Genomic DNA, 144,179 nt, shown 5'->3' on the forward strand with positions numbered 1-144,179 from the left:
CCAGGAGACTTTTCACTCACTTCTGTTCTTCCAGGAAACTGAATGCACATGACACAGGCATGCACACAAGCAAAACACTCACACATGGAAAAATGATCAACATAAATAAAAGCAGGTAATGTGTTAATTTTAAAAATTAAAGTAGCAGTGATTCATCCAGTTACTCAAATCTTGGAGGTTGAACACTGTTATACTTAATCTTGATGGACAACTCCATAAGTTCTCAAATCACCAGGGAAACTTGTTCTTTGGGGTTTGCAGACCTACCCACAACGGATGGCATTGTTCCAAGGGTGCAAGCCTAAAATATATAGAAAGGAGAAAGTGAGCCGATCACAAGAATCCATCACTCTACTCTTCCTAGCTCTGGACACAATATAATTTGCTTCAAATTCTTGCGGCCATATTTCTCCATCATGAGGGATTGAACCCTTGAACTGTGAGCTGAAGAAAGCCTTTCTTGAGTTGGTTTTATCACAGAGTATTTTATCCAGAACCAGAAAGTAAAAGGTGTGTGCATAAATGTTATGTGATATATATGTGTGTGTATATATATATATATATATATATATATATATATATAGTGTGTGGTTTAAGGTGTGTGTTTGTATGTTTGTATATAGTGGGTGTATGTGTGTGTATAGTGTGTGTGTAGTGTGAGTGTGGTTTATGGTGTATGTTTGTATGTGTATACTGTGTGTGTGCATAGTGTGTGCATGTCTGTGTATAGTGTATGTGTGTGTGTATAGTGTGTGTGTGTGTGTGTGTGTGTGTGTGTGTAGAACACAAAAGTAGAAAGGAGACTATGAGAAGGGAGGAAGAGGTCTAAACGAGGTGGAAAAATATAGAGTAATGGAATAAATATGATGTATTTAAAAGGACAAAGGAGGTCAACATGAGGTAATGAGGGGAGATCACTATGGGCAAATAAAAGCAAAGCATAATGATAAATATCTATGAAAATGTCATCATGAAACTCATCACTCAGTAGCTAGCAAAATATCAACAAATAAACACCAAACTGTTAATTGAACAAAATGTAATCTGGAAAAAGCTTTCGGTGACAAATTTGGAGGAGACTAAAAATATTTTAAGCACCCCTCCTCCTCCTCCTCCTCCTTGATTTTTCCTCCTCTTTTTCCTTTGCCTCAGTCTCTCTTTTATTTCTCATTCTTTACTTCATCCCTTGTATTAATCATTTCCCTATTTCCTTTCATTTGCCTTTCTTTGTCCCATTTTTTTCTTAATATGACTTGTATCATAGAGAACATGACTGGTGACTATATAAGAATTTGTCCACTTAATGTGACACATTGTAGACTTGAGATAACCCAGCCCTTATTGGGGAAGAAACTGCAGACAGGCTAGGAAGCACTCTTGTGGGTTTCAGAAGAGGTCGGATTACATATTGGTTAAAAGAATAATTATTTAGTGACAATATAAAAGCCATTAGCAGCACTGTGACCATTGAGCCTCAAAGAATTCAGTCACAGATGGCAAGAGAGTCAAGAAGCCCGAGAAGAGCCTGAGAGTGTGGACTATACAGTAACTGTCAAATTCAATATCCTTTTGCAGAAGAGAAGGGACTGTAGCTTAAACCCATGGCCTCACACATGTTAAGCAACTTCTCCTCCAGTGAGAAGCCCTCAGTATCCTTCTGGACACCCTTCTTCCATATCCCTTACAGTATCTTTTTTCTCCAGCCTTTCTGAAGTTTTTAAAAGTTTCTTTCTGTCTCCCTTTTCTACCAAAATATAAAGTTCTGTTTCTTAATTTTTATTTTTATTATTTTTTAATTTTATGCATATGGATGTTTAGCTGCATGTATATCCATGTACCGCTTGAGTGGTGGCTGTCTGCAGATGCCAGAACATGATGTTATATCTCCTAGAACTTGTGTAACAGACCATTGTAAAACTGTCATGTGGGTGTTGGAAATTGAACCTGGGTCTTCTGGAAGAACAGCTAGTACTCTTAACTGTTGAGCCATTTCTCCAGGGTCTCATTAATATTTTTGTTAAATATTTTACTTACTTTGTGCGTGAGGAAGTCACAGGACCTCTGATCTCCACACTATGATATGGCATGAATGTGAACACATATCCACAGTTATTCTGTCTAGCAGTAAGGAAATTAACAGCTAGGCATAAATACCAAGAACTGCGGATAACACTGTTTAACTATGACCAATTGGATCATTAGCTTCTGGAATTGGTTTGTGGGAGGAATGTGCAAAACTTTCAAACTACAGACTTGAGAAGTCCTGAAGTGCTATAGTCAGACCTTATGGGTCATTCTAAGGAAAGTGAGAAAGACCAGAATGCCAACAAAAGTACATATAACAAACACTGGGCTTACAGGGTTTCAGAGGAGAACAGAGACAGAAATGAACACAAGAGATCCATGGTACAATCTGGAAAAGCAGCTGGCACATTATGTCTCCTTAAAATACATGAGGATAAATTTTAAAATAACTTTCTGTAGGCAGAGGAAATTTGACGATAGCACAACATTTAGGCAACAGTGTGGTTACAGATCACAGCTCTTAACTAGATTTACAGTAAAAGCAGAAAAATGTGGAAAATGTGAATCTGGGCAAGAAAAAGAAGAATATGTGAATTTCAAATTGTGGACAAAGTGGCTGAGGAAAAGATAGCAATAATTTAAAGAAATTAGGAAAAGAGAAACGTTGGAAACTGTGAATGGTGATTCATGGCCGATAATTCCCCAAGTTGAGGAACTGAAGGAGAAAGATTTCTGTGAGTCCAAGTCAGCCTGGGTGACATACTATGTTCTAGGTAAGCCTAGGGAAGGGAAAAAAGGAGAGAGAAGGAAGCAAAGACACAGACAGGGAGATGGATGGAAAGTAGGATGCACTACATACACTCTGACAATGTGAATAGTTCCATGAGAAGAAGACTCCCATCAAAGCTCCCAAGGTGTAAAAAATTCAGAAATGGATTTAACAGTGCCTAGGAAGGTGAGATCTCCCAGGGTACATGCTAAAGTTAGGATGTGATTTCCCAGGTTCGGCCAAAATGGCATGTAGAAACTACATCAACTGTAGTCCAAGTGATCCAGGATCTATCTTGACCTGGCATATGAACTTGGGGGTCATTATTGACATTGATATTGGCAGAGTAATTGGAACACGGAGGCTCACACCAGGGACTACAAAGCTATCGTGACTAGGCAAGTTGTAGCAGGAACATTTTCCCTACATGAATGAACATTTTTCCTACTTCTTAATGAAGTAGGAAGGTGAAATTGAAATTGATTAGGAACTTACAGTAGAGATCTCTGGGAACTGGAAATGTTAGCATCAAGGGGTGTCTTTCAGGGAACACTGAAGGGACTGGGTGTGGCTGGTCTGAAGGGAGAAGGGGGTCATGTGTGCAGCAAGTGGCAGAACCTGGAGCCTAGATGATGGCATCATGAGTTCTAGATCCCAGACAGAGGTGAGAGTTTGTTGTTTTTACTTCTGGGTTTTGATCTTGCTTTGTTCCAATTTGTCCTTGCTTTGTCTATATTCCTCGTGTCTGGAATGTGATTCTATAGAACATTGCATATTTGAAATATGTAACAATTCTGTGGCTTATACCTTATTTTATAGAAGCTCATCATTAAAAAGATTGCTCTAAGGTCTAGAAGATACTGGAGTTTGGACTCCTGAAGCATTATTGCATTGAGATGGCCATGCTTTTGTGGGGTCAAAAGGAATGTTATAGTTTGAGTGTGGGATGTTTCCACTTGGCTCATGTGTTTGGACATTTGACCCCCAAATAATAGTACTATTTTGGAAGGTTGTGGAACCTTTAAGAAATGATATTGAGGGGCTGGGGATTTAGCTCAGTGGTAGAGCGCTTACCTAGGAAGCGCAAGGCCCTGGATTCGGTCCCCAGCTCCGAAAAAAAGAACCAAAAAAAAAAAAAAAAAAAAAAAAAAAAGAAAAGAAATGAAATTGACTGACAGAAATGAATCTTTATGAGCAAATTTTCCTGGCATTGCTTCTGGGACAGAACTTAGGCTTTTGATCTACAGAGATATAAAGGGGGCATATTGTATTTTCTCATCTCCTAGATGGTTCTAGTTCTCATGCTTCACCTACAATGCTAAACTATAATCCCTATGAATCTTAAGCCAAAGATAAACCCTTCCCTAAAATGGGGGGAATGGTTGCATAAATGAGAAAGATAGTGGCAGATTGGTATGCCCCACCACAGCCCTGCCTGTCTCTCAGGAGGACTATTCTAACCCGGGACACAGTTGAGACCCCCACCCCAGTACCCACAACAGCTGGGGCCTCACAGAGCCAAGCAGACATGGGATCTGTCCTGCCCTGCCAGAGCTCCATCACCCTTCTGGTAAGCACATCTACTTGCACCCATGGCAGATAAGTGTGCCTGCTTCCCCACACCAGAGCCTTGCCTACCTCTCAGGTGGCCTGCTCTAACCTGAGACACAAACGTGTACCTGCCACTGTGGAGGCTTACTGCAACTGAGACAGCCCAGCCAGTTAACATGAGAGCCAACCAGATGTCAAAAGGTAAGCAAAGAACATAATCAACAGAAGCCAATGCAAGTTGGCACCATCAGAACCCAGCTCTCCTATTACAGCAAGCCTAGATACCCCAACAAGATTCTGACCTTAAAATTCATCTCATGAAGATGATAAAAGCCTTTAAAGATGGTATAAATAATTCCCTTAAAGAAATATAGAAAACCCCATCAAAATACCAATCCAATTCTTCAAAGAGTTAGACAGAACAATTTGCAAATTCATCTGGAATAACAAAAAACCCAGGATAGCTAAAGCTATCCTCAACAATAAGAGGACTTCAGGGGGAATCACTATCCCTGAACTCAAGCAGTATTACAGAGCAATAGTGATAAAAACTGCATGGTATTGGTACAGAGACAGACAGATAGACCAATGGAATAGAATTGAAGACCCAGAAATGAACCCACACACCTATGGTCACTTGATTTTTGACAAAGGAGCCAAAACCATCCAATGGAAAAAAGATAGCATTTTCAGCAAATGGTGCTGGTTCAACTGGAGGGCAACATGTAGAAGAATGCAGATCGATCCATGCTTATCACCCTGTACAAAGCTTAAGTCCAAGTGGATCAAGGACCTCCACATCAAACCAGACACACTCAAACTAATAGAAGAAAAACTAGGGAAGCATCTGGAACACATGGGCACTGGAAAAAATTTCCTGAACAAAACACCAATGGCTTATGCTCTAAGATCAAGAATCGACAAATGGGATCTCATAAAACTGCAAAGCTTCTGTAAGGCAAAGGACACTGTGGTTAGGACAAAACGACAACCAACAGATTGGGAAAAGATCTTTACCAATCCTATAACAGATAGAGGCCTTATATCCAAAATATACAAAGAACTCAAGAAGTTAGACCGCAGGGAAACAAATAACCCTATTAAAAAATGGGGTTCAGAGCTGAACAAAGAATTCACAGCTGAGGAATGCCGAATGGCTGAGAAACACCTAAAGAAATGTTCAACATCTTTAGTCATAAGGGAAATGCAAATCAAAACAACCCTGAGATTTCACCTCACACCAGTGAGAATGGCTAAGATCAAAAACTCAGGTGACAGCAGATGCTGGCGAGGATGTGGAGAAAGAGGAACACTCCTCCATTGTTGGTGGGATTGCAGACTGGTAAAACCATTCTGGAAATCAGTCTGGAGGTTCCTCAGAAAATTGGACATTGAACTGCCTGAGGATCCAGCCATACCTCTCTTGGGCATATACCCAAAAGATGCCTCAACATATAAAAGAGACACGTGCTCCACTATGTTCATCGCAGCCTTATTTATAATAGCCAGAAACTGGAAAGAACCCAGATGCCCTTCAACAGAGGAATGGATACAGAAAATGTGGTACATCTACACAATGGAATATTACTCAGCTATCAAAAACAACGAGTTTATGAAATTCGTAGGCAAATGGTTGGAACTGGAAAATATCATCCTGAGTGAGCTAACCCACTCACAGAAAGACATACATGGTATGCACTCATTGATAAGTGGCTATTAGCCCAAATGCTTGAATTACCCTAGATCCCTAGAACAAAGGAAACTCAAGACGGATGATCAAAATGTGAATGCTTCACTCCTTCTTTAAATGAGGAAAAAGAATACCCTTGGCAGGGAAGGGAGAGGCAAAGATTAAAACAGAGACTGAAGGAACACCCATTCAGAGCCTGCCCCACAGGTGGCCCATACATATACAGCCACCCAATTAGACAAGATGGATGAAGCAAAGAAGTGCAGACCGACAGGAGCCGGTTGTAGATCGCTCCTGAGAGACACAGCCAGAATACAGCAAATACAGAGGCGAATGCCAGCAGCAAACCACTGAACTGAGAATAGGTCCCCCGTTGAAGGAATCAGAGAAAGAACTGGAAGAGCTTGAAGGTGCTCGAGACCCCAAAAGTACAACAATGTCAAGCAACCAGAGCTTCCAGGGACTAAGCCACTACCTAAAGACTATACATGGACTGACCCTGGACTCTGTCCCCATAGGTAGCAATGAATATCCTAGTAAGAGCACCAGTGGAAGGGGAAGCCCTGGGTCCTGCTAAGACTGAACCCCCAGTGAACTAGACTATGCGGGGAGGGTGGCAATGGGGGGAGGTTTGGGAGGGGAACACCCACAAGGAAGGGGAGGGGGGAGGGTGATGTCTGTCCGGAAACCGGGAAAGGGAATAACACTTGAAATGTATATAAGAAATACTCAAGATAATAAAAAAAAAATAAAAAAAAAGAACATTGATAACAACCTGTAAAAAAAAAAAAAGAAATATAGAAAAACACAGTCAAACAGGTAGAGGCTGTTAAAGAGGAAACAAGTAAATCTCTTAAGAAAATACAGGAAAATACAATCAATAAGGTAGGGAAATGAATAAAACAATCCAAGACCTAAAAATGGAGATAGAAACAATTAAGAAATGGCAACTGGAGGCAACCCTGGAAATAGAAAACCTAGGAAAGAGATAAAACCCTACAAATGCAAGTATTACCAACAGAATACAACAGATGGTAGAGAGAATCTTAAGTGTAGAAGATACCATAAAAGATATTGATACATCAGTCAAAGAAAATGCCAAGTGTAAAACCTTCCTAACCCAAAACATATGGGAAATATGTGACACGATGAAAAGACTAAAGCTAAGAATAATGGGCACAGAGAGAGTGAGGATTCCCAGTTCAAAGAGCCAGTTAACATCTTCAACAAAGTCATAGAAGAAAACTTACCTAATCCAAATAAAGCGATGGCCATAAATATACAAAAAGTCTACAGCACAAAATAGATTGGACCAGAGAAGAAAATCCACCCGCTACAAAATAATTAAAACACTAAATGTACAGAGCAAAGAAAGAATATGAGAATCTGTAAGGGGAAAAGGCCAAGTAATATATAAAGGCAGACCTATCAGAATTATACCTGACTTCTCAACAGAGACTCTAAAAGCAAGAAGATCCTGGACAAATGACTAGCAGACACTAAGAGACCACAGAAGTCAGGTCCAACTACTATACCCAGCAAAACTCTCAATCACCTTAAATGGAGAAACTACAATATTCCATGGCAAGACCATATTTAAACAATATCTTTCTACTAACACAGCCCTACAGAGGATACTAGAAAAACTTTAACATAAGAAAGATAATTATACCAAAAATAACACAAAAATTCCATCAACAACAAAATAACAGGAACTAACAATCATTGATCATTAATATCTCTTAACATCAATGGACTCAATCCTCCCAATAAAAATACATAAGCTCACAGACAGGAACAGTTCTTCTGTTGCATACAAGAAACATACTTCAGGAACAAAGATAGATACTACCTCAGAATAAAGGGATGGAAGAATGTTTTGAAGCAAATGGTCCCAAGAAACAAGCTGGAGTAGCCATTCTAATATCCAATAAAATTAATCAAAAGAGATAAGGAAGTACATTTCATACGCAAAAGAAAAAAATCCACCAAGATAAACTCTCAATTCTGAACATCTATGCCCCAAATGCAAGGACACCCACATTCATAAAAACAAAAAACAGAAAACAAAACCAAAAACAAAAAAACTTTACTGAAGTTCAAAACACATATTGAACCCCATACAATAATAGTGGGAGACTTCAACATCCCAATTTCAACAATAGACAGGTCTTCAAAACAGAAACTAAACAGAGAGCCAATGAAACTAACAGAAGTTATGAACAGAATGGATTCAACATATCAACATAACATTTCACCCCAAACCAAAAGAACATACCTTCTTCTCAGCACTTCATGGAAACTTCTCCAAAATAGACACAATTGAACACAAAACATGCCTCAACAGATACAAGAAGATTGAAGTAATCCCATGCATCCTATCAGACCACCACCATGGAGTAAGGGTGGACTTCAACAACGGAAACAACAGAAATCCCACACAAGTGGGAGAGAAATTCCACTTATGGAAACTGAACAACTCTCTACTCAATGATAACTTGGTCAGGGATGAAAGAAAGAAAAAAATTAAAGACTTTCTAGAATTCAATGAAAATGAAGGCATAACATACGCAAACTTGTAGGACACAATAAAAGCAGTGTTAAGAGGAAAATTCATAGAACTTAGTGTCTTCAAAAAGAAATGGGAGAGATCCTATACTAGCAACTTAACACCACACCTGAAAGCTCTAGGATTAAAAAAAAAAAAAAAAGGAAACATACCCAAAAGGGGTAGAGGACAGGAAATAATCAAACTCGGGGTAGAAATGAACCAATTAGAAACAAAGAAAATGATACAAAGAATCAACAAAACCAAAAGCTGGTTCTTTGAGAAAAATCAACAAGATAGACTAACCCTTAGCCAAACTAACTAAAAGGAACAGAGTATGCAAATTAACAATTGAGAAATGAAAAAGAAAATATAACAGAAACTGAGGAAATTCAAAAAATTATCAAGTCTTACTACTAAAGCCGATACCTGGCAAAATTGGGAAATTTAGATGAAATGGATAATTTTCTAGACATATATCACATATCAAAGTTGAATCAAGATTGAGTAAACCATCTAAACACTATCATAACTCATAAGGAAATAAAAGCAGTCATTAAAAACCTCCCAACAACAATAACAACTACAGCAGCAGAAGCAGCTCAGGGGTAGATGGCTTTAGTGCAGAATTCTACCAGTCCTTCAAAGATGAGCTAATACTAATACTCCTCAAACTATTCCACAAAATAGAAATGGAAGAAACACTATATAATTCATTCTACAAGGCCACAGTTACCCTGATACCTAAACCACACAAAGACCCAAAAATGAAAGAGAACTTCAGACCAATTTTGCTTATGAACATAGATGCAAGAATACTAACAAACTGAATCAACAACACATCAAAAACATCATTTGCCATGATCAAGTAGGTCCATCCCAGGGATGCAGGGGTCGTTCAATATACAAAAATTCACTAACGCAATCTACTATAAAAACAAACTCAAAGAAAAAAATTCATCAACCTTTACAAAATCCAACTCCTCTTCATGTTAAAAGTCTTGGAGAGATCAGAATTCAAGACATACCTAAACATAATAAAGCCAATATACAACAACTAGCCAAAATCAAATTAAATGGAGAAATACTTGAAGTAATCCCATTAAAATCAGAGACAAGGCTGCCTTCTCTCTCTATCTATTCAATATAGTACTCAAAGTTCTAGCGTGAACAATTAGACAACAAAAGGAGGTCAAGGGGATACAAACTGGAAAGGAAGAAATCGAGGTGTCACTATTCACAAATGATATGATAGTATACATAAGTAACCCCAAAAATTCTACCTGAGAACTACTATAGCTGATACACATTTTCAGCAAAGTGGCTGGATATAAAATTAACTCAAAAAAATCAGTAGCCCTCCTTCATACAAATTTTAAACTGGCTAAGGATGAAATTAGGGAAGTAAAACCCTTTACAATAGCCACAAATAATGAAAAATATCTTGGTATAACTCTAACCAGCAATTGAAAGATATGTATGACAAGAATTTCAAGTCCCTGAGAAAAGAAATTGAGGAAGACCTACAAGGATGGGAAGATCTTTCATGTGTATAGATTGGTGGGACTAACAAAGTGAATATGGCCATTTTACCAAAAGCAATCTACGGATTCAATGCAATTTCCATCAAAATTCTAACACATTGTTTGTTTTACAGACATTGAAAGATCAATTATCAACTTCATATGGAAGAGACAAAAAAAATCCTCAAAATAGCCAAAATGATTCTGAACAATAAAAGAACTGTAACAATCTATCCCTTATCTCAAGCTGTACTACAGAGCAATAATGATAAAAAACTGCATAGTATCGGTGCAGAGACAGAAAGGTTGATCAATGGAATGGAATGGAGTTCTCAGAAATAAAGCCACACACTCATGGACACTTAATCTTTGACAAATAAAACCATAGAGTGGAAAAAAGAACGTATCTTTAACAAATGGTGCTGGTCTACCTGGCAGTCTGAACATAGAAGAATGCAAATTGACCTATATTGATCACCCTGCATAAAGCCTAAGTCTATGTGGATCCAGGACCTCAACATAAAAGCAGACACATCAAATCTAACAGAAGAGAAAGTGGGAAATAGCCTTTAATGCAATGGCACAGGAAAAAATTTCCAGAACCACACCAATGGCTCAAGCTCTAAGATCAACAATTGATAAACAGGACCTCATGAAACTAAAAGAAATGTTTAACATTCTTAGTCAACAGGGAAATGGAAATCAAAACAATCCTGAGATTCTACCTCACACCAATGAGAATGGATCAGATGAAAAACTCAAGTGACAGCAAATGCTGGTGAATATGTCGAGAAACAGAAACACTTTCATTGCTGATGAGATTGCAAATTTATAAAACCACTCTGGAAATCAATTTGACTGATCCTCAGAAAATTGGAAATAGTTCTACCTGAAGACCCAGCTATACTGCTCCTAGGTATATACCCAAAAGATTCTCAACCATATCACAAGGGCATGTGTTCCACTATGTTCATAGCAGCCTTATCCATAATAGCCAGAAACTAGAAGCCCAGATGTTCCTCAACTAAAGAATGGATACAGAAAATACGATTCAATTACACAACGGAATACTATCAGCTATTAAAAATAAGAACATCATGCACTTTGCAGACAAATGGATGGAAGTAGAAAATATCCTGAGTGAGATAACCCAGACCCAAAAGGACATGTGTGGCATGTACGCACGGATAAATGGGTATTAGCCAAAAAGTACAGAACACCATGATATACCCCACAGACCCTGAGAAATTAAACAAGAAGGAAGGCCCAAGTAAGGATGTTTAATCCCATTTGGAAGGGGAAACAAAATAATCATGGGAGGCAGAGAGGAGGGACCTGGATGGGAGTGGGAATGGGAAGGGAAAAGGGGGGACAGAATCAGGTATGGGGGTAGGCAGGAGAGGCCCAGAGGACCAGAAGAATGAGTGGAAATATGCAGCTGCCAGGGGTGGGTGTAGGAAGTGGGGGTAATCTCTAGGAAGTCCCAGAGAGCTGGGATGGGGAAAACTCCCAGAAAGTCAGTGGTGGTAGCTGAAATGATTAACAGTGAGGATGTGGAATGTGAAGAGATCACTTCCGGTAGTCAGATAGAACCCACAGAGGAGGGATAGGGACACCAACCCACCTACAAAACTTTTGACACAAAATTGCTCCTAATGTTTAAAAGAAATATGGGGACAAAAATGGAAGAGATTAAAGGAATGGCCAAACAGTACCAGTCCAACTTGGGATCCATCCCCTGGCACTGTTACTGATGTTATGTAGTGCTTGCAGACAGGTGTCTAGCATGGCTGTCCTCTGAGGGCCTCTACCTGCAGCTGATTAAGACAGATGCAGAGACAGTCAAGCATTGGACTGAGGTCATGGATCCCTATTGGGAATGTTACTTAGGGGAAGAATTGAAGGAACTAAATGGGATAGCACCTCATAGGAAGACCAACAGTGTTAACTAACCTGGACCCCTGGAAGCTCCCAGACTGAGCCAACATGCAAAAATGTATACATGGGCTGTCTGTGGTCCCTGGTACATATGTAGCAGAGGGCTGCCTTGTCTGGCCTCAGTGGGAGAAGATGGCACCTAATCCTTTAGTCTTGATGCCCCAGCATGGGGGGAGATAGGGTGGGGGGTACCCTCTCATAGGTGAAAGGGGAGATGGAGAACTCAGCGAGAGAGGACCAGAAAGGGGGGGGGGGTCAACATTTGGGAATGTTTTACACACACACACACACACACACACACAGACACACACACATTTGTATATATACACAAAACAGGAGAAAGGCATTAAAGTAGAATTGCATATTCAGCAAAAATTTCTTCAAAAAAAGGTATTTTCAAATACAACTATGAATCCCACAAAACAAACTCTCTCTGGGCATAAGGCCTATACGCTGCCAGAGGAAACCTCTGATGACAACTGGACAAGGCAGGCACTGGTGTGAGTATAACAGTGTCATTAGGAGTTATTTCATTGAGTTTTTTATTCCCCCAGTCATGTTTGGTTCACTCTGAAGTCTCTGGGCCATGCAGTCTCCAGTTTCTGCCCATACAGGCAGGGTAGGATGTAGGATCCCACTATGTATTGCAGACTCTTGAGGTCCCTTTTCTCCTATTGAGTTGTCTTTTCCAGCCCTGATATGAGTTTTTGTTTGTGTTTGCCTTATCTTCTTGTATCTTGCTTTGTCCTGTTTGGCTGTAGACTCTTGGACTCCTTTCTTTTTTTTTTTTTTTTCTTTTTTTGGAGCTAGGGACTGAACCCAGGGCCTTGCAGTTGCTAGGCAAGCGCTCTACCACTGAGCTAAATCCCCAACCCCTTGGACTCCTTTCTAAAGAGGAGCCAATGAGGGAAGTGGATCTGGGAGACAAGAGAGGTAGGGAGAGCTGGGAGGAGTGAAGGGAACAGTGCTTAGGATGCATTGTATGAGAGACAAATGATTTTCAAAAAAAAAAAAAATAAAACAAAAAAATCAAATAAAACTATGACAATTTCTAGTTGACTCCAACTTGAATAAATGTTCCCACTTTGAGAAGAAAATGATTGTAAAAAGGGCTTAATCTTCCCAAAATAATAAGAGTATTTAAAATTATATTGACAAACATGAAAGTATATTTTTTTCTTCCCTCATTTAAAGATGCTTGTTAAAAACAAAAGACTTCAGATCTTGTAACATGTAACAACTCTAAAATTGTGGGTAGAGACTATGCCACACGAAGTGGTGTAATATTAACTATAGTTAAGAAACTTCATATAACTGACCTAGCAATTTAATTTGCACCAGATAGGCATTTGTAAAGATTCACATTTTTACATTTCTTTAAATGTAAATTTTATCTCAAAGTGAAAAGATGGTAAAAATGTAGACCTCTAGTCAATGATATATAAACTTATGTGCTTAGCAACAGAGAATATATATATTTTTGAAATTCATCTTGCTATGTTTAAAGTCATTAAGAGGAGCTGATGGGTGGAGGAATGAGTTCAGACATGCTGAACAGGATGGAACTGTGATTGTAGGATCTAGGTGGAGTGTTCAGGCTTTCTCTGTAAAACATTTAGTTTCTGTTTGAATATTCGCACTAGAAAATTATATTGAAAAAGGGAGGTAGAAGGTGGAAATTAAATGGAAAACAATAGGAAAATGAAATCTTTTTTAAAAAATGACAGTCAAATTTAGTAAAGTGAGGAGGTAGAGAGGGAGGGAAATTTCAGGAGGTAACAGAGACATCTATAGAAAAGTGTGTGTGTTTGTGTGTGTCTGTCTGTGTGTGTGTGAGATCAATGCATCATGCATCAAAAATGACAACTAGATAAAGTAAATTCAGCAGTCTTCCTCTTATCACACAGGCATGTGCCATCTCTGAATGCAGAACTCATGTCCAGATATCACTACTGTAATGTAGTATAGTACAGAGCTCAGGGAAAGCCCTTAATAAATATTTGAAGAATGGAATGTATAATGTGATTCACAGCACAGTATCATATTATTAGTTAACTGTGAAGAGAGATCAAGATTAGGAAAATAGATAAGACTGAGTATTTGAAACAAGGAAGTAAATATTTCCTCAAGTTCTAATCATATTTTATTCTGCTTATAAATGTGACTTCTAAATTCTGACACATTTTTATATTCTCAATGTTTAAATGATATACTGAAACTTTATTAACCCAGAAGTTTTCAAAATGAACCAAATGATATGTTATACAAATAAGGCCAGTTTTGCATAGTATATTAATATAGTAACAAATCAACACTCTTTTCCAAGTTCAGAGAAATGGGAAGCTGGTATGGTTTGTAGGGTCAGGTCTAACTTTGACAAAGCCAACAATATTCTTAGATCAGAGTCAAATAAATTTCCAAACTCAGTTCCAGAGAAAAGGAAAACCTTTAGTTAAAATCTTTACAATAAAATAATTATGATTATAAATCTCTTCAGTTAAATATGCATACATTACATGGTATTTTTAAAAGGATGAAAATGGATAGTTTCCAGACAAATCTAATGCACAAACACTCCATTTATAGAGTATATGTCAGTTTAACATTCTCTAATGTTGTGTTATACAGTGGCTGTTTTGTGCAAACATGATGAGCAAAATTAAGAAAAGTTCTGCAAAATTAGTTAGTTCTGAGATTTCTAAACTAGAAAACAGTTAAACAAAAAGAGGGGGTGCAGTCAAGCTGGATTTTACACAGAGGCTGGACTGGAGTGACCAGTGCTGATGCAACCCTGCTGCCACTAAGTCTGTCCCTGGGTAGCCTTAGTCTGGAGTAAAAAGTTGAAGTTCGAACAATTGTGCTTTTATGCAGCCACATGGCCAATAAGGTAGATGTTGTCATAAAGGTGTCCTACAAAATCTTCACTAATGTTCTGAGCAGCTCGGCGGGTATTTCGAATAAACTCTCTCTTTGACATTTTATTCTTCACATGAGGACTAGTGAGGTCAATGGAAAGTAGAATCAAAGAGTAGCACAGTACATAGACAGCATCTGGAAGGCAAAGAAAACACATCAGTATTAGTTAGCTCAAAATACCCACAGGAGCTAAGGAGACGAAGGTTCAAAATCTCAATAGATCATACAGGGTGGCAATCCACCCTGTGGGCCTAGGCTTTTCTTCCCATTCGAAAGAGACATTTCTGTCCAATTACGACTAAATGAGCTCCACCAATGGCCTTATCTTGCCTGTTAAAAAAAAGTCAACATGTTTATTTCCGAAGAATGCTTTTTACAAAAAGCTAATTTAACTTGAAAGCATTCCTAATGCCATGAAATATATTACCTTGGCACTAAAAATAGAATGAAAATAATCTTTCAGATTGTGAAATTACTATTCTTAATGGAGCAATATGCCTTTAAAGGTGGGTGCAATCTGCACTTTAACTTTAAAAATAGACCTTTATGGAAAACATTGATCTGACTGAGTGCATGCAACAAAGTAATTTTCTTTTTTTCATAGAGTCACAGGGCAATACTTGGTGCTTAATATTACAGCAGTAGCAACTATTGTAACATTTGCAGTACTACACTATTTACATCTTAGAATCTTGCAGTCTTAAGAGAGCTAAGTCAGGTATTATATCTTATGAAGCATGATCAGCAAATATCACATAAACAAGTAAGTGTTTTGTAATCTTTGGTTAATAAGCACACTTCTTAGTACAAAGATACAAGTAAATTTATAAAATGAACATACATTTATTAGAGATCACAGCATACATAAGTATCTACATGGTGAAAACTAATTGTATTAATAATAAATTTTAATGGAAACATATTATTAAAAGCTTCAATATAACCTTTACAGTCACTGGCAAAAATAACAAGTAATAACATGAATCCAACTTTCCTCATAAAGCTACGCGTTTCATGTGCAAAGGAGTAAGTGCATGTCCTTCTGAGTGTTCCATTTATGCAGTCACTGTTGCAACAGTTCAACAAGTAATTAGAATTTGTAGATACACACACACACACACACACACACACACACACACACACACACACACACACACTCACACTCACACCCACCGAGCTATTCTTACCTGGACTAAGGCCAAGTTCTCGCATTAGGTCAGGATTGCAAGCACAGAACCTATGTGAGAACTTTGTTATAAGAGTTTCAAGGTACTCCCCACGTTCCTCAGGAGCATGAATGTGACGAAAAAATTCTCGCAATGCATTTGGCAAAAACTGATTCCTAAAATTATGCAAGGTTACAAGGTCATCCAAGACATCTCTCCTAAAGAGAAAGAAAAAGGTACAGCTATAGTTAGTGTTTTAAAAGAAATAAAAAGCATAATATTTCATATCCATATAAAGAACTTCATTATTGATTACTCTTATCAGTATACTTTATCCTTACCCTTTAAACCAAGCTATTTTGAACTTCTCGAATAGGCTAAAATAAAGCATGATAAAGTAAAATACAGAGTTCTATGAAGAACATAAGATTTGAAGTATTGAAAGTGCTGCTCAGCTGCTGTGGTGACACTCATGAAGTTGAGGCAGGAGGATAATGAGTCCAAGGCTAGTCTGAGTTATACAGACAACCAACCTCCCTGCTATTTTTTCCAAGTGCTCTCTAAGTCCAAAGAGCCCTAGAGCTGGTGCCCTCTAAACAGTAATGGATCTTCCTCTATTGCTCCAAGCACATTTCAGAGGTAGAGCTACCCATGTATCTATATACTATACACTGTCTTACAGCCTGCTCTTCCTTCCTGATAGTTTATTGTAAATAATCTGTGTTTGGAAATGGATTCCCATCATTCTTTTGAGTGGTTACTTACCATCTGAACATATGGGCACAATAAATAAAAATTCTATGGATATATATTTGTCTATAATTATATAAACATTATAGATATATAAACATATGTATGTTATATATTTTGACCTATTGCATGTAATATGAAGTGTGACTCTCTGTAACAACATTCTTCAACTGTTACTGAAGTCAAACTTGAGTATATGATTATTTGAGCAATCACTTAGAGCAAGGCTAGGCAAATACTGCCAGTGGGCAAACTCTGACCTACTGCTTGTATGTGTAAATAGATTTGATGGAACGGGGTCATACTGTTTTGTTTATAGTTGGCCTGTGTTTGCTTACACCACACAAATGGCAGAGTTATAAGCAAATGCAACAGAGAGCATAAGGTCAGCAAAGCTAAATATTTACAGAAAGATCTACAAAGAGGAACCAGTCTCTAAGTCCTTAGCATTTAAAGACAAAGTAGTTAAGGACAATACCTTCTATAGGAGACTTCCTTCATGACCAGAATACTGGTGTAAGTGCTCCTCTGAGAATTTTTGTATGCAATTAACAAGAATGTAAGGGCACAGGTGAGTAACTCTCTGATGAAAATGCCATCTGATCCATCTTCTATACCTGCATGATTGCATACTAACTGTCACCTTTCTAGACTTAAAAAGGTGTATGGGTATTTTGTCTGTATGCCTGTTTGTCTGTGCACTCTGTGTATACAGTGCCCACCGAGGAGAGAAGAGAACGAATGATCTGGCACTGGAGTTGTGAGCTGCCATGTGGATGCTAGGAACTATACCCAGATCCTCTGCAGAGCAACAAGTATTCTTAACGGTGAAGCATCTCTCCCGGTTCACTTTTGCAGAATTTGCAGACTTCACATAATCGCTCTCTGCAACATTATGCAACTACATGCACATCCTTATACTCCTTATGTTTTGAAGTTTACGATTTGTCTTTACAATAGAATTTTCAAATGGACAGTTACAGGACTTAGAACTTCTGGTTACCTAAACACTTAGCTCATGACTAACTATTAAGAAAAAGTCAGGGCTGCAACTTCTACCTAGATGTCTGTTTTTAGTTGCTATCCCAGGATGTTGGGCTATCACAGTGTCTCACTCTCCAGTTCTGGCTGGCCACAGATTTGAGAACCTCTGCCTCTGCTTCTGAGTGCTGTCAGTACAGCTGTTTATATATACTTTTTTTTTTATAATGGCAATCTTTTAGCAACATGTTAAACAAAAAAGTCAAATCAACAATAATTTTTATTTTATATTTTTACTCAATTTTGCAACTAGATTATTCTATGTATTATAGCTTTTAAAATAAATTTAACACATATATTACTTAACTCATTTCTGATAAAAATTAATTTTTGCTTTACCTTTCATCAAGATAGATTCTCAGTTTTTTCCAATTTAGTGTTCTGGTACAGAAGATAAATTTTGCTATTTCCTTTGGCGAATCATCTAGGATACCCTTGGACATAAAGTAGCTCACTCCCTAAGACAGAAAGACAAGTCTACATAAGCATGGTCGGCTTTGACTTAGAACTTTAGTAATCAGGCAACTGCAGAGCCACAGCTGTGGGTTCTTTCTAGTATTACTAGAGTGTTTACAGCTCTAACATGCAAAAAACAAGCTGAAGCCTGATCTAAAACTAGGATGTAGTTGATAATTTCCATGCAATGAAGAGGAGGAAATTCAAAGTTAGGATTCAGACTTCGTATTTTCTGCCTCATGACAGGATAAACCAAGTGTACAGAAATATGGACTAATCCTGATGGGGATGTGGTCAAGCCATGACGTAGACTATAAAAATGAGCTTTGCAACAAATATTTCCCTTTTCTAAGAGAGAGCATTTTTTTTAAAGCTCATAAAACACTGTGGTATACATTTTAGGAGAATAGCTTTTTGAGAAAAATAATTAGATTCTCCAAATGAAACACTTAACAACTTAGTTCTGGAAACAAAGATAATTACATTATTGTAGTTCCAGGACTTAGGCCAAACTCCACGTTGAATCACAGTTTCCTACACTGCCTTTAAACATCACTGTATTTTGTAAACATCTGGTTAAAATAGCACTGTGAAAAAGCAGAAAAGATAACACAACTTCTGTTGTTTTTGATTGGTTTTGTCTTTGAATTTCCTTTTCTCTGCATGCAGAGTTGTCCAGAGAAGCATTACCCTTACATCTGTGTCTATTTTGACTTTGGTCAACAACAACAAAACATCAACAACAAAAAAATCCAAATGCTGAAAGCAATGTTCTCTCACATTCAAATAAATCTCAGGTCCGTTTGAATGTGCAGTTATTGAAATAAAAGGCAGGTGTGTTTATTTCAACTTGTAGTTCCAGATACATGCATTCCAATGAATGTGCACGTCTGGATAGTAACAATGTTTGCAGCTAACTGGCAGACTAGAACATACAATGTACATGCAACATACTGCTTTCGCACATAAATTCCTTCAGCATTTCTCCACTTTACAAACACACTGTACTCAGAAATATTGTGCACATTAGAATCTTAAAAAGTTAAGAATTTTTGTGAAAGACTCAAAGATAAAAACTTCCTCATTAAAATTTTGTATTAAAAAGTTTAAAAAGCAATTTGGTTCTATGAGGTAATGCTTTTGAAAGGTTCTAATTAGCTGCATGTTGCAATTTGAAGATAAGATTTTTTATATAAAGCTGATTTTAGGAGCCATCAGAATGTCAACAGCAACATTATCAACCTTTCACGTGAGGTGTGATACTATAAAGGCGATGCTAGGGCATCAACTGGAAGAGCAAACTGTGACAGCATGAGGCTTTCCTGCCCCTTCATGCTGTGTTCCATCAACTCTGAGAAACAGCGGCTACATGCTGTGCCAGGTCAAGGTAGAAAGTCTTTTTGGGAGTGAGGCTCTCCTGGCACTGCTGGAGGGGCAGGGACTAGACTACGGTCAGTGCTCGCTCCCCTCCCTCCTCTGTCGGAATGACTGAGAGTGGACTGTATGCTCATTCATGTGCAAACTGTGAGTCGTGTCTGCTTCCCAAATGCCTCTACAGAACAACGGTAAAACTTCACAATTATGTCCAGTGCTTAAGTTTAACTGGAGGGACTCAAAGGCAAGGGGATGTTGATTATACATTATAATACTTATTTATAATACTTTATTTATATACCAATTACCAGGTAAAAGGTATTAAATTAGTTCTGGTCTCCCTGTTAAAATTACACAAAAAAATTCATAATTCTATAGATACATGATGGTACCATTTCAACATCATTTGATGTTATTTAGTTACACAGTAACCTTAATATGTGGATCATTAAGTATCATAAAAGATATTTAATAATAATACACTGTTGGTCATTTCCTTTTTATGGAACATGTTTGGAAATCTTATACATCTAATCTAACGTAAGTTCTCTAAATTAATTAAATGCAAAGAAGTGAGCACACAGACAATTCAGAAAACTGGGAAAATGATCTGAAATAAGCCAACTTTATTGTTTTTATGAGGAAAAAAGGCACATGCCCGTTTCAAGACTCGGATTTCTCTGAAGCAGGAGGGTTAGCCTTCTAAGGATAGGAGGAATAGTCAGCAAGCACTAGTGTCAGTTCAATTAGCATCATGTAAGAAAGCACAAGCTTGCAACTAGAGCTTAGTTGCTCAAACTCTGTCATCTGTTTGACTTTTTTTTTTTTTTGCTTTTCTAAAATAAACTTCAGTTTTCAAATTTTCTACAATTTAATTTCATTGCTTATTTAAATTTAATTCCTAATTTGAATACTATTCTGTTCAACTTTTAGAATTACTTAAGTTGTTGTGATCAGGGTAACTGCTCATCTTCACTTGTGGAAATTCTCAAACGTGTTTATTAGGTAATGGCACTAGAGCACAGTGGTTCTGGTCTTGTGAAGTGACTCTAGTCACAAAGGTGAGCTCAGCAGTTGAAATGTTCTGTCAAAGGAGATAGGCCTCAGAAGTATTTCTAAAGACAGTTACCATGAGGCATACATCATTTACAATAGAAAAAACAGCATCATGCCTAATATTTACTCATAATGTTCATATTAAAATAATTTTTGGTTTTATTTTTGTTTAGTTTTTCAAGACAGGGTTTCTCTCTGTGTGTAGCCCTGGCTGTCCTAGAACTCACTTTGTAGACCAGGCTGACCTTGAACTCAAGAGATCTGCCTGCCTCTGCCTTCAAAGTGCTGAGATTAAAGGTGTGTGCACCACTACCCAGTTTAAAAATGTATTGCTTAAGGTTTGGTTTAAAGAAATATTCACACAAGGATTTTAGAGGAGGTCTGGAAGGCCATTGATGGGCTCAGCACCTTGGCTCACTGGAGTCATCTGACCAACCCCAAAGACTTAGAGAACTTTAAGAAAATATCCATTTAGGTTTCATAGTTAGATATAATAATGAACACCTAGGGACTACTTTATAAAACAGACACATGCACATATTTATATATCTCTCTATAAGCATGACCTTAAAGATTTAAATAGATACAGTATTGAGTAACAGACACTGAGTAGTGGAAGACAAGTATTTTATCCAAAGAAAATTTAATGTATTTGTTGTGATGAGACAGATATATAAATAACTAGAATATATCCATAGCACAAATTAATAATTTAAGATGGTTGAATAAATAAGTGAGCATGTAAAATAAGCATTGTACACTCCAACACCAGAAATAATTACTAAGAACTAGGACACATGGATAAGATTTGAGGGAGTGAAAAGTCTCAATAGCTTTGAAGAAAAGCACGCTGAAGAACACCATTTTTACTGTCTGTCTCATGAGAGCAAAGGCAATACAAGAAACACAAATGGGCTCTATTCAGGGAAAGAGGGAAGGATCTTGAACTTGAGAGTAAGTCTAAAACTGAATTTAGAGTAGTGCTGAGTTTTATGTTCTAGCCACATGTACGTGAGAACCTCTGAAGGCTACATAATGAAGTGCAGCAACGCTCTACAGTGTGATTTGACAATGTAACAGTCCTTTCTTAGTGTGGATCTGCTTTCTGGACTGTTATTTAGTCAACCTTAATCCAGAAATCCTTCCCAAAACTTCCAAATTTTAAGCTAGTCACCATTTGAATAGAGTAAGGTCACAAGTTTCTAAGTCCCACCTAATCTGATCTGTGTTCCTGTTGTATATGACACAAGTTCCATGCTGGGGGCCCTGGGGACCAATAGACCAACATTTTACTTAGAAATGCCTCTGAAACACAAGAACAGTGATTGCTAGCAAAGGGAGCTCACATTGACTCCTTTCAAAGAAAAGGTGGAAGTACCATAAATCATATAGAGAATACATTTATTACCATATATTGTTGTAAGTTTTCTAGTAATTATACTTATTCTTTATGATGAGTTAAAGTTTATAGTTACATATGCATAGAAATAATATATATGTGTGTATATATTATATATAATGTGTCTATACACACACCACATATATATACATATATATATATATATACATATATATACATAGTTTCAGGACTATCTATACACAAAAAGCTTTGGGGAACCTTCAAATGCATAACCTGTAGAGACCACTATACCATGAAGAGAAATAATAGACTATAAATTAAGTAACTGGCTATGGCAGCTATCCTGGTTTGAGCATGTACAAAACAGCAAAGTAGTTAGTAATAGATTGTAAAATATAACTTAGAACTCTATCTGTCACTTAAATGAAGTTCGGAGGTGAATGCACTTGATGAATGTTTGTTAAACATCAGCCTACAAGGCAATGAAAAGTGAATGGCGACCGATTTTCTGGCTTGATGAAGAGGAAAATGACTTCAAAAATAATGTGGCAAAACAAGAGATGGGCTGGAGATGTGACTCATGTTTCATACCCAGTACCACATAAAAACAACAAAAACTAGGAGTGGCAGTACATATTTGTAATCCTGGAATTCAAGGAGTGGAAACAGAATGAGTTCGGAGTCTGAGGCCACACATGTGAGAGCCTGCCTGAAAACAAACCAACAGATGAGGGTGTTAAGGCCAGGGGAACTCAGTGCTCCAGTTCTTGTTCATTATGTGCAGGACCCTGGGTTTGATTCCAAAATAAGAGAGGATAAAGGGGAGGGACTAGGGATAGGAGAGGTACTCCCCACACACTCATAAACACACACATGGAGTTAACTGATGTAATGGTGGATTAACTAGAAAGTCTTAAAAGGTAATTAACTACTAAAAAGATAGAGCTGAAAAAAATGGTGCGTGTGTGTGTGTGTGTGTGTGTGTGTGTGTGTGTGTGTAACGTTGATGAGGAAAGAAAAAAGAGCCCAGAATTTGAGAGGGAGTACATGGGAGGAGCATGGGGGTAATGACGAAATTATATTTTAATTAAATAAAAAGTATAGACTAAAAGTATAGAGCTGGAGAGATAGCTCAGTCTTTAGGAAGGAGTTGCTCTTCTGGAGGGCCGGCGTCAGATTCCCAAGGTCCACAGGACTGCTCATAACACTCTAGCTTCAGAAACAGGGAATTTGGCTTCCTTTTCTGGCCTCTCTAGGCTCCAACCACACATCATGTGTAAACATACAAGCAGGCAAAATACCAATACACATAAACAAACACACAAAAAATTCAAATAAAAAGTGGACCCATAATTAGGAGGGAGCAGAGGTGGATGTGGGTATGACTGAGTAGGAGTATGGGGTGAGTGTGATAAAAACGGGTAGTGTGAATATATATAACACTCTCCAAGAGTTACAAAAAGATTGTTTAGTTTTGTAGTAGGGAATAATTTATTTAGGGCATGGGGAGTTGAGTTGAGGAGGGAGTAAAGACAGAGAAAGGAGGGGGAAGGGAAAGGGAGAGGAGGGGAGGGGAGGGGAAGGAAGGAGAGGGGAGAGGAATAAGAAGTTGAGGCTGGTCATGAACTTGTAGAAAGTGGGGACTGGACAGGAATGGGTAGAGAAGGGATAGAGAGGGGAGAGAGTAAGAGCAGAAGCACAAAAATGTTAAAAATTAACCATATGAGGGTTGTCCCCAGTAGGATTTAAAATAAAGTGAATGGGTAAATATCAAAGGCTTTGAACAGCAATATTCCAGGTAAGGGGGGTGGCAGAGGAATGTCTTGGGATCCGAGACTGAGTTGTAATAAGAAAAGGATGTACACAGGTCAGTGCCAGCCCAGTGTAGTGGTCTATCCTAGAACCGCACTACCAAGGAGGTTGAGGCAGGAGACTTGAGGCAGTTGGATATGCAGTGAGGCTAGCTAAGACTATAATGTAAGCCCCAGTTTAAAGGAAAATTAACACCTCACACACAAACCCCAAACGAAAGCAAACTGAAAAACAAAACCTTGAACGAGTAAGGAACAGTTCCTCAGTGGAGTTACAAGAGCACCATTTTCAGAAGTGGCACCAAACCATACTCTATGCTCTGATCACAGTGCTGCCACCTGATGATGTGAAAACAAGCAATTTACTTAAACTTTCTGAGCCTGTTTCCTAAGCAGTAAAAAAGCTAACCCAATCACAGAAAAACACACATGGTATGCACTCACTGATAAGTGGCTATTAGCCCAAATGCTTGAATTACCCTAGATGCCTAGAACAAATGAAACTCAAGACGGATGGGATGATCAAAATGTGAATGCTTCACTCCTTCTTTAAAAGGGGAACAAGAATACCCTTGGCAGGGAAGAGAGAGGCAAAGATTAAAACAGAGACTGAAGGAACACCCATTCAGAGCCTGCCCCACATGTGGCCCATACATATACAGCCACCCAATTAGACAAGATGGATGAAGCAAAGAAGTGCAGACTGACAGGAGCCGGATGTAGATTGCTCCTGAGAGACACAGCCAGAATACAGCAAATACAGAGGCGAATGCCAGCAGCAAACCACTGAACTGAGAATAGGACCCCCGTTGAAGGAATCAGAGAAAGAACTGGAAGAGCTTGAAGGGGCTCGAGACCCCATATGTACAACAATGCCAAGCAACCAGAGCTTCCAGGGACTAAGCCACTACCTAAAGACTATACATGGACTGACCCTGGACTCTGACCTCATAGGTAGCAATGAATATCCTAGTAAGAGCACCAGTGGAAGGGGAAGCCCTGGGTCCTGCTAAGACTGAACCCCCAGTGAACTAGACTGTTGAGGGGAGGGCGGCAATGGGGGGAGGGTTGGGAGGGGAACACCCATAAGGAAGGGGAGGGGGGAGGGGATGTTTGCCCGGAAACCGGGAAAGGGAATAACACTCGAAATGTATATAAGAAATACTCAAGTTAATAAAAAAAAAAAAAAAAGTCTTAAGAGAGCTTTTTATGGTCATTACAGTGACCAACAGAAACACAGCAGGTCTTTTAGATGGTTCCAGGAGATTAATGGGTAAACAGGGCATCCAACTGGGAAAAAAGAAAGTAGTGATTTTCCAGAAGTCTCTCCATAGACTTAGTCAAGTTCAAATCGACTACAATAAGGAGTGAGCTCAAGATGGGGAAACTGAGGAAGGCACAATCACCTGGAAATATTAGGACATGGTGGAGAGGAAGGAAAAATTAATTATGAGAAAGAAAAAAAGGGTCTATTCTTTAGAGATAATTTTGAACTATGTATGCCAGAAGATAAAGGAAACTTGACAGAGAAAGGAAGCCAGGAGCAAAGCAGATGGCAAGAGCAGGGAAAGACAAAAGACCTGCCAGAGGCACACTGCTGTGCACTGTTGGACCGGGCAGGGTACTAGAATGCAAAATCAAAGCTCATATTAGTTGATTTCTGCTTTTACAGTAAATTTGAAGGCTTTCAGAAGTATACCTCTTACATTTTAGCAAAAGAATTATAACACAAAATAATTCAATCTGCATTTCTAATTTTTTTCACATTAGTTTTCACGTATTTGAATCACAATGAAACAGGAAATTTGAACGTGCTACAGCATGTAGAGTAATGCACTCTAAGAAGTATATTAAGAGGTACAATTTATTTTTCAAGTCCCCTTCCTGGGTGTGACCTGTATGAGCTGTATGACACGTAGAGTAATGCACTCTAAGAAGTGACCTGTATGACACGTAGAGTAATGCACTCTTAAGAAGTATATTAAGAAGTACAGTTTATTTTCCAAGTCCCCTTCCTGGGTGTGACCTGTATGAGCAGTTACAGTCTGTCTGCTCAGGCGGACTCAGGCGGAGAACAGGCACAGCATCCTTTCTTGCTCCCAGTTTCTTTCCTAAAGCACTGCAGAATGCTAAAGTAAGCATGAAATCTTACCTTCCTTATCTAGCCAAGGAGAAAAAAAGAAAATAAAAACAGCAAAGCATGAATAATTAACAATGACTTATCTGAAGATGTCTATTTGCCAATGAAAAAAACTTACTTTTTCATTTGTGGTGAAACAAATGCACAAGATTTATAATGAGAAATTTCAAACAGTTTTTATCTTGCTATTTCATCTTGTTATGTATTTTATAATATTTTCTCTCTTCTTTATGTATGCAAAGCCTTCTCACATGCTTAGAGACCTTCAGATTGTAATTCAGCAGTAATGTGTGTTTGTAAGGACAACCCACATGGGCCATCTCAAAATGTAGTGCTTTAGTGTAGAGAGCGGCGCGGCGAAACAAAGATGGCGCCGACATCCAGCCTTGTCTGGATATAAACGACTTACTGCGCATGTGCAGGCTTGTCCCCTTGCTAGGGCTCCCTCTAGTGGTGAACAGCGGTACTGCACATGTGCGGTTTATTCACCAGGTGTTAGTTGACCGTTAGTATGCTAATGAGGTGATTCATTCTCCGCCAATCCCTGGAGGACAAGTAGTGGGGTGATCCAAGCCCCACCAATCCCTGAGAGATAATTAGCATACTGCTGTCTATATAAGCCGAGCGATTTTGCTGCTCGGGGTCCCTGTTCAGAAGAGCTGTAACACTGAGAAGAGCTGTAACACTGAGAAGAGCTGTAACACTGAGAAGAGCTGTAACACTGAGAAGAGCTGTAACACTGAGAAGAGCTGTAACACAGTAAAGGCTTGCTCGCAGAAGAATCCTGTTGCCGCGCGTCGTTCTTGCTGGCGGGACATTGGGCACGCGACACTTTAGCATATTTCCTAACAGGGAATGATTCAGAAAAGTTGACCTTTGTACAAACAAACCTACATCTGTCTATGTTACGGAATCTTTTCTTCACAAATCGTGATTAGAGATAGGAACCCTTTGTGACTCTGTAGTTGTTTGTTTTAAGGAGTTGCCAGCTTTCCTCTTATGGAAATACTCCTAATGAGGTCATTTACTGGAAGGTTCTATACTGTATGGAACTAATAGGAAAGGGTACTTCAAGAGCTGCAAATGTTATCTCTTCTTCGTAAAAGCAGAAGACATGCTATCCACACTGTGGAGAAGTGACAGTTGTGGACAGTGTAAACATCCTATGACTAATCCCTTTAAATATGGTTACTGAAGCAAATTTTATCATCCTAACAGCACATTTAATTCCCAGTGTATAAAAATCAGATAATTCATGCTTGAATGTGGGATTCAGGAAGAAACGACTTTATTTATGGATACTATTTAAATTGGCAGTATTTTGTTTCCACGGACTTTTGGTTACATAAAAATATAAGATATGGAGAAATGGCTGAATACTGAGATCCTCGTGGCTAGAATGCATCAACAGGAAGTCTCATATAAAAGTAAATAAAAATGCAAATAGAAAAAAAACTTTTTTCAAAGAAACTTAGAGAAATGGAGGCTAAGACACAAAACAGATTTTCTGCTTTTTTTCAAAAAAGAGAAAGCATTAGACATTAGACAAATAACTTAAACCTCATTATTTAAGTTGTAAACAACTGAAAGCCCTGATAAGTAATTTAAATACTTTCTAAGAGAAAATGAGCCCCTCCCTCCTGTGAGTTACTAAAGTTCCTCACAGAGCCACCCCTGTGACTAAGATGGCTGCATGATGGCCTTTCACAAGGTATCACCAACAACTGCATGGGCACTTCATCCCCGAAATGGTTGCTCTTGGTTGATGTAAAACTCTTAGAAAAGCCCATTCTCACTGGAAAAAATTTCCTGAACAAAACACCAATGGCTTATGCTCTAAGATCAAGAATCGACAAATGGGATCTCATAAAACTGCAAAGCTTCTGTAAGGCAAAGGACACTGTTATTAGGACAAAACAGCAACCAACAGATTGAGAAAAGATCTTTACCAATCCTACAACAGATAGAGGGCTTATATCCAAAATATACAAAGAACTCAAGAAGTAAGACCGCAGGGAGACAAATAACCTTATTAAAAAATGGGGTTCAGAGCTAAACAAAGAATTCACAGCTGAGGAATGCCGAATGGCTGAGAAACACCTAAAGAAATGTTCAACATCTTTAGTCATAAGGGAAATGCAAATCAAAACAACCCTGAGATTTCACCTCACACCAGTGAGAATGGCTAAGATCAAAAACTCAGGTGACAGCAGATGCTGGCGAGGATGCGGAGGAAGAGGAACACTCCTCCATTGTTGGTGGGATTGCAGACTGGTACAACCATTCTGGAAATCAGTCTGGAGGTTCCTCAGAAAATTGGACATTGAACTGCCTGAGGATCCAGCTATACCTCTCTTGGTATACACAAATATTTTAATATAAATATAAATATAATATAAATATTTTAATATAAATATCTTTATACACAAAAGATGCCCCAACATATAAAAAAGACACGTGCTCCACTATGTTCATCGCAGCCTTATTTATAATAGCCAGAAGCTGGAAAGAACCCAGATGCCCTTCAACAGAGGAATGGATACAGAAAATGTGGTACATCTACACAATGGAATATTACTCAGCTACCAAAAACAATGACCTTATGAAATTCGTAGGCAAATGGTCGGAACTGGAAAATATCATCCTGAGTGAGGTAACCCAATCACAGAAAAACACACATGGTATGCACTCACTGATAAGTGGCTATTAGCCCAAATGCTTGAATTACCCTAGATGCCTAGAACAAATGAAACTCAAGACGGATGATCAAAATGTGAATGGTTCACTCCTTCTTTAAAAGGGGAACAAGAATACCCTTGGCAGGGAAGAGAGAGGCAAAGATTAAAACAGAGACAGAAGGAACACCCATTCAGAGCCGGCCCCACATGTGGCCCATACATATACAGCCATCCAATTAAGACAAGATGGATGAAGCAAAGAAGTGCAGGCCGACAGGAGCGGGATGTAGATCTCTCCCGAGAGACACAGCCAGAATACAGCAAACACAGAGGCGAATGCCAGCAGCAAACCACTGAATTGAGAATAGGACCCCCGTTGAAGGAATCAGAGAAAGAACTGGAAGAGCTTGAAGGGGCTCGAGACCCCATATGTACAACAATGCCAAGCAACCAGAGCTTCCAGGGACTAAGCCACTACCTAAAGACTATACATGGACTGACCCTGGACTCTGACCTCATAGGTAGCAATGAATATCCTAGTAAGAGCACCAGTGGAAGGGGAAGCCCTAGGTCCTGCTAAGACTGAACCCCCAGTGAACTAGATTGTTGGGGGAGGGCGACAAGGGGGTGAGGATGGGGAGGGGAACACCCATGACGAAGGGGAGGGGGGAGGGAGATGTTTGCCCGGAAACCAGGAAAGGGAATAACACTCGAAATGTATATAAGAAATACTCAAGTTAATTAAAAAAAAAAAGAAAAAAGAAAAAAGAAAAGCCCATTCTACCTAAACCAGGCTCTAGGCTGGCAAAAGAAGCTTAATTAGCTATGATGTGCTTAATGATAATTCAAACTAACGAGGCAGTGATGTTAACACATGAAATATCATATACAAATACTATACTTTGAAAACAAAATTGTAACTTTGTCATAATCTCTAGACACATGGACATCTAAAATATACTTAGGAGCTTTGAAACATCTTTAAAAATAATTATCAAATTTTTAAAAAGTGTTAAGAGTACAGCAGTAGAGGAATATATTCATCAACACAGCATGTTACTGTGAATACTTGCCAGATAATACACTAAAGGCAAAAAGTCTCACCAAAGTGTGAGGATCCTGGTCTGACCAATGCACACATTATAAAGAACTACTACTCAAGCTGCAAAGAGTTATTTGCTAGAACCTAAAGGTTTGAGAGGAACTTCAAGGTCTGAAGCAGAGTCTGGTTCTTCAAATTGTAAGTTCCAGTAGCTGTACCTGGAAAACACATACCTACTGAGCAGTTAGAAACACTGACTATTTGACTTGTCTTATTTATTTAATCATCATACTGTCACTAGTATCTAACTACCTATTCCATGAAGGCAAATACAACACAGAGGCTAATGACTCAATATCAAAATGACATGACTCATGACATCAAGATACTTAGTAAGACCTCCCTCTGGACGTGTGGAAACACCTCAAATTTACTTCTTAGAGGATAGAGCACTGTTCCAAATCACTGTGCAATAATGACTGGCCTAGAATGGTTCAGCCTTAGGATCTTAATTCTGAAGAAGGTAACCCTAAAAGTTTTATGATGAAAGAAGAAAACAGTAAATAATCTAATGGATAAATTTACACTTTGGTCAATTTGTTGAAACATAAAGCTAGTGTTATACTTATGATTTCCCATACTTCTAAAGCCACGACTAAGTTCACAGAAACCTTATGCTTGAAGATTGAATCTGAGGGAAAAAATGTCATTTACATTTCTGATACAGCAGCCATGTTGGGAGCATCAACTAATAAATTAAAGAGGTAAGAGAGGCATAATAATCTTATGTATTAAATCCAGAAAGTGATATCAAGGATTTGAAACTATACTTATATCAAGTTATAGGAAACCTAGTCAGAGAAAATATGCTAAAAGAAATTAGAAAAATATAATTTTCTTTGAAATGAACTTAAGATAACCAAAATAATAAGATTTCTAAGTATATTAATCTAAATTGGTAATAAAAGCATACATTAAATGAAGAAAAAGACCCGCTCATATATACTGTCTAGCAACATACTGCCCAATAATTTCACTTAATTTTTATTTATGATGATTTCACAATGGGACAGTAAATTAGCATTTAACATAGATAATAAAGGAAACAAGTGGAAAGTGCATCAGCTGCTCTTTGAACCAATTGTGGGAAATCCATTTCTCTGAGAAAGGTTTACTTTGACTCTACAACGTGCATGCAAACCATGTGCTGCAATAACTCTAGGAGAGAGGACGAAGAGGGAAAACCTGATAGATAATAAAATTGACTTAGCAGGCCGGACAGAGTTAGTTTCTTAACTAACTTTAAATCACCTATAAACCAGACTAGATATACATACATACATACATACATACATACATACATACATACATACTGCATACATACATACTACATAAACATACATTCATATATACATACAATATTCTCATCACAAAAAAGGCAGTCCCCACATTTCTCATACTTAGGTTTAGAAACAAGTTTTACAAATCCTTCAGTATAATTCTGCTGATGTAATTCACAAGACTAAATTACATAAACACTTCTGGGTCAATAGGAAAAGGAATAGAAAGGATTTCACGGACAGTTTAGGCCCGTAATTCAGATACTCTGCTAAGTAAGAGGCTAGAAGCAGGTAACGGGGACTCGGTCTTTGGGTAAGCACCCCTAATAACACTTTAATAAGTGATCACTTGCAAGGGTTTGATTCTGGAGGGACACTGGTACTGGATACAAGCAATTTGGATAGGTAGAACAGTACAAATTTATCTTTATTTTTGATGTGAGAGTTTAATTGGATTAAAATGAGCTAGTTAAAAATTAGATAAATCCCCAACCTAAATACAGCTCAACTAGACTTTCCCAGGCAAGTTAATACTTTTAGTCTGCTAATTGGTTACAACATGTATAATGTGCTGGGGCAATGATGGCCAACCAATCTTTGGTTTAATTTGAGGCCCATGCCTCAAGAGGGAGCCCATGCCCTATGCTGCCTGGATGGCAAGGAACTGGAAACTAGATGGCATGGAGACCTAGAATAGAACCAAACACAACTGGCAAACAAACAAACAATTCCTAATGAACTACTGATAAACTAATTACACTAATAGACTGGTGTCTTATACAGTTGTCATCAGAGAGGCTTCCTCCAGCAGCAGATGAGAGTGGGTACACTGACCCACAGCCAGACATTATGCAAACAGAAAAGTTTAAACTAGAAGTCTTCTTCAGGTCCCTCCCCTCAAAGCTTGGGGAACCTCCTGGAAGAGATGGAGGAAAGACTGTAGGAGTCACAGGGGATGAAGGACACCAAGAGAATCAACTAAGCAGGGCTCACAGGGGCTTACAGACTGAAGCAGCAAACACTGAACCTGCTTTGGTCTCTGTCAGGCTGTGAGCTTGACATTTTTGCTGGACTCCTAACCCTGAGTGTGGGTCTGACTCTGACGTTTTTGCTTACTCTTTAGACTCTTTTCCTCCTGTTGGGTTGCCTTGTCCAGCCTTGCTGTGACAGCTTTTTGCCTTGTCTTATTGTATCTTGTTTTGTCCTATTTGGATATTGTTTCTTGGAGGCCTGCTTTCTTCTGATGAAGAAATGCGGGGGAGGTAGATCTGGAGGAGGTGGAGGAGTAGAGGTGGGAAAACTGGTTGGGATGCATTGTTTAAGAGAATAATCTATTTTCAAGGAAGGAAAGAGAAAGGAAGAAAGGAAGGAAGGAAGGACGGATGAAGGGAGAGAGGGAGGGAGGGAGGGAGGGAGGGAGGGAGGGAGGGAGGAAGGGAGAGAGATATGACAGCTCTTTCAGTCAATGTCTACAGACCGTCAAGGATGAAATCAGTGTATCACTATGAGACGTCTTCCTCAAATGCTTTATGCAAAGAAATACATATGATTTAAGTTACTGTCAGCTTAGCTGTTCCTTGAAGCCATATCCTTGATACATATTGCAGGTACTCGTTCATAAAATGAGGCACTGTCTGAGAAACACTTACAGCCACCGATTGACTTAATCATTCCAAGATAAGCTTCAGTTTATATACTAGATAAGAATTAGAAATTCACATTTCTGTATCTGTAGGCTATAAAAGACTATTCAAGGTACATACATCTTCCTGTCAATAGGGCTTATTCTCAACTATCTACAATATCCAGTTATTCCTGAGACAGTTTTCTATTAAAAAAAAAAGTAAAATTCTCTAGCTTGGTGGAACTAGAATTAATCTCAAAATGTAGAGCATTCTCCAGAAAACAAAAACAAAAACAAAAACAAAAAAACCTCCCTATATGGCCTATAAGTCTTCATTGGAAATAGAGGAGATATTCAGATTTTATATAGCTCATATAGAGAATAAAATATCAAAGATTTAATAACAAGTAGTTAATAATATAAAATTACTTTTCAGGGACATTTGTATCAGTCTACAGCAATATTGAATATTGCTCTAGGGGTTTATTTTCTAAAGTAACACTTTCATTAACAAATTAAAACACAAAATATGAAAATTATCTCTCTCTGTCAAGACACAACAAAGCTGTTGGTTTTAAATAGGAAATACTATCAGAAAATGGAAAAGAAAACAAGTAATTGTAGGTATAGAGATTCCATTATAGAGAAGGCATGTTAAATTTCAAACAATTATAAACCAACAGAGTTTTATCAGATAGCTGCAAATGAATAGAATGACATCTCAGTCAGTCTTAAATTTATAAGTGTATTTCTAAGTATGTTTTTTGGAATGTTCCTTAACAAAACCAAATACTGTTGTATCAAATAAGCTTGGATAATGTTTCACACTAAGTGTAGTTGTTGAATATTCCCTATGTGCATCATGAATTATAGGCTTTTGAAAATGTCTTCCTTATTATGTAATTGAGAATACCCTTCTGTTTGTTCTGACAAAACCAAATGAGGTTATCTATCCTTAGGAGTAAAAGTTTAAGATATTTATGTTACTGTCCTTATGCTATGAAGTAGATAATAACCATTTTCAGGCTATACATAAAAAACTCAGTCAAATCTCTAACAGTAAGGTGAGCACCTTCTTAAAATTGCTCCTATAATGGATGAACTTATACATTTCCTGGTTAAATAGCCAAAAAAAATATGCTGTTTTAACAATAAATTATTTATCTACTTAATTCATTTCCATGTAAAATAGGTCAAACAAATATAATTTCATAATAGATTTTTATCCAAGATCCAATTAGTGAAATGCATAAAGGTGTATGAATTAGGTATTTGGTATGAATGTAGGGGAAATTTGCTTATATAGCTAATGCATACTTTTATATTGTAAAGACTATTTACAACATACTTAGAGTTGAAAACAAGTCTATATTACACTATGCCTACTATGAGTTTTTAAGACTCTAAATTTAAAAATAACAATGCCCAAAAAATGTTCTAAGCAAGGTGGATGAAAAGTACAATTTATCACAACTCCTAGCAGACTAGAATTGACACACTGAACTTGTACATGCAGGGAAAAGTACAACTTAGTGTAAACAGAGAATATTCATCACATTCCTTTACTAGAATGTGGTCACTGTCACACAGTACACAAGCTCATGCACAAGATCAAGACATTACATACAGCTGAGATCACAATGTCATGCAGATCACAACAGCGTGCTGGATAATCGTACCAAATTGTGCAGATGTTCTCCCCCACCCCACGAGCCACTGCCAGCAGTTGCTATGGAGTTTGGTTACCCATATCCATGACATGACGGTGTCCTTTGGAGAATCTTGTTCCCTGTGGCTGTAAGTATTCTTATTTTTACATTTTAATGATATTTGCTATAAAAAAATCTTACGTACAAAAGTAGAAATCATGGAAAAATACACTTTTTATAATAATCAACAAATATGTGTTACTTATCTCAAGCAGCTGCAATAAACACCACTTATATTGAACATATTATTAACAATAATTTACTGCTTACGTGGATGAACCCCAGAAAAATATGTCTGATGACAGTGCTCTAGTGAGTGGGGGAAAAATAAATCTCCAGAAAATACTCTGCCTCTAGCATTCCATTCCCATGATCTGGCTGATTATACTTATATTGCCAAGTTCTCCAGGAGAATATCTTTCTGATAACTTGGTTTTATGTGACTTTGATTCACTTTGTAAGTAATAAACAAATTGATTTTGTATTTGTAATGAAAATTAGGATAGAGTCATTAAAATGATTTCCAAATACATTAAATGCCTTTTTGGGGGTGGCCTATTTGTACTATAAATATATTTTAGTAAAGATAAAATTTTATTTTTGCTATACATAATACCTGGGAAAGTCCTGATACTCACAATAACATAGAATCAGAGTCTAGAACAAGAGACACTTGGAATGGCTCAGCTCTGTGTCTCTGTCCCTTTCAGAACAGTGGATTAGTTTATTCAGGAACATTCTAAGCTACTCTAAACCAGGCTTGTGTGAAGAACAGAAATACAGCCAACTCTCAATACCAATGAAAGGTGGGATGGAAAAGGAACCTGGCAACCTAACATTTTATTTTGATAACTTAAATTCCCTTGCTTAGCAAATATTTGAAATAACAATTTAAAATCTAATCACATTACAAATGGACTCAAGTACTTCCTTTTTTCTGCCTTCCCGCAAAACATTCTAGGAGTTACTAACAAAACTCTATGGTGAAATGTATACATCTGCAAACACAGAACATACTTTTGTGTCTAATTGTTCCAATTTAGACATTTAAAGCTATCTAGCCCATATCCTAATGTATGAGGGCAGAAAAGTTTTTCTTTCTGTTCATAGAAAGCATGTCTTTATAATTTGTTTTTAAAACTGCAAGACATTTAGGAAGAAACAACTACTTACCAGCGTTAGTACCAGCAATATCTCACTTTTCTGACATTGTACAACTTGGTACTTAACAAGTTACACTTTGCTTACAATGGAACATTTGCAAGACATAGGAATTAAAGATGACACTTTGATTTAGCATCCGTATAATTTGTGATAGAAGCCAATGAGACTTCACAAACTAGGCATAATAAGGTGGGGACTTACAAAAGCTGTCTCTCCTGATTTACAAATCCTGGAGCAATATACCACACTAGTTGGCCTTAGTTCTTCTCCAGCAATCTTCACGCAATTGCTAAGCAGACCAAAGCAAAACATTTGACAGCTCACACATACGAGCTGTTCTAATGAGCAACCAGTAAAGTAATTATAATTAACATAAGGAAGACTCTGAAACTAATCCAGTCTATGAAAAACTACAGTGAAATTTCTGCACATTTGCCACAGTGAATTTACAAGACCTGAAGGTGACATGCTTATGTTATCTGTTTACACAGAAGATACTGTGAAAAGCAACGATATTCTACTATTCAGTTGGAAAATTACAATAAAGAGATAACCAATAAACTCTAATATATGGTAATTCCTTACTGTCACTATAGTCTAAAAAGTGGCTTTTTACATTATAATGGCTTCAAATATATAGTTTGAATGCTGGCCTTTAATAAATCATCCCATTTTCATGGGTTTCTTGGGCATGGTGGCACACTATCTCAGCATTTAGGAAACTAATGCAGGAGGATCAGAAGTTTAAGGTCAGCCTGAAATATACAGTAAATTCAAGACAAACCTGAGCTATATAAGACACTGTCTCAAAAAACCCAAAGTAACAACAGCAACTAGAAAAAGCATTAGAATTTCACCTACTTTAAGTCATTAGTAAGAAAAAAAGGAAAAGAGAATTAGTATATCTGAATGTGAATATTATAGCAGGTTTTATAATGAATCATTTGTTATATTTATAATGATAAGACTAAATGATAAAGTGTATGTTTAAAAATGACTTTTAGCTTTATAAGTATGCAAGAAAAATTTGACAAGAAAAGTATTCACAGTAAGTGAAGATCAATTTATTTTAAAATGTACTGTCACTGTGGTATTTCATTCATAATTATAAGAATGATAGATTAGATTTAAGCTTAAAATTAAAAACTGGAGAAACACTTTCCTACTTATAACAAAATTAAGATAATTTTAGAACTTGACTGTGCATAGCTTAAACAATTTTTTCCCTTTTTATGATATTTATTTATTATGTATTTTATGTATATGAGTACTCGCTCTATCTCCATGTATGCCTGCATGACAGAAGAGGGCATCAGCAAAATGGCATCAGATCACATTAGAGATGGTTGTGAGCCACCATGTGGTTGGTGGAAGTTAAACTCAGGACCTCTAGAAGAACAGCCAGTGCTTGGTTAATTATTGAACTCTCTCTCCAGCTTAAACAATGATTAGTAACATTAAAAACTATTAGAGTAGTTCAGTTAATGTTTCCATAAACTCCCAAGTAATATCATTTCCATTTGGATTTGAAGGTGTAAGTCCAGTAGATGTGTAAGCATTTCTAAAATTCTTATTTTTTCAAGATACATTAAAATAAGAATAGAAAAAGTTGAAGGAAATTTTTTCTTCACATTTTGATCACTTTTAAATATTACAAAACCATTAAACAGGATAATCAAGAAGAGATTTTAGGAAACATGGAATTATGTTTTTAATAAACATTTATTATCACATTAATATACATGTATGTGTTTGTGCCACAATACATGTAGTATTTAAGTTGGAAGGCAATTTTGTAGGATCTGTTTTCTCCTTTCACTTTATATGGTTTCTGGGGATTGAACTCAGGCTGCCAGACTTGAAAGCAAGCTCTTTATCTCCTGAGCCATCTTGCCACCTAAGGTCATGGACACTAGGATGGTGTTTCCTGGGATTATCTCTAAAACAAGTACTTCACTACTAAGTACAGTAATGGGAAACCAATGCTGCAGATATAATTTGATGAACGTATTATATGAATGCTCTAATTAACAAAAGTTTATATTCCCTGGTAATATACATCAGACCAGTAAAGTACTGTGTAAATCTCAAGAATACTGCCACACAGTGTTAGCAGATAGACAGCTTGGAGTATGACCAGGAAAGGCAAACAACAGAGATTGGGCCATATAACAGTAACCAGGAGCTTGGTCTTTCAGAGACTGGAAAGGCATGCTTAGTTACTTTAAATTTTCCCTCAAGGTTACACTATTAGAAGATTGAAGCAAGATCATACAAGTTCACCTGAGGCAGATAACCCTGTTCTCCACTTACCTCCTCTGGGTTGGCATTAAAGGTGAGGCTTCCCTCATCTAGCTGCATATACAATTTTCTAAAAGAAAATCCTAAAGGTGGATTCTTATTGTATATAGAACAGTGACCCCATGTGGATTTACACAACCTGTAAATATAAAGGACAAGAAGACAAAAGTTACTATATTCCCTAAAATACATGATAAAATTCTGAAATAAATGACACAAAATTAGATTTTGTGGCTGTCCAAACACTAAGAATGGAATCATGTGAAGGAAATTTTAAGTGCTTAAAGAAACAAAACAAAACAAAGCAAAAACAAACAAACAAACAAACAAACAAAATAAAAACCAAGAGTTTTGTGGCCTCAGTTTCTTCAATAACATGGAATAATTGTTCTTAGATTATGTTTTGGGCTTCTCCCAAAGATAGCAGATAAAAGTGAATTCACATCAGATTATAGTCACTATTGTTATTTACTTATATGCTTATATGGAAAACTGTTTTTGCCACATAAGGCTTGTCCTTGTGACTGAGAGTTATTCTTAATCCTTAGGGCATAAATTATCTGAGGCTTTGAATAAAATTGGCTGTTGCATGAGACTTAAATGTATCTCATCTTTAACCTTCATTCTCCCAGGTCCCACTGCCTTTAGAATGGTAAACATGTGGCTACAAACTTTCATTTTAAAATTTGCACTTCTGGTTTCATAGACTATAATAGGACTCAATACTATTAGCAATTTTGGTAGCTCCTAAGAATTTCAGTGGCAAAGATCGAATACTGTGTGACATTAAGCACAAGCAACCAAGGATAAGATCAATGCTAGATGACAATCACTTAGAGATTACTAAATTACAGCCACTCTGTTCAGGGTTTTAAAATGCATTGGCTTGCTCAATCCTGTCAACAGTTCTCTGATGTCAGTGGACCACACAAGAAACAGAGACAAGCCAAGTTCGCAAACACTCCTCCATTGCTGGTGGGAATGCAAACTTGTTCAATCACTCTGGAAATCAATTAGGTGGTTTCTCAGAAAGTTGGGAATAGTTCTACCTTAAAATCCACTCCTAGGCAAGAGGTCACACCATACACAATGACACTTGCTCAACTATGTTAATAGCAGTTTTATTTGATAGTCAGAAATTGGAAACAACTCAGAGGTCCCTCAACCAGAAAAAGAAATGGTTCTAAGTTTATTTATATAATGGCTAATAATTTATTAACATCACATTCCGATTGCAGCCCCCTTCCGCCTAGTCCCTCCCTCACATAGCCCCTCTTCCATATCTCTCCCCTCTTCTCCTTTGAGAAGGGCACCCTTGGTACCAATACATAAAGTCACTACAGGTCTAGGCAGGCACATTCTAGAAAGAAAATGTGATACATTTACACAATCCAGCACTACTCAGCTATTAAACACAAGGGCATCATGAATTTTGCAGGCAAATTGATAGAACTTGAGCATATCATCCTGAGTGAATAAGCCATTCCCAAAAGGACATGCAGATACTCAATGATAAGTGGATATTAGCCATAAAGTACAGGGTACTCATGCTAAATTCCACAGAACTAAAGAAGCCAAATAACAAGGGGGTCCAAGGGAGGATGCTATAATTTCACTAGAATGGGAAACAGTCATCAGAAGTGGATGGAGGAAGTGAACTGGGTGGGAGAGGTAAGGGAGAGGGAAAAAGGGGTGGGGTAGGGATAGGGTGGATTAGGAGTATAGAGAGCCTGGTGAGTGAATGGAAATCAGCGACAGCTGAAGGTGGGTGAGCATCTCTAGGACAGCCCAGAGACCTGGGATGGGGGAGACTCGAAGGTGTCTATGAGGGTGACACTAGCTGAGATTCCTAGCAGTGGGGAATATGGAGCCTGAAGAGGCCACCTCCTTTAACCAGGCAGGACTCCCAGTGGAGGGATAAGGATGCCAACCCACTGACAAAACGACAAACCTTCAACTCTAAATTTGTCCTGACTACAAGATGTACAGGGACAGAGACTGAGGAAATGGACAACTAATGACTGGCCCAACTTGATACCCATCCTATTGGCAAGTGCCAATCTCTGACACTACTGACACTCTCTTCTGCTTGCAGACAGGTGTCTAGTATAACTGTACTTTGAGAGGTTCCACCAACTAGCTGACCAAAACAGATGCAGAAACCCACAGCTAAGTCTTAGACAGTGTTCAGGGAGTTTTGTAGAAGAGTTTCAGGAAGAATTAGGGGAACTGGAGGGGATTCCTATCCTCTACTACAAGACCAATAGATTCAACTAACCTGTACACTTGGGGGCTCCCAGAGACTGAAGAACCAACCAAAGAGCATACATGAGCTGGACCTACCCCTCCCCTGTGCCCCCCCCCACATATGTAGCAGATGTACATCTTGGTCTTCATGTGGATCCCCCAACAACTAAAGCAGTGGCTGTCCCTGACTCTGTTGCCTGCCTGTGAATCCTGTTCCCCTAATTAGGCTGCCTTGTCTGGCCTCAGTGAGAGAGTATGCCCCTAGTCCTGCAATGCCAGGGTAGGGTGTTACCAAGGGCCCCTCCTCAGAGGAGAAGGTAAGGGAAAAATAGGAAAAGGGCTATGGGGGGGGGAAGACTGGGAGGAGAGGTCAGGGCTGCGATTGGGATGTAAAGTGAATGAATTAATTAATGAATATTCAGAAGATTCTCTAAAAGACACACAACTAATGTGCATTCCTGTAGCATCTAGATGGTAAGTCTTACTCAGAGCTTGCAATGTTAAGTTAGTTGGGATTTATTACACCCATGCCAAGTGTGAAGTAACAGTAAATCTTGGTCATGGAGCCTTTTCTTTCTTTTCTTTTTTTTTTTTTAAAGAATACATGAACAACAAAATAAACACAACATAATTCCACAACTATGCACATCAAATGCTGTAATGCTGAGGATGCTTAAGACACTGGTCCAAATTCATGCTTCTTCACTATTACAAAGGCGTGCTGCAGCTGGTAAAAATTTTATTCAACCTTGAATAAGAACTGTATCTCATAATACACTATTTTCTGTAGCACAGGATCATGCTTTTCAAATCTATACAGATGAATTGCTTAGTGTTTGAGAGCTAAAGCATTTAGTGTAGTTCCTCTGAGTTCTGGACTCTATCAGAGCACATTAAGACAAAAAACACTGAAAATATACTTTAATACATTTAAATGTCTTTAAAGCTCTAATGAAAAAATTTTCAGCTTGACTAGTTTAGAAGTGAATATTGTTTTAAGTTCAAATACAGAGAACCATCTGGGTGGGGCAGCATATACCTGCAACCCAGGCAATGAGAGGCTGCAGCAGGAGCCTCAGGACTTTGAAGTCAGTTTGGGCTACAAACAAATGAACAACGAAGCAACACAAAGTTCAAATAAAAGAACACAAATTATTTGTGGAAAATGCTAAGATGGTGGGTGGGGGGAGAATAAGCCAGGTGTAAAATATTATTCTAATCTTTTAGAATGATTAAGTCATTAAAAACTCATTTGTTTTAAACAATGCTATAAGAATTTGCACTCATACAGTATGACAAGGCCACAAACAATAAGACAGATTGTTTATGTATATTAGTTAATAATAAATATTTTTATACACAATCCTGAGACCTTAGAAGATCAAATCAGAAATGCTGCTACTGAAAATATACCTCCACTGGAATCTGGTAATTTCAATTAATTTATCAAATCCTTCAATTAACTTTCCAGTCTAGGTATATTACTACTATTGATAAGTTCTTTATCATTAATAAAGACTACTTCAAGAGAATGAGACTTAAGTTTTGGGAAAGAATACTAGAAAATCTGAAATCTGGTGATTCTAATTGGTAGCAATTTCAAGACTCAAAAGAAGAAAGAAACATCATTAGAGTGAAATGCTGTTTAGGAATAAATGAGATAAAAGACCCCATTTTGTTCCACCAAAGCACATGGACTTGTGGTTTAAATTGAAACTGGTGCAACAGCTGAGATTTATGTCTGTCATGCTTTTCCAATGTTCTCCTGCTCTCAGTGACGAAAGTTTAGAAAAAGCAGAGGTGAAGTTGTCATAATTTAAAAGTTGAAACTAACAAACACTGTTAAACAGAAATCTAAAGACACACATGTGCACTTTGAATGCAACAAAATCACTGTTTTCACTGATTTTTAAGTCTGCTATGTCTTCAGATGATATAAGGACTACACACTATAGATTATAAATTCTAACTCAGAATGGATGGCTTCTCAAATGGCTGCAATTTCTGATGTGTGATACCCTGTCTTGATTGTAACCTCTTTCTGTAAAGTCATCATCCCATTGTCTTCTCTACTGTCTTTTTTTGGCAATATGAAAACCGAGAAGATAACTATTATTTTTCTAGGATCTAGTAAAAGAAAATATTATAAGCTCATATTAAAAGAAATTACTTCACAATGCATGTGTGCTATGAGAAGAACACTAAACCGGATAGGGATCTGAGTTAAGTACTGGTGAGTTTAGCTTACCCTTGCCAGAGAAGTTCATCATTAGCAAGGTCTTGCCAAACACAGGAAGCTAAGCAGAGGTCAGTTGCATTCAGGTAGGATAAGATGGTGAAGCTCAGCTCAGGAGGCAGCATTTCCAAGTTAATGAACCCTTCCTGTTCTTTAGACTTCCTTGCCTTCAGAAGATGATATATATCGATGCCTCCTTGGGCTTGTTTCCGGTGACTGGTGTGAGAAATGTTGCTTGAAGCCACTCTCCTGCTCTGTTCTCTGCTGAGGTAGCCTGTCTCACCGTAGGCTTCCTGTTGGAGATGCTGATTTCTGGCCACTCTCCAGAGTCCTTGACCCATCTGCAAGCCTGAGACAAGGCCAGAAAGTAAAAAGGGTGACAAAGCATCAAACCATCATTCCCAGAGGCATAACAAACCTGACACATCTGTTTATTGGAATTAAAAGTTCTCATTAAAGCATAATATCAAAAAGAAAATCCACTTTAAGACTGGTAATAGCTCAGCTGCTAAGAGAGCTGCAGGGTATTATTATAAGGAAGAGCTGGGATGCTTCCAAGTGGAGAAGTTTAAATACCTGGTCTGCTCATCACCTCTCAACCAGCTTGCTTGTTAAAGTCTTTTGAAATTCACAGGTAACATAATCATGAGGCGGGAGTTAAGTAGCTGATGTCCTGAAAACACAAGTTGCAGTCACGCAAACTTATGGGCTAGTATTAAATCCAGCTCTGACTGAAGCCCCGGACTTCAGTTAAACAGGTTCCAGACCCTGCTTTTTATCACAACTCAGGCTCAGCTAAGCTAATCCCTTTTAAACAAACTCCCAGATGCATAATAGCTGTGATGCAGGCTTTCCATTTAATTCCTGCCAATCTACAGGCTGTAGACTGTAGTAAAATGTAGCATAGGCCCTGAAGTCTAATTCAAAACCTTATAAATTAGACACCTAGAATAAATTTCTCAGCAATAACAGCCTATTTGGTTTCATGGTTGCTTAGAAATAAAAATGTAATTTAGAGTAATTTTTCAACTCTTCTCCAAATAGCCCTGTAGATTTGTCCAAAGTCCCTGGGAAACAATATAAGAAGGTATGTTCCAGTCTCTCCCACCTACATGTCACCTGTCAGAGCAGCTGTTAAATATGCTGGACTCCCCATGCACAACTATTTAGAAAATGACTGACCTAAACTTACTTGATACAGCTTTCAAAGCAAGCAATTTTCCCCAAGGAAAAAACTAAATCAGGAAGACTATTTAATACAAATAATTAGTTTCATGAATCTCTTTTAAACAAATACTCTTGTTTCCTCCGAACTGATTACTACTATTTCAAAAATTTTAGAAAAAAATACTGATTTTCACATGAAGTCAGTAAAATAGTGAAATAATTTTCTTGGTATGATTTGAACCTTAGATGGAACACAGAAAGAAAAAAAAAAGCCACCACTGTTAGACACACAAAACAAACTACTGGTTACCACTATGAAAAGTCCTAGAAATAACTTCATCACCCAGAAGAGCTTCAAAAATGTAGAGAACATTATTTTCTTAGTTAAAAAGAAGTCACATGCATATTTACTAAACTTTTGGTTATTATTGGGACAAAAATGTGAGGTTATGGAGCAAATAACCTGTTTGTCTGTCCATCTGTCCATCCATCATCTATACACACATACACACACACACACACACACACACACACACACACACACACACATATGGGATAGAGGTTACAAAGAGAAGACACTAATGCACAAAAAGCACAAGAAAATAACCTTTCCATCCATAGCACACCAAGATAAATATTATCAGCTTAACCAGCTTCAAGCTTTAAAAATTAAATTCATAGGGCTAGAGAGATGACTCAGTGATTAATAGCAGTGGCAGCTTTCCTGAAAGATCCAGGTTCAATTCCTACCACCCGCATGTCAATTCACAACAATCTGTAACTCTAGTTCCAGGGGATCCAACACTGTCTTCCAGACTATGCAAGCACTGCACACACATGGTGCACACACATATACTTTCAGAAAAGGATATAAAATCAAAATATTAAGACAAGCCACAAATATTTTTAAAACACATTTATAATAAAGGACCCCTAATCAAAACAAAAAGAAAGCAAACAATCCACTCATTGCTGGTGAGATTGCAAACTGGTACAACCACTCTGGAAATCAATCTAGTGGTTCCTCAGAAAATTGGAAACGGTTCTACCTGAAGTCCCAGCTATACCACTCCAGGGAATATACTCAAAAGATGTTACACCATATCACAAGGACACATGCTCCACTTTTTATATTAGTCAGAGTTCTCTAGAGTCACAGAACTTATGGAATGTCTTTCCATAGTGAGGAAATTTATTATGATGACTTACAGTCTGTAGTCCAACTCCACAAGAATTGTCAGCTGTGAATAGGAAGTCCAAGATTCTAGTAGTTAGTTGCTCAGTCCCACTAGGCTAGTTGTTTCAGCTAGTCTTTTGTAAAAGTAGATTCCAACAGATGTGCTGGCAAGTAATTTTAATAGGCAAAGAAGAACAAATCTTCCTTCTTCCAACGCCCTTATGTAGGCCTCCAGCAGAAGGTATGGCCCAGATTAAAGGTGTGCAGCACCATGCCTGGATCTGGGACTTGTTTTGTCCTAGGCTGACCTTGAACTCAGAGATCTCCTTGCCATAGTTTCCTGGGATTAAAGGCCGGTAGTACTTTGTCTGGACCTAAGCTTTTCATGGCTCCTATGCTTCAAGATTTCCATGCCAAGAACCAGGTCTGAAACTTGTGTCTTCCAGCTTCAAGATCACCTACAGGGTCCTGCAAGAGGCTCCAAACAGCATTTCTATCTCGAGTACCTTTGGGTTGGCTGGGTCACATGGTCCAAGTGGTAGAGCGGCCTATACAGCAGCCTGGACTTGTTGAAGAGCCTTTTCCTGTCCTAAGATCCACACAAGCTAACAGCTTTCTGAGTAACTTGGTAAATGGGCCTGAGTAACACACTCAGGTGAGGAATGTGCTGTCTCCAGAATCCAAAGAGACCCACTAAAAGTTGTGCTTCTTTCTTGGTGGTGGGAGGGTCCAGGTGCAATACCTTATCGTTCACCTTAGAAGGAATATCTCTGCATGCCCCACACCTAAGGATTTCACTGATGTAGATGGTCCTTGATATTTGGTTGGATTGATTTCCCATCCTCTGATATGCATACGAGTTACCAATGAGTCCAAAGTGGTTGCTACTTCCTGCTCACTTGGTCTAATCAGCATACTGTCATCAATATAGTACACCAATGTGATATTTTGTAGAAGAGACAAATGATCAAGATGCCTTTTAACTAAGTTACGACATGGGGCAGAAGAGTTAATCTATTCTTGAGGCAAAACTGTAAAGGTATACTGCTGGCCTTGCCAACTGAAAGCAAATTGCTTCTGGTGGTCTTTATGGACAGGTCCTGAGAAGAAAGCATTTGCTAGATCAATATTTGCATACCAGGTACCAGGAGATGTGTTAATTTGCTCAAGTAACAAAACTATATCTGGTACAGCAGCTGCAATCAGAGTTACTATCTGATTTAGTTTTTGATAGTCAGCTGTCATTCTCAATGAATGACACCTGTCTTCTGCATTAGCCAGCTAGAAGAGTTAAAGGGAGATGTGGTGGGAACCACTACCCCTGCATCTCTCAATTCCTGGATAGTGGCAGTAATTTCTGCAATTCCTCCAAGAATATGATACTGTTTTTGATTCACTATTTTCTTTGGAAGAGGCAACTCTAAGGCTTCCATTTAGCCTTTCCAAACATAATAGCCCTCACTCCAAAGGTCAGGGAATCAATGTGAGAATTCTATCAATTTCTAAGTATATCTATCCCATTTATACATTCTAGAACTGAGGAAATATCCAGGATGTGTTCAGGGAACTACTGGACCTACTGTAAGTTGGACATCAGTCAAAACTCCATCAATCACCTGTTCTCTCTAGGCCCCTACTTTAACTGCAGGACCACAATGTTTCTTCGGATCTCCTGGGATCAGCATCAATTCAGAACCAGGAGCCAATAGACTCCAGAAAATATCATTATTTCCTTTCCCCCAGTGTACAGTTACCCTTGTAAAGGCTGGAGGTCTCTCTAGGGAAGAACTGGAGAAAGGCTAACAGCAAAACTTTTAGATATCTTATCAAATCCTTCCTCAGGGGAACCTGGCTACCTCTTCATTCGAGGGGTTCTGGGTCTGCAAACTAGCTCAAGTCTGGAAATTGATTCACTGGCCAAGATGCCTTTTGCTATGATCCAATGTAGCCTTTCTTTCGTTTGGTTTGAGAATTTTTCTGTCTATACAGATCAAACAGATATGCAGTAGGCTTCTGATCTATTTCATGCCTGGAAGCACCATGACTAATCAGCCAGTACCAAAGGTCTGAATGAGTCATGCCATTATAAATTTCACCTCTCCTTTGCTGACCATTATAGGCTATGTCATTATAAACATTGTTTTGTCTGCGCTGCTCATTATAATAACCATGAACACCTTGCCTCTGGCAATTCAATACTGCTGCCTGGCCCTTGCTACCTCGGAGCCCAATTAAACCCATTTTATTTAATCCATCCAATCGAGCAGCAGTTTCTCCAACCCTTCGGCAGAAGGTAAAGGGCAAAAACAAAGCTCTTCAAATGTGCTGGTGCCCCTCTTACCAGTTTGCATCTTATAAGATTCGTGAAGGGCATATCTTCTGGACCTTCCCATTGTGGAGGATTGGGTTTTACACAACATATCCGCTCTAGCATTGCAATTTCCCTGAGCCCTAAAATCCCTTCATTAACAATCAGTCAAGGGATATCAGGCATTTCCAACTCCTTTTCAGTAGGCCATCTTTTGATAAACGCTTCAGCCAACCATTCAAATAAACTCCTGACACCTTTTTTAACTGTGCAAGGTTCCATATTAACCTGGAATCTCCACTCACAGGGCCCATGTGAATAAACTCAGCCTGATATAGTTTTATGTTCCTTCCACCATTATCTCATACCCTTAAAATCCATTCCCAAACATATTCCCCAGACCTCTGCTTAAATGACAGCCAGCCCATTAAGCTCTTAGTAGTGTAGTGCATTTCCTCATGGACTACACTTTCTATGTCCCCTCTACAGGCTTGGTTTGTCTTGAGTCTTGTTATAGGTTTGGAAGAAACTATTGGTGGAACATCAGCATTGTCTTCACTGGCATTTTCTTCAAAGAAAGTCACTGCTGGTTTATCAGACTGTGAGGGATTAATTTTCCTCTTGTGAAAAAGGCATTATTTCAAAGGATGGGGCTGAGGGTACTACTACTTCCTCAGGTGAGGTAAACCCTTGAGAATCTGAAGATTCGAAGTTCTCAGCTTCAACAGGGTCCTCCTCCCACACATCCCCATCCCAAGTTATAGGATCCCAGTCTTTGCCAATTAATGACCTTACTTTAACTGCTGACACACTCTGAGGCTGAAACTTGAATTTTCAATGTAATTCAGTCAACCTTATAATATGGGCTTCAGTTTGATTTTTCTGCAACTCTATTGGCTGCTGGAGAGAAGGTTCTCTTCAAGAGCACATTTAGAAATCTTTACATTGTTTATTTGCATCTGGAGCCATTCAATTTTATCATACAGCTCACTCTTTTCCTTCATCAATTTGTCCAGAGATAATAAGAGCAATAAGCCAGTAAAATCACTTTCCAATTTTCCCCCCAAATTGTAGAAAATTTGGTACACCTGGTCACCTAATTCATTGTCAGTTACAATTGATAGATCAACATAATCAAAAGCATTAAGTTCCTTAAGTTTGAAATATAGTTTTAACCATGGGCCTTCAATATTCTCCAAACTCTCAGGAGAGACAGTATCTGGAGAGGTTTCAGTAGTTGAAGGTGCTGGTGAATTAGAAGGCAGACTCTTAAAAGATTCATCCTTATACTTCTGCTCCTCTACAACCACTTCTGTATTAGTCAAGGTTCTCTAGAGTCACAGAACATGTGGAATGTCTTTCTATATTGAGGGAATTTATTATGATGACTTACAGTCTGTAGTCCAACTCCACAAGAATTCTCAGCTGTCAATGGGAAGTCCAAGAATCCAGCAGTTGCTCAGTCCCACAAAGCTAGTTGTTTCAGCTGGTCTTCTATAAAAGTAGATTCCAACAGATGTACTGTCGAGTCATTTGCAATCGGTGAAGAAGAGCTAACCTTCCTTCTTCCAGTGCCCTTATGTAGGTTTCCAGCAGAAGGTGTGGCCCAGATTAAAGGTGTGCAGTACCATGCCTGGATCTGGGACTTGTTTTGTCCCAGTCTGACCTTGAAATAAGAAGTCTTCTTGCCTTAGTCTCCTGGGATTAAAAGTGTGTACTACTCTGGGCCTAATCTTTTCATAGCTATCATGCCTCAAGATCTCCATGCCAAGATCCAGGTCTGAAACTTGTGTCTTCCAGTCTCAAGATCTGGATCACAGGTGAGCCCTCCAATTCTGGATTGTAGTTTATTCCAGATATAGCTAAGTTGACAACCAGGAATAGCCATTACAACTATGTTCATAACAGTCTTATTTGTAATAGCCAGAAGCTAGAAACAACCCAAACATCCCTCGAACAAAGAACGAATACAGAAAATGTAGTGTCTTTACACAATGGGATACTACTCAGCTATTGAAAATAAGGACATCATGAATTTTGCAGGCCAATAACTGGAACTAGAAAATATAATCCTGAGGACCCAAAAGTACATACATGCTATATGCATTCACTAATAAGTGGATACGAGCCAAGAAAAATCAGAATACCCACAATACAACTCATAGACCATATGAGGCTTAACAAGAAGGAAGGCCCAAGTGTGGATGCACATTTGGAGGATAGTTTAGTAGTTTCTTACAAAATTAAATATACTTTATAGCATGCAATCCAGCACTCATACTTCTTGTTATTACTTTCATAAGTTGAAAATGTATGTCTACATAAATGTTTGTACATGAATATCTGTAATAGTTTTATTTATAATTGCTCACATTCAAAGAAACTAAGGTTTGCTTCCGCAGGGAAGTACACAAACAATGGCCCATTCCGGAGAATGGAAGAGTATTCTGTATAAACACTTTCAACATGGAAGTACAAAGCTCCACCAGGCAGAACAGTGTGCTCACTTGTCAAAGTACCTGGTCAGAGAAAATCAGATGAACAGTGAGATCACTTAATATGCCAAGAATTTCAAACTGAAAAACACTTTAAAAAAATATTTGCAAACACGAGTTTCAGTGTAAATGTGAGATACTGTGGTAAAATTACCATTGGTTATTTATATATACTAATAAAATCGATAATTCTATCTTAAAAATATTCTTTTCAGAGTCTAGGCTAGCTCCTTTGTAGGTTGAGGTTATTTTTCATTATTCATGGCAGTGCCCTCTAAACAGCTGTTACAAACACTGAAATGGTGAACATTCAACCACTGCTCTGTGGAGAGTGAAAGCTTAGGAAAAGGCCAAATAGGTAAAATGATTGTGATGCAAGAATGGGTGGTCTAAAATTATGTAAGCACAACTCCTGACTATCAGGTCCTTAGTTACTTACTTACTCGCAGCTTACATTGTCAGAGAAATTATATACAGTTCTGGATTAAGGGCAAAGTAATTAATATTCAGTTCAGAATACATGTATGCATTACATTAATGGACAGAGAATCCTGAAATCATTCTCGTGGCTGCTGAGTTACCTTGAACACTCAGTGGGAACATGTCACTGGGACTGAAATGTGGCTGCTTTTATTAACATAATCATAAGATTTTTGTATTTTGGTTTCCTTATTAAGATTTCTGATATTTCAAATTTAATGATCTGCTCCCAAATTTCTATGCTGTTACAGTAGAGTAGCTGGGCTGATATAAATAGAAGCAAGGTTTAAGATGGATTTGCAAACAAAGAAAACTTTTGAAAAATAATTACTTATAATCTAGCCAGCAAAAGCAGTTGCTGTAAAGACTCATGATTCATGTTAGATTCCCAAAACCCAGGTGGTAGAAAGAGAGAGATAACTCTTAAAATTGTCTTCTTATTTCCAATATATGTAATGACAAAGGCACACTCACTCACATGCTAACGTCCTCATACAGATATAAAACACACATATAAATACATACAAAATGAAAAATACAAAGAGTACATCAACACATTTTTTGCAATAGAGGAAGTGTCGCACTCCTTTGGAGACATAGCCATACGCACATGAGCAGCACTAACTGGACTCAAGAGTGTTTTCTTTTTCTTTTCTTAATATCAAGGAGGAGGTAAGGTTCTGTGACTGGGGTCATAACAGGAACTAGGGAGAAAGTGATAGTGGGTGGCTATGACCAAAATACACCGTACACATGTGTGAAAAGCTGAAAGAATTATTAAAATATTATTTAAAAAGAGATAGATTCGTTTGGAAAAGAAGAAGAAACTTATATGTCCTGAAGAAGCCAAAAAGGTGGAGGACTCAAAATGGAAAAAGGGAACAATTCAGGGTGAGGCGAATGAGTCCTATTGGGGTCCATACATCTTATGTTAACATTTTATTTTTAAAACAATCTAATGTGCAGTCATTAGAGTATTACTAAGACATATATATATGACATTCTACAACTTTTTTTATTTAGAGCTTTTCGAAAAACTTAATAATTTTCTATGTGTATACTTGTGCATTGGTTTTGGTAGTGTGTATACATTTGCACATGGAGGGCTGAAGTCCTTGACTGCTCTTCACCTTTGGTTAACAGCACAGAAGCAGAAGCTTATGGATTTTGACAAGGATGGTTGATCAAGGAGCTTCAGGGACCACCCCTCATCCAGTCCTGGTTACAGATATATGTCTACCTAAGCTTTTCACAAAAGTGCTAAGGACCTATGTAAGCTCAGGTTCTCATGCCTGTACAGCTGGGCCACTTCTCCAGCCCAATTATAACTCTAATTTTAACAGATGTTACAGATCCACTCTACATACTGCATGTTCTAGGGAGCTGCCTACACTTCCAGAATATGAAGTTACAATGAAAAAGCTCATCCTTCAGTTTTCACCTTTCCAAATGTGATGGTTTGCATATACTTGGTCCAGGGAGTGGCACTATTGGAGGGTGTGGCCTTGTTGAAGGAAGTGTGTCACTGTGGGCTGTGTTTGGAGACCCTCCTAGCTGCCTGAGGATGTTCAGTCTGTTCCTGGCTTCCTTCAGATGAAGATGTAGAACTCTCAGCTCCTCCTGCACCATGCCTGCCTGGATGCTACCCTACTCCCGCCTTGATGATAATGGACTGAACCTTTGTAAGCCAGCCCCAATTAAATGTTGTCCTTTATAAAATTTGCATTGGTCATGGTGTCTGTTCACAGCAATAAAACCCTAAGACACCAGGGTACTTGATATTTCCTCTAAAACTACCAATAAAATCTGCCTCTCAAACATGGTTTCTCTGTGTAGCCCCAGATGTCCTGAAACTCACTCTGCAGACCAGGTAAGCCTGGTTGGGATTAAAGGTGAATGCCACCATTGCTGGGTAAGGCAATATTTCTTAAAGATGGACTGAGTTAGCCAAAGGCAAACTATAACAAAAGCAATTATGATAGTTTGAAGAGGAAACCCTAGAATTAATTTGATGGTGTGCCTAATTGGACAAATTGGATATAAAGAAGAGAAATGGTAGATTATATTATATTAATATTAAAAAACTACAAACTACATAAGTGACCAATGAACATATAAATAAAAGAGGAGAGCATGCTTTTGTCAACATTATAATCCCTAATAAAGACAAGGAATAATGGAGCTAGAAGTCATTTCATAATGACAAAATAATGTAAGGTACAATTATCAATAAATCTAGAATGGAATTTGAGAATTAGCAGAGTGACTCCACTAAGAAAAACTCTAAAATATTAAATAAGAATTATTTATTATTAAATAAAAAACTATTACTTTTGACATTTCAAGAAACATTGATTAATTAATTAAGTAATTAATTAACTAGTGTACGCATGTAATGTATACACGCCCAAAAGCCCAGCAGAGAGCATCAAATCCCCTGCCCAGATGTGGGTGCTGGAACCTGAACTCTGGTCTTTTCAAAGAGCAGAAAATGTTCTTTAATTGCTCGCCTTGACCACAAGAATAATTGTCCCCATCCCTAAAGGCAGAGAAACTTTTAAAGAAAAAAGAAAAAGAAATTTATCCCACATCTTTTTTGGATATGGAGATTTAATTCTTAGATGTTCTAGTTTTGTCTTGCTCCCTTCCTTTTGTTCATAGTATTCTACCTGAAACATTTATGTAATACTCAAAATAAACATTAATCAATAATATTGTTTCATATATTTATATATCATTACACCTTAATTCTAACAATCATCTTCAAGGGTCAGTGCACAGACATACATACAGGTAAGATGTCCATATACATAAATAAAAGTAAATCTCAGAAAATAAAGGTATTTTCAGACCTAGAAAACATTACAGAGCAATTAGCTCTTGCAGATTGGCATGCCTGAGGGGGACCTGCTAGACCGGGGACTGGGTGTGATGTGGTCTAACCTGGATGTTCCTGGTGTAGAAGACCTGATGAAGGCTGCCAGTACTATGGCTGGACAATGGCCCTTGGGACAGCCTGAGGCTCAGGGCAGCTGGGCATGCCCCAGAGGACCCGGTTTTCTACACAATTTACTTCCAGTAGGTGATTACATTTTTTTTAAATGATGCCATTTTGACTGACACTCACACACACACACACACACACACACACACACACACACACACACACACACAAACACACACAAAGCCTGGGCCCTTTGGAATCACTCACTAATTAAGAAAATTTCCTGCCCTGCGGCTAAACCTTAGTTTAGGTTCCATCCTTTCAGATGATTCTAGCTTGTGTCAAGCTGACATAAAACTAGCTAGCACACCCAGAAATGAAGAATGGTTCGCTTCCAGTTAAAATCTATACAGAGGCCAACAGGATTACAAGAGTCTCTCAAACTCAGATTCTAATGATTTATTTTTTCCTCATGCAATCTGATTCCATAAAGTTCTTTCTGAGCTGTGTTGTTATACCAATGTGGTGACTGACAAAACATGAGTCATTTTATTTAAATTCTCATCATATGATGCTAATTTTTTTTCACTATGTTTTACATCTTAATAGTGGAAGTAAAATTTATAAATAAATGTCCTAACTCAGATAAAGTGCTAACATACTATATTTAAGATACAGATTCGACTAAATTTTAAGGATTTAAATTTTATTAAATTTTAAGGAATTATTAAAGAAAATTCACATACTATTTTTTTAAAGGAGCTTTTTTCAAACAGACATAACAACTTCATGCTTTGCTACTTTAGGTCTTAAAATCTTCAGGTGTCATGAACTGGTATTAATGGAGTAAGAAAGTGTGAGAGTCTGAGAGAAAATACTTTCAGTGAGGCACTCAGAATCAGATTGGCAGCCAATAATTTATGTCTGGACACCCGAAAGAATAGACAAATAGACCACCAAAGTTGTTTAGAGTAGACGGGTAAAATTTTTTTTAAGAAACACCTGATAACCAATCACAGCCCTCAAATTTATCGTCCACAGTTGAGAGAAATGAAGGAAGGTCAGTCCACAAGGTGGTCTTTCTAAAGAGAAAAGGGAAACAGCTAAGCACTAAGAGGTCACAAGGCACATGTAACACATAAAAGCCCCACTCATTAAATTTAGAGATCTGGCCCTGAAAGAGCAGGGCTTTTTTGTTTTTTACTAAAAGGCATACCTTTTGTGGGTTGCTTTAATCCAAAAAAGATTTACAATATTGCTTTGTTTTCTAAAGTTCGCCCCCACCCTCACCCCCACCTCTTTAATTTCTTTCTATAAGTGCTAGCAAAATAGCATTTAAATGAATGTAAGAAAATGAAAAGATGTTATGCAAACAGAACCATAAATCTGAGAAGTTTGGGTTTATTCAATTTCTTCGGTTTGCTTTGACCTAAACATGATGTTGTTTGAACTTGTACATGCAATTACTGTGCCATTTTGCTCACAGATACCAATTTTAAAAATTTGGCTCTCCTTTTACAGAATCACTACTTACCCAGCATGGTTATGCCAGCACCCACAACAATGGCACATTCTCCCCTTACCCCCTCAATGCACATCATCTAAAGTATTAAAACAAAATACTGAGGGTAACCTGAACTAGGGAAGAGAGTGAAAATTAAGATGATAGTATCTAGGCTCCTTCCATAACAAGTGGTGAGAATCAGGCAAGTCTCTTACAATCTGGAAATCTCAGTTTTCTCATGGTATTTGGTAAAATCAGGGTTCTGAGCTTGATACCCCAAATCTCTTTCAGCTTTACATTTTTGTTTGCTTGTTTGTTTGTTTCCAGAGATCCCTGAAATTAGTAAAGAAATGCAAGACATCCAAGTAGGAAACAGAAAGTGAAACCATCTCTGTTTGCAGGTATGGCTTTACAAGTAGAAAACACTAAAGAGTCTACAAAACCAAAGTAATGCAGAACTGAAATTCACAAAAGAAGCCACACACATGTTAAGGATTCTTTTATAATACTGGCTGATTGGAACTTTGAGATTATGGACAGTTGGAATGCAGATAATTCAGAATTAAATGATCTTAAACTATTTTTAACTCCCTAATAGCCACCATTGCCCACTGTGTCTGATCTAACATCCTGTGACTGTGACATAAAACCTTTTGGGATGAAAGAATAAATACTTTACACTCCCCACTGACCCTGCTGTGAGGACAAGTGCACCTCACAGCAAAGAATAACATAACAGGTTTTGGGGATGTAGCCTGGCTATAGCCACCACAAACCATCTGGCCTCGATAAGGCCTGACTTGACAGTCCTGAGAAAAACAAGAACTAGGGTCAACTTGCCCCAAAAGCAGGGTGGCCTAGAGTTGAACTGAGCCCAAGTTAGATCATGTGTGCCAATGTGAACAAACCAATGAAACTGCTTTGTGTGACTGTTGCCAACTGCCTGTGTAATTTTCCCTATAAATTCCTTCCCCTAATTGGGCTCGGGTCGACTCCTCTGTCTTCTGTGTGATATACGTGTCGTCCCCAGAGCTCTGGTTCCTCAAATACACCTCTTGTTTATTACATCAAGACCGGTTTCGTGTGAGTTCTTGGGGGTTTGTGTCGTCTGAGATTTGAGTGGGGGTCTTCCCCACCCCGGTGGTCTTTCAGTATTAACATAACATAGCAACAGCCTCACCAACCAAAATGCTAAGCTAATGTATCGGACAACATCTGAAACCTGTGGCAGAGATTTTCCTGATTTATTGTTGTCCACCTTCCTCATACTTCTACCCTGTATTTGAAAAGGGCCTTGATCCAGACTTTCTTTTGTTCTGTAGCTATAAAAACGTCAAAAAAATGTTATAGGCTGGAACATGGTAGTTGAAATATCCTGAAACCATGTTCCCAGATGATGGAGTCATGTTTGGTACCAGAATAGCTATCTTTTATTCTCTTTGAAGTGAGATCTGTGTTTTTGTGTCAAAAACAAAACACCTTATAATTAACAAATGAATTCAGCAAAAATTCAGTATGCTAGGTCAACAGAAAAGATTAATTGTACTTCTATATGTTAATGAACAATCTGGACAGGAAATTAAGAAGATAATTTCACTTACAAGAATACAATATTTGGAAAGTAATTTAACTAACCAGGTAACTGGTGACTTCTTAATGAAAGGTACAAGCACTACTGATAGAAGAGAAAGGGAAATAAGTAGAAAACACATTCATACTCATGAACTAGAAAACCTAATATTGTGAACATTTCAATATACATAAAAACAATCTACATGATACTGTTTACATGAAGTCCTTAGTGAAGCCAGAATCACAGACTATAGAATAGGATTACCAGGAATGAAAGGAACAGGGATGAGGTGGACGACAGACACAGACTGTTAGCTGTACAAAATGTAAGTAATTATGGAGGTGGACAGCGGAAATAGTTACAAGCCACTATAAATATACTGAATATCACTGACAAGTACATTTTTAACTAGATAAACTGAGAAATTTTTTTGTGTGCATTGCTTTACCACAATTGAAAACTTCAAAGACAATTATTGTGTAAAATCAAAATAGGGAAATTTCCAAAAGTTGCGTGCGTACCATGGAAAGATGGCAAAAGCAGTGGCGGTTACTTAGCATCTGTGCCTCCCACAACTTGTTTCTTCACTCCCACTACATCTATAAATAACGAGGCAGTATGGGCAGAAAGACTAAGTGTGCTTTACTTGTTAAAGCTGGCTTCTTCATTCAAACGTTTAAACAATCCTATATGCACTCTATTCTGGAATATAGTGGATAATTCTAGAATTAAGCTCCTTGAATTCATTGCTCAAACTTGAACTGCATATATTTGTTTTGTGTCAATAAACCTGGGTAACATTTTGCAAATAAATAAGGATTTATGGTATCTGTCAAACCCGGGAAGAAACATGGGCAATTTATACTGGGCCAAAATAGTGCCATAACAAACCTAAAGCCAGAATGTTTTGCTACCAATCAGCTTTTACAGCTAATCGGCAAAAGCTGTACTGGCGAAGTGCAGTTAAGTGTGTAGATAAAAAGAAGCTGGTGCCTGTGGTGCAGAACAATCAAGGGGACTTAGAAAGGGAAGAGATTTGCAAATCTGTACTTGCTAAGAATCAATGAGAATCTGACATAATTGGGAATTGTGTTTACAATCAAGAGAGTCTTGACTTTCATGGATAGTGAAGGCTATTGCTCTTTTTTAAACCTGTTTTATCTGATCACACTCAAAACTATATAATACACCATAAACCAATACATTTTATTCATTAACAGAATGTTGGCTAGATAAAAATAAGTACATCCAAAAGTTTTATTTACTTTTTAAAAAAAAACCTTTAAATAGTATAACTTTAAAGACCATTAAAATTTTATGTATTGCTATTGTTAATACACGAGTATAATCCTATCTTGAAAAGCCCAAGACCATACTTTGGGTGTGTATTCTTTCGTTTCCTTAAACCCCTTTCCCTCTGTTAATACTAAATCTATATTAAATTTATTTTTAATAAACCTTGGTCCATAAGTCTCATCCTAAGTGTTGTTGCTGCTGGTTTGTAGCAAGGTAAAATATTCTGGCTTCACTTGTGCACAGGTCTCTAAAGAGCACCTCTTGGGCTGATTGATATACACAGCAACATGGGTTATAGCCTATTTATTCTGTTACCCAATACCACTCCTACTTGCCATTTAATCCTTTTTTTTAATCAAAATAATTTCCAAAACACACTTCTCCCACCCCCTATATGACTATATGGTTTAACACAAAATTTACACTGACCTAAATTTTATCTCTATCCAGCCGTAGTCTTTTCCTAACTGCTTTCCTTTTCAAAAGCTATCTTTGATATATTAATTTTGACCCAATTTCAGCTATGTGAAAGAGTAAAAGATAAGAAATACAGTCTCCAGTTGTGATATGCAGACCCTAAAAACTCAAACACTCTTTTCAGATTCTCTACCCTTCAGTCAATATTAAATAATATTTGTTAGGATAATTAATATAAAATATGTATTTTAAATTATTTTCTGGAGGAGCTGATGCTAGTATAGGTTTCCATAATACTTCACAATCAGCCTTTTTTTCCTGGTCAGAATTAAATTCTTTTGGATGTACTTTGGCTAAGTTATTCTTACTTAATGATTAGTTAACTGCTAAAAGTCATCAGCCATGGTGTGGTGCCAGGTGCCTCTAAAATGGCATCCATTGATTTTGCCTCCTGCATTATCCTCTGCCTCTCTAATGTGGGCTGGATTTAAGACTCTTAACAAATACAATATGACAGCAGTCATAGGGAATCACTTCTAAGATGAGATTACAAAATATAGGTATCTTCTCGGAGTTTGAATGTTTTTTCCTAGATTGTCTGTTGTAGGGGAAATCAAGTGCCATACTGCAAGGTAGTTTTATGAAGAAACCCACTTGGCAGAGAATCTAGGCCAGCTGGCAACCAAGTGCATGTACTTGGAAGTAGATCCTTAGTCCATCTCAGTGGAGCCTCTCAATAATATCACAAGTCCCATACACAGCCTAACTGCTACTTCAAGAAACAATCTGAACTACTCCGTTGAATGTTACCCTAATTCTTGACTCAAAGAAACCAAAATAATAAATGTTTGTTGTTTTATGCTGCATTAAATTTGAAGATAATCATAAACCAGCAAACATAACTAATGATGTTACTTAAGTAATTGTTAATTTAGTCAAACTGTATAAGCAAGAAGTTTCTGAATTAACCTTAAAATAATAAATTTATTTATCATTCATTCTGAGACTTGCTCTACTTTGTAAAAGATAAAATTAAAAAACCAAAACAAAAATAAAAAAAAAACTTTCACAAACGTAATAATCAGAAGCACCTCTCTTAGGAGTAAAAGTATCAAAGTCCAAACATCGAAGCAAAGAGAAGAGTACCTAGTGGCCTGTTGCAAAACCATACTTCCAGACCTTTGGAAGGCCAAGCAGAAGGATTGCTAGCTAGGGACAGTCGGGACTACACAGTGAATTCTGGGCCAGCCTGGAGTACATAGGAGACCCTGTTTCAAAATACAAATAAAAAGGGAGCATAAACAGTGAATGAACACCAGGTTGTATTGAATTGCAGTACTGAAGATAATGCTTTGAAGAGAACATACTGGGTCCTTAAAAATAAATGTCTCACTTGTCAACTATTATCAATTAGTAAATTATCAATTAGTAAATACAGAACGAAAATAAACCTAAAATAAAGAACTGCAAATTGCTATGGTTTTTGTCTAAACAATGAGTACTGAGTACATACGATGTGGGAAGTGAAGCCTAGTCCCAGAAAAACAGAACAAAAAGTACTTAACCAATTTTATAGTCTATTTGGAGACTCTAGCAACTAGCAATCAGCAGAGACCTTAAAATGTTTATGTTTGGATTCGTACTAATGGAACATCGTAAAAAATGAAAGCGTGCCTGGGCATCGAATAACACTATAACCACCATAAAAGCAACACGTGGAACTGAAGAAAGTAACCTCCACCGTTTGTCATCTTTCACTGAGGACGACAACGCGTCGCTACCGCGAATCCCAAATCGACCTCTATACCAATGGCCTAGAAACACAAGAGACTCGTACCCGCCTCTTGACACCGATACACCATTTTAATAAGCGACCGCCCCTGTCACTCAAAATGTCTTTCAGTGCCCATTGGTCCTAAACTGTAGCTTACTGGGCCGGTGCTACCAAGTGGCAAGCATCCCTAGTCCTCATTTCGGAGAAGAAAAGTGAGAACGTACGGGCAGAAAGAGGTACGGCACTGGAAGTTATCTGTGCTAACGCTAGTACCTGAACGACCTGTGATCTCCACCGCCGCCGCGACGACTCAGCCTGTGGGCAGGAGCTGTCAGCCGAAAAGAAAATGGCTCAGCCGGGAACTGGTGCCCAAGCCATGGAGAGGCCTGCCCAGAGCGCACGTGTTCGCGCTGAAGAACACGATGACTGCGAGAGTACCAGAAACTGCCCCAGGCTCCTGCGAATTCACAGCACCTCTCCTGCAGGAGCCGGAGTGGCGGACCGGGCAAGTTTTTGACGTTTCCTATTATTGCCGGAAGTGACGTCGAGAAGCGGCTCCTTAAAGGATAAGGATTTCACTTTTCTTGATTCAGATTCGCCATAAAGTCTTTATTTCTCGCTTCTCATTCCGAACGACTTCTGCTATCAAAATTATGCTCATATGAAACATGACAATACATAAAAGACATATAATTGATAAGACTCTCATGACACTGGAGCGTCCTGAAGAAGCCGCGCGAAAGGAGTGTGGAATCTGCAACTAGGAATACCAGCCTTTGGGGCAGCCTGTGGATTAGAATGTTTAGCCGCTGTTCGAACTCCCGGCTTTAACTCTGTGTTCATTAAACAAACCGTCGGCACGAGAGGCGACTCAGGGCGCGGGCGCTAATGCTCTAGGACTGGAGAACCTGTTCCCGCCACTTGTGCTCCCTTCTTTCCGTGTTGATCCTGTCGCCTTGGGAACCTTTCAATTTGCTTAGCGGCTGCTGGCTGAACCGGAGCTCGCAGGTTTAGACCAAAGTGGCCCTTCTGCTGTACTCACCGAGGTTCCTGGGTTGTAGGCGAACGATCAGGTCTACCATTTCATTCTTTTAAATTTAGAGGCAGGAGGGGAATTCTAGGTGGGATTTGCTTATGCACCCAGCAAATTAGTATGGTTTTTGGAAGGCATGGAGTAGAAAGAATCTTAGTCCGCCCTCTTAGAATTGGTTTGTGGCTGCCAAGTTAAAGGTACGTTGATGCCTTTTTGTTACTTTTAGTCAAGAATACATGTAGCTCCAAAGACTGTCTAGAATAGTAAAAGTACTCTCATTGTTTTCATCTTCATAATGTTTTTAAAAAAGAATTCTGTCTACTTTGAATACTTCAGATTTTTCTCTGTATAAAAAGAAAACCATTCTATATGTATTCTAGACTTATGGCTACATTAGACTATTTTACAGAATTATTTGTAGGCATTTTCACATGTGAACACAGCGGTGCCACCGAGCTATTGCTCCCATTCGCCCTAGCTAGCTCCCCCCACCCCCATCGAATCTTTTCTTACAACAGCATTTTCCTAGTATCTATTATGGAGAGATTTTGTCAATTTAATTTCTACAGATTTTTATTCCTCTATCTAAAGTTTGGCTTTTAGATATATCAAGCTGGATCTCAAAATCCTAGCTATCCACTGTGATTATTAAAGGCTAATTACTTTAGCCTGAACAAAATAATTTTTGAGTCCAGTGACATGTTTTTAAAGTCCTGTAGCCACTATGAGATTGAGCTGGGTTTGAAACAAAACATCTTAAACTGCCGGGCTGGAGGACTGGCTCAGTGGTAGAGCCATTGGTAGTAAGCCAAGTTCCTGAGTTCAGTTCCCGTACCCAACCAAAGCCATGCTGTGTCAATGTTCTCACAATGTCTTCCAGCAATTCAGTTGGCACATTTGATTTGTCCTAACTCTTAAGAAAGCTGAGTAGACCATTGATTGGGTGTATACGGTCTTCAATTTAACATCCTTTTATAATTAATATAAAGTGAAAATGCTAATTTTTGGCTCAGAAATATGTAGATCGCTTATTGACCTTTTAAGTATGATCAAGTGTAAAGTATGTATCAGTACTTGAGTAGCTCCAATTACTCGTAATAATTGTAGTATTTACCAATTTAAAAAAAACTAGGAAAGCCTTTACTAAAAACATACTTCTATGTTTTTGTTTTTTAATGCTTTTCTTTTCTGTCATATTATTTACCTCTGTCACCTACAGATACAAGCTGTACTTGAATCTTACTCTTCCTCAAAATGTTTATTGTGCTGGTAATGAAGAGGATGCATTACCAAGGCATACTTTACTGTCTGAAATCTCATTACCAGAGGTAGAAATAATGTAAACAGAAATAATATTCTAGGATACCACCAAAAGAAAAGAACCACAGAGTATTAGATACAATCGTATGTCCTGGGAAGATGGGATATGAACAAAACTAACCACTGTGTTGGCAGATGGGTCTGGAAACTGACACAGGATCAGACCTGAAATCCTAAATTCCAGGAACAGTGTTTGTAGTTATAGCTAGAGGCTAAAGGAGTTGCCACTTCACCTTTCCTAGGCAGTAAAGGTCTTACCATATCTGTATGTCTGTCCAACCCTGGCATCTGGAAAGATGTGAAGTAAGGCTTACTGCTTTGACCAATATGTTGTAAAATTTAAGTTTAGGGTCTTCCTTTTTCCCCCTAAAATCCTTATTGTCTGAATATGTTAATGTTCAGTAGGTGTAATTTAATGTTAAAAACGGTGACCAGAACAGCAGTGCAAGAATGCTAGGAGAATATTTAGCAGCTTGTTCTTCAATGTGTTCATAAAGAGCAGACTGGAAATGAGAATGGTCTTCTGATAGAGCTTGACTAGGTGCCCAAATCTAGGGAAATGGCTACAAAAATGGGTGGTGGCCCAGGCTTAGAATTGTTTGCACATGGCCAGCTTTCTTCTCTTGATCCATACAGATGCAGAGGTGTACGGGAAGGGGTGATTTATATGTTGTTAGTTGCTGAAATGCTGACTGGGGAAAAAGAAATCACTAAGTATAGTTTATCTAGTTCTTGAATTGTTCTTTTTTTTAATATCAGTGATTTTCATTGTAAAGGAGCTTCAGTCTCAAAAGAGTTTATTTTTTGAATGTAATTTTCTTGAGCAAGATATTGGTAAGGTATGAGTTTGGTTTGGTTTTTAAGATAGCCATCTTTGATTGGCAACTACATGAAATCCAAGCCCTGGTGATAATAACTTCAATCTGTGCAAAATTTGTATTCATTTGTTTTGTTTATATTTGATAGGGTTTGTAAGCATTCAAGGTAATTACTGATAGAGACCGTTTCAACTTGCTATTTTTTTCCAAATGGTACCAGCTATGATTTGAATGGGAAGTGTCCATCATAGGCTCATATGTTTGATAACTTGGTCTCCAGCTTGGGGTGCTAATTGGACAGGCTGTGGAATCTTTGGGAGGTGGGACCTGGCTAGAGGAAGTTGCCTTGGGAGTGAAGATGCCGTAAGATGATAGGTAGCTTGACCCAGTTCTTTGCTGTCCTTCCTCTGCCTGCTCTAATGTGGGCTAGCAGCTAGTGCACATTCCTGCCACCTTCTTGCTGCCTGTAACCATGGTTTCCACGCTGAGGATTCATACCCACTCAAGCATTGAGCCAATACATCTCCTTCCACTGAGTGTCCTTCTGTTAAGTGTATAGTCCCAGCGAAAAGGTAATTGTGAGAGTCCATTATCATTCAAGGTAAAACAGTTGGGAGAGTGCTAGGTGGAATACATTGGAAGAACATAAATACAAGGCAAACTTATCTTTTTGAAAGGAAAAAATAGAGGGTGAGATTGAAGCCAAGTTTGCACTTAGGCTTTAGAGTAGTCATCAGGCAGTAAGGCCTTAACCTGTCACAGAAGCACTACGTTTTGAGGAGTACAAGTAAGTGGTGTAACGTGCTGGGATTCATACAGAGTAGGGGTAGGAGCCATATACGCAGTAAAACAGAGTAGCTTCCCAAAGTGCACAGTTAACCAGGATTTCATAATCTCATTTTTAGATGAAAGGTTGTAAGATTATTTAAGAGTTGGAGCGGAATCAGATTATAATGGCAACAGGTGACCTAAAAAGAAGTTTGAGGAAGCTAGAACAAGTTCTTCGTTCACTAAATTACCCTAATGAGGTGGATTATGTCGGGTAAGCTATAATGCATTTGATATTTGAAACTTATTGTTTTGAAAAACGTTTGAGATAATATATGACATGATGAAGATAATGATTTTCTTTTCTTTTTTTGGGGGGGTGTAGTCTGAATTGGGTTAGGAGGCCCACGAGGTACCTCACTCACCTCAGCCATTGAATTCACTGCTGGCTGTGAGTATGTTCCAAGCCCTGGAGAGGGCAGCATCCTCCCACTTGGGGCTTCTCCTGCCCAGTCTGCCCCACATGTGGAGCCCTGCTCTCTGGGAACTCACCTTCCCGCTAGGGGAGAGCCTGGTTAGGGCCTGGGGGTGGGGTGGGGTAGTCTCAGATCTTCCCAGGGGCCAATGGAGTGACGAGCACTCAGCTAGTGGCCCAGCTGATGAGCTTCCCCTGCCCATGGTTTTCTTTTTATGAGTCTTATTTAAATTCACTTTTGAGCTAACAGCTTGGTACAGGAACTGGTTGTTAAGCCCGACGACCCTGACTTCAATCCCCAGGCCTCACACTGAAGCAAAAGCTCCAACTGCTCCTCAAATTGTCCTTTGTCCTCATGTGTGTACCAAGATGCCTGTGCTATCATATATGTTTGTGAGTGCACAATAAATAGATGTAATAAATTTAAGAGAAATTTACTTGTATATACACATATCTGATATTGTAATATTTAAGTGTATATATTTAAGAAAGGAGAAAACTGTAGGAACTTATAAGTATGAATAAATATTTCAACCCAAGAGCATTTAAGATGGCCATTTGTTAGCTGTATATACATCAGTCTAGATACTGTCTCTATCTAACTTTGCTCATTGGAGTAGAATGGATTTTATTAATTATATAATCTGCCATTCTTTCATTCCACAGGATAGTAGTATTTTTAATATAGCCAACATGAGCACAGGGTTAACATTTTTTGCAAGTTTATTTCTTTGTATAGAAGATAGATTCGGTCCATTTACATCATGTGTTCTTTTATCGTGGAAGATTCTGATTAGTGAGCTTTCTCACAGCAGGCTCCATGCTATAAACTCTTATTAAAATTTGAGTAGAGTGTTGGAAAGATGCCTTAGCAGTTCAGAGCACCTCCATCTCTTCCTGAGAAGTAGAGTTTACCCAGCAGGTACCTTCCGTCTGCTGCTGCTATGGGCATGGCACAAATGAAAGCAAAAACTTTGGGGTGGAGATGGGGAAGACATGCTGTTCATATAGAAGTACAGCATAACTTCCGCTGGCTGATTGAAGATATAATTCATTTGCTTCTTTGTGCAGGAGTCAGCAAGTCAGTGTCCACCAGTAAATAAGTAGATGATTAGACACAGACAGCATGGGAAGCAGATACCATAATTTATAGGAGAAACAAGATAGATCAAGTAAGAATACACTTTGGAGAACCTATAAAATGGTAGGAGATAGGCTGTCCTGTGATGGTGAAGTTCTGAGCACATGAGAATGAACAGTATTGTGTCATAATCTGGTCAGAGTGGTTCAAAGTAGCACAGAAAGTGGAGAGTCATACGTTTCTTCATTGCTGTGGCTATAATGACAAACAAGCTATTGGCAACGTTGCTAGTTATCCTTAGTCACCCAGGTTTTGGAATGATGTGAATTAAGTCTTTTTCCTTCCCTGACAGCCTGATGAAGGGAGACACAGCAGCATCCTTGCCCATCATCAGCTATTCTCTTACCTCATACTCCCCTCATGTAGCAGAACTTCTGATGGAATCCAATATAGAGCTCATAGCGAAGAATGATGTGCGCTTTACAGATACTGTCTATAAGGTATTCTAAGTTTATGAAACAATAATCACTTTATTGAGTGATTTTTAAAATTAATATTTTAGTAATAACTATCAAAACACAGTTTCATGTTCACTTAACGATGGTATATAAATCCTGACAAATCCATCGATAGGCAATTTTATTATTGGGAAAATATCAGTGTGCTCGCAGAGACCTAGATGTTGTCTAGATGCATAGCCTTTTGCACTTGGACTACAAACTTGTAATGTATTCCTCTTCCGAATATTGTGTGAATTATAGTGCAGTATAAGTATTTATGTGTCTAAACGTGGAAGTAATATAATTTAATTACTAGGCTATAAAAACAAAATTCAGCTTCATTATATTCTGGGACTATTATATGTTGTCATGTGTCACACATGTGTATACTTGACTGAGTATTTTCATATCATTAAAATGTGGTTTCTATTGCAATTAATATATAGTTCCTGTTTGCCTCTGAACATTTCTTATTAATTATGGCAACTGGTAAATGTTTGTCATTGACTGTAATTTGCCTGCTTTCTATGAAATTTTACTAAATGTTTGTATACTGGAGGAAGCAAGAGAGAAAGAACTGACAACCCATAGGCTTCTGTATTAATTATTTCTAATATACAAAGCAGAACTCTCATAGTTTGTTCCTTGAAATCTGAGACCAGATCTTATATCTGCAGTAGCATCTAGACACTTTAATGGAGACTGAATTCGATCTAGATTGATTTTGATTTTTAAAAACTTTACGTTTACCATTAATTTCGTCAAGTATTATGATTTTGTGTGTGTGTGTGTTTTGTTTTGTTTTGTTTTGTTTGAGACAGGGTCTCACTATGTAGCTCAGGCTGTCCTAAACTGCTCTCTCCCTTCCCCTTTCCTCTCCCTTCCCCTTTCCTCTCCCTCTCTTCTTTCTTCTTTTCCCTTCTGTCCCTCCCCCCAACATATCCCTAGCAACCTGTCTCATTCCTGGGCATAATTCAATACCAGCTCTATACTTTTAGTACCTTTACTTAATGGCTTGGTCTTCCTCTAAAGATAGTTATTACCTTTTGGCTATATAATTTTGAATTAAACAAATAAATTATTCCTAATTATTACCTGCATTCCTTTGCAGCTTCTTCGTGATCAGTTTGATTATAAACCAATTTTGACAAAAAAGCAGTTTATACAGTCTGGATTTGCTGAATGGAAAATTGAAATTGTCTGTGATATATTAAATTGTGTGATGAAAAAACACAAGAAATTGATTGGCCTTGACAAGGTGATTTTATGAATTGATTTTAGTTCTAACTGATGCTTAGAAGAACTCAGTATTTGAGTAAACAGAAAATTATTTAAAAGTACATTGTCAGTCGACTTTCTGAGCCCAGTTCTTTGCCTATTAGATTCCAGTGATTAGAGAGAGAATTCAGGGGCTGCATTAGAAGGGACTTAAGCACAGAGACAGACTTACTGAAGCAAAAGCAAGGGAAGGGAGTGGGCAGTTAAGCTTGGTGGGTGAATACTCCATCTGTTATTTGTTGGAGTGTTTTATGAACTGAAGGGAATTCTTGGTGTTAATGCTATATGAGTAATTGTCTAGGAATTTCAAAGGCATATCTAGGAACTAGGATTAGTTTCTACCAAAAAAAAAAAAAAAAAAAAAAAAAAAAAAAAAAAAAAAAAAAAGGTTGTGTAGAACCAAGATGGGAATTCGATGGGACGTAAATGTGTAAACCACAGAGGAAGAGTCCTTCCTTTTAACTTTTTTAACTTTCATGTCTCAGAATCTCCTCTATAGGACATAAATGCTTCCCAGCTAGCTTCTTGCTGAGGACAGGTCACTGCAAGGCTAGGATGTCCCACAGTCTGACCTAAAGCCATAAGTACCTACTTAATGTAAATCTCATTGCTCCATACAGCCCACATATCGGATGCCACAGTTGCTCCATTATTCACATATAGGGAATAACCCTGTCAAGGACCATAATTTCTCCCATACTAGTCACGTGTCTTACGTATCTATGATCTGTAACTTAACAGTTCAAAGATAATATATTTTTGACACTTTTTAATTTTTTTTTTGTTCATTTTTGTTTTTTAACTATGTAACCCAGGTTGCCTTATACTTTCTGTGTAACTAAAGCTGGCCTCAGCCCTCCTTCCACAGTCTTCTCTGTGTGGGATTGCAGCACCACCATACTAGTCTCTCCCAAATTTACAAGAAACAACTAAACAAAGCATGCTGCATTACTTTGACTATTGGCTGTTAATCAGAACTAAGTATTAATAGAATGACAATGTGCCTCACACTTTCCTACACACTGTATTGTTTTGTCTACTCCTTTTCCTTTCTTAGAATTCATCATGCCAAAGGAAGAAGAGCATTTCTGAGAAGCCAGAACCTTGTTCAAGTCGTGAGAAGTGCCCTGCAGAGGCGGTTGGCATTGACGTCACGGGCAGGTTTATGACATCAGGAAAGGTGAGGAAAGAAAAGGAACAGAGGCATCTGCAGACAGACAGTAAAGATACATTTCTCCCCTGCAGCAGGCAGCGCAGGATACATGATGTTTTTAGTAGTGCATACTAGTGTTCTCAAAGGCCTTTATTTCATTTATTTATGTGTTTTGATCATATCCACTCCCTGTGGCTCTCTCTTATCCCACTTCCCCTTCCTCCCTGCAGTCTCAGCAGGTGACTTCTTAGCGCACATGTTTGGGGACCATTCCTAAACTTGTGAGAAGTGTAAAGAGGAAAAATTGAATATGTTTTATATTTCTAATGTTGAATCCTTTTTTTTCATTTCTCAGATAAAATGTAGTAAGGTTATATTATAGAGGCATTGGCATGCTTTAAGTAATATATCCTTTTTATCTTATGTGGTTGTATATCAGAAGGAAGCAAAAGAGTGAGTCATATCCCTTGGAACTAGAGTCATGCATGGTTGTGAGTTTCCATGTGAGTGCTGGTGCTGGGAACCAAACCTGTGCCTTTTGCAAGAGTTTGTGTTTTTAACCTGAGATATCTTTCCAAGCCCTCGGTGTATACTCATAATTACATATCCGATCACCCTAAAAGGGGTGTGTATGTATTAAGTAACCCGTTAGTAACAACAGTGATTATGAAGATTCATTTAGCTGCAATGAAAACCAAGAGTATAGATTCCCTTGTAATCTGGTTTTGAGTATTCCTTATTTTAGATATACATTGTCTCTGTCTTTGTCTGGTTTGAGCTCCTGTGGCTAAACGAATCTAATACATTTAGAGATAGCAGTTTTTCATATCCAAGGGGAACTCTAAGCTAATATTCCATTTTAATTATAAATGTACTTCCAGATATTTTCCTTTCTGGGTAAAAGGACAGAATAGAGACTAATAATCAATGTATAATTAGATAAAAGATATAAAATGTTTCTTTTTTTTTAAAGTACAATATTTTTAATCTTACAATAAATGAGGATAATACCACAAAAGAAGAGTTAAACATTTATGAAAATATAAATATTTGACTATTCTGATCATATTGGATTCATGGATACTGTTTGTTTATTCATTAACAGAATCTCACTATATAGCCCAGGTTGGCCTGGCCTTTCTAACCCTTCTGTCTGGGCCTAGTGAATGCTGGGATTATGGCTGTGTGCTACCACACCTAATAGTTATTTTTATTTTGTTCTTTTTCTTTTGGTTTTTGTTTTAACTTTCCATCATGTAATATTTTAAACATTTACAAAAGCACAGATGAACCTGTTTTAGCAATCACATCTTTGCTAAACGTGTTTCATCTTTACTGTAAGGACTTTCTCCATCATCTTGAAATAAAACTAAACATCTTTAAAATATATTTCAGTATTTAACCTAAGACATTAGAAAGCTTCTAAAAAGCTAGACTTTGTCTCCCAAGCACTTATAAAATATGTTAATATTAGCATGTTAAACTATGATACATTATTATGGTAATTCAAATGTCTTTAAATCTTTATATAGTTTGTCTAGAGAATAATTCCTGTGAATATACTTAAAGGAATTGTGACAGTAAAACCATGGAGGTAAATGTTGGTGTTTGTCTCTGCAGAAGAAGGCTGTGGTGATCCGTCACCTGTATACTGAAGAGAACGTTGGTGTTCCTGAAGGGACAGTAACCTCAACAGAAGTGAGTGAAGGCTGCGATGAGTTGGAAGAGCAGAGTTCTGACATACGCATTCCTGAGGCGCAGGCCCCTGAGGTCAAGGCTGAGCTGCAAGTGAGGACTGAGGGGCTCCTTAACATACTGCTTTCTGTCTGTGCTTATTTCAGTCTTTGAAAACTGGACTGCTACTCAACTCTTAAATTATGATATCTATGTTATTATTTAAGAATACATCAATCTTACTGAGTGGGAGTTAGTGGATTCCAGTTGTCAGATCTGTTTGCAGTTTTCTTCCTGAGTTAGAAGTAAAGTAAAGAGAAATGAAAAAAAAAGGTACCTGTACCTGGGAAATTACAATCCAGCAGAAGAGATGTGCCGCTTCGCACGGAATTCTCTACCACTTGTAAGCTTGGCATTTTATTCCCATTTTCCCTTTGCTAAGTGTTTGCTATATTGTCTCCATGGGGCGTAATCTCACTATGTAACCTTGGCTGACTTTCTGTAGCTCAAGGTAGTTTCTAATTGCAAAACCCCTCTGCCTGGCGATTTGTGTGGTAGAGTTACAGATGTGTGCTGTCCCACCCAACTCCTTGCTAATTTCTGTTACTCCTTCTTGACACAAGTACCATTATGTATATGATCTCTACTGTTTCTGATACAGTACTCATGTCTTGTGATCTTTATATGGTTTGAGTTACAGTTGGATTTATGAAAGTTTATTTTATTTATAGGACTGCTTTGTACTATGTGACACTCTAGGTACTAGTCATTGCTAGTACCTAGAAATAAATAAGTAATGACAAGTTGTAGTGTGCTCCCTAATGTAAGAGTATCATACCAACAAATTCACAAGTTGTTGCTGCAAAAATGAAGTCATTGGGGTCACATTTGACAAACTCGTGTTAAGGTCCATGTCTGTCTGTGGGGAGGGCTCTATTCTCATACCGTGCTCCTTCATGAGCTATCGAAACAGCACAAAGGAATGGAAATGTCACTTCATATCACGTGTGGTCTTGTTTATCGTTTTAGGATATGTGTGATAATCCTGAGCTTACCGCACTTCAGATCGCACTGGCTGAATGTCAGGAAAAGCTGAAGAAGCTGACTTGGATAGAGAAACGGCTTGAGTGTTTGGAAGCTACAACAAAAGGGAAAGTGATGGTCGATGAGAAGGCCTGGAATAATATTCTAAGTCGAGTGACTCTTCTCGAAACAGAGATGCTTCTGTCTAAAAAGGTATCACTGTGTATAGCTGTCACGAACAGTCAAGTGTTCATCTTATTGCATTTGTATACTCTTTTGGAAATGCTACAATGAGGCTACTTGATCAGACATGTTTAATTAGGATAAAGTCTACTGAATTTACAAATTTCATTATACTTCTTGTGGCTGTTTTCTATTAAATAAGATATTTTGAAAAACCTGTAAGTTGAGATTTTAGTGATTAATACATTAATACTTCAAATACTTAGAATGAGCTAAGAATTTTTTGAAAACCTTAAAATTATTTTTTGTATTTTAGTAGGACCAAGTTTACAGAAAAAGTTGTAAAACAGGTAAAAATTGAAATTCCAACTTTTTCTTCTTTATGCATATAAAGTGGATTTTATAGAAACAATTATCAAGTTTACTCTCAAGTCACTATTCTATTGCTGTGAAGACACACCATGGCCAAGGCAGCTCTTATAAAGGAAAGCATTTAGTTGGGGGCGTGTTAAGTGTCAGAGAGTTAGTCCATCGTCATCGTGGTAGGGAAGATGGGAGCATACGTACTGGAACAGTAGCTGACAGCTGCGTCCTGATCCACTGCAAGTCACTGGGCCAAGCATGGGCTTTTAAACCCTTAAAGCCCACTCCTGTGACACACTTCTAACAAAGACCACATCTCCTAGTCCTTCTCAAATAGAGTCCCTCCTAGCATTTAAGTATATGAGTCTGCAGGGGTCATTCTTATTCAAACCACTAAATTTAACATTGCTTATATAGTCTGAGAAATCTCTTTATTTCTTAGAATCTCAGTTTCTAGTTTTTCCTTTTGGGGGACTGAAGTCGTATATTCAAGAAAGTTACTATCTGCGTCTGCACCTAAGTGGTTTTTGCTTAAACATTAATACATGTTATATATTATTTGTAAACAAATTTATTCAAACTAACCATGTTCCGTGCTTTTCTTATGTCTTATGTTTAGCAGTGAAAAATGAAACCCCTTTCATTTTATTCTAAATATATGACTGTGCATTCCAGAATGAATCTGTAGAGCCTAACACAACAAGTGAAGACTCTGAGTCAGTTAGTGGTGTGGATGTTGTGCCCTATGGTAAGTTCTTATATTAGTACTGTTGGCTTGCAAACATGTTTAGAGCAGTAGTTTTTATGAACATTTGGCCTCTTTACCATTCTCATCTGTGTGTGTGTGTATGTGTGTGTGTGTGTGTGTGTGTGTGTGTGTGTGTGTGTGTGTGCGTGTATGTTTGTCAGAGGCCCATATCAGATTTTATTCTCAGTCACTCTCCACATTATTATTTGAGATAAAGTCACTCACTGTACCTGGAGCTCACCAACTTGGCTAGACTTGGCATCTCCCCTTGTCTCCATTACCCTAGTAGTCGGATTCCAGATGCAGGACACTATGTCTAGTTTAAAAAAAAAAAATTAAGAAGTTCATAGGCAAATGGATGGAACTTGGAAATATCATCCTGAGTGAGGTAACCCAATCACAGAAAAACACACATGATATGCACTCATCGATAAGTGGATATTAGCCCAAATGCTTGAATTATCCTAGATGCCCAGAACACATGAAACTCAAGAAGGAAACACATGACCAAAATGCGAATGCTTCACTCCTTCTTTAAAAGGGGAACAAGAATACCCTTGGGAGGGAATAGGGAGGCAAAGTTTAGAACAGAAGCAAAAGGAACACCCATTCAGAGCCTGCCCCACATGTGGCCCATACATATACAGCCACCAAACTAGATAAGATGGATGAAGCAAAGGAGTGCAGACTGACAGGAACCGGATGTAGATCTCTCCTGAGAGACACAACCAGAATACAACAAATACATAGGCGAATGCCAGCATTAAACCACTGAAATGAGAATGGGACCCCCATTGAAGGAATCAGAGAAAGGACTGAAAGAGCTTGAAGGGGCTTGAGACCCCTTATGAACAACAATGCCAAGCAACCAGAGCTTCCAGGGACTAAGCTACTACCCAAAGACTATACCTGGACTGATCTTGGGCTCCAATTCCATAGGTAGCAATGAATAGCCTAGTAAGAGCACCAGTGGAAGGGGAAGCCCTTGGTCCTGTCAAGACTGAACCCCCAGTGAATGTGATTGTTGGGGGTAGGGCGGTGATGGGAGGAGGATGGGGAGGGGACACCCATATAGAAGGGGAGGAGGAGGGGTTAGGGGGATGTTGGCCTGGAAACCGGGAAAGGGAATAACAATTGAAATGTAAATGAGAAATACCCAAGTTAATAAAGATGGAGGATACTTTGCTGAGAAAAAAAAAAAAAACAACAACAAAACAAAAACAAAAACAAAAATGTGGTTCTGGAAATCAAATTAAGCAAATTTACTGATTGAGCCATAGCTCCAGTTTTTTCTTAAGCCTTTTTTATAAAATGTTTTATATTTATAAAATGTTCTGTAAAATAAAATTACAGAGCTCTTAGAACAAAGAAAATAGAGAACCACAGACTGCTTTTAAAACCAGAGTATATATCTTTCACAGTATAGAGGATGAATATATTCTGGTGTACAGTCTTGAGGACCTTGGGGAATTTTTTCTTTGAATCGTTCTAGAATAATGTAGTACTGCGGAATAAGAAAAGCAGACCTTGCGGGATGGGGTGGGGGGTTTCCCAGAGAGGAAACACGGAAAGAGGATAACAGTTGAAATATAAAGAAATAAATATCCAGTTTTAAAAAAGAGAGAGAAAAGAAAAGCAGACCTCTAGAGGCTCTGCTTACTGATGGTGATAAAGTGAGATGGTGTAGAGCCCAGGGGGCCTTCACCATCTCACAACCTCCTAGTGTTATTCTCCATGTTACTGAGTATCACGGGTCTCTGGTTCCAACAAAAGCTTTTATTCTTTTGAGTCTTAATTTAGAAAAAGCAAAGGGCCACATTTTATCTCATAGTATGATTAAATTATGTTTGTAAAACAGAAGACTTCTACAATTGACAGTTTATCCTGAGGATTCAGTAATATAGATGTATAGCATCATCAGATCCTTAGATCTGCATTTTACAGTATACAATTTAAGAAAATGCTTTGTTCTAACTGCTGTATTAACTTAGTTCATTCCTAATAACAATAATGTAAAATAAGTACTATTATTATGCATATATGAATGTCTCAGATGAGGAAAAAGACTTTCATTGAAAAATCATTGGTGACTATGCCAGTGGCCACACAATTACTGAATGGTGGTCAGAGTTGAATCTTGGCAACTCACTCTGATAGGTTTCCTCAACACTACAATTATTTCAAATACTGCTAACAATCCAGAGAAGACAGTTTCAGTCATTACATTAGTTATTTGGGTTTAATTTATTGTATTTATCATTGGCTGCAGATTTTGGATTAGGTAGCATGTTGCCTTTTTCTCATTGTCATTCATACTTCAATATAAAAATTCTTAAGAGCATAAATTTTTGTCCCGTGATCTGTCTAGCAAAAATAATAGTAGTAGTAGTAGTAGTAGTAGTAGTAGTAGTAGTAGTAGTAGTAGTAGTAGTAGTAGTGGTAAAACCACCTGCAATTCCTGTCTCCAGTATGTTTAAGTACTAAGAGTTCTAACATTTGTTCACTCAAAGAGCACTCTGGCTGTTGTTTACAAAATACTACCTTTTCCAAGTTGAGCTATGCCTGTTCTAATATCTACTCCTTGCATACCCAAGTTTAAGCCTCTGTGCTAGGACTCAGAGTAAGATAGAGCCTTATTCAAAATAGGTTTTAGATTATGATCAAAGTGAATACCTGATTTCATAGAGATTATAATTTGACCTAAGACTTTACAAAACCTTGCTCAGTATACCTTGTGAATAGAAATACAGGTTGTTTGGTCTCATTAGATGCAGAGTACAATACAAATGTATCATTTTGATCTTAGAATTGTGTTCAGTAAGGAAGGAATTTGTGAGGTTCCAAATTTGTTTTCCTCTTTATCATAAATAGGGTAATCCACTGTGAGCCGTAAATACCTGTGTCTTGGGGTGAGTGGGGAACATTGAAGCCCATGTAGGAAGTGAGGAGCCTTCTGGTCTGCCTGCTCTTGGGAGCAGCAGTCATGTGATGCTCCATGACACGAATGTTGGTTCTTGAGTGTCCAACTAGAGAAACATTTGTGTCAGTAGTGAGGGCTGCATCTGGCCATTTTTGTGATTGAATAGTGACCTTGTTTAGTCTCTAAAGACATGGCAGTGGTTTTAGTTCTCTACATTTCATGACTTCAGGTGAAATTGTTGTCTATTAAATACTGTTTATTAGCATATACAGTAACTTGAGTTTAATTGCCAAGCAGGCTACCAACTGTCAAGGCTGGTCCTGGCTTTACTTGGGCCTATAGATTTATCCTCTCAGAAGAAAGATATTATTAGTCCAAGGGTAGTACCCCAAGAGTAAATTTTTCTTCCAGTATGACTACAAGAAGGGCACATATGTGTTCATGAAGGGTGTGGAAGCAGAGGTTGCGGAGTTTAGCTAATATTTTCAGATTTATATATCAGAAAGATTCTCATACAGGAGGAATAGTGGTCAACTAGAAGAAACTAAAGCACACAGGTATTTTAGTGATCATTTTTCAGATCAACAATGAGGGAGTAACTAGGACACTAATCATAAATAGTGAGTTGTGTTACGGATTCAAGTAGAAGCAGTGAAGGAGAAAAGAAACGGTAAGACCGACCTTACACTGGGCTTGGGTTCCAGGTATGTCATTCTTTAGCAGAAGAGGGAAATAAAGGGGAAAAGAAGATACATAAAAAGTAATGAATTCACTTTTGAATATAATTTATTATGTATGAAATACTTAAGGAAGATCTCTACAACGTAGGTCTTGGTGTCTAAGTACTGGCTTGCAAATTATGGAAGACCGAAGAGTCCATTTTGTTCTATTACTAGTAAGATATACTAATCCTCCAGAGTGGGCCATGTGAAAATCCGTGGTCACAGGAAGAGAGTTTACTAGAATTTGTAGTGTCTCTCCAGTAGGGGCATGCCTTTTGTCACAAGCAATCCTTCCCATTGAGGTTCCCTTAGCTCCAACTTCAGGAGCTCCGTGTGCGGTCACTGCTTCTTTTCTTTCTAAGCTGAATGCGCTTACCAATTTCTTTTTTTTTTTTATTCTTATTTTTTTAGAGTTTGGATATAGCATGTTTATTTAAAACATACACAAGATATATTTTTAAATAAAAATTTCTGGTATAACAAGAAGAACCAATTCTTTTCTTAATCTTCTCCAGCATGGCTAAGAAATCATGTTTAAACTAGTAAGAGTTTACTAAGAGTACTGGAAAACAGTAAGAACTGTCATGAGCATACTATGAACTTAGCTGATCTGGCTATTAAATGTGAATGGCGTCAGTACGTACGGCCCTCACCAACCTCTGAGGCCCCGGATGCCATGTCTGTCTGAGTAGCCACCTCGCTTGCCTGATGCTAATCTTCTTCCATATGAAGCAGTGATATGCCTCAAGAATCTGAGCCGCAGGTTCAGGGTGAACAGAGCCATTATTGTCAGCTGTGTTCCCAGCCCTGCATGCTTGTGACAGCATAAGAAATGTTTAAAACCTTCGGAGAACAACTATCTCTACCAGAAAATAATACACGTATTTAGAGGCTTGGAAGTTACAGTCTCTGCTGAGTTTCAAATTATTTCCTAACATTGCCAAGTTCCCACAGCTCCTGTAAGCACCTGGGTCTAGTTAGTCTTCACAGCTGTAGCATGCAACCTTGTCTAGTCTCAGCTAACTGGATCACAAGTAGACATCTAACCCAGTAATAGCAGTACAAAAGGTGTCAAGTCTAACGACATTTCTATCTTAAAATTTTTAGCACCAAAATTAGTCAGATCATGTGAAACTTGTGCTATTTTATTCAGGCTCAGTTTATTCAGGAGACTAAGCTGAGAACACCATTCATTCCCCCAGAGAAAAGCAGTGGCTGGAGCAGACGACAGGCTGTCAAGGAGGATTGGGCTGTATCGGATGAAAAAGTATTTGTTTAGTCCATGAGTATCAATACCTTATCATACAGGAAGGCACACAGCAAATGTTCTTTATGAAAACTAGTTTAAATGATATATTTTTGGCTTTGTGTTTGTAGCCAAATTTTTAATAGGCATGATTAATAGAAAAATGATGTAACTGTGTGTGCTGTCCAGTAATTGATGGAGTTAATGAGAAAAATGTTCTTTTATTTTGACACATTGATATCAGAATATCCGATATTAGTTTTTTGTTGTTATTTAAAGAATCTAGACTTTGAATTTTTAAATTTTTTTAACATATGTTAAAATATGTTAAAAGGATTGGATCCTTCTTGATATGAATATACATTTATTATATTTTATATATTCTAGATATTTGTTGTATTATAGAACATATATAATATATTAATATATAAATATAATCTTTATGTATGTTATAATTATTTGATATTTATTTATATATAACACACACATATATACATAGTCATATACAAATTTTATATATACTATATATTATATGTAATATGTGACTATTAATATAATGTATAATCATATAATAAATAAGTAATATGGTTCATTATATTATTCATGATATGTTATATATTGTATATTTTATATAATATATAAATAATATAAATATGCTTGTATTATTTCTATATTATATTTGTATTATTTATATAATATATAAAATAATTGTACATATTATATATTATATAAATGTAATATATTATAAATTTATATAAATATATTATACATATTATATTTGCATATAAAATATATAGATTTAGTCAGTTTTTGTAATAATTGCCACTAGACACAAAACAATAATAAAGTAATTTTGAAATTACTTCAACATTGTTATAATTAATAAAGCATTGTAGAAAATCCCTCAGTATTCTATTGCTATAGATGTCACCATTTTAAGAAAGGAAGTAGGTAGTTTATTTTTTTTTAAATACATTGATTCATGTATCTCATGTATATGAGTGCTCTGTCTTCATGCACATCAGAATAGAGACTCAGATCCCATTACAGATGGTTGTGAGCCACTGTTTAATTGTTGGGATTGAACTCAGGTTGTGAGGAGTCAAGCGCTATTGACTGTTGAGCCATCTCTCTAGTCCCAAGTAGTTTGTAGTTTAAGTTACTAACATTCCTATTTACTCAAAGCGATTCATATCATGATAAAGATAAAATGATTTTGGATGTTTTGGGGGGCAGGAGGAAGCAGGGTTTTTCTATATTGCTTAGCTCAGCCATGAACTCGTGAATCTCAGCTTCCTAAGTATATGTGGTTACGAGCATGCATCACAGAACCCAAGTGTATTTTAAAATTTTCTTAGAGAATTTTTAGCATCTGTCTTTACAAGAATAAAAAGTATGTAAAACTCATTTTATATATACCAGATAGCCGCTTTATTTCAATTTATTTTATTTGTAAGTAAAAATTTAATAAGTATTTGGCTCCACTGTATAATGGAAAGATATCCTATAATGTATTTTTTTTTTTTAACAGATAAAAAATACAGTGTTGAGGGGCCGGCCAGTACCTGTCACTCATCTGGCTACAGTACAGTATCGTCGGCAACAGTGCCCAGGAGCTCCACTATTAATTACTGTGGCTTGAACAATTTTTCAGAGGTAAGAAGCTGTCAAATGGCTTAGGTGATTTCTAAGGTCAAGAAGAAACAAGTATTGTTTTAGTATGTATGAGTAAGGTATGCCGTGGGCAAGAGAAATGGTGAATTAGAGAATTAATCTCTCAAGGGGCTTTATGTTGACTAAAGTTACTTTATGCAGTCTTTCATGGTGTATTTTATATATATTTATGGTCTGTATTTGAGGATTGTTTCCTTTGAGAAATTGCCTAAATTTATTGCTTTTTAAATTAAAGGAAACAACTATGCAGAAAATGGAAAGGATGAAAAAAATGTAAGTAACAGAAAGGGGTGGGTGACAGAAACCATTTCCCTGTAGGAGCTGTGCTGGAGTGCAGTGTGCATAAACTGTACATGTGTGTGTAGACCTTGAAGTCTCAGTCAGGTGTGCATTTCCTTCAGGACTCAGTGGATAATAGATGTGTGTGTGTGTGTGTGTGTGTGTGTGTGTGTGTGTGTGAGAGAGAGAGAGAGAGAGAGAGAGAGAGAGAGAGAGAGAGATGAGTCATTGGTTTCCAGCAAATGACGAAGCACACTGTCCACAGAGTTAATCATAGGTTACAGAGGGCAGAGATGCTTTGGTTGATAATTAATTCACATTTTTCTACCTTTGATAATTGATTTAGCAAACCATTGTGTGCATGAGCTGAATTGCTAGAAGACATGTTCAATGTTGTATCCTGCTGGTCTTTCGGGAGCTATTGGTGAAGGAGCACAAGGAGCACAGTGTTGATGTTTTTACTGGGGACAAGGGGCGGTGCATCTGGCTTTGGCAAAGAGCAGTTTAAAGGACATGTATGATGAAATGGTATCACAGTATTATGTACCCTACTGCCTTAAGAAGTACAAAGCTCTTTGACATTGGCAAACTTCTAAAATCACTTAGGCTACAGGAATTTTACCTGTATTAATAGTAATTGTACATAAACTAAGAGAAACACTCAGTTTATCTTAGGCTCAGATACAAAAATCTAGCAATTAAAGTCCTGTCCTTCATTATAAGCTGTGCCCTTAGCTAACACAGCATTTGTTCTGTTCCAGGTTTGAAGAGACCGCAGAGTTACTGAAATGCTCCAGTCGCTAATTGTAGACTGTTCTGCATAAACGTCCCAGGACTTTGGCTACTTATATATATTCTGTATCTAAGAATTCTGTGTATAATTTTAATATACTATAATTTTTAATAGATGATAATTTTTATTAAGAATTTGCACTCTATTTGATATTTGAGTTTTTTCATTTTTAAATAAATACTTTTAATAGTTTAAGCTGTAATTGTACCTATTTTCCAGTTTTCTTGGCATAACTTTGTTTCAGCATATTACTCTTACAGAGTGAAGTCATTACAGCAAGCTCTGTATTGCAGTGTTGACATTTACTGGCAGCATGCTAAGTAATGCTTCTGAAAATACGGGCTGGAAGACCATGATCTACGTCTTGCTGGAGATATTCCAATAGGGACGTGCATATTGTGCACAGGAGACTTATGTAGTCTTACTGTATATGCTGGTGAATAGGTTTTAACAGAGTTAAAACGCTCACTGAAAACTAAACAAAACAAATCCAGTTTCTTCTGCTTTAACAGAGCAATGCTGACAGCCTGCGTCTTTAGTGTGTTTCCTGAGGGAACTGTTCCGGGCATGTGAATACTCTGGTCTGTAACCTTAGACCGTCAGCACTGATCCAGATGCTGGCCATCCGTGCAGCACACAGTGCAGGTGGGTTGCACTTTCTAATAGTGGAAACTTAACAACTTTTAAGGAGAGAAAAGGTCTTAAAATTAAATTGAAAGAAAATCAAAATCACTTGGAAAGTCACTTAGAAAAATACCTTCTAACTCTGCAAATGGTATATAGCGATAATAATTCTGGGTGATAGCCAAAAGTATAGGAAGTTATCCTTCTATTTTACATATTACATAACTCACTTCATTAGACTGTACAAATTTATTTTAATATTAAGTAAAGTATTAATTTAGGTTTAAGTAGAAATAACTTTTGAGGAAAAGTTTTTAGTATTTTAACAAATATTTAATGTTTACACTTTCAAACTACAATCTTTTATGTTAGCATTTAGAAGCATATAACCCTTGGATTTAATAACATTTCAAAAAGCATATCTAGAATTAATGAGTCCTTTCGCTCTGTTTTTTTAATTCAAGTACACTTAAGTTAGAAAAATCAAGAGAATTCAGTTGTGAAAATGCTGTTAGGCCCCCAGTTATAAGAACCAGCGTGGGTTCACAGCGCCACCTTGTGGTTTCCATGCTACTCTGCTGGCTTTTAATAAATGAATCCTCATAAAACTCCTGATTTTAAAAGAAGAGTGAGCATCTTTCAACTTTTCTGTTGAAAGACAGAATAAAGTTGTTTCTGTCCCTTTGTCTTTATCTACCTCTTTCCCCATCTTTTTTCGTAAGTTAAATTTTTACTTTTCACAAATAACAACCTGTCTACATAATAGGCATCGAATAGTGTCAGTAATACACTTTCTCACTGAGATGGAGAAGAAACAGCATACTTTGTGAAAGAAAATCTTATGAAATAAATCTAAGAATAATACACTTTGAACTAAAGGAATCAGAGTACTCATACAAGAGGACCATGGAGCCCACAAAGTGGTATGTAAAGAAAGGATAAAACCCTGGAAATTATGTAGTAGGAGGTCTCTATCGAAATCAAGAAAGCTCACATTTATTTTTCTTTTTAAATACCAGGGGATATAATTGTGGTTTTCCAAATATTTGAAGATGTAACTACATATATTTGAAGGTCAAGTGGTCTTCATTGAAAAAAGGAAATTAATTCTGCCCTTGGCCCTACAAAATCCTACAGTGCAAAGCTTTAACCACCCATCCACTGCATGTTTGCACAGTTAACTGTTTTTTGTGTAGTATCATTTGTGTCGTCTCAGTCCGCAGTGCTCACTTCAGACCATGCCAGCAGCAACAGCCCACTATGGTCCTGTGGTGACACTGAGCGGCCACCGGAGCCTGAGGAGGTGTCCCTGTGGGTCAGGTGGCTCCCAGGTTCCTTTTCTCATATCCCATGAATACAAAGTGAGATGATGGGAATACTTATAATCTAATCGATGTAAAGTATATAAAATAATAGATATTAAAAAATAAAACATCAGAAACTAGAAATTTGAAGCAAATTTTCTTATGGTGTTTACTAACAACTTAAAAATTAGTGAAAATGAACTTAGAGGGGTGTTGTATAGTTATACTTACCAAGACACTTGCTTTAAAAGCAACCTCTAGAGAACTAAAGTTTGACTCATTGGGATTGTTGAAGAGATTGAAATAATTTTATTCTCATTTAGAAAATGCTTCTCCGGTTAGAGAGATGGCCTGGTGGTTAAGAACGGAGTTCCAGAAGACTTGGGGTCAATACCCAGCACCCACATAGCAGCTCACAACTGTCTATAATTCCATGTCCAGAGGATCTGACAGCGTCTTACAGACACATGCAGGCAAAACAGTGCGCATAAAATAAAAATAAATAAATGATTAGGAAAATGTTTTAGGGCGTTTGAGAGTGGTTTTTGATAATAAAGCATCCCTTTGGTAAAAGCGAAGGTCTTTGAGGAAGGTGTAGTTTTGTCATCTACCCTCAGCTAACTGTGGTTTTCATAGTCTGTCCTTTAAAATCATTACACATCAGTCATTTGTTCTGCCCTGGGAGCGATCTTTTTCTCCTCTTCTTCTTCCACTGAGAATCCAGGAAACAGCTGTGAACACTGGATGAGGGCAGTCAGGAATACTGTAAGGAATGTGTAAGGAAAGGACCCGTCAGGGTTGGAAAGGAACATCAAAGCAAAGGGCGTGGGTCTCTGAGGAAGGCAGCTCTGTCCTGATGTTGTAATGGGAAGTTATAACAGGGCATACATTCCATATAAAACTTGAAGGCCACCGTCAGCTGTTCTGCAATTGAAGGGCACCTGGGGAAGCATTAAAGTCTAGAAGGACCTTGTCGGTTTTATACACACCAACACTTTCCTTTTACCTCAACCAACACTGCAGCTTTAATTTTTACCTTTCTAATCCAGGCTGTCTTTCATTCTCTCAGAGACTGAGTGCAGACTTAGTACAAAGACCAAGTATCGGATAGAGCGGGTAGCTTGAAACTTTAAACTACAAAACCAGAGCTTAACTGCTATGCCACTTGAGCTTTTCCAATGCAAATGACAGGTTTCCTGTTAGCAACAAACAGCACTGACAGCACTGACAGTACAGAAACAGTACTGACAGCAACAGTGCTGTTGAGAACACTCGAATTATTTTTTATTGGGAATTTTTGAAAATCTGGACTTTTGTCATGTTATTTTTAGGGAGACGTGTAGGACCAAGGTACCCGTACCCTTTTCCCTCTCATATGCTCTAAATCAGCAAATTGATATTTCTCGTTGCTCCTTTGTTTTCTCCATGTTTCTTAAATTGATTATTTCTTATTTACATTTCAATTGTTATTCCCTTTCCCGGTTTCCAGGCCAACATCCCCCTAACCCCTCCTCCTCCCCTTCTATATGGGTGTCCCCTCCCCATCCTCCCCACATTACCGCCCTCCCCCCAACAATCACGTTCACTGGGGGATCAGTCTTGGCAGGACCAAGGGCTTCCCCTTCCACTGGTGCCCTTACTAGGCTATTTATTGCTACCTATGCAGTTGTAGCCCAGGGTCAGTCCATGTATAGTCTTTGGGTAGTGGCTTAGTCCCTGGAAGCTCCGGTTGGTTGGCATTGTTATTCATATGGGGTCCCAAGCCCCTTCAAGCTCTTTCAGTTCTTTCTCTGATTCCTTCAATGGGGGTCCCGTTCTCAGTTCAGTGGTTTGCTGCTGGCATTGGCCTATGTATTTCCCTTATTCTGGCTGTGTCTCTCAGGAAAGATCTACATCCGGTTCCTGTCAGTCTGCACTTCTTTGCTTCATCCATCTTATCTAGTTTGGTGGCTGTATATGTATGGGCCACATGTGGGGCAGGCTCTGAATGGGTGTTCCTTCTGTCTCTGTTTTAATCTTTGCCTCTCTATTCCCTGCCAAGGGTATTCTTGTTCCCCTTTTAAAGAAGGAGTGAAGCATTCACATTTTGATCATCCGTCTTGAGTTTCATGTGTTCTAGGCATCTAGGGTAATTCAAGCATTTGTGCTAATAGCCACTTATCAATGAGTGCATACCATGTGTGATTTTCTGTGATTGGGTTACTCACTCAGGATGATATTTTCCAGTTCCCTCCATTTGCCTATGAATTTCATAAAGTCATTGTTTTTGATAGCTGAGTAATATTCCATTGTGTAGATGTACCACATTTTCTGTATCCATTCCTCTGTTGAAGGGCATCTGTATTCTTTCCAGCTTCTGGCTATTATAAATAAGGCTGCGATGAACATAGTGGAGCATGTATCTTTGTTATATGTTGGGGCATCTTTTGGTTATATGCCCAAGAGAGGTGTAGCTGGGTCCTCAGGTAGTTCAATGTCCAATTTTCTGAGGAACCTCCAGACTGATTTCCAGGATGGTTGTAACAGTGTGCAATCCCACCAACACTGTAGGAGTGTTCCTCTTTCTCCACATCCTCGACAGTATCTGCTAGCGCCAGAGTTTTTGATCTTAGCCATTCTGACTGGTGTGAGGTGGAATCTCAGGGTTGTTTGATTTGCATTTCCCTTATAACTAAAGATGTTGAACATTTCTTTAGGTGCTTCTCAGCCATTCAGCTTTCCTCAGCTGTGAATTATTTTGGGTATATGCCCATTCTTCAATAGGGTTATTTGTCTCCCTGCAGTCTAACTTTGTAAGTTCTTTGTATATTTTGGATATAAGCCCTCTATCAGTTGTAGGATAAAGATCTTTTCCCAATCTGTTGGTTGTCATTTTGTCCTAACAAAAGTGTCCTTTGCCTTACAGAAACTTGGCAGTTTTATGAGATCCCATTTGTTGATTCTTGATCTTAGAGCATAAGCCATTGGTGTTTTGTTCAGGAAATTTTTTCCAGTGCCCATGTGTTCGAGAGTCTTTCCCACTTTTTCTTCTATTAGTTTGAGTGTATCTGGTTTGATGTGGAGGTCCTTGATCCACTTGGACTTAAGCTTTGTACAGGGTGATAAGCATGGATCGATCTGCATTCTTCTACATGCTGACCTCCAGTTGAACCAGCACCAATTGCTGAAAATGCTATCTTTTTTCCATTGGATGGTTTTGGCTCCTTCGTCAAAAATCAAGTGACCATAGGTGTGTGGGTTCATTTCTGGGTCTTCAATTCTATTCCACTAGTCTATCTGCCTGTCTCTGTACCAATACCATACAGGTTTTATCACTATTGCTCTGTAATACTGCTTGAATTCAAGGATAGTGATTCCCTCGGAAGTCCTTCTATTGTTGAGGATAGTTTTAGCTATCCTGGTTTTTTTGTTATTCCATATGAATTTGCAAATTGTTCTGTCTAACTCTATGAAGAATTGGGTTGGGATTTTGATGGGGATTGCATTGAATCTGTAGATTGCTTTTGGCAAAATGGCCATTTTTACTACATTATTCCTGCCAACCCATGAGCATGGGAGATCTTTCCATCTTCTGAGATCTTCTTCAATTTCTTTCTTCAGAGGCTTGAAGATTTGTCACTTACTTGGTAAAAGTCACACCAAGGTATTTTAGATTATTTGGGACTATTATGAAGGGTGTCATTTCCCTAATTTCTTTCTTGGCTTGTTTCTCTTTTGTGTAGAAGAAGGCTACTGATTTATTTTTGTTAATTTTATACCCAGCCACTTTGCTGAAGGTGTTTATCAGGTTTAGTAGTTCTCTGGTGGAACTTTTGGGATCACTTAAATATACAATCATATCATCTGCAAATAGCAATATTTTGACTTCTTCTTTTCCAATCTGTATCCCTTTGATCTTTTGTTGTCTGATTTCTCTGGCTAGGACTTCAAGAGCTATATTGAATAAGTAGGGAGAGAGTGGGCAGCCTTGTCTAGTCCCTGATTTTAGTGGGATTGCTTCAAGTTTCTCTCCATTTAGTTTAATATTAGCTACTGGTTTGCTGTATATGGCTTGTACTATGTTTAGGTATGGGCCTTGAATTCCTGTTCTTTCCAGGACTTTTATCATGAAAGGGTATTGAATTTTGTCAAATGCTTTCTCAGCATCTAATGAAAGGATCATGTGATTTTTAGCTTTCAGTTTATTTATATAGTGGGTTACGTTGATGCTTTTCTGTATATTAATTAATTCATCCCTGCAAGCCTGGAATAAAGCCTACTTGATCATGATGGATGATTGTTTTGATGTGTTCTTGGGTTCGGTTTGCAAGAATTTTATTGATTATCTTTCCATCAATATTCATAATGGAAATTGGTCTGAAGTTCTTTTTCTTAGTTGGGTCTTTGTGTGTTTTAGGCATAAGAGTAATTGTGGCTTCATAGAAGGAATTCGGTAGTGCTCCATCTGTTTCAATCTTGGGGAATAATTTGGATAGTATTGGTATGAGGTCTTTATGAAGGTCTGATAGAATTATGCACTGAACCCATTTGGACCTGGGCTCTTTTTGGTTGGGAGACTTTTAATGACTGCTTCTATTTCTTTAGGAGTTATGGGGTTGTTTAAATAGTTTATTTGTTCCTTATTTACCTTTGGTACCTGGTATCCATCTAGGAAGTTGTCCATTTCCTCCAGATTTTCAAGTTTTGTTGAATATAGGCTTTTGTAGTAGGATCTGATGATTTTTTGAATTTCCTCTGATTCTGTTGTTATGTCTCCCTTTTCATTTCTGATTTTATTAATTTGGATACTCTGTGTCCTCTGGTTAATCTGGCTAAGGGTTTATCTATCTTGTTGATTTTCTCAAAGAACCAGGTTTCGGTTTGGTTGATTCTTTGTATAGTCCCTTTTGTTTCTACTTGGTTGATTTCAGCTCTGATTTTGATTATTTCCTGCCTTCTACTACTCCTGCGTGTGTGTGTGCTTCTTTTTGTTCTAGAGCTTTTAGGTGTGCTGTCAAGCTGCTGATATATGCTCTCTCCTGTTTCTTTCTGCAGGCACAGTTGTGTTTCCTGTAGGCAGCAAAATGTTGGGTCCTCATTGCATATCCAGTTTGTTAATGTGTCTTTTTTTGTGGGGGAATTGAGTCCATTAATGTTGAGAGATATTAAAGAATAGTGATTGTTGCTTCCTGTTGTATTCGTGTTTGGATGTAAGATTATGTTTGTGTGCTTGTCTTTTCTTTGTTTTGTTGCAAAACAATTAGTTTCTTGCTTTTTCTAAGGTGTAACTTGCCTCTGTGTGTTGGGCTTTACCATTATTGTCCTTTGTAGGACTGGATTTGCAGAAAGATATTGTGTAAATTTGGTTTTGTCATGGAATATCTTTTTTTCTCCATCTATGTTAATTGAGAGTTTTGCTGGATACAGTAACCTGGCCTGGCATTTCTGTTCTCTTAGGGTCTGTATGACATCTATCCAGGATCTTCTGGCTTTCATAGTCTCCGTTTAGAAGTCTGGTGTAATTCTGATAGGTCTGCCTTAATATGTTACTTGACCTTTTTCCCTTACTGCTTTTAATATTCTTTCTTTATTTTGTGCATTTGGTGTTTTGACTATTATGTGTCTGGAGGAGTTTCTTTTCTGGTCCAATCTATTTGGAGTTCTGTAGGCTTCTTGAATGTTTATGGGCATCTCTTTCTTTAGGGAAGTTTTTTTTCCTATGATTTTGTTGAAGATATTTACTGGTCCTTTGAGTTGGGAGTCTTCACTCTCTTCTATACCTATTATCCTTAGGTTTGATCTTCTCATTGTGTCCTGGATTTCCTGTATGTTTTGGGCCAGTAGCTTTTTCTGCTTTACATTATCTTTGACAGTTAGGAGCAGAAGATTCCATAGAAATCATCGACACAAGAGATCCTCTCTTCTATCTCTTGCATTCTGTTGATTGTATCTACGGCTCCTTGTCTCTTCCTTTGGTTTTCTATATCCAGGGTTGTCTCCCTTTGTGCTTTCTTTATTGCTTCTATTTCCATTTTTAATTCCTTCAACTGTTTGATTGTGTTTTCCTGTAATTCTTTCAGGGATTTTATGTTTCCTCTCTATAGCCTTCTGCTTGTTTATTTGTGTTTTCCTGCATTTCTCTAAGGGAGTTCTTTATGTCTTTCTTGAAGTCCTACATCATCATGATCAAATGTGATTTTAAATCTAGATCTTGCTTTTCTGGTGTGTTTGGATACTCGGTGTTTGCTTTGGTGGTAGAATTGGGCTCCGATGATGCCATGCAGTCTTGGTTTCTGTCGCTTGGGTTCCTGAGCTTGCCTCTCACCATCACAGTGTCTCTGTTGTTACCTTGTTCTGCTATTTCTGACAGTGGTTAGATTGTCCTATACCTGTGTGTCCAGAGTGCTATTGACCTGTTTTCCTGTTCTCTTTCAGCCAGGTATGGGAACAAAGTGTTCTGCTTTCAGGCATGCAGTCTTTCCTGTCTACTGGTCTTCAGGTGTGCCTGTGGGCATGTGTCCTGAGTCCACCAGGCAGGTCACTTGGAGCAGAAAAGTTGTTCTTACCTCTGGTCTCAAGCCTGTAGTCGCTTCTCAGAGCCGGGTTTCAGGTCTCCATGAGGGCAGCAAGCAGAAGGGCCTGCCCCATCTTCTCTCTGGACCCTGTGCACAGGGGCCCCAGATGGCACTAGGCATTTTCCTCTAGAGTCAGAAATGTGGGCAGAGAGTAGTCTCCTCTAGCTTTCCAGGCGTGTCTGCTCCTCTGAAGGTTTAGCTCTCCCTCCCACAGGATTTGGGTGCAGGGAGCTGTTTGACCAGGTCCCTTCAGATCCAGGCAGAGTCTGGGCTACAGCGTTGAGTGCCCCTTTCTTCCTGTTCCCAGAGGCCCTATATTGTTTCCTCTTGGGCCAGGGATGTGGGCAAGTGTGGGCAGTACTGGCAGTTTCTCCTGCCCTGCAATCTCAGGAGTGCCCACCTGTCTGGGTGATGAGCTCTCTCTCCCATGGGGTTTGAGATCAGGGAGCTGTGGGTTGGGATCAGCGAGATTCGGGCCCCAGCTAGAAAATGTCTTTGCTCCTTTTAGAAGTACCATGTTTAAAGCCAGTCCCTCACCCATTAGAGAAGTGTCTAGTAATGTGTTAATATCCAAGTTCTTTTATTTACATGATGAGCTAAGCTCCTGCTAAGATAGCAAGGCTGGCCTTGAACTTGTGATTCTCCTGCTTTATATTCCCTAGTAGGTAGAATCCTAGGAAAGGACCCCCACTCTCCACACAACATGTGTGTATTTGTTTATATCTGATGAGACTTGTCTGTGTTGTACACATCACACTCAAACTGGGCAGGGGAGATGTGTCTGCTTCTACCTCCTAATTGTATGAGTCAACACTCAGCTCGCTAATAAAATTAATTTGAATGGACTTTTAGGACTGAGGATTTATACAACCTAAATGCGTAAACTGCTTGAGTTGTGTTTTATGGAGGAAGTACTAAAAAAACAGACAACAGGTCAGTAGTGGCTCAGGCCTTTAATCCCAGCACTCGGGAGGTAAAGGCAGGTCGATCTCTGTGAGTTGGAGGCCAACCTGGTCTACAGAATGGTCTCCAGGACAACCAGGAACCAGGGTACACAGAATCCCTTTCTCAAAAAAAAAAAAAAAGACAGCCAAAGAGGTGAGTGTGACTGAGTGACTGATGACTCAGAAGTTAAGAATGTTTTCTGATCTTGTTCTTGGAAGATTCCTGTTCAACTCCCAGCCCCAATTCACAGCTGTCGATAATTCAAATTCCAGGGGATCTCACACAGTCTTTTGATGTTCAAAGTCCCAGGCATACATGTGGTGCACACAAATATATTTGGACAAAATACTTAAAACACCCAAAACATTTTTAAAAAGAAAGAAAAGGCTAAAAATAAAGAGAGAAAGAAAGAAAGAAAGAAAGAAAGAAAGAAAGAAAGAAAGAAAGAAAGAAAGAAAGAAAGAAAGAAAGAAAGAGAAAAATAAAAAAATCCCGTCTAGGAGAGAACAAGCTAAGAGACTAAAGAGAAGACTAAGTGTTTTGTGTGCTTGGTGGTTCTGTTTGTATACACCTGCTGTGCAACACCTTACTAAGTCATTCGATTGTCATAACTTGGCTAATTTAGCGTTGAAATCTGGAGAGATTCTTGGAGGCATCTGAATTATCCAATTCCTGTTTCTCATAAACTTTTTACCTACTAACTCTTAACTCTGTCATCTACCAGGATGGTTTATCACAGGGTACAGATTTCAGCATCCTCAGCCGATGGTTTCTCTTACCTTGCTGTCTTTGAAACTTGTTTTCCTTGCTGTGAAACTAACCCATGGCCTGCAACATACTGAGAAGTCACTGTGCCATTGATCTATCACTCTACCAAACAAAAGTGATCATGGTTAGCATATTAATGAACTTTAATATGTACTGTGTTTATTTCACATAGTAATAAATGCTGCAGCTAATTAAAAACCATTGGTTTGAACTACAGTGGAGTCAGTAAAGCTGGTGGCTGGTCAGCTCTGCTACCCTCTAGAAATGTTATTCAAAGGTAAGGTCCTCCTCTGTACATGATTAACAAATGAATTCAGGTTGATTGGATATTCAAAAGGGCCCAGGTATGCCAGATATAGGCTGCCTCCTCACTGAAGGGTCCTGTTCTTTGCCCTCAGCAAGCTTTGTAATCTCACAAGGGCTCATTGGCCAATTATTGTTTTTAATGTGCTACTAATGTCTTGTGCAGAAACATCTTGTGCCTGCAAATTGAAGCATATCCCTAACTTTCGCCACGGATACATTCAGGGTATCAGGTCTTATGTTGAAGTCCTTGATCTACTTGGAGTTAAAGTTTGGGCAGGATGAGGGATGATCTAATTTTGTTTTTTGCCCCTGAAGCTACCTCAGTTGACTAGCACTATTGTTGAAGATATTGTCTTTTTCAGTAGTTCTTTGATCATTGCTTCTTTGACAAAATCAGGTGACAGTAAGAATGTAGGCTTATATCTGGGTCCTTAATTCTATTTCATTATTCTGTGTCTTTTTTTATACCAATTGCACGCTGTTTTGATTACTACAGCTTGAAATTATTGCATTGTGTAACTTTAAGTTAGGGATGGTATACATGCATATTCATATACATGTGTGCCTGGTGCCTGTGGAAGTCTGAAGGGGGCATTGGATCTCCATGGAGTTTCCAATCACCATGTGGTTACTTTATGGAACCTTGGTCCTCTGGAATAGCATCAACTGCCCTTAACTTCTGGGCTATCCTTGCAACCCTCTGCATTGAAATTTGATGGGACTCTGGTGAATCAGTTAAATGCCTTGGGCAGGATGGCCATTTTCACTATATTAATCTGAACAGTGTATGATTGTGGGATGTGTTTCCATCTTCTACCTTCTTCAGCTTCTTTCTGCAGTGTCTAAACATTTCATTGTAAGTCATTACCTTCTTTGGCTAGATACTTTTTTTTATTAACTTGAGTATTTCTTATTTACATTTCGAGTATTATTCCCTTTCCTGGTTTCCGGGCCAACGTCCCCCTAGCCCCTCCCTCTCCCCTCTTTATGGGTGTTCCCCTCCCCATCCTCCCCACATTGCCACCCTTCCCCCAACAATCATGTTCACTGGAGGTTCAGTCTTAGCAGGACCAAGCTTCCCCTTCCACTGATGATTTTACTAGGATATTCACTGCTACCTATGAGGTCAGAGTCCAGGGTCAGTCCATGTATAGTCTTTAGGTAGTGGCTTAGTCCCTGGGAGTTCTGGTTGCTTGGCATTGTTGTTCATATGGGGTCTCAAGCCCCTTCAAGCTCTTCCAGTTCTTTCTCTGATTCCTTCAGCGGGGGGTCCTGTTCTCAGTTCAGTGGTTTGCTGCTGGCATTCACCTCTATATTTGCTGTATTCTGGCTGTGTCTCTCGGGAGAGATCTACATCCGGCCCCTGTCTGCCTGCACTTCTTTGCTTCATCCATCTTGTCTAATTGGGTGGCTGTATATGTATGGGCCACCTGTGGGGCAGGCTCTGAATGGGTGTTCCTTCTGTCTCTGTTCTAGGCATCTAGGGTAATTCAAGCATTTGTGCTAATAGCCACTTATCAATGAGTGCATACCATGCATGTTTTTCTGTGATTGGGTTACCTCACTCAGGATGATATTTTCCAGTTCCAAACATTTGTCTATGAATTTCATAAAGGCATTGTTTTTGATAGCTGAGTAATATTCCATTGTGTAGATATACCACATTTTCTGTATCCATTCCTCTGTTGAAGGGCATCTGGGTTCTTTCCAGCTTCTGGCTATTATAAATAAGCCTGCTATGGACATAGTGGAGCACGTGACCTTTTTATATGTTGGGGCATCTTGTGGGTATATGCCCAAGAGAGGCATAGCTGGATCCTCAGGTAGTTCAATGTCCAATTTTCTGAGGAACCTCCAGACTGATTTCCAGAATGGTTTTACCAGTCTGCAATCCCACCAACAATGGAGGAGTGTTCCTCTTTCTCCACATCCTCGCCAACATTTGTTGTCACCTGAGTTTTTGATCTTAGCCATTCTGACTGGTGTGAGGTGAAATCTCAGGGTTGTTTTGATTTGCATTTCCCTTATGAGTAAAGATGTTGAACATTTCTTTAAGCTGGGACTCTCTTCTATACCTATTATCCTTAGGTTTGATCTTCTCATTGAGTCCTGGATTTCCTGTATGTTTTGGACCAGTAGCTTTTTCTGCTTTACATTATCTTTGACAGTTGAGTCGATGATTTCTATGGAATCTTCTGCTCCTGAGATTCTCTCTTCTATCTCTTGTATTCTGTTGGTGATACTTGTATCTATGGCTCCTTGTCTCTTCCTTTGGTTTTCTATATCCAGGGTTGTTTCCCTGTGTTCTTTCTTGATTGCTTCTATTTCCATTTTTAATTCCTTCAACTGTTTGGTTGTGTTTTCCTGGAATTCTTTCAGGGATTTTTGTGATTCCTCTCTGTAGGCTTCTACTTGTTTATTTATGTTTTCCTGCATTTCTCTATGAATATTTGTCGGGTGCAGGAGTTTTCTTGCAGGGTCTTACAGTCTTTCGTGTGCCGAGTCATATTACTTTGGCATCTTCCTCTCTCACTTGTAGCCCATTTAGCATCTCTTCTTGTTGTACTGCTTTCGATATAACCTTGAGCCCGATATTGAACAGGAGTGGAGACTGGGCAACCTTGTCCTGCTTGTGATAATAAGGAACAATTTCAAAACAAAACACAAAGAATGTAAAAATAAAAATGAATTTGATATTTTAAAAAGCTACTCAAATTCCTTACAAAGTAGATGGTGATTTATAGGAGAATTGGTTGTTCACACAGAGGGTGGCCCTGAGAATACAGCCTGAAAGTTAACTAGAGTTCACCCCCAACATGTTTCCGATTAAGTTGAATCCATTTGTGGACTTCAACCTGAGCAAGTGTGAGAGTCAGTCAGGCATGGGTGGCAAGCCTGTATTCATTTGCAGCCATATGAGTGAAGGAGATGTATGTAGAGTTCAGAAATGTCCTGGTAATATTCTGTCTCACTGCATGACAAGTATCCACAAAGTCTGGGTGTGTTTGCTGAGGGACAGTTGCCTAGACCTGTCAGAAAAAGTGTTGCCAACGTTGGCCTTAACAACCACCAAACCAGCCCCTGTGAGCTTTACATAATTTATGTGTGCATATGCACAAAACACAGCACACTCAGGAGCCATATGTCCCTGCTGGTAGTTATACCTCTGCCTCTGCATCTGTTCACCAGCAGCGTATGGGGATGGTCTTTTTCACTTTCACCTTGAGAAGCCTTTTCAGCTACAATTGAGAAAAGATCAAACTGCTAGTCCTGTTTTTAATGGCCCATCTGGCCTGATCCCTAATTTGCATACTGTCATATCCACACTCCCCTCCCCTGTGTTGCTCCTCCTAACACCCCTATAGAACATGAAGAAAATTATTACAGTGATTAATGTCACATATCTATAGTAGAGCTAATGACACAGAGATTGGCTGGGAGCCTGAATACCAAGGGCAGAAGAAGTTATACAAAATGACTCTGGGAAGACGTATCTATGAAGCAGAACTTCTGGAGTGGCCTTGCCAAAGACGGACCATTGGGCTTCCAAGACTGGAGTCACCATCAACCTCCCCTACTTCATGTTCAGCTTATGAATGTGAGGGCAGGACCCTGAGTGAGCAGCTTAACCTCTCTTGCTTTGCATTCTTTGCCCTTTAAAGTGAGTTCTGACTCAGAACTGATTCTTAAACTGTGTATCACAGATGACTTGAGAGTTCTAGAAATCATTGGAGATCTTTGATCTTTTTAAAGTTTCAGAAGAAGCCCCACAACTCTGAACTTTGATCCCCAGTGATCCCCATTGATACCTCATTTTATATTTGTAAACATTTCACTTTAAATCTCATGAGACTCAACCACTGAAGCACATTTTTAGAATACCTTAGGAAGTGCGTGAGATGATTATCTAGAGATGAAAACCTTTGAAAAATGTAAATTGCCAATAAAAAGTATTCATAATGTACAAAAGATGTCCATAAATAAGGAAAATCGAATTTAATACAGAAGCCAGGTGAGACAGTACAAGGGCACAGAGGAAGACTCCCGAATGAGCAATTACACATCAAAGCACACCATGATAAAATACCCTTTAGATTCATAAAATGTAGAAGATCACACACTACGGTTAAGGTTCTTGTTAATTATATCCTTAAATTCTTCTGGCTAGAGTTCAGCCAGTGCAATTGCCTTGCAATCTATGGAAAAGTCTAGCAAAGGTGACACAAGACACCCTGGTAAACAACAGTGCCATTCTGTGGCTTTGCTTTGAATTTTCCTACCGACACTTTAAAATGAAATAATATTTGTACTATTCATGCAACACTGCAGGAAACTGCCAAAAAAAAAAACCAAACAAACAAAACCAAACAAACAAACAAACCACCCATGTACACTAACTGTTGTGGAGAAATGAGACTGGAAACCTTGACTCTTGCATGCTCACTTAAAGAGTTTACCTTGTGAGACAAATGAGACACCAAATTCAGAGATTTGCTGAAGAAAAATTAGTCTGAAGGCATTTTAGAAGGGAAAAGAGAAAAGAACAAAAGTTGAATATGGCTACACAGGAGACTTACGTTACACAATAGTGTACACCCATAATCACAGTACTTGGAAAGTAAAGTCACCAGCATGAGGAATTCAAAAACATCCTTACCCTAAAAAGAATTCATGGCCAGCTCTGTCTGAAGGCATCCTGTCTGAAAACAAGCAAAAAGAAAAATAACTGTAATGGAGACAGGAGATAGGAGTGAGAAAAGAGAAATCCTAAGCAAAGGGAATCAAAGAACTATTGGTTGGCAGGATCAAGAAAAAAGAGGAAACGGAATTGGCTATTCTACCTAAATGTCACCACCAAAAATAGTGTTGGGTGGAAAGCCATCTTCAAAGAGACCAGTCTTCTAGTGTGTCCATCAAAACAAGGCATCTCCAATTTGTAAATCTGGAAAATTAAGTACATTTATTTGCATAGGCTTAATTTCTATGCATATAATAGGATTTTTCTATTACTATCTTTAATTTTTTTTCTTTTTAACAGTCCAGTCATTATCTCCCTCCTGATCTACCCTCTAACAGTTCCTAATCCTATTTCTCCTCCCACCTGCCTCCAAAAGGATGTCCCCACCTCATCCCACTCTGCTAGGCCTCCCGACCTGAGACCTCAATTCTCTCAAGGATTAGCTGTGTCTTCTCTCACTGAGACTAGACTAGGCAGTCCTCTGCTGTATATGTGTCAGGGCCCTCAGACCAGCTGATGTATGCTGGCTATTTGGTGGCTTAGTGTCTGAAACGTCTCAGGAGTCCAGTTTAGTTGAGACTGCTGGTCCTCCTATGGGATCACCCTCCTCCCCAACTTCATCCAGCTTTCCCCTAATTCAACTGCATGGGTCCTGGGCATCAGTCCATTGGTTGGGAGTAAGTGCATCTGTCTCAGTTAGCTATTTGTTCAGCCTCTCAGAGAACAGCTGTTAGGCTCCTGGTGGTAAGCACACCATAGCATCAGTAATAGTGTCAGGCCTTGGAGCCTCCCATTGAGCTCGATCCCAATTCGGAATGGGTACTGGACCTCTTTTCCTTCTCCATTTTTGTCCCTGCAGTTCTTTTAAACAGGAGCAATTCTGGGTCAGAGTTTTTGACTGTGGCATGGCAACCCCATCCCTTCAGTTGATGCCCTGTCTTTCTACTGAATGTGGACTCTACATGTTCCTTTTCCCCACTGTTAGGCATTTCATCTAAGGTCCCTCCCTTGGAATCCTGACAGTTTCTTACCTCACAGGTCTCTCGTACATTCTGGAGGGTCCCTCTCACCTCCCAACTCCTGAGATTGCCTGTTTCCATTCTTTCTGCAGTTCCTTAGAGCTTCAGTCCTGTTTCTCCCCCCAATACTGATCATGTTTTTTTCCCTCCCCCTCCCCTCTCCAACCCAGGTCCCTCTCTCCCTCTGCCCCTCTGTGATTGCTTTCTTCTCCCCAATTTAATATGACATTTTCACCTTTATTTCTGCATAGGTTAACTTACCAGTTTTAGGTAATGTCTTAGAGTGCCCTCAAGGAATCAAATATCGTCTTCTTAACACTAGGAGCTACTTGTTTCTCTTCTCTCATAGAATCAGCCCTGTCTTCTCTGTTGTCTATTCTGGGACTGATCTTCAAACCCAAATATCCTCCACACTGTTCATCTTAGCCATCTAACTAAAGATGTAAAATACATCTTTAAAGTATTTTCCCCTGACAAGTGAGGAAGTAAAATGGTTAATTATATAGAATAAATTATATAATTGTAATGGCAAAAGTAGAAAATTATTTGCTTCCCAGTTCATATCGCCTTCCTTTGCTCAGCTTCCTAGTGGGCAATGAGCTAACGCAGGTAAGTGCTTACTCTTAGAGCTCCTTCTTTATTTTCAGAGGTACTGACTGACAGATGAAAAAATTGCTATAGGAAAGGAGTGTGTTGAAACCCCTCTCCATAGCAACTGCCAGAAGAGACTCTTTGTACAGTGTAATGTAAGGAAGGAAGCCTGGATTAGATAATAATTTGTACCTGATGGAAAATCTCCCACACAGAGGTAATAATAAAACATGTGTTTGAGACTGATTAAAGCTAGGTATTACTATGTTGTTTTGGGGTTTGTTGTTGTTGTCTATTTTTTGTTTTTTGTTTGTTGGGTTTTTTTTGTTTTTTGGTTTTTCAAGACAGAATTTCTCTGTATATCCCTGACTTTACTGGAACTCACTCTATAGAACAGACTGGCCTTGAACTTGGAGATCCTCCTGCTTCTGCTAAATGTACTATGAAGTTTTAAAGCTTGTTACTAAATACATTGCCATTGTTGGGAAGACTGTTACCATAGAAAATTCTGTGTGATACCCAAACATTTTTATTTTTTCAATGACAAAATGCTATTGGATAAGTATGAGTTTCTAAACAAAATGCTTGGTACATGTAAGAGATATTGTATAACTCAAACTAATCATATTCTACAGTTCAAGTTTCAATTCCCTGCCCCTAAAGGCATGGCAGGCATGGCTGCTGTATCACATGTGCGTCAGTAGGTGGCAGCCAGGACAGAGGCTATGTCTATGCACACTGGTCTGACCTGTGAACATCTGAATGATTAGCAGCCTAACATTCCCTGAAAAAAGTGGGCCTGAAATGACCACCAGGTCAGTACCAGGGGCCTCTGGGCAGGGAGCTAGCCTGGGATGAACAGGACTCGAGTGCCAGGCAGGCCTATACAGGCTCTCAGGACAGGGAGCAAGGTGGAAACTAGAAGAATCCTGCCTGGGACCACTGGCTCCTGACAGGAATTAGCCTGAGACAGACAACCCTCTCAAGGGGCCACTCAGGTGTGGGCTGGGCGAGAAGCAAGCCAGAGATGACCGCAGACTGGCACCAAGGGGTCTAGACAAGGAGCTAGTCTGAGATGACAACCAGACCAGCACTGTGTAGGCTGGAATTAGAGCAGACTATGCCTAAGATGACATCTGCCTGGAGCCATAATTCACAAGTGGGGCATAGCACTCATGAGACCACTCCTGAGATGACCCCAGACATGTAGAGACCCCGGGCACCTCTAAGAGAAGCAAGTAAGTGGTGGAGAAATGGAAGAGAAAGAGAAACAGAAGCAAGTAGGCACAATGAAGAGAGGCAAAACTGGAGACTCAAGCATAGTGAGGAACAGGAACAGCCTGATATGAGAAGCTGGTAAAGCTACCTTGGTAGGGTCCTAGCCTGTGCTACCAATGAGGACCAAATCTGTATCTATGGCCCTGCAACAGCATGGGTCTGTTACCATCAAAGGCCAGGTGGACATCCCTGGTCTTGGCTGCCCTTAGACACATGTCGATGTCTGAGTGCTATGCGGAACTGGCCCCACCACTCACCTAGTCATCCTGGGAGAACTGGCCCTAGGTGCATGACAGCAGGAGAGCTGATACTGTCCCTAGCCAACTGAAGTACTTAGGAAAGTGGGCCCAAGAATGCAAGCCCCGCCTGGTGCTACTACTTGTTTCCTGTGTGGTGGTATGGATAAGGTGGGGGAGATACCCTCCTCCTGCTCATCCCTCACTACCTGCAGCAGGTGGGAAACCTGGCTCTGGGTCATGAGAGCAGGAGAGCTGACCGAGTTTTTCACCAGTAGCTGCACTCAGGAGAGTGGGCCCTATACCTCGCCTGGACAGCACAGTAGCACTCACTGATCTTGGTGGTCAGGGTATGGCAGCCAGTACTGAGGGCATGAGCATGAAGAAGAGGCCCTCCCACTTTTTTGATGTAGTGACATGGGCAAGGGAGCGATCCCCCCTCTTACCCCTTGCCATCCAGGGCAGGCGGGAGAGTTGACCCCAAGGTTATCAGAGTGGGAAGCAGACCTGACATCTCTCCTGGGCTGCACAGTAGAACTGGTCCTGGATGTGGGGGTTGCTGCTAAGCCCGCCCCAGGGAGTAAGTATGCTAGAGCTGGCGCTGCCTCTTTGCTGTGCGGTGGCCTTGGTGTAAGAGATGCCCTCCCTTCCCTTTTGCCCTTGCCACCTGTGGTGGTCAGGAGAGTTGGCCCAGATGGTGTTATGAGAAGAGCAGAGCTCTGCCCCCCCCAGCACAGCTGCACCCAGTTTGTTTCGTGCCCATTAGCTATTTCATACTGTTGCTGTAATTGACACAGAGAAGTAATTTGACTTAGCGCAGGGTCAGGCTGTTCACATATCCCGTTACATTCTGTATGTTTTGAGGTTTGTTAATCTTAAGAAAATCCACAAAGCTTTTCATAGGAACTATTATGTCTAAAATGTCTTGAGTCAGAGCTGACAACCACTGGGCAGCACTTCCTGTAGTGGTTTTTGTGGGTTGGTTTTTTCTTTTTTCCTTTATAATCAAACCCTGAGAAATGTTTGTTGTCATAGCTTTAGCTCTGAAGTCTGAACTATGCCCCTGATCTGATCAGTATTAGGGTGTATGTTCAATAAACCATCCCTATCTGACTGTAATTGGTATTTATGTGGTTTGTGGAGTGACTCATAGGCCCCAACAGAGAGATGGCCCTGCTGCTCACCTGCTTCAGCATGTAGAAGAGTATGCCCTGTATGTATATCCCTGGACAGGGCAAAAGGGTTAATCTTGATGGCAGGGTGAAGGTGAGGCAGCCCAAGAGTGTGAGCATGGGAGAGTTGACCCTGCCCCTCACCTGCTGCATCATTTGGGAGAGGGGAGCTGGCCCTGGATGTGGGGGTTGCAGGTCAGCTGGCCCTGGAGGGAGAAAATGCAGGAGAACCCATCCCTACCTCATGCCTGCTGTGTCGTGGCACATACATCTGTGACAGGCAGGGGTCATGAGAGTGGGAGAGGTGGCTCTGTCCCTCACCGGCTACAACACTCAGGAAAGTGGGCCCTGGACATCACCTGGGCAGCAGGGTAGAGGCTGTTGTTGGTAAGCCAGCCCCCAGGGTATAAGAGCCAGAGAGCTGGCAGGCTGACTAACTCAGATACCTCTCAGGCCCAGATTCATGGATTTGAACTGTTCTACTGCAGCATATAACCCATTGATGAACTGCTGGAGTGCATGAAGGGACTGGTTCTACAGATCTGGAGCTACAGTGTCTTCAGACACAAGGCGAAAATGGGATTTCTGAGAGGAGTCCCAGTGAGGTTCCAGTATTGATAGAGTAGCAGAAGCTAGAGACCTATACCAGACCAACGAATCACCGCAATGAACATTTGCAAGCCAAGTGTGTACAAAAGGGCATATTGTGGGGCATACTGTAACATACTACAGCTTCCAAGATGTGTTTTTTTCCCTCTGTCCTGGGTGGAGGGTGCAAGGTTAGAGGGGGAGGGTACAGGGGGCGGGGGAGTGAGACAAATGGGATTGGGATGTAAATTCACAAAGAGCCAATAACAAGCTTAAAAAGTGTCAATATGGAGGTTTACACCTGTAATCCCCTGGCTGTAGAGGTTAAGATGGGAAGGTGTTAACACAGAGGAGGACAGCCTATATAATGATAGCCTTTGCCAGAAAATAAAAGGGTACCAACTGCTTTTAGTAGTTAAGGTCCTACCACTGTTTAGCAGCATGAATGTAAATAGCGTAGTATACAGTCACATAGAAAGCTTCATGGTGGGGGTTGGGGATTTAGCTCAGTGGTAGAGTGCTTGCCTAGCAAGCACAAGGCCCTGGGTTTGGTCCTCAGCTCAAAAAAAATAAATAAATAAAAAAGAAAGCTTCATGGTGATGCAGTGTTTATATTTAGGAAGTTCACAGTAGTGACAATTATAATTTTCCATTTTTTTATGATAGTGAGTCAGACTAAGTATGGGAAAATCACAGGTCAGAGTGCTGTAAGAGTGCTCAAATGCAGGACTATTGCACTTGTAACAGGATTTACTCGTGAGATTGTCAGAAGATGGTTAGTCTTGCTTTGAATGCAGTTTTGCTGATTTTACGTTGTAAAAGCTGGAGGAGACACATGCTTTGCAACTGGTCTGAAATAAAGTTATAGTCTGCGTTAAAGTCTGTTTAGTGGTTCAGCAATGACATTTTTGCTTCCAGGAAAATGTCCTCATTCTTTATAGCTTTCACTCATGGGAACAGGAAGTGTTCTGTTTTTCCCAAGCCAAAAGAGAAAAGCTCAAGGGGCCATCCATGTCTCCTCTTTCTTTTTTAGAAAAGGGATAAAAACTGTTTAGTTAAAAAAAAAAAGCAACTACTAATGAATATCCGTCAACCTTGAGGCTATCATGAGTCTTGTTCCAAATAGATCCATGGTAAAAATAGACTTCTAAGCTGCCTTGTTGAGTTTTCAACATTGAGTTTGATTGAATTGCTAATCCTCAGTTCATAGGTTAAAAGGAATATATAAATCTAAACTATATATATACATATATATACATATACATATACATATACATATACATATACATATACATATACATATACATATACATATACATATACATATACATATACATATACATATACATATACATATACATATACATATACATATATATATATACACACACATGCTTATATTTATACCTGCTGGGGTTTATGGCAAAAGGAGCATGTGACTCTGGCTCCTAAAATTTCAGTTTTCCTAGGGAGCAGAATGAGATCAGGTCTGAACTGGGACTGGCTATAAGCACTAAGACCCACCTCACACCCAGTGACATACTTGGTCTAGCTGGTCTTCCTACTCCCCAAACAGTGCCACCAACTGGAGATCAAATGTAAACCATGGACCTATAAGGACATTTTACAGTCAGCCCCTAGCAATGTTTTCATGCCTGTCTTTGTGCTTCCTTTCTAGAGCCTTTCCACATGATGTTATCCATCTCATCATGACCCTTGCTTTGGTTGCGTCTGTGTTTCCTCCTTGATATTGGATCGTGTGCTTTCCTCTTCTTCTTGTAGTCTGATGTTTCAGTTACTCCAGGATGCTTACTGGAAGACCAACTTCCTCTATAGCCCCAACTCTTTCCATGTTACATAGAAAATGTTTTCTAATTCCCTTCTCCAGAAATTTATTAAAATGTCTACTAATGATCCCTTCTATTTTTTCTAGTAAGTTTGTAGCTTTCTCATTTCCTTGAAGAGTTATGCAAAAGACCTTTATTTTTAATTTAATGTTATTTAGTCTTTATAAATAAGAATCCTAAACCTTGATTGGTTACACATTCTAAGCTGCACTATGGCCATCCTTTAAACATAGTAGGACAGAGAGTGGCAGTAGAAACAAAGGAAAACAGTAGTGACGATATTAGCTCATCCTGGGAGCAATATCTAGGGATACTCTACTCATTGACTCAACCACATTTAATAAATTATATTTCCATAGGCTGTATGTAATAGTTCTTGACTTCTTTCATTACATTTATTGACTCCTTAAAAGGTGAGACATTTTTTCTTCATTTTCATCAAATAGTTGTAATTTTAGTAAACTATTTATAGTGAAAATATCTTTCTGAATTAGCTGTACCTCAAAGCTTCACATTTGAATTGGCAAATGTCTCCAACAAAGGTCATATGTCTTTTGGTTCACATATTAGTGGTCTAGAATCAAAGCATGCCTTTGGGTAAAGGGAAATTATCCTCAAAGTTGAACATACCCAGTAAATCATGACCGAAGCCATGTTTTGTTCCTAGCGGGAATAGTAGTCTTGAGCATGTGAAGACGATCTTCTCCGTTTGTTAATAGAAACAATCCACCAGGATGTTGAGCCGACATTTCTTACCCAGAACAGAGTACTTCTTTAGAATTTACCAATAATGGAAAAGTGACTTCACTGGGCAAAGTGGATGTTTATATTTATAGAAAGATTTTAGATAAAACAAGACTTACAGAAAGAAGCCAGAAATCATATTTAGGGAGTAGTTTCAGAAAAAAGTTTTAATCTTTTATTCTCACAGGCATAAAAGAATTATAATATATATTGATGGTGACAAAACGTGTATGGTTAATTGGAAATTGTAACATAAAGGGATGGATTGCTCCAACACCATTTTAGACCTTTTCTTTATTATTACAGACAGTCTGACTCTGTGGTCTGGCAGATGCCCTGTGGTTATTTATCTAGTGTGCATACCTTTCCGCAGCTGGATTTTCAAATATGATTATAAAGTTCATATGATAGAACTATCCTGGAGATGAATATGTCAGTAGACGTGCCTTTATTCTATGCATTTATTCTGGATGTCGCCTAACTAGGTACAAACACTGACTACAGTTTATGACATTTGGCCACAACTGTCCAATACAGAGAGCATCACTGGGGATTGTGGAGGTAATTTAAAAACACCTGGGCTTAATAATTATATCTGTGCCTTAAGTCCAAAAGCCTTGCTTTTTATAGTCCTTTGGGGGAAGATGGGGACTACATTAACACTTGTCAGCATAACAGATAATGCAGTGCTGAGACAGACTTGTAAAAATTTTTGAAAATTATACAAAAGACATGAAAAGGACATTTGAAGGGTCAGCATTTTGTCAGGATTTATAGGCTTTGAAGTATATCATTTAGACTTTATTTTAGAAACATACTTTAGCGTTTGAGAACATAAAGCAAAAGTTCATTGGAATAAATTTTGAATCTTACAGTTATATGATCTTACAAAATCACTGTTTTGAGCCAGGCTCTCATGTAGCCTAGGATGGCTTTGAACTCCTTACCTAATGGGAAATGGCTTTGAATTCCTGAGTCTCTTGCTGCCACCTCCCAAGTGTTGGGGTTACAGGTTTGTACCATGTTTTTGCAGTGCTTTGTGGTAGAATCTAGCTAAAAGTTCTAGTTAGTGTCAAAATTAATGAAAGTTGTAGGAGTAGCCAAACACTATCTATTAGAATTAAAGCGTATGCTGTTAGTAGGTGGCCAAGAATTGGAGAACAAAGATGAAACAGTCTTAGGGGAAAACCAAACACTACTGTACTGCTAAGGGAATATGGTGATAAAATGACTCGTAACAGCATCCTGCTATACTCACAGATCAGTATCTTGCTCAGCCATCACCAGAGAAACTTCCTCCTGCAGGAGATGAGAACAAATACAGAGACCCACAATTGGCCCATGTATAGAAACCCTCAGTCTTAAACAGGATGTCTCTATCAAACCCCTCCCCTCAGAGCTCAGGGAAGACAAGGCAGCAATTCTAAGAGTTAATAGGGATGAAAGGCACCAAGGAAACTTGGCCTTGTAGACACAGCAGAGCTTATACACTTATGAATTCATAGAGAGTGCAGCAGCAAGTATAGGGCCTGCACAGGTCTACGCCACATGGGGTCTCAGTTCTGATAGGCAAGTGATCACATGCTCCATCCCCGACCCATAAGTATCTCCAATTGGTAACAACTTGCAAGGAGAAAAATGATTTTCCCCAGCGGAGTCTGACTAGATATGCAAACCACACTTAAAGGAAGGCCCAGCATTAGATGGCCAACAAAAATCAAACCCAATACAATTCTTGGCATTTGTTTGTGTTATCACTGTTGTTCTTGTTTTTTGTTTTTTTCACAATGCTTTGTCTGGGCTTCCACCTGTCCCCTAACAGAGATTTTGCTCATGTATTATGGTTTCTGATATTTTTTTAAATAGGTTTTTTTCATTTGTACAAATGTGTCTCAGTGTCTATAAGTGTTCTTTGTATTTTTCCTTTGGTTGTTTTTTTGTTTGTTTGTTTGTTTGTTTTGTCCCGTTGTGATTTGTTGCATCATCATCATCATCATCATCGTCATCATCATCTATCATTCTTCTTATTATTTTGAAATGCTTATTTATATTTTAATGAAAGGGCATAGGTTTGTGTGGGTAGGGAAATGGGGACTATCTGGAGAGAGATTAGGGAGAAGTCATAATCAGAATATATTATATGAAAACCTATTTTCAATTAAAAAATTTGAAAACCATTAAAAACAAAAGAAACCGACCAACACGATTTTTTTCACTCTTGCTTTATGTGTTTCTCTTGATATCGCTCTTCTTAATGATTTCATTCACATGTTCTTCTCCCCGCCCCCACTACCCAATAACCGTTTAATACCAATTGTTGTACATCAAATAAAGTTCTCACTTAATCTAATGGAACCCTATAAACTGGTGGTTTAGGAGAGAGAAGAACCATGGCCTCTTCCTCTGTTCACTAGCAATCTAACAGCAATCATCTGAAGATGAGTGGAATGTAGACTGGGGACTCAGCTGTGTAATTACAGAATGGATAATGGGAATCTGATAAATCTTTCCAATAATTCACTGGTCATGTGACATTGCATTTGAAAAGTCCTTGTATAAGATGTTTCTTATTGATGACAGCAGTCACCACGACCATCCTTGGCAACTATTCCAAACAGTTTTAGTTGTTTGCAGACATTATCTCCTTTTAAATCTCATAGTCCTGTCAAATACTTTGTTATCTCATTTGACTAAGGAGGCATGTGTATCAATTACCCCCTTATTTAATATACTAACTCCAATATTAATCACTTAAAAGTACCAATCTTTCATCAAACTTTGGAATGTGGATTTGGCTTTGTCACCTGGTTCTTGATCTAGACAGGTTTAGGAGACCTTGACTTCCATTTAGGAATTTGGGTTATCTGGTTATTCTGGTTTATAAAGATCTAAACTAGATCAAAAACAGGTGGCAGCACATGTTGGCGAAGATGTGGAGAAAAAGGAACACTCTCCCATTGCTAGTGGGGTGCAAACTGGTACAACTACTCTAGAAATCAATCTGGAGGTTCCTCAGAAAGTTGGAAATAGATCTACCTGAAGACACAGCTATGCTACTCTTGGGCATATACCCAAAACATGCCCCACCATGCCACAGGAGCACTGGCTCCACTATGTTCATAGCAGCCTTATTTGTGAAAGTCAGAAGCTGGAAACAACCCAGATATCCCACAACAGAAGAATGGATACAGAAAATGTGGTTTATTTGCACAATATAATACTACTCAGCTATTAAGAACGAGGACATCATGTGTTTTGCAGGCAAATGGATGGAACTAGAAAATATCATCCTGAGTGAGGTAACTCAGACTCAAAAGGACATGCAAGGTACATACTCACTAATAAGTGAATATTAGCCAAAAAAGTATAGAATACTCAGGATAGAGTGCACAGAACTCAAGAAGGTTAACAAGCAGAAGGGCCCAAGTGAGGATGCATCAGTTCTACTTGGAAGGGAGAAGAAAGCAATCATGGGGGTCAGAGTGAGGGAGGGACCTGAGTGAGAGATGGAGGGGGAGGGGAAAGGCAGATCATGATCAGGTATTGGGGTCGAGGGGAACAGGAATAAAGCCCTGAGGGCCAGGAGAAAGAATGGAAACAGGCAACTCCGGTAGGTGGGAGGTGGAGGGACCCTCTAGAATATACCAGAGACATGGGAGATGATAGGCTTTCAGTACACAAAGGGAGGGATCTCAGATGAAATGCCCAACAGTAGGGAGAGAGATCTTGTAGAGTCTGACTCCAGTAGAAAGTCAGGGCATCAACTGAAAAGATGGGGTTGCCATGCCACAGTCAAAAACTCTGACCCAGAATTGTTCCTAAAAGAACTGCAGGGACAAAAATGGAGAAGAGCCTGAGGGAAAGGAAATCCAGTGACAGGCCCAAATTAGGATCCATCTCAAGGAGAGGCTCCAAAGTCTGACACTATTACTGAGGCTGTGGTGTGCTTACAGACAGAAGCCTAGCATGACTGCACTTAGAGAGGCCTAACAAGCAGCTGGCCAAGACAGACACAGATACTTACACCCAATCAATGGTCTGAAGTCAGGGAACCCTGTGGTTGAATTATTGAAAGGCTGGAGGAAGATGAGGAGTAGGGCAACCCCATAGGAAGATCAACAATCTCAGCTAACCTGGACCCCTGAGATCTCTCAGACACTCAGGCAGCATATACTAGCTGTTACTAAGCCCCTGACACATATACAGAAGAGGACTGCCTTCCTGGTCTGGCCTCAGTGAGAGAAGATACACCTAACCCTTGAAAGACTTGAGACCCCAGGGAGTGGGGAGTCCTGGTATGGGTGGTGTGGGGTGGTGTGGTAAGGACATTCTCTTGGAGACAGAGGGAAGGAGGAATGGGATGAGGGAGGATGTGGGAGGATGGACTGGGAGAAGGGATAATGGCTGGACTGTTAAAAAAAAAGATTAAAGATAATTAAGAAAAAAAATCTAAACTAGAGCTGGGCAGTGTTGGGGCAAGATTTTAATCCCAGCACTTGGGAGGTAGAGGTAGACAGATCTCTCTCTGAGTTTGAGGCCAGCCCTGATCTATAGAGTGAGTTCCTGGACAGCCAGGGCTATACAGAGAAACCTTGTCTTAACCCTTCCATCCCCTACCTCCCACCCCCTTGCAAAAAATAAAATAAAATAAAATAAAATAAAATAAAATAAAATAAATTAGGCACCATCCCAGTATAACCGGTGTTATAGAGCTCCTCAATTTCAGCCTAGTAAACCAGGTGTGGTGCTTTGGGTATGAATGGCCCCCCATAGACTCAGATATGTGAATATTTAGTCCCAAGGGAATGAAACTCTTTGATAGGATTAGAATGAGTAAGAGGTGTGGATTTGAAAAAGAAAATGTGCTCCTGGGTTGTGGGCTTTGAGGTTTCAAAAGCCCAAGCCAGGCCAGTTTCTCTCTCTCTCTCTCTCTCTCTCTCTCTCTCTCTCTCTCTCTCTCTCTCTCTCTCTCTGCCTGCAGATCAGGATGAGTCTCTCAGCACTCTGGGCCTGCCTGCCATGCCTGCTTCCATGCTTCAAGGTAATCCATATCACCATGATGATAATGACTAAACCTCAGGAACACTAAGCAAACCCCCAGTTAAATGTTTTATTGTCTAAGAGTCATCTTGGTCATGTGACTCTTCACAGCAATAGCAGAGTAACTAAGGTATCGGGCTGTCATGTGGTGGTCTCTGAGTTCCAGAATCTCTGTAATGAAAACTTCAAGACTGGAGTACAGACTTAAAACTAGCATAGTCTTGTCTTTAGAGCTTTCTAATGGTAAAAACTGTAGGGAGCCGTATTGGATTTGGGCCTGGCCGCTTTGTGACTGTATGGCCACAGTTAAGATTACTGCCATAAAGTCTTGAGATTGTTAGACAAAAGCCTCTCCCATGAATTTAGAGCACAGGAAGAAGATACCAAGTATCTCCTGGGTAAACACCTGGTATGCTTCCCAAGATATTTTCTACCTGGAGAACTTGGGTATATAAGTGGTGAATAAAGCTACAGAAGACTCTTCCTTTCTCTTTCTCTTTCTCTCTCTCTTCCTCTCTCTTCCTCTCTCTCTCTCTCTCTCTCTCTCTCTCTCTCTCTCTCTCTCTCTCTCTCTCTCTTCCTCTCTTCCTCTCCTGGCTTGACACCATAACCTGTGTGTGTGTGTGTGTGTGTGTGTGTGTGTGTGTGTGTGTGTGTGTGTTTCTTTAATCCCACAGGCTTTCGCCTGATTCTTGGTACCATGTCGGTGCAGGCGCCGACAAAAAACCAGTACAAGGTTTTTCAGGTCCAGAGGGTAAGGAACTATACTCTTCTTGGGAGGTGCTTTACTGCTACCATTTCTGCATAGTTTCTCAGCCAAAAAGAGGTGTCATAATTTACTAAATACCATACAGCTAATAAAACAAGGAACTTGGTTTAAGTACAGCCATTTGGAAGCATTACACTGCACAATTTGACACAGTGTTTTCAATGTCAATGTTAAACTATTAGACTCATCTTACCTGTAATGCAAAGGGCCCATAGCAATCTTGTTGTGTCTTATAAAAAGATAAGAAAAGGAAGGAATATGTTTGTAGAAGGTGTGCTATGGTGTGGGGGAAGAGGGTGCTTCTGTGGGTCCATGCTGAGGTATCCCTTTCCCCTGAGGGACCAGTCTCACAAGATGGCATAGTATAGAATAAAGTTTATTCAGGAGTAGAGGAGTAGAGTCCAGCCATGAGTGGATGGGGTTGGTTGGGGGCGGGGCGGTGGAATGAGCCTGGTTTGCTAGGCTGAAGATTGAGAAGCTCTATAAAGCTGGTTATATTGGAATGGTGCCTAGTTTATTTTTATTTTTTGCAGGAGCAAGAGGGTAGAGCAAGAGCAAGAGGGCAAGAGAGAGAGGAGGGGTCACCTGGCTGTTGCCAGGTAATAGTGGGGCAGAGCCTAGACTAAATGCCAGCAAGTCTCTAATTATAATTAAAAAAAATGATACACTAGCTTTGACTGTGTGCAAACAACTTCTGTTGTTAAACAATTCATGCAAAATCTGATGGATGTAGAGGCAGAGTACAAGAGCTCAGCTCGTGACTAGAAACCCCAAGGGAAGGATGTAACATTGGAGGCACAAGCTAATGGTTCTGTAACCAACCTCTTTGGAAATGTTTCTAAGTAGGACACCAGAGGTTTCCTGGGTGAGAAAAGCTTTGGATATATGAGGTGATATTTCTGGAAAAACTAATGAAAACCAAATAAGGAGAAAGAGATTCAAAATAACATCTCTTCCTTTCAATTCCACACCCATCATTTTGAGCAAGTCTGGGTTTGTTTGATCCAAGACTAGTTTGATTCACTAATATTTATAGCTCTTCAACTATCAAAAATTCCTTTGTGGTTACTGATGTAATTAGTAACACGACTGTTTTCCCTGGGTCATTTACCCATGGATTTAGTTCAGGCCTAAATCAAAAGTTTTAAGTTCTCCTCTTCTTTTGATTATCAGTGAAGGCTTTAATTTCTATCTCTCTTTTTTATATTTTATAGCAAAAATACATTTTAAAAAAAATGGGAGAAGTTATTTCACAGGCTCCACACCGCCTGAAGATTCCCTAAGCAAGCGATTTTCACTCTTAAATTCTGCCTTTGACATTGGCTCAAAGAACAGATTTCCCTGCTCATGTTATTTTGTCAGTTAGTGGGGTGAGGGGGTGGGGCACTTGCATGTCAGTCAGAGGACAACCCGAGGGTGTCACTTTTCAACCCTGAGTCCCAGGGACTGTGCTCAGCTGCTCAAGCCTCAGTAAGTGCTTTTAGATGTTACTAAGCCAGCTTGCCTTCCCTCAGCCAAGCCCTTTGTCTCTTTGCAGTAAGGGTCACTTGCACACCTGTTTCCAATGCCTTTTAGTTAATTTCTGTGATGGGTCCTCACAGTTGCTAAATGTTACATGCACAGAGGCTCATCCCTGTAATCCTAGCAATTGGGAAGTAGAAGTGGGAAGGAGGCAGGAGACTCTGAGAGCATCTCAGAAAAGCAACCTGGGCTACCTGGGACTTGCTCTCAAGCCTGACTACTCTCATACAAAAGTAGAAGAAAAAAATAAAGAATTGCTGTATTATGCTAATGTCCTGTCCATATCCACTTAGATAATCTTCATTTGATATTAGTTTCAGGTCAGGAAACAGTTGCACTGGATGATATCCAAGAAGATTCAGGAATTTCTTTAGTTCTTTCCGGATCCCTCACCAGAATTGATGGTCTTGTTCACATCACTCCTGCATTTCCGAAACATGTACCTTCATGTTCAGTGTCTACACATCACCCAATTCTAAAGCCAAGCCCACATTTAGGGACATTTGGTGTCTCATCAACCTTCTTCTGGGTAAACAAGTCTCTTTCGTATATCTGGAATGCTACAACAGCATAATAACTCCTAAGTAATAGTTCATTTCTCTAACTTCTAGAGGCTGCAAAACCTTCAATGGAATCTTGAGCAGTTTCCGTGTCTAGTTAGGTTTCACTCTCCATTTTCTCGATGAGGCTTCTTGTAGAGTTGTCACTTGACACAATGGCTAAAGGGACACTCCCTTCAGCCTTACGAATGGCTTATAAAAGTCATTAGTCCTATTCACTTAATCACTTCTTAAAAGCCCCACCTTTCAGTGCCATTACATTGGCAATGAACTATTACCTGTTTGCATATGACTATTGGGGAGTTATATTCAGTCCACAATACTCACCAACACTTGACCCGGGGTGTGTCTTTAGTTTGACCTAATTTCTGGTACTGCGGTGATATTTCATGTGATCCTAATTTATATTTCTATGGAACTACTGCACTACTGATTGTAAGCATATTTCAATCCAGGAATCCATTTTCAATTTTTGTCAGTATATTTACGTTCTTTTGTGAAATGTGTATCATCTCTTTGGTTCATTTTTAAAACTACTTTGTTTGCACTGGCCAGTGGGCTCAGGTGCCTGCCACTAAGCCTGATGACCTGTGTTCAATCCTTGGAATCTGTAGAGTGGAAGGAAAGAAGTAAGTCGTGTAGGTTGTCCTTAGACTTCTACCCGTACACCGAGGCACAAGCTTGACCTCCCCTCCCCAATAAAGAAAAGTATAATTTGAAGTTGATTTGCTTGTCATACAAGTAAATTGTAAAAATTGTTCACTGTATGTGTGTATGTGCATGTGCTTGTAAGCTTTTATATTTGCATATATGTGAGGCATGTGTACATTGAAGCAGATGCCAGAAGTCATATATGTGGTTCCTAAGGACTGTCTTGGAACTCACCAGATTAGGCTAGATTAGACCGGGATCTAATTGTCTTTGCTGACCTACACTAGGAGTGTAAGGTTTAAAAAAAATTATTTATCTATCTGTCTATCTATCTATCTATCTATCTATCTATCTATCTATCTATCTATCTGTCTATCTATTTATTTATTTCTTATTTTTATCATGGATATGGGTTCTGAGGGTTAAATTCAGGTTCTTGTAAGTCACATCAAACATTTCACAGACTAAGCTATGGTCCCATTCCGCATGTGTTCTTAATTGAAATCGATTGTCTGGAATTTTTACAAAGAATATTTCTCTGGTTTCTTATTTCCCTTTCTCCCTCCTTCTTTCCTCTCTTGCTTTTTCTTTTTGTCTCCTTCCTATCCTCTCTCCCTCCATTCCTCCTTCCTTCCTTCCTTTCTTCTCTTTTTCTTTGGATCAGAGTTAATTACTGTACCGTGGAGCTACACCTCTCGTCTCTCTTCTGGTTTTAATGGGATGCTTTGCTTCTAATGGGATGCTTTTTTAAGGACCAAAAGTTTTTCAGTTTAGTGAAGTTCAGTTTTCATTATTTCCTTCCTTGTTTGCCTTCTGCCTTCATTGTTCTGTTTTAGAATGAACCAATAGATGAACATATTTGAGAAAAGTTAAAACATAGCCTCACTTGTATACAGGTGAAGTCAGAGTGGACTAAGTTCTTTGTTTTGAAATCTCATGTGTTTTTTTCATTCTATTTAATATAACATTATTTGATTTAATATAATAATAATGGTTTACATATGAATGAGATCTTCATGTGATCCAAGATAAAGCAACATCTTTATTTCATAGCCTAGAACAACATACCTTCAGAACATAGTCTCTAGGATGATGAACATAGAAAAAGAAATGGTTAATTGCTTCAGAAATTATAGCATTTTTAGTCAAAATGATTTCAGTGCAAACAAAATGGGGAAATCCATAATTAAAAGACAAAAGAGGAATTTTATGTACATACAAATATATGTGTGTATAGGTACATGTAATGAACTCTGTTGCATTGTTTTCTGACCATCAAGGATACTATTAGTTTTATGAATATTTACCAATATATACAGGGTACCAATAAGCCTTCATGGATGAATACACATTAACAATTGAACATAATGAAAGCAGATGTCTTGAGCGAAGAAGACCCGGCCTGTCATCAACCCTTCACAGTCACTACATGTTTTCTCTAACAAGCTCATGGGCCCACAGCACATTACCAGAATTTATTGTCTTCTTCCAAACATTCTCTATGAAATTAGAATTATAATCTCCCAGAGTCCAAGACTGATGACTAAAGAGCCCCTCTTACTGAGCTTGTTCTTCCAAAGAAGTTGGAACCCATAGGAGTGTGGTGAAAACTCCATCCACAGCACACAGATGAGTTCTAGGGCACCATTAGCATAAATCTTTCTCCATGACTCTAGCCAGGGAGGAAGTAAGAGCTAAAAATCTTCATTTCTCCCTCCTCTCCTCCAAATCCAATCTGCTAGTCTTAACATCCAGCTCCATAGTAGACCACCTGCTGCTGCTTCTTTTCCCTCCCTGCCCCCATCTCTATCAGATCATGCAGACCTTCCCCTCTAATTTTCTATCTCCCAATTCCAATTCATAGCTTTCTCCCAGACTGAAAATCCAACAAACATTCTCTGGGAATCCACAGGCCAACACAAAAGGGAAGAATGTGGGCCAACTGTAGATCTTTACTTCTCCCTCCTCTTCCCTGATTATGATGTAGAGAGTGAGAGACCTTGGAACACTCAGCCCTAACATGGGTATCTACATCAAATACCTACCATCAAGGCTCAGGGAAATGCAGGAAAGGAAGTGGAGAGTGTAAGAACCAGAGGGAATTGAGGACACCATAAAAACAAGGCTCTATAAATCAAGGCACATATAAATCAATGAACTCACAGAGACCATGGCACCATGCAAAGAGGACTTTCATGGCTCTGCACCTGATGGAGTTCTAGAGATGAAAGTTAACCCTCTGTGCTTTTGTTTGTTTGTTTGTTTTCACATCTTCATACTAACAAGTGTCAGTCAATCATTATCTTTAATGTGATTTACAATGATCACCGAATCCAAGATCTTTCTGGTAGTGGGATAGCTAAAATTCCAAGAAGTTTGCTGCCTCTTTTCAGCAAAAGAAAACTGTAACAAACTATGTTGAGTACAGGATGAAGTGACTCATCGTTGCTGTGAAATGTTAAGTCATCTGTGAAGAGACTGCGGAGGTGAACTGTACATGTGAAATGTTGGAGACACTTCATATTAAGCTCCAGATGCCTGGGACTCCTGATGACAAGGAAGATGCCCGGGGTTTGCCCCAGTATGAGTACTGAGAGACCCCAAGGCTTGCTTCTTAGGTGCAAGCACATGGTGATGTCATTTTTGCAACAATTCTTAGTATTTATCATTCTCCTTATCTATTTACTGTTCCTTCTCTTTCCTCCTTCCTTAATTAAATAGGTATTTGGTGACCTGGCAAGACCTAGTACAATATCTGCCCACTTGATATCTAGGAACTAGATGTTATCAATAATATTAAAATGAAGGCTGTTCATGAATTCAAGAGAAATGTATGTTAGGGTCACTTGCTCAAGGTGGAAATGAAAGTAACTGAGGATAGAGCTGAGGATAGAGATAAGCAAATTCACAGCTCTTCCTACAGTCTTAGTCTCAATTCTGTATAATAAAAACAGGACATTTTTATTATAAAATTGAGGATGGAATAACATACAGATATTTCCCAGAAAGTTAGTAGTGGAGTCCATGGGTTCAGGGACGATGGTTGCAGGCTCCTACGAATTCTCCATACAGGTTAGATGAGGATGTGTTTGTAGAGAGACAGATGAGGTCCAAAAATTAAAAAGACCACAGGGTCAGCAGTATGACCTCATGTTGTCCTTTTAAGAAGCCATATGTCTCATACATATCTGAAAGATACTGACGTTATAACCACAATACCTGACCTCACTGGAGACTGGTGGTCCAGTTATATATAATGCTTGCTGCAAAACTTTTATGCTTGAGATTTTATAGTTGCCTTTTTTTTCTGTTCTAAATCTGTACTACTCTGTATCACAAGAAAATGTTGACACAGGAAAATAGAGAAACATTTACCCACCCCACCTATGAACTTTGTAACTCAACTTCCTTGTATGATTTCAATAAAATACTGGAGCTGAGTCAAGTCTATATGGGCATTCTGACTCCTGAGTTTAGAAAGGTCTCAGGGAATTGAACAAGCCTGTCAATTTCCTCAACTGATCTGTTTTCTTATTCACCTAGCAGGTATCCCTAGTCCTTGACATCTCCTGTCTCTTGTTGAAGCTGGACCCCAGAAGTGAAACACTTCCCTACTAAAAACAGTCCACAGAGTGCACATAAGAGAGACAGCTTTAACTCTTTGGGTTGCTAATCTGCAGTACCCTGTGGTAAAGATATGAACTAGAATCAAGGCAGTTGCCTTTTCTCTGTAGAAATCACAATCTTAACTGAAATTTTCAGAGCATTGTGCCATACCAGGGAAGCTTGACACAGCAACAAATGCTTCTTTCCATATGTCAGCAGTGTTTTGACAGTTCATGGCATATATTACAGGTCTACTGAGACCTTTGGGATTGTATTAAGGGTAGAATTTAGTTCTGTTTCTATGGAAACCATAACTACTCTGTAAGCCTATTAAACAAGACAGTTTGTAACATGGTATCTTATGGTCTTTGCAAGACATCACTGATGAATTTTTCTATCTGGATTTCAACATCTGCTTGATTCAACATGTAAATATATGATATTCTACAATTAAAGGGCCAGCTAGTCATGACACAAGCAAGCCCTGTTGCACTTCATATCTTATGTAGGAATCAGATGATTTGACCTTAAGGAGAAGAGATTCTTCCCAGCAAGGACTAACATTCCTTCTTTGAACTGATGAGACACTGAATTTCCTTAACCAATGTCCTGTCATGTTTCTGTTCATTTCTCTCCTTGGTTTACTACAAAGGGATTAAACCACTTAAAATTAAATTTGTTTGCCAATTAATTAAAATAAATAAATCCAGCTCCATGGCTGCAAGATCTTCCGACATTTTACTCCCTTTGAATCTAAAATTCTGAAGCCACTTAATGTCCCATGTGTACAGGGCAAGCAGGATTTTGGCCATTCTTGTGTTAGGTATTGAGATTTTGAAACATGAAATATGCATGTCAGTTTGTGGGAATGTATCTTTTACTTGCCTGAGGTAATGGTTGTGTTGGACAATAGTGGTTGAATTCTCTAATTCTTGGTGATGTTTTTATATAGTGCTGGGAATTCAACCCAGTACTTAAACATGCTAGATATGTATTCCATTATTGAGTTATGCCCCTAACTCCTGCTAGTAGTTTTTATAAAGATTATAACTGTTCTAAGAGAATGAGACTCTTTCTTCTCTAATCAAATGGCAGATGAGTTGAAAAAACAATGACAACTAATTAATTATTGAAAGGTATACCAAAGCAGAATGAGCAAAACTAATATATGAAAATACATGCAAAATAAGTGTATTTGCTAGATGAAGGAAATGGAACATTGTGTGGATCAATTTATGCATGACACTCACATGCATATCTGCCTTGGACCAAGATGGCTAATACAAAGCATGACTAACACAGGATGTAAACAGAAGTGCAATCTGTTCTGTAACTAGTTATTACAGAATCATACTTTTATGTGTGTTTTATATAAATGTGGTCTTAAGGTCAGAGTAGAGAGCCTTCAAGAGCCTGCCTGTATATTTATGCCTTTCGGTCTATATGCCCACCTCTGGTAGCCTGTGTGCTAGTCTGTGTAGGTGCCTGTCCTTGCTTGCATATAGTCGATGTATGTTAGCATGTGTCTAGGTGACTACTGGCATCTGATTGCTTAGTAGCTCTGTGTCAATGAATAAAGTAGGCCTTATGTCTCTCTGACTTTTCTATGTTTCTTTTATGTTTCTAGGCCTCTCAAGATGTTCCTCAAGATGTATCTTTTACTTCCCTGAGGTAATGGCTGTGTTAGACAATAGTGGTTGAATTCTCTAATTCTTGGTGATGTTTTTGTATAGTGCTGGGAATTCAACCCAGTACTTAAACATGCTAGATATGTATTCCATTATTGAGTTATGCCCCTAACTCCTGCTAGTAGTTTTTATAAAGATTATAACTGGCTCAGAGGTTGAACTGCACACTAAGGTTCTAGAAAAGGAGAACAATTGTAATATATATGATTATAAAAAGGGATTTATGTTGTTGGCTTACATGATTAGAAATGAATATTAGAACAACTCCATAATGTCTGTCTGCACACTGGAGACCTATAAGACCCAGTAGCTGCTCAGTCCAAGAAGGCAAAAACCCAAGATTAAGAAAAAGAGACATAATGCTATCAATTGTGAGGCTTGAGAATTTCATGTAAAATGGCTGGTTAAGTCTCTAACAATGGCTGAAGAAACTAGAGCATAAGAAGCCTATTACATAGCCAGAAGCTGGAAAGAACCCAGATGCCCTTCAACAGAGGAATGGATACAGAAAATGTGGTACATCTACACAATGGAATATTACTCAGCTATCAAAAACAATGACTTTATGAAATTCGTAGGCAAATGGTCGGAACTGGAAAATATCATCCTGAGTGAGGTAACCGAATCACAGAAAAACACACATGGTATGCACTCATTGATAAGTGGCTATTAGCCCAAATGCTTGAATTACCCTTGATGCCTAGAACAAATGAAACTCAAGACAGATGATCAAAATGTGAATGCTTCACTCCTTCTTTAAAAGGGGAAGAAGAATACCCTTGGCAGGGAATAGAGAGGCAAAGATTAAAACAGAGACAGAAGGAACACCCATTCAGAGACTGCCCTACATGTGGCCCATGCATATACAGCCATCCAATTAGACAAGATGGATGAAGCAAAGAAGTGCAGGCCGACAGGAGCCGGATGTAGATCTCTCCCGAGAGACACATCCAGAATACAGCAAACACAGAGGCGTATGCCAGCAGCAAACCACTGAATTGAGAATAGGACCCCCGTTGAAGGAATCAGAGAAAGAACTGGAAGAACTTGAAGGGGCTTGAGACCCCATATGTACAACAATGCCAAGCAACCAGAGCTTCCAGGGACTAAGCCACTACCTAAAGACTATACATGGACTGACTCTGGACTCTGACCTCATAGGTAGCAATGAATACCCTAGTAAGAGCACCAGTGGAAGGGGAAGCCCTGGGTCCTGCTAAGACTGAACCCCCAGTGAACTAGATTGTTGGGGGGAGGGCGACAAGGGGGTGAGGATGGGGAGGGGAACACCCATAAAGAAGGGGAGGTGGGAGGGGGATGTTTGCCCGGAAACCGGGAAAGGGAATAACACTCGAAATGTATAAAAGAAATACTCAAGTTAAAAAAAAAAAGAAGCCTATTACATGGACAATGGTGGCAAAAGCAGACAAATTTGTTCAGAAAGAGTATAACTTGCTGCCCTACTGACTTTTCTCCTTTACATTTTTTGGCCTCCGCAGGAAGTCAGCCTATTGGTTGGTGTTGCTCATATTCAGAATGTATTCTCAAACCCTCATATCCTCGTACTTTTGTTTCACATGCCAATTATTTCTGGAAACATCCTCACAGATACCTGTGATTCATTAACTTTGTAGGCCTTCCTCAAACCATTCAATTTGACAATCGAGATTAATCATTACATGCACCAGTGAGGTAGCTTAATGGGTAAAAGCATTGCTATTCATGCCTGAAGACCCAAGTTTGATCACCCAAACAAAACCAGGCTTAGGAGAACTCTACAAAGCTATCTTCTGGCTTTAATGTGTGGGACATGTCATAAGTAAATGCCAGAAAAGAATGGGAGAAGAGTGTTTTATGATATATCACTTGCAGATGTCGTGTCACTGTGCTCTTTACTAGAGAACATTTCTATTTTAAAGACCATGTAAGTAAGAATAATAGATCTATAAGTGTATGTGATTTGGAGAGAGTCAGGGCTGAGTCAGTTCAGACAGAGAAAACTAGGATGTTAACTGAATTAAGCTTAGGAAATTAAAATGGAACTTTTTAATAGATGTGCACCCATTACAAGGTTCATGGCTACATTTCTGTATCAAAAGTCAGATTAAAAAGAGAACATAATAAAGTTTTATTTTACCAGTTTCATATGATACTAGAGCCTTAATTTGAGGGACAAAAAATGTTAAAATAATAATAATAATAATAAATAATAATATAAAATAACAATAAAATAAATAAAAAATTAGTGCCTTTAGTTTCATAAATTTACCATCTTTAAAATTATAAATTACTAGTAAGGAATTTGATTGGATATATTGGTAGCAATGTATAGTTGAGAATACTTGAGTGATTGTTAATATCTCCTTAGGAAAAGTCATTTATTGAAGCTCTTATGGTAGGGTCCTCCAATTCTTTGAGTACTGTATTCGCCTGGAGCCTGCCCCAGCACTGGTTCTCTCTGGAAAGCAGTTTTGAAAGTAGAGCATCAGCAGAGGGCAAAACTTGATTTTGCAAGAATAAAGTTACTTAGTATAAATAATATTTAATATTTACTCTCCTGATTCTTCATAATTCTGAGACCAGAAGATGATGGCTTCAGATGAATTAATACTTATTGATTAACATCAGGGAATGGGTTAGGGGTGGGTAAAGGATTTATTGCTAGTATTCCATTCTCTGGTTGGCTAGAAGTCTCTAGCTTGCCAGGGCAATTAATTCCTGTGAACCAGAGAGGAGAGGAAGAGTCACTCACACAGATACACACACACTGGGTGAAGTGTGAAATGGCTATATCACAACATTCAGGTGGATGGATGGATGGATGGATGAATGGATGGATGGATAGAGCAGTGTCCCCAAGGCCATCGCATCATCTTTGTTTCTTTTCTCCAGCCCTTTTATAGACAAAAGTTCTTAGAAAATTACCTCATAAAGTGTACACAAAATTGGGAGTTACAAAAGGATGTTGATATTAAGTTTAAAGAAGTATTTCATTCTGTAAGCTTATTATAATTTCAAAGCAACATTATCATATGGGCTTGTCTTAGTGTGCACAACTGTGGTTTGGACTTGGACATGAATGTTTTTCCTTGAATGTAAATTTGTCTTAAGCTGATTCTCTTTTTAGTGTAATTATGAAAGCTCATTTTATTTCTTATTATGCAGCCTTTACTTGCTATTATGAGAGAGCACATCCTGGTTTTTATTGTATTTTTTATTACATCTTTCTAGCAAAACAACTAAAACCATATCTTAAAACTTTACAACTGGCGAAGTTGTCTCTGTTTTAAGGGGCTCTATTAAATACCATGGAGTTGGAATTTTAGGTCATCTATTACAATTTGATAATTCTATTCAGGTCAATTTATAGAAATTGCAAATGTTTTCCACTTAAATAAGGGAAAAGAAAATTAAAATTTAATAATGATAGATTTCATTTGTCTATTAATTTAGATTAAAACCACATCTTTACAGCTTGTGTGCCATTATCTTATCTGTTACTGAAAGGATCTGCACAATGGCACACTAATAATTAGAGTATCACTTGTACATGCTGTACTTTTCATATCTGAGTCAATGCTAGTATATCTTTAAATGTTGCATTGGAAAGTTTATATATTCTCAACACAAGACCCGCAGTCTGGATGTCTGTGAGGTTGCCGAGACCATGACAAAACTCATATGTGATGATGCTAGTAGAGAATTTTGCTAAAAGAATATTGGCAGGAACTCAAGGGATAGTGGCACTGGTAATTGGGGTGGTCCTAGGAATCATTGCATTAGCTGCTACTGCTAGACAGCTAGAGTTACTTACTCTTCATAAAGAAGTTCAAATTGCTGAGTCTGTCAAGGAGTTGAGTATGCATTCTTATGAACTTTGGCCTCAAGGGAGTCAGATAGACCAGGAAATAGTAGATGAAATAGATGAATTGAGACAAGCTGTAACACTTATTGGAGATCAGTTAGAATTATTAAGAGATCAAAATTGAAGTGTGATTGGAATGTTACTTCTTATTGTATTACACCTACAAGATTCAAAGACAGCAAACATAATTGGGAAAAGGTTAAAATATATTTGTTGGTCAATCTAATTCTTCTCAAATGATTTATGACTTAGAGGAAGAAATTATAGAAAGATTTTCAAAGAAGCTGCCTAAAATAACAGGGATGTCACTTTATAGAATGTCTTGCAGATGTTGTAGCTTCATTTCGTCTCATGAATCACTTTGATACCTTTCTTGCTATTGTACCTTTTATAATTATCTTTGTGGTGATAATTTTAATGCACTTTGAAACATATAAAATTGCTAGACAATTAGAGAGACAAAAGGCTTTATATTTACTGTAAAACTCCATCATCTCCAACATAATTTTTATTCCTAACAAATCTTATGAAAAACAAGTGGGGAAGATGTAGTGATATGCATAGCAAAGTTTTATTTCTGGCTTTAAATGAAATGTATAGTAAAGCCTTTGTGTCTGGCTTTAAGTGAAATGTTTTCTCAAAACCATTAGTTTGGGTCAACAAGTAAAGGCTGAGAAATTGTTTTGAGAAGGTTTGAATATAGAAGAAATGCTGTTTCTCTGGAAGGTCTGCATGTGGTGGTATGTGAGAACTTGAAGCTGCACCCAATTTGGTCCTAAGATACTCCTGGCAAACCTCGAATTCTTACTTTTGATCATGACTAGTCATGGTCAAAATGGATTGAGATTTGTCTGTGTTGTCTGCTCTTACAGGCAGCAAAGGCAAGATAACTTTCATAGCTGGAAGCTTTCCCAGACCTAATTAATCTTGTGTAGTGTTGGAAGAGAGTAACTGGAATGAGCTAGTTGGTTGTCAGTCTCTTCCAAGAAGGCTGAACCCTTCTGCACCTTCAGGAAATGAAGGCTTAGCATCTTGGTGAACTTCTGTCTCTTCCGAGATGTCTGTGACTAATATCAATACATAAAATTCTAGCCTCCATACTATCTAATTTTCTGCAAGCCAAGACCTTGAGAGCTTCAGCTTCCAGCCTCCATCTGCTCACCTAGGCCTCAAATGTTCCATTTTCCAAGACTTACTGCTGAATAAATTTACTCTTTCTAGTTTTTTTCTGAACTCTGGATGACTGGTTAAACTCAGCTGTTCTGGCTTAAACTCCTCTCCAAGCTGACTGGTTCAAATTGGCTTCTCTGAGCTTCTGACTGAATTGCTCTGCTTGAAAAGACTGCCACTGAACTCCATGAACTGAACTCTGAACTGAACTGAGCACAACTGCACTCAACAGAACTGTTCTGAATAGAATTGAAGTGAACTCCTCTTTCTCTCCCTCACTGCTCTTTAAATAACCTATTTCCTGTCTGCTTCTATGAGAGTTGGGCCTATCCTATCTCTGACTCATTAGGTTAAATCTTTCTCTGATTTGTCACTTTGTCTGCCCCTCAATTAGACATCATTGTTTGGGATTAAAGGTGTATACTAAAAGCATGTCTGTATTCCAGCCAGAATGTTAAAGGTGTATATTCCCGTCAAAGGGATTAAAAGTGTGTGTTGTGCTGCATTCCAGCTAGATTATATCTTTGGATGTGATCCTTTGCCTGAGCATCCATGTTGCTGGATTAAAATTCCTTTCAGGAGTGCAGCTTTCCTGTTCTATATAGAAGGTATACCCTCACAGGAGGCATACTGGTCTTCTGGTTCTAACGATCTTTCCATCACTCATTAGAGATGTTCCATGGGCCTTATGTGTAGGAGTTATATTGTAGAAGTATCAAATGGGGATGGGTATCCCTAATCATGTCTCCTCTGCATTTTACACTAATTATGTCTTACTATAACAGTCTCTATATGATGCAAGAAGAAGCTTTTGTTGATGAGAAGAGACAGCTACATTTATATGTGGGTGTAAGGATTCATGTTTAGGATGCAATTAAAAACTATACTGGTTTAGGCAGGTGGCAATAGTCGGTTTACCTCTAGATTCCATGGTTTCACCAGCCAAAGGTCATTGGGTAGGTTTACTGGACCAGGCATTAACTCCTTCACAATAATTGTGTCTTAAGTCTTGTTAGATAACTGTTGGTTACTCTCAAGATATAAGTGCCACTTTATACCTTTGAGGATATCCTGTGTTAGTCTTCATTGTGTTTTGCAGGCATCAGAACTTGATTGCTTTTCTTCCTTCAAAGCCTGAATAGCACTTTCCACAATCTTCTTTTTATAAGTATCATCATCATCATCATCATCATCATCATCATCATCATCATCATCATATTTTATAGATCTGTTCTTTGAACTTGAACTTCAAGGTTCTGTTTTGGTTTTAAAATACTATTCAAAAAAAATTCTTCCTACATCTACTTTTACTATGTCTTTAATGTTGGTCATTGTCTTAGTTAAGGTTTTAGTGCTGTGAACAGATACCATGACCAAGGGAAGTCTTATAAAGGACACAGGCTCAGAAGTTCAGTCCATTATCATCAAGGCATCATGGCAGTATCTGAGTAGGCATGGTATAGGAGAAGCTGAGAGTTCTACATCTTCATCTTAGGGGTGATAGCATAATACTGGCTTCCAGGGGGGAGGATGAGGGTCTTATAGCCCATGCCCACAGTGACATACCTACTCCAACAAGGCCACACCTACCCCAACAAGACCACACCTTCTCACAGTGTCACTCTCTGGGCCAGGCATAGTACTTTTCTCCATCCTTCACTTGAAATCTCTACTGAGCCATCCTGTACTTCTGAATTGGTTTGAATGAGAATGACTTCCCTATCACCACTACAACATATACACACCAGGCTCAAGTATTAGAAGCAACCTCTTCCCATTTCTAGTTCTCTCTGTTTTGTGTTTACAGTTAAAGGTATAATCTCTCAAACTGCTTCTCTTCTTCCAATGCTGACTGCTTGCTGCCACACCTCTCTCTCCTACCTATACCTCTGCTACCAAAATAAAACTCTCTCTCTGTATTTACATACATATACTGTGACAGAATTCCAACATGTACCTCATGCTAATTCTGGACTCGTAATTTTATGGCATTACTGAATTATAGTTTTGATATTCATATTTCCTTTACGACAGTTAATAAAAGCACTTTCACTGTAAAATATAATTCAAACAAGCCTTGCTTTATTAGCTGTTTTCCAAAATTACCACTTCATTAGCATAAGGCAGTAAAGATCCTTAAGCCACTTGTATTCTTTCTCTCTTTTAGCTGGTTATTGTGATCACAGTTCGCAGCATGATATACTATGTAGGACTGAAGGAAAAAATAAAAGTGTCCATGACTTGGCAGAGAAAGCAAAGATAAGCGGGTGTGGGGTTACAGTGGTGAGGATGGGTGGATGGGGGTGGAGAGTGTTAGTTCAGAAGTCCTTGCAAATTTCTGGTTTTCTTTCGGTCTTGGTTGTTTTTCATTTTAAAGGGGTTTTCAGTGCCCCAACCAGTGAATCCTTTTCTCTATTTCCATGCTAGAAATGATTTAACTTTAAGGAGTCATTTAGACTTTGGATACCTTAACAGGACTTTAGAAAAGGCAGGCACACCAACCTGAGAAGAAATATGTAATGCATGTGTGTTATGCAGCTCTAGGAGTTGTCTTTAGAATATTAAATATATGACAAAATAATTCATGGGTAAATGAAGACCATCAAGTTTTAGTTTCTCAAAGATAGTAATGGACAAGAAAGAGCTAAATGATATCATATGGGCTTTGTCTTCTCCATGCACAGGTGGCTCTGTCCACAGACTGCAGAAATATGAACAACTTTCAAAAGAATAATGTGAATTGTTAAGCCACTTGAAGTCTGGCTCTCTGACTATTTATTTAGCTTATAACGAGTTTCAGTGGGTTTGTCTGGATCATATCTCTTATCTGGCTGGCTAAGAAGGTAAAGTGTGCTGAATGGAGGTGGTGCCTTTCATGCTGCGAGTTGATGAACCATCAGCAGGTGGTAATGGCATGGAGCCAAGGACTCAGCTTGTCACAAGTTTGCTTAGCAGATGCTTGTTTTACAGTCAGCTCAACCCTTAAAAAAACCCAAAAAACCAAAAACAACAAAAAACCAAAGACAAAGAAAAACCCACCACCACCACCACTAACAACAAAACAAAAACAAAACAACAAAACCCCTAACAAACAAACAATAAAAGCAAAAAGCAAAACGACCGCTCAAACAACAAAACAAAACAACAAAAACCACCACCACCACCACCACCACCACCACCCCCACCACCATCACCAAACACACCAACAAAACAAATCTACAGAGCTATGAATTTTAGCCCTGAAGTCATGATATATAAATAGCAACATGTTTTAATAGGCCCTATGGAATTTTTTTGTTAATAATTGACTTTTAATTATGCTAAGTTGATCAAATTCTAATGCTCTTTCCTGGAAGATCAGCTTAATTTGTGTTGCTTTCTCTTAGAGCATTAGAGAAATTTAATTTCTATGCCCTTACTGAATATTTTCTCTGTCTTTTAAAACTGGGTCAGTAGAGTTTTTGGCAATAACTTTTTCCCCAGCATTCAGGACACTGAACATTATAGAAATTCTTAGTCTCACATGCTTCAGGGAGCAATGGCTTTCTTCCTTTTCATATCCACATGTCCCAGTTTTGCTTGTAAAGTATAATTTAGCATGAAGACTGGTTTTATTGCTTTTGAACCTTAGTGGCTAAAACAGACTCTCCTCTTCACTTTTCTTTCTCCTCCCTTTTCTTCTTCTTCCTTGTGTTCCTTCACCTTCTCTTCTCTCTACCCCCGAAATGTGAAATTATGGAAAATGGTAACAAATTAATTTAGATTTTTAGAAGGGAAATGTTTATGATAAAACACATTTGCTGTAATAAATTTTCCAAATGCTTCAACTCATGGATTCTTTACAATACTCTTTTGCAGAAATGGACTTGGAATAGGAAATTCATTCAAGACTTGCAATGAATATGTTCACACTAAAAGTTAAATTTGATTTGAAGGTTAATAAATTTAACTTCATAAAAATGGAGATCCTATAGGGAGATCCTATAGGGAGCTGATCAAGCCCAGCTAAGATTTAACTGTGGAAGTCTCTCCCAAAAGGTTTGGTCTGGCATTGACATTTTTTTGTTTTTAATTTTTTGGTTTTGTTTTTAAATACTAAATAATTTTATGTGTTTTTTTTCCTAGTTGAATGTAGAGAGAATCTCTTATAAGCATCACCTGTCAATTTAAAAAAAAAGCTGATGCTCAATGAGCTGAGGCAGGAAACAGGAGGTGGGGCAATGTCAGGAAGAGAGAGGATTCTGGGAAATAGTGAGAGAATAAAGGGGAGATTTGCCCAGAGCTTGGGGAATACGGAAGTAAAGGTGTAGGTAGCTGAACTCAGGAGAGAATAAAGAGAGACACTGAGAGAGATTCAAGAGAGAAGCTGAGGGAGACGCTGAGGAGACACAAAGAACGAAATGGGCCAGGACTGAAGAGAGTTAATTAACCAAGTGGTAAACATAGAATAGTTTAAATAGTTTAAATGAGTTATGAGCTAATTAGGGGTTCTGAGTCAAAGCTTGTGGCCAATGCATTTATTAATGAGTAATTCATCTTAGAGTCACTATTCCAGGAACAAGGATTTGGAAGAAAAAATGGATTTTTTTTGCATTATTGGGTTTTTTATTGGTTCTCTGATAGTTTTGTACAAAATATTTTGTCCTATTTACCCTTCTTTACCCAACTCTTCTCAGATCCACATCCTTCCCTTCCCATCCCACTCAGTGTCCTTTTTGTTTACCATAAAATCCAGTTCTGATGAGAGTTGAGTGATGCATCAGTCAATGGATATTTATTACCCCTAATTTATTAGGAGACTATTTAATACTATACTCATTTACCAGATAATTGCAGTAGGTTCTCCCGCAAAGGCCTATAACCTATAATCTGTTTAGCCACAAGTTTTTGTCCTGAAAAGAGTGACAGGTTCAGCTTTTACCTTGTGACATTTGCCTTAAATCCAATCAGAACTTTGCTGTTTACTCCCATATCATCCATGCCACTATTCTAACCATGAGCATGCTTTCACAGGCCAATTACTGTGTCTCACAAAGTTTGCAGCTAGGTAAGATTTTCCCCCATCCCCCATTGCTTCACACCTCTATTCAATATCTTGACCTCTGTACTTTTCTATCTCCTCCCATACCTGATTCTGCCCTTCTTTCTCCCTTCCCCCTCCTTTCTTCCTCCCAAGTCCCTCCCACTCTTTACTTCCCTTGATTATTTTGTTTCCCCTTCTAAGTAGGACTGAAGCATCCACTCTTTGGTCTTTTTCCTCTTGAGCTTCATGTGGTCTGTGAGATGTATCATGGGTATTACAGTGTCCTTAGCCCTACAGAAACTTTGCAGTTTTATGAGGTCCCATTTGTCAAATCTTGATCTTACAGCATAAGCCATTGGTGTTCTGATCAGGAAAATTTCCCCAGTACCCATGTGTTCAAGGCTCTTCCCTACTTTTTCTTTTATTAGTTTGAGTGTATCTGGCTTTATGTGGAGGCCCTTGATCCACTTGGACTTGAGCTTTGTACAGGAAGATTAGAATGGTTCAATTTGTATTCTTCTAGATGCTGACCACCAGTTGATCTAGCACTACCTGTTGAAAATGCTATCTTTTTTCCACCCACAGGATGGTTTTAGCTTCTTTGTTAAAGATCAAGTGACCATAGGTGTGTGGGTTCATTTCTGGATGTTCAATTTTATTCCACTCATCTATCTCTGTATAAATACTATGCAGTTTTTATCACCATTGCTCTATCAAACAGTACAGCTTGAGGTCAGTTATGGTGATTTCCCCAGACGTTCTTTTATTGTTGAGAATAGTGGAAAGATGTATTTTAATATTTTTTACCGTTGAAGTTTTGTAATTTTGGTGAATTTCATTTTTGTTATAAAATGTAGCTCATCAATATCAATAAATATTATATTTATTTTGTTACAGGCCTGTCACGAGGATGCAACTTGTACATGCTTGACTAAAAGGTGCCAGTTATATATTCAAGATGCTCAGTTGACTTTAACCAGAGACACAGGAACAACTGGGCATGGAGGGAGTATCTTTACACAAGAAGCATAGGAGATGTAAATGTAAGGAAAATAGCAAGAGAGAAGACTTTAGGATTTATAGCCCAGGGATTATTAAAGATAACACCAACCAGGGTTGAAAACACATTTCAGTGAAATCCTGAATCTGATCCTTGGTGCTGAACAAACTGGTGGCAAAATACCTTTAATATCAGCATTTTGAAAATGGGAGCAAGAGGATCAGAAGTTCAAGGTCAGTTGGGAACTTCTGTGATCTTTCCAAACAAAACAAAACAAAACAAAACAAAACAAAACAAAACAGAGCCTTAACGTACAGATGACTTGAAAAGTATCATACTTAAGTTTTTGATAAATTAGACCTGAAATGAGTGTGTGTATGATGCAGAAGTCCTTTTCAGAGAACAGAAAAGCAAGCTACACAACAATAGGGCATTTTAAAACACCACCCTGGAGGAAAGAAGTCTACCTAGAATATCCAAGGAGCTCTCAAAACATAACGGTTAAAAAAACCAATGTCCAGAAGACAGACATTTCCCAAGGAGAAAACGTGGATGGCAATAAACATGTGAAATGGTGTTCATTACTGTGAGTCACTAGGGGAAAGCCCTTTACAAACACCTCAGTGAGATCATCATTACTTGCTAATCAGAATGGCTGAGACAGAACCATAGAACCCTGGTAAAACTCATTGCCAGTGGGAACCCAAACCTGAATAACCACTTTCAAAATAGTTTGGAAATTTCATCATGGGAAAATATGTATTATTGTGACACATGCTGTAACTCTCTAGCTATTAAAAGTAAAGCCATTTAAAGGAACAACATAAAACAGCACAACGGAAATATGCTGTTAACATCTTCGCTCAATGTTTTGTTGCAATGAAGAAACTGACATTATTTGTAGACATCATATACAACATAAATGTATAGTTTATTTTATTACAATTTTAATTCCCAGTTACTTTTGGTTAATATATCTAAAGTATTTTAGGGCCAAACTTAAAATACAGGTCGTGGTTTGTTTCAGTAGTTTTTAGTTTAAAATTTTGGATGGCCACGAGGTGGCAGAAGAGACTTGGATTTTTGTTAACTTGCTTATAAAAACAGGAAACGGGATTAATTTCGTTCTCTTAGCAAATAAAAGGAATCTGTAACGATGAATATTATTGGCAATTGGCAAAGTTTAAGTTTCAAATGTAATCCTTAAATATCAGTGTTGGTGTAAATTAAATAAGGCATAATAAATAAAACCCACAAGGGGCACCACAAACAGAGCTAAACCTTGTAAAATAAACAGGGGTTAACAGACTGATATGAAAAATGTGCATTTCAGAGAACAAGAGTTTGACACTGAGCTTTGTCATGGTCCTGAGAATATTTGGGTTGTGATCTTAATGACTTTCAGAAATGTGCAGCCATCCTTTAATTTCTCTGTCTTCCCATTAATAATTACCCAGAATGCAACTGTTCTTCATTACTTATGTGGGGAACTATCTTTTTCCTCTTTTAGATATAAAGGATAAAAGCAAGCAAGTGCAAAGGAACAGAATTCCGTGAATTTTATGATACCATACTTCAAAATACTCAATGATTTTCAACTTTGACAAAGCTGAGAGAAAAGGGTCTACACAACTTTTATGAAATGTCCCTTGCTAGGGGCAAACTGAGACATTGACTTGAATAACAAGGGCTAGTTTGTTTTTCTTCGGTGATAGGACTGCTGGAAGCATCTGTGGAAGAGTGATAGCCTAGAGTCCCTGAAGCCTGAGTTCAACCCCCACTCAGCATAAAGCAGCACACAAACCTTTAATCCTGGCACTGGCAGAGGTGGGAGGCAGGAGGATCTGAAGTTCAAAGTGGTCATCTGCTACTTGGTGGAGTTAATGGCCAGCCTGGATCATAATATAGTATCAAAACAAACAAACAAACAAACAAACAAACAAACAAACAAACAAACAACCCTTCCCAAATAAGCCCCAAACTGACAAAACCTTCACAAAGCTTAGCCTTATCAACATATATCATTTTATTTTATTTTTTTTAACATATATCATTTTAAATACACGCTGTCAGCTGGGTGGTGGTGGTAAAAGGCAGAGACAGGCAGACTCTGAGTTTGAGGCCAGCCTGGTCTACAGAGTAAGTTCTAGGATAGCCAGTGCTACAGAGAGACCCTGCTTTGAAAAAACAAAAAAAGAAAAGAAAAGAGAAAACAAAATATAAACAAAAGAAACAAATTAAAACCCCAAATACACATTATCATCACGGACATTTCTGATGTATTTATTTGCCTATGTCCCAATTCTGTGTTTTATCATAATGCCGGATGGAATGAGACTGTAGATAGTAGGTTTGGGACTACATGTGCAGGAGAGGGACATAAACATACCTGCTGAGAATTCTTAGCAGGATTGTCTATTTTAAGTAAGACTCTCCAGGAAGATGAATTGAGATGGAATTCAGGTGGAACATTCTTCAGAAAGCCCAGAGAGGAAATTGGGCATAGGAGATTCAGCATCGACCCAAGGAACAAGGAATTCCTTGTTTTAATGACCTTTGAAGGAGAGGGTTCTCCTAGCTTAGAGCAAAGGAGTTTCTGAGTGTAGCCTCTCTGTGACAATGCTAGACAGGACACGAAGTGGTTAAGTCACGAATGTAATAATGTTTCATCTTCTCAGTGAATGCTACATGCTAGGAGCTAAGCCGTTTATGGAGCTATGAAGCGTACAAAGCATGGCTGATGACTTTTTACATGGACACCATCTGCAATCAACATCTTTGTCACTGACTTTAGTATGGATTAGTTATAATAATAGTTTTGGTAATTAAAGGGACAGATTTCTAGTCTGCCTTCTGTGACATCCTATGAATCTTACAGAGGCTGGGTAGTGAGAGAAGACTGGAGTTTCTATAATGCCCGAACAGTAAGGATTTGGTGGCTAAACACGTATTAATGCTGCACTTCGGTTCGAATGTGAAATAACCCAGAAGCTTAGCACTACCCGAGAGCAGATGTTCAGTGAGTCCTGTCTGCTCTGGATATGAGCTTGGGATCAGAAAACACTAATGTCCAGCGCACAGACTGATTAGATAGTGTCAACATGTCAGTAGTCTGACAATTCTAATGTCTTGTTTTCATTCTTTAAGCTTTTATTTGAAAGTATTTTATTAGTGTATATTAATTGCATAAAATAATGGCTTTCATTATGACTTCTTTCATTTTATTCGTAATTTTATTCTTTAAGTTCATTTTACATGTGTGGGTGTTTGCATGTCTGTTTGTGTACCACATGCTGCCTGGTGCCCACTGAGACCAGAATAGCATGATAGATCCCCTGAGCTGGATTTACACGTAGTTATGAGCCACCCTCTGAGTGCAGGGAACTGTAACCAGCTCCTCTGGAAGAATAGCCATTTCTCTAGCTTCATGACTCCTTTAAAAATTTATTTTATCCACATCAGAAAACCACATGAAGTATGATTCACATCACAGTTGTTGTGTTGGTCACTTTTCGTTGACACACCCTAGAATCTTCTGAGAAGGGAGTATCTGTGAAGAACTGGACAGATCAAGCTGGCTTAGAGAACGCCAGTCAGGGATATATGTTTTTCATTGTTTGAAGTGATGTTGGAGACCTAGCTTGAAAGAGGGGGCTTCCATTCTCCGTGTTCTGATCTGTGAAGAGCAGAGAAAGCTGGAGAAGGGTAATCATGAATGCAGTCATTACTCTCTGCCCTGGGCTGTGGATGTGATGTGACTTTGTAGTTTTAAGTTCTTGACACTCTAGTTGCCCTATTATGGGAGATTGTAATAACCTGGGACTGTGAGCTAAAATAAAATCTTTCCCCTCACATACTATATTCTGATTATGGTTTCTAGTCACTCAAGTTCTTCCTCACCACCCTTCCCATCCAGATCCACTCCCTTTCTGTTTCACATTAGAAAACAGACAGACTTCTAATGGATAACACTAAAACGAAATCTAAGATAACACCGAAACTAAACACATCAGAGTTGGACAAAACAAAGGAAGAAAAGAGCCTCAGAGAAGGTTCAAGAATCAGAGACCGGCTTATCCACACACTTAGGAGTCACATATAAACAAAACCTGGAAAAAGCCCATTTAGGGCTTAGAGTTCCAAGGTCTTTCACTCACTGCATGATGTCTGGCTCCAGGTGTCTGTGTTTGTTCCCATCTGGTGCAAGATGAAGCTTAGCTGATAATGGCTGCACAAGGTACTGATCTATGATAGGAGTCATTTTATTCTCTCTCTCTCTCTCTCTCTCTCTCTCTCTCTCTCTCTCTCCCTCCCTCCCTCCCTCCCTCCCTCCCTCCCTTCCTTCCTTCCTTCCTTCCTTCCTTCCTTCCTTCCTTCCTTCCTTCCTTCCTTCCTTCCTTCCTTCCTTTCTTTCTTTAGAACAGTAGTATTTGCCTTTCCCCTAGGTCCCTAGAGTATCCAATCACAGGTTCTTGTTCACACAGGCAGTGTCTGCTATGAGTTTCATCTGTGGAGTGGGCTTTAAGTCAAATCAGATACGGTTCTGATTTGGTTACTCCTATAAGCTTTATGTCACTATTGACCTACCTTATCTTGCAGGCAGTTTGTCACTGTAGATCAAAGGATTTCTGGGTGGTTTGGTGTTTACATTTCTCCTTTGGTAGAGAGCAAAGTACTTTCCTATACCAAAGATGATAGAATGTAGGGCTGATGGCTTTATGTAGGCATAAACTCAACCTCTCCAGGTTCAATGATTGTGTATGTCTTATTTTCAACAAGAAGGTCTTGTTATCAGTTTGCGGAGAGCAATGTATTGTCTTGGCAACAACCCATGTTGTTTTGTGACTGTTGTGGAATCCCTTTGGCCAGACATTCAATTAGATGTAACCTATTTCTAGCACTGGAAGCTTCATTTGGTGACAAGAAATATCCAGTGAGGATTCTGATTTCTCTATTATTTGGTATATATATGAAGCTTCTACTGTATTAGGTTTCAATACTAAGCCTGAATGCTACATCATAACTGTCTCTCTGGGAACTCCCTAGAGTCTACTCCTCTCCTCACTCCCCATTTTTCCTCCCATTCCATCCCTCCATAAATCCAAACTATCAATTCTATGCCCCTTCCCTCGTGAGATCTATCTTGAGGTCTAACATCCTTTATTCTAAACCTAACCTTTGAGGTTCTATGGATTGTAGCTTGGTTATCATTGACTTAACAGCTAAGATCCATGTAAGTGAATACATACCACATCTCTCTTTCTGGGTCTGAAAAGCCTCACTTGGGATGGTTTCTCTAGTTCCATCCATTTACATATAAATATGATGATTTCATTTTTTAAAAAGTGCACAAGTAATACTCCATTATGTAGATGTATCGTGTTTTCTTTATCCATTCTTTGTTGAGGGACATCTAGGTTATTTCCAACTACTGGACATTATAAATAAAGTCATAGTGAACATGTTTGAGTAAGTGGTGTCCTTGTGGTAGGACGGAATACCTTTGGGTATATGCCCAAGAATGGTATACCTAGGTCTTCAGATAGACTGATTCCCAACTTTCCCAGCATATTGATTTCCACAGTGGCTATGCAAATTTGCACTTCTACCATCAATGGAGGAGTGTTCCCTCGCTTCACTTCCTCACCATCATAAACCATTATTATAGATCTTAGCGTTTCTGACAGGTATGAGAATAGTTTTTATTTGCATTTCTCTGATAGGTACAGATGCTAAATATTTCTTTACGTGTTTCTTAGTCATTTGAGTTTTCTCACGTGAGAATTCTCAGTTTGCATCTATACTCTAAGTTTTGGTTGTGTTATTTGGTTTCTTGATATATAGAGTTTTTTTTCAGTTTTTTACAAATTTTTGACATTAGTCATCTATTGGATGTAATCTTTTCCCAGTCTATAAACTGTCATTTTATCCTATTGACAGTGTCCTTTGCCTTTCAAAAGCTTTTCAGCTTCCTGAAGTCTCATTTGTTAATTGTTGGTCTAAGGGCCTGTACTAATGATGTTCTGTTCAGAAAGTTGTCTGCTGTGTCAATGTGTTCAAGGATATCCTCCACTTCCTCTTCTACTAGGTTCAGTGTATTTAATTTTATACTAAGGTCTTTTATCCATGTAGACTTGAGTTTTATGCAGGGTGATAGAATGGATCTATTTGTACTCTTCTACAACAATTGCTGTCTAATGTAATCAGCCCACAATTTTGGAGATGCTGGGTATTTTTGATTTGTTTTTGTTTTGTTTGGTTTGGTTTTTTTCAGTGTGTTTGTCTGACTTCTTTATCAATAATTAGGTGTCCACAGGTAAAATGGACTTATGTCTGGATCTTCAGTTGATCATTGATCATCCACTGATCAGTGTCTGTATTTGTACCAATACCATGTAGGTTTTTTTTTTTATTTTTTTAGCTTTTTTTCTCCATCTTTATTAAATTGGGTATTTCTTATTTACATTGCAATTGTTATTCCCTTTCCCGATTTCCAGGCCAACACCCCACTAAGCCCTCCCAATCCCCTTCTATATGGGTGTTCCCGTCCCTATCGTCCCTCCATTACTGCCCTCCCCACAACAATCCCATTCACTGGGGGTTCTGTCTTGGCAGGACCAAGGGCTTCCCTTTCCACTGGTGTTCTTACTAGGCTATTCATTGCTACCTATGGAGTTGGAGCCCAGGGTCAGTCTATGTATAGTCTTAGGGTAGTGGCTTAATTTCTGGAAGCTCTGATTGGTTGGCATTGTTGTTCATATGGGGTCTCAAGTCCCTTCAAGCTCTTTCAGTCCTTTCTCTGATTCCTTCAATGGGGGTTCCCATTCTCAGTTCAGTGGTTTGCGGCTGGCATTTGCCTATGTATTTGCTGTATTCTGGCTGTGTCTCTCAGGAGAGATCTACATCCGGTTCCTGTCGGCCTGCACTTCTTTGCTTCATCCATTTTATCTAGTTTGGTGGCTGTACATGTATGGGCCACATGTGGGGCAGCCTCTGAATGGGCGTTCCTTCAGCCTCTGTTCTAAACTTTGCCTCCCTATTCCCTCCCAAGTGTATTCTTGTTCCCCTTTTAAAGAAGGAGTGAAGCATTTGCATTTTGGTCATCCTTCTTGAGTTTCATGTGTTCTGTGCATCTAGGGCAATTCAAGCATTTGGGCTAATATCCACTTATCAATGAATGCATACCATGTGTGTTTTTCTGTGATTGGGTTACCTCACTCAGGATGATATTTTTCAGTTCCATCCATTTGCCTATGAATTTCATAAAGTCATTGTTTTTGATAGCTGAATAATATTCCATTGTGTAGATTTCTATATCCACATTTTCTGTATCCATTCCTCTGTTGAAGGGCATCTGGGGTCTTTCCAGCTTCTGGATATTATAGGCTGCTATGAATATAGTGGAGCATAAGTTGTTGTTATATGTTGGGGCATCTTTTTGGTATATGTCCAAGAGAGGTATAGCTGGGTCCTCGGGTAGTTCAAGTCTAATTTTCTGAGGAACCTCCAGATTGATTTCCAGAATTGTTATACCAGTCTGCAATCCCACCAGCAATGGAGGAATGTTCCTCTTTCTCCACATCCTCGCCAGCATCTGCTGTTGCTGGAGTTTTTTGATCTTAGCCATTCTGACTGGTGTGAGGTGGAATCTCAGGGTTGTTTTGATTTGCATTTCCCTGATGACTAAAAATATTGAACATTTCTTTAGGTGCTTCTCAGCTATTCAGCATTCCTCAGCTGTGAATTCTTTGTTTAGCTTGGAACCCCATTGTTTAATAGGGTTATTTGTCTCCCTGCAGTCTAACTTCATGAGTTCTTCATATATTTTGGATATGAGCCCTCTATCAGTTGCAGGATTGGTAAAGATCTTTTCCCAATCTGTTGGTTGCAATTTTGTCCTAACCGCAGTGTCCTTTGCCTTACAGAAGCTTTGCAGTTTTATGAGATCCCATTTGTCGATTCTTTTTTTTTTCCAACTCTTCAAAGCACATGATTCATCATGCTTTTTATTTTATTTTATTTTATTAACTTGAGTATTTCTTATATACATTTCGAGTGTTATTCTCTTTCCCGGTTTCTGGGCAAACATCCCCTTCCCCCCTCCCCTTCCTTATGGGTGTTCCCCTCCCCATCTTCCCCATATTGCCGCCCTCCCCCCAACAATCACGTTCACTGGGGATTCAGTCTTAGCAGGACCCAGGGCTTCCCCTTACACTGGTGCTCTTACTAGGATATTCATTGCTACCTATGAGGTCAGAGTCCAGGGTCAGTCCATGTATAGTCTTTAGGTAGTGGCTTAGTCCTTGGAAGCTCTGGTTGCTTGGCATTGTTGTTCATATGGGGTCTCGAGCCCCCTCAAGCTTTCCAGTTCTTTCTCTGATTCCTTCAACGGGGGTCCTGTTCTCAGTTCAGTGGTTTGCTGCTGGCATTCGCCTCTGTATTTGCTGTATTCTGGCTGTGTCTCTCAGGAGAGATTTACATCTGGCTCGTGTTTGCCTGCACTTCTTTGCTTCATCCATCTTGTCAAATTGGGTGGCTGTATATATATGGGCCACATGTGGGGCAGGCTCTGAATGGGTGTTCCTTCTGTCTCTGTTTTAATCTTTGCCTCTCTATTCCCTGCCAAGGGTATTCTTGTTCCCCTTTTAAAGAAGGAGTGAAGCATTCACATTTTGGTCATCCTTCTTGAGTTTCATTTGTTCTGTGCATCTAGGGTAATTCAAGCATTTGGGCTAATAGCCACTTACTAATGAGTGCATACCATGTGTGTTTTTCTGTGATTGGGTTACCTCACTCAGGATGATATTTTCCAGTTCCGACCATTTGCCTACGAATTTCATAAAGTCATTGTTTTTGATAGCTGAGTAATATTCCATTGTGTAGATGTACCACATGTTCTGTATCCATTCCTCTGTTGAAGGGCATCTGGGTTCTTTCCAGCTTCTGGCTATTATAAATAAGGCTGCTATGAACATAGTGGACCACATGTCTTTTTTATATGTTGGGGCATCTTGTGGGTATATGCCCAAGAGAGGTATAGCTGGATCCTCAGGCAGTTCAATGTCCAATTTTCTGACGAACCTCCAGACTGATTTCCAGAATGGTTGTAACAGTCTGCAATCCCACCAACAATGGAGGAGTGTTCTTCTTTCTCTACATCCTCGCCAGCATTTGCTGTCACCTGAGTTTTTGATCTTAGCCATTCTGACTGGTGTGAGGTGAAATCTCAGGGTTGTTTTGATTTGCATTTCCCTAATGACTAAAGATGTTGAACATTTCATTTGGGTTTTTCAGCCATTCGGCATTCCTCAGCTGTGAATTCTTTGTTTAGCTCTGAACCCCAATTTTTAATAGGGTTATTTGTCTCCCTGTGGTCTTACTTCTTGAGTTCTTTGTATATTTTGGATATAAGCCCTCTATCTGTTGTAGGATTGGTAAAGATCCTTTCCCAATCTGTTGGTTACAGTTTTGTCCTAACCACTGTGTCCTTTGCCTTACAGAAGCTGTGCAATTTTATGAGATCCCATTTGTTGATTCTTGATTTTAGAGCATAAGCCATTGGTGTTTTGTTCAGGAAATTTTTTCCAGTGCCCACGTGTTCCAGATGCTTCCCTAGTTTTTCTTCTATTAGTTTGAGTGTATCTGGTTTGATGTGAAGGTTCTTGATCCACTTGGACTTAAGCTTTGTACAGGGTGATAAGCATGGATCGATCTGCATTCTTCCACATGTTGACCTCCAGTTGAACCAGCACCATTTGCTGAAAATGCTATCTTTTTTCCATTGGATGGTTTTGGCTCCTTCATCAAAAATCAAGTGACCATAGGTGTGTGGGTTCATTTCTGGGTCTTCAATTCTATTCCACTAGTCTATCTGCCTGTCTCTGCACCAATACCATACAGGTTTTATCACTATTGCTCTGTAATACTGCTTGAGTTCAGGGATAGTGATTCCCCCTGAAGTCCTTTTATTGTTGAGGATAGTTTTAGCTATCCTGGGGTTTTTGTTATTCCAGATGAATTTGCAAATTATTCTGTCTAACTCTTTGAAGAATTGGATTGGTATTTTGATGGGGATTGCATTGAATCTGTAGATCACTTTTGGTAAAATGGCTATTTATACTATATTAATCCTGCCAATCCATGAGCATGGGAGATCTTTCCATCTTCTGAGGTCTTCTTCAATTTCTTTCTTCAGAGTCTTGAAGTTCTTATTGTACAAATCTTTTACTTGCTTGGTTAGAGTCACACCGAGGTACTTTATATTGTTTGGGTCTATTATGAAGGGTGTTGTTTCCCTAATTTCTTTCTCGGTTTGTTTCTCTTTTGTGTAGAGGAAGGCTACTGATTTATTTGAGTTAATTTTATACCCAGCCACTTTGCTGAAGTTGTTTATCAGCTTTAGTAGTTCTCTGGTGGAACTTTTGGGATCACTTAAATATACTATCATATCATCTGCAAATAGTGATATTTTGACTTCTTCTTTTCTGATCTGTATCCCCTTGACCTCCTTTTCTTGTCTGATTGCTCTGGCTAGAACTTCAAGAACTATATTGAATAAGTAGGGAGAGATTGGGCAGGCTTGTCTCGTCCCTGATTTTAGGGGGATTGCTTCAAGTTTCTCTCCATTTAGTTTAATGTTAGCAACTGGTTTGCTGTATACAGCTTTTACTATGTTTAGGTATGGGACTCAAAATCATATTGTTTCCAGGACTTTTATCATGAAGGGGTGTTGAATTTTGTCAAATGCTTTCTCAGCGTCTAATGAAATGATCATGTGGTTTTGTTCTTTCAGTTTGTTTATATAATGGATCACGTTGATGGTTTTCCATATATTAAACCATCCCTGCATGCTGGGATGAAGCCTACTTGATCATGGTGGATGATTGTTTTGGTGTGCTCTTGGATTTGGTTTGCCAGGATTTTATTGAGTAGTTTTGCATCGATATTCATAAGGGAAATTGGTCTGAAGTTCTCTTTCTTTGTTGCGTCTTTGTGTGGTTTAGGTATAAGAGTAATTGTGGCTTCATAGAAGGAATTGGTAGTGCTCCATCTGCTTCAATTTTGTGGAATAGTTTGGATAATATTGGTATGAGGTCTTCTATGAAGGTCTGATAGAATTCTGCACTAAACCCGTCTGGACCTGGGCTCTTTTTGTTTGGGAGACCTTTAATGACTGCTTCTATTTCCTTAGGAGTTATGGGGTTGTTTAACTGGTTTATCTGTTCCTGATTTAACTTCGGTACCTGGTATCTGTCTAGGAAATTGTCCATTTCCTGCTGATTTTCAAGTTTTGTTGAATATAGGCTTTTATAGTAAGATTTGATGATTTTTTGAATTTCCTCTGAATCTGTAGTTATGTCTCCCTTTTCATTTCTGATTTTGTTAATTTGGACACACTCTCTGTGTCCTCTCATTAGTCTCGCTAAGGGTTTATCTATCTTGTTGATTTTCTCAAAGAACCAACTTTTGGTTCTGTTGATTCTTTCTCTGGTCCTTTTTGTTTCTACTTGGTTGATTTCAGCTCTGACTTTGATTATTTCCTGCCTTCTACTCCTCCTGGTTGTATTTGCTTCCTTTTGTTGTAGAGCTTTTAGGTGTGCTGTCAAGCTGGTGACATATGCTCTTTCCTGTTTCTTTCTGCAGGCACTCAGAGCTATGAGTTTTCCTCTTAGCACAGCTTTCATTGTGTCGCATAAGTTTGGGTATGTTGTACCTTTATTTTCATTAAATTCTAAAAAGTCTTTAATTTCTTTCTTTCTTTCTTCCTTGACCAGGTTATCGTTGAGTAGAACATTGTTCAACTTCCACGTAAATGTGGGCGTTCTTTCCTTATTGTTATTGAAGACCAACTTTAGGCCGTGGTGGTCTGATAGCACGCATGGGATTATTTCTATCTTTCTGTACCTGTTGAGGCCCGTTTTTTGACCAATTATATGGTCAATTTTGGAGAAAGTACCATGAGGAGCTTAGAAGAAGGTATATCCTTTTGCTTTAGGATAGAATGTTCTATAAATATCTGTTAAGTCCATTTGGTTCATGACTTCTCTTAGTCTGTCTACATCTCTGTTTAATTTCTGTTTCCATGATCTGTCCATTGATGAGAGTGGGGTATTGAAATCTCCTACTATTATTGTGTGAGGTACAATGTGTGCTTTGAGCTTTAGTAAGGTTTCTTTTAGGTATGTAGGTGCCCTTGTATTTGGGGCATAGATATTTAGGACTGAGACTTCATCTTGGTGGATTTTTCCTTTGATGAATATGAAGTGTCCTTCCTTATCTTTTTTGATGACTTTTAGTTGAAAATTGATTTTATTTGATATTAGAATGGCTACTCCAGCTTGCTTCTTCTGACCATTTGCTTGGAAAGTTGTTTTCCAGCCTTTCACTCTGAGGTAGTGTCTGTCTTTGTCTCTGAGGTGTGTTTCCTGTAGGCAGCAGAATGCAGGGTCCTCGTTGTGTATCCAGTTTGTTAATCTATGTCTTTTTATTGGGGAGTTGAGGCCATTGATGTTGAGAGATATTAAGGAATAGTGATTATTGCTTCCTGTTATATTCATATTTGGATATGAGGTTATGTTTGTGTGCTTTTCTTCTCTTTGTTTTGTTGCCAAGATGATTAATTTCTTGCTTCTTCTAGGGTGTAGATTGCCTCCTTATGTTGGGCTTTACCATTTATTATCCTTTGCAGTGCTGGATTTGTAGAAAGATATTGTGTTAATTTGTTTTTGTCATGGAATATCTTGGTTTCTCCATCTATGTTAATTGAGAGTTTTGGAGGATACAGTAACCTGGGCTGACATTTGTGTTCTCTTAGGGTCTGTATGACATCTCTCCAGGATATTCTGGCTTTCATAGTCTCTGTCGAAAAGTCTGGTGTGATTCTGATAGGTCTGCCTTTATATGTTACTTGACCTTTTTCCCTTACTGCTTTTAATATTCGTTCTTTATTTTGTGCATTTGGTGTTTTGACTATTATGTGATGGGAAGAGTTTCTTTTCTGGTCCAATCTATTTTGAGTTATGTAGGCTTCTTGTATGCTTATGGGTATCTCTTTCTTTAGGTTAGGGAAGTTTTCTTCTATGATTTTGTTGAAGATATTTACTGGTCCTTTGAGCTGGGAGTCTTCACTCTCTTCTATACCTATCATCCTTAGGTTTGATCTTCTCATTGAATCCTGGATTTCCTGTATGTTTTGGACCAGTAGCTTTTTCTGCTTTACATTATCTTTGACAGTTGAGTCAATGATTTCTATGGAATCTTCTGTTCCTGAGATTCTCTCTTCTATGTCTTGTATTCTGTTGGTGAAGCTTGTATCTATGGCTCCTTGTCTCTTCTTTTGGTCTTCTATATCCAGGGTTTTTCCATGTGTTCTTTCTTGATTGCTTCTATTTCCATTTTTAATTCCTTCAACTGTTTGATTGTGTTTTCCTGGAATTCTTTCAGGCATTTTTGTGATTCCTCTCTGTAGGCTTCTACTTGTTTATTTATGTTTTCCTGTGTTTCTGTAAGGGAGTTCTTCACGTCTTTCTTGAAGTCCTCCAGCATCATGATCAAATATGATTTTGAAACTAGATCTTGCTTTTCTGTTGTGTTTGGATATTCTGTGTTTGCTTTGGTGGGAGAATTGGGCTCTGATGGTGCCATGTAGTCTTTGTTTCTGTTGCTTGGATTCCTGCGTTTGCCTTTTGCTATCAGATTATCTCTAGTGTTACTTTGTTCTTCTATTTCTGACAGTGGCTAGACTGTCCTATAAGCCTGTGTGTCAGCGGTGCTGTAGACCTGTTTTCCTATTTTCTTTCAGCCAGTTATGGGAACAGAGTGTTCTGCTTTCGGGCGTGTAGTTTTTCCTATCTATAGGTCTTCAGCTGTTCCTGTGGGTCTGTGTCCTGACGTCACTTTGCAGGTTGCTTGGAGTAGGAAGGTTTGTCTTACCTGTAGTCCCAAGGCTCAAGTTTGCTTGTGGGGTGCTGCCTACGAGCTCTCCACGGTGGCAGCAACCAGGAAGGTCTGTGCTACCCTTTCCAGGAGCTTATGTGCTCCAGGGTTCCAGATGGCATTTGGTGTTTTCCTCTGGAATCAGTAATGTGGGCAGAGTGCAGTCTCTTCTGGTTTCCCAGGCATGTCTGCCTCTCTGAAGGTTTAGCTCTCCCTCCCAGGGGATTTGGGTGCAGAGAACTGTTTATCTGGTCGGTCCCTTCAGGTTCCAGTGGTGTCTCAGTTGCAGGGGACCTGCTGCTGTGCCCTTATCTACGGGAACCTAGAAGCCGTATACAGTTTCCTCTTGGGCCAGGGATGTGGGCAGGGGTTGGCAGTGTTGGTTGTCTCTTCTGCTCTGTCGTCTCAGGAGTGCCCACCTTTCCAGGGGGTGAGGTCTCTCTCCCACGGGGTTTGGGAGCAGCGAGCTCTACTTTGTTTTTCAGGGATGTCGATACTGCCAAGATTGTTTCATCATTAAAGATTAGCTGTATTGCACTATTTTGTGTGTGTGTGTGTGTGTGTGTGTGTGTGTGTGTGTGTGTATGTGTTTGAGTGTGCGCGCGCGTTTCAATAAGAAGCTGAAAATTGTCCTTCAAGATCTGGGAAGAATTGAGTTGGAATTTTAACAGGAATTATATTGAATCTATAGATTGCTTTTGGTAGGATAGCCATTTTTACTATGTTACTCCTAAAAATTCAAGAGCATAGGAGGTCTTGTTCGATTCCTCTGTCTCCTGTGTGAGATACGTGTCGACCCGGGATCCCGCTAAGACCCGGGATCTCGTTAATAAAGCTACCTTGTGCTTTTACATCAAGAATGGCTACTCGTGATTCCTGGGGGCACCCCACCCCTCGATCGGAGCGAGAGACGCAGTTCCCCGTTTTGGGGTACGCTCTTTCATTTGGGGGCTCGTCCGGGATCGGAACGTGACCCCCGGAACCCTGAATGCCACTTGGAGGTCTGTTAGTGTTAGTGTGAGTGCTGGAAAGCGCCCGCTGTGTGTGAGTGTGTGTGAATTAAGTCCTATAGTCTGTGTTTTTCGGTACCGGTTTAGTGTCTTGGTGCACTGTCTGGGCAGAAGAAGGATTCCTGCCCTGTGCACGGGTGGAAGAAGGTTCCCCACCCCGTGGAAAGCTAGCTTGAGAGTTCACTGTCTGGGCGGAAGAAGGATTCCTGCCCTGTGCATGGGTGGAAGAAGGTTCCCCACCCCGAATAGGCGCCTGTGAGTAGATGAAGGATTCCTACTCCGAATAGTCTTTTTCTTTCTTTTTTTTCCTTTTGAGAAAGCGCACCGGGGGACGCTCCAGTCGCCCAGGCTCTGGGACGCGTGAGAGACGTTCCGCGAGCCAGCCTTTGTCGGGAGGACCCGGCAACTAGCAGTCAAAAAGATCTGACTGTGACTTGACTTTGGAGGTCGCGTTCGGCTGCCTATTTAAGTATAGGCACGGACAAGTGTGCTTAGACGTGTTAGTGTCTGTTGTCTGTATTCTGTTTCTGTGTTTGGTATCCCAGAAGCAGCTAAGGTTAAGCTGCAGTTTGGGCCAGGTACTGAAGGTACTAGGCATCTGTGGAAATTGGTTATAGGATGCTTTGTCTTGGTCTTGTTTGTCTGGATTGTTTTCTGTGGTATTGTCCAGTGTCTTTTTGACTTTTGTTTCGTGTTTGAATTTGGACTGATGACCGTGTTTAAAATCTGGGACCGACGACTGTGTTTGAAATCATGAAACTGTTTGCTTTGTTCATCAAAGAGTTTTACTTGGTCCCCTTAATGCTTAGTGAGTAAGAAACTTAATTTTGTGGACCCCGCTCTAGTGGCGGTGTGTTGGTTGATAGCCAAAGTTAATTTTTAAAGCATAGTGTTTTATCTGTGCTTGTGCTCGCAGCCAGCTGTGATGAGCTGGGAAAGATTTAAATTTTGCTTGGGAACAAAGAACCTTAAAGGGACAGGCTACATTAGAAATGCTATAGGAGGAACTATCTGAAAAGGCTGAGAGCGAGGTGGGAGAGGACTCTAAGGAAAACAAGACCAAGAAAGGAATTAAGGAAGCTTGCCTTATCTGCAGGCCTTATTCCAAGGGAGGAGTTAGTCTCCAGCATTAAATTACTTTTCTCGTTGGTCATCATTAACATGGAGAGTGCCTTTGATCCTATTCCCACAGCAGCCAGTTCCTGCCCCTATGGTCAAAATGCCCCAGGTTGGGGGACAAAAAGGGCCCCTAAAATAGTTTCAAAGAATCAACAACAAACTGTAAAGAACTTTGTTTTGTTTTGCCAGTCAAGATTTAGAATTCAGGCTTTGGCGGTGGCCAAGGTCAGGATTAATGTTTTCTTTTTCATGGGCTTTTAACCCAGTGAGACAGTTTGGTAAAGGGCTACTACTGAGGTCCTGATAGCCCAGGTGAACAGGTTACAATTCTTTTGTCAGCCACCTGGCATCTAGCACCCGGGTTCTAACCATCTCTCCATCATTTTGTTATTAGTTGTTACTAGAAGCCTAGTGTCATTTGGAGGCTGGTTCTCTTGAGAGGCAAAGCCACCAAGCTGACACTGAAGGAAGGTACTCCTTAAGGGAAAGTCTAAGTCCAGAGAGACAGCCGGTAACAGATAGGCTGCCTCTCTGCTCACCTTTCTGTTTCATAGGCAAAGCTTGTGCTTATTTTTACAATGGACAAAAAGGCCTCCTGGTTTAGCTGTGTGACTAAATGCTATTTGTCCTCCTCAGTGGACTTCTCTCCTCTAGATTCCCTTGTTTTCTCACCATCCCACTTGAGATGCTTGTTAGTAACTGTTATAGGTCTTCTTTACCACTGACGAAAGACAGAATCCTACTAGAGGCCAGAAAGAATGTTCCAGACATGGATGGAAGGCCCTCACTCCTGACTGTTGACTTCAATACCCCTGAAGGTAGGGAGTGCTCCGGGTCTGCCCCCAGGCTCCAAGGGTGGGTCTCCTA

At 38.9% G+C, this 144,179-nt stretch overlaps 2 protein-coding genes and 1 non-coding gene across 18 annotated transcripts; 2 read left to right on the forward strand and 1 right to left on the reverse strand.

The window, feature by feature from the left end:
- Window positions 1-14,243: 14,243 nt before the first annotated feature.
- Window positions 14,244-60,082, reverse strand: Fbxo8 (F-box protein 8). 7 transcript variants are annotated; one of them, XM_063275408.1, is made up of 7 exons: window positions 59,864-60,000; window positions 48,501-48,601; window positions 42,468-42,804; window positions 37,985-38,111; window positions 18,257-18,375; window positions 16,148-16,344; window positions 14,244-15,095 (listed from the first exon to the last, which is right to left on the reverse strand). In XM_063275408.1, the coding sequence occupies exons 3-7, from the start codon at window positions 42,794-42,796 to the stop codon at window positions 14,908-14,910; spliced, it is 960 nt and encodes a 319-aa protein (XP_063131478.1). In that variant the 5' UTR covers window positions 42,797-42,804; window positions 48,501-48,601; window positions 59,864-60,000; the 3' UTR covers window positions 14,244-14,907. The 7 variants fall into 7 exon arrangements, with proteins under 7 accessions (XP_063131478.1, XP_063131479.1, XP_063131480.1 ...); XM_063275409.1 differs by lacking the exons at window positions 48,501-48,601; window positions 59,864-60,000 and adding an exon at window positions 44,832-47,811; NM_001012050.1 differs by lacking the exon at window positions 48,501-48,601 and having other exon boundaries at window positions 14,472-15,095; window positions 59,864-60,082.
- A 409-nt stretch (window positions 60,083-60,491) lies between these two features.
- On the forward strand, window positions 60,492-79,836 carry Cep44 (centrosomal protein 44). 10 transcript variants are annotated; one of them, NM_001037181.1, is made up of 11 exons: window positions 60,492-60,663; window positions 63,667-63,803; window positions 65,438-65,585; window positions 66,697-66,843; window positions 67,921-68,043; window positions 69,637-69,804; window positions 70,720-70,926; window positions 71,935-72,007; window positions 78,427-78,551; window positions 78,805-78,842; window positions 79,610-79,833. In NM_001037181.1, the coding sequence occupies exons 2-11, from the start codon at window positions 63,715-63,717 to the stop codon at window positions 79,650-79,652; spliced, it is 1,161 nt and encodes a 386-aa protein (NP_001032258.1). In that variant the 5' UTR covers window positions 60,492-60,663; window positions 63,667-63,714; the 3' UTR covers window positions 79,653-79,833. The 10 variants fall into 10 exon arrangements, with proteins under 10 accessions (NP_001032258.1, XP_006253151.1, XP_006253152.1 ...); XM_006253089.4 differs by having other exon boundaries at window positions 60,524-60,663; window positions 69,637-69,714; window positions 79,610-79,836; XM_006253087.5 differs by having other exon boundaries at window positions 60,663-60,820; window positions 79,610-79,836.
- A 17,304-nt stretch (window positions 79,837-97,140) lies between these two features.
- Window positions 97,141-97,272, forward strand: LOC120097602 (small nucleolar RNA SNORA17). The gene has a single exon (XR_005495171.1). It is a non-coding gene; the product is annotated as a small nucleolar RNA SNORA17 (small nucleolar RNA).
- The last annotated feature ends 46,907 nt before the right edge of the window (window positions 97,273-144,179 follow it).

This window comes from Rattus norvegicus, chromosome 16 (assembly GCF_036323735.1).
Source record: "Rattus norvegicus strain BN/NHsdMcwi chromosome 16, GRCr8, whole genome shotgun sequence".
In the NCBI taxonomy this organism is placed as follows: domain Eukaryota; kingdom Metazoa; phylum Chordata; class Mammalia; order Rodentia; family Muridae; genus Rattus; species Rattus norvegicus.

Bases quoted from the DNA above. Each gene is read 5' to 3' on its own strand.
- Fbxo8 (XM_063275408.1), bottom strand. From the start codon at position 42,796: ATGGGTCAAGGACTCTGGAGAGTGGCCAGAAATCAGCATCTCCAACAG. The intron at 38,112-42,467 runs GTAAGCTAAACT...TTATATTTACAG, and splicing joins GATGAACTTCTCTGGCAAGG to GTTGTGTAAATCCACATGGG. The intron at 15,096-16,147 runs GTAAGAATAGCT...TTTGCCTTCCAG, and splicing joins AGAACTTGGCCTTAGTCCAG to ATGCTGTCTATGTACTGTGC.
- Cep44 (NM_001037181.1), top strand. From the start codon at position 63,715: ATGGCAACAGGTGACCTAAAAAGAAGTTTGAGGAAGCTAGAACAAGTT. The intron at 63,804-65,437 runs GTAAGCTATAAT...CTTCCCTGACAG, and splicing joins AATGAGGTGGATTATGTCGG to CCTGATGAAGGGAGACACAG. The intron at 68,044-69,636 runs GTGAGGAAAGAA...TTGTCTCTGCAG, and splicing joins GGTTTATGACATCAGGAAAG to AAGAAGGCTGTGGTGATCCG.